This window comes from Dicentrarchus labrax, unplaced genomic scaffold (assembly GCF_905237075.1).
Source record: "Dicentrarchus labrax unplaced genomic scaffold, dlabrax2021, whole genome shotgun sequence".
Lineage (NCBI taxonomy): Eukaryota > Metazoa > Chordata > Actinopteri > Moronidae > Dicentrarchus > Dicentrarchus labrax.
The window spans coordinates 10,439,277-10,574,339 of NW_026136703.1; the positions used below are offsets into that span (position 1 = coordinate 10,439,277).

Consider the following 135,063-nt stretch of genomic DNA (forward strand, 5'->3'; position numbering starts at 1 on the left):
GTATAATATGACATAATTATTTATTTGTTTATTATATTTGATGTCATTAATCTGAATCTGCAAAGTACCAAAGGTATCAAACAAATGTAGTGCAGTAAAAAGTACAATATGTCCCTCTGATATGTAGTGGAGTAGAAGTATAAATAAGCATGAATGGAAATAATCAAGTAGTACTTGTACCTCAAAATTGTACCTCTCTACTTGAGAAAATGTACTTTCCACCAGTGGCAGTAAGTAAAAAAGGAAGAAAATTATTACCTCTAGTTTCCATGTGAGGAAAAGTCCCTCTATAATGTCTTCCCACAACTCTAAAAACAAACTATTTTACGAATAAAAAAGTAATGTACATCTTTTAAAATTCCTCTCTCAGGACGTGTACAGAATTGACCAATGTAGTAACATTACAGTTCAGACACTCAGGATGACAAAATTATAGATAGATTGTAAATATATATGAAGAATATGGATCCAAACAGACCTGAGCCGCAAACAACACACAAAGGGAGAGAGAGGGAGAGAGAAACAAGAGGAGAGGCAGAATCTCCTGGAGGACAAAGATCCAGATCCAAAACATCTGGAATGAGGCACTGGCAGCCAGGGGAGGGAGAGAGGTCCCAGGACGGCAAACTAGGGAGAAGGAGAGAGTGATTCACAGCTTGGACACTCACGTGCTTGTGGGACAGCAAACAAACAGGGTCAGAGAGATGCAGTGGTTTTCAGAAAGTTTACAGTATTTTTTCGTCAGCAGGACAAACACGCACTATAAGTCTAAGGCTTAACAGATTCATTGAGACTGACACCCACAGGAAGGATAATGGTGAAATAATCAGAGCAACTAACTAAAAGTTAAGGCAAAAAGATGAGTTTTAAGTTTGGATTTAGAAGCCCCAACAGAGTCAGACCATCTGATTCCAGCAGGGAGGTTATTCCAGAGAAAAGGGGCACAATAAGAAAAGGCCCTGTAGCCTGCTGACTACTTTATAACTCTGGGGACAGACAGGAGCCCTGTATTCAAGAGTGGAGAGAACAGGAATATAAGGTTCAGGAGATCACACAGATATGAAGGGGTGAGACAATTTATGATTTTGTAAGTCATCAGATCCACCTTAAAGTCCGATCTGATATGGACTGGGAGCCAATGAAGGGAAGCTGAAATTGCTGTAATATAGTCAAATCTTCTAGTTTTAACTAAGATTGCAGCATTCTGCACCATTTGAAGACTTTCCTTGTGCTATGTTTAGGTGGGTTTACCCTCTACTTCACCCCTGCTCTTGTAGTCAACAGGTTGAACCTGTTTCTGACCTCTGTTACACTATAACTCCCCACCCTCATATGAAACAATCCTGTTCTATCATGATCATGACTCCAGTTTCTTCCACCAAGCCCCAGCAGTCAGCAATATAGGACTTTTTCCACCAAAGACATTTTGACATGGTGACCTGTTTAACACTATATTGAATGAGTTTGTGATCATGTAGCAGATCATGTTTTATCTTGTCCTTAGTGCTCCTCTTGCTTTCAATATCTCCTACAGGTTTTTTTTAATGTGTTTTGCTATGGTTGTATGCTCTTGCTGCAGCAGCAGAAGGGTAGTGCAGTCAGTAAGGAGAATGCAAGTGCAAGCATTGTGTGAGGCAGCATGCTGAAGTGTCCATGAACAAGACACTGAGCAGGGCTGTCTATGCAGCTGATCTTAAATTATAAAACTGCTTACAGTGAAGCAGACTTTGAAAAAGTAAAACATTTCTAAAAAGCTACAGTGTGCTACAATGAAAAGAGAAAAGAGACGTTAAATCCTCTTGATTTTGAGTTGTGGCTGGCTTGCAGGCTGTGTGAGTGACACGTTCCCCACACAGCACAGCACTACATCACCCAGGGGATGCCTGTGGCAGAGCTGCAGCCCCGGCTCTGCAGTGTGTTTCGGGCAGCTGGAGTCAGGTGAGGGATGGTTGTCAGGTGAGCGGCACACTGGGCCAAGCCTCGGTCTCACAGTGTGGCGCTGTGTATTGCAGCTGGCCAAAAGACAGACTGTGAGCCCTGGCTGTCAACATCTGCTCCAGAGACTGTACCATCTGCCCGAGGCCCGGGGGGAGCCTCCCATCCGTCTCGGACCAGCTGCAGAGCCCCAGACGTGGACCTGAGTGGTCTTGCAGAGGCAGAGAACACGGCCAAGACACAGTCAGCACTGCTGAGCACTGGGACATTTGTCTCACACATTTAGCCGTGTTTTATCTTTAGGGTGAGATCACAGTGAGGTTTAGATAAACAAACTTCCTGCTCCTGATGACTAATCTTTGAGTGACAGAGTGAAGGTGCAGCCTACTGATATACTGTAGCTTTTGCCACTTAAAGGGACTCCAAAGTCAGATATCCTTTAAAAATCCATGAATCTGAAATAACCATGTGTAAAAAGTGCAATATAAAGAAACCAAGGAGAAAAACAAGGAGAGATGAGAAAGAATATGATCAGTTGCAAATACAAAGACATGGAAGGACGTTCGTGTCAAAAACAATACAGAACTGGACTAGAACATTTTTCCCCCTACTTAATAACTCAACATTGTCATCCCTAACAGTGGGACAGTAGACACAGTAATCAGTACTTCTCAATACGGTTCATTTAGCCAAATATGAGATTAATTATTTCTTAAGTTAATATTTATCTCTTCAAGGGCAGAGCTTTAAGATTTCACAATAAAAGACGAGTCCATATGGGTTATTGTTAAGACCTTTTATTTCATCAATTTGAAAGAAACAAGTAAAAACAGTGTACAAAGTTTATATTATTTGTTTACTAAAGCTGGTGTCCTCAGTCTCAGGAATATGGGAGGGCAGGTACAAAAACAGTTGAAATAAAAAATAAAAAGTATAAAATGAATTTCCCTATTTTCAGAAGGTGACAGCAAAGGGCGAGCGTGCATAGGAATAAGTAACAATCAGATTCAAAAACTGAACAAAGGTTTGCAAATGATTGAAGTGAAAACAATATCATAAGAACCATTACATTCAATAACGTATGACGCACTTTTGAAAAATGATTATCTGTCATCTTAAAAATTCTGAAGCGTTTTTTTTTTTTCTGGAAACTTTTTAGTACACTTTCAAATAAGAGTTTCAGTTCCCAAGAGTCTCAGTTTAGCCTCAGCTGTCTGTAAAAGGGAAGAAATCATTCAAACAAGCAATTCTTGTTTTATTTGTATCCACAACATTTGAATTTACATTATAAAAGAAGCTAATTTAGTCTTTACCAACCATAAAATACAAATAAGAGTCCAAATACAATCATTTTGGGGCAGCAAAGTGCATATCATTGGCACAGTAAAACTCATTTTCGTCAATGCTGGTCTCATATAAATAACTCAGAAGCTTGTGAAGGGACAGAAGTCCCCTAAAGTAGCAAATCAAAGATGACAATGATAACTTTGTGTTTTTCCCCTGAAGCCCAGTTTGTTTGCAAAGTATTCCTAAAGAAGTGTATTATGTTAAAGTGACCTCATTGAGGCTGCAGTGAATGCACTGGGTGGAAAACACCCAATACTGTACTGTACATGGAGGAAAAACCCAGAGGAGAGAAGAGTTTCTGATGGGTCAGCACAGATTGACTGACCCTGATCAGAGGGAAACCAGGAGGTGTCTTCAGCACAGCATCAAGATAGGAAGGCATCAGGAACTATAAGCACTTACTTCAGGGGGGCTGGAGGAGCTATTTATTATCCTGAACAGGAAACTGGGGGTCTCTCAGTGACTCTGATGTGCAAACAGTTAAGAGGAATCCATTGCAGGGCAGCTTTTACCTTAATGATTAAACACGCTGCATTCTTTGCATTTCTGGCATTCCCCATATCAGACTGTATTGCACAATTGATTCATCAGACTCATCACGGTGTGGCGTGATAATACAACAGACCGATTGGTGTCAGTTTGCATCAGGGTAGTAGAAAGGTGATACAAAGTCCTCTCCAGAAGATGGTCTTAGGAGAATCAGCCATGTGTTACAACACATAAGTATGCAGAAAGATTGACTTTATTTGATACGGTACATTCACTTTTGGAGCCAAAAATGTCTTGAAGTTTGAATGGTATTTGTTTGTAACTGTTCAGAAGTCTAAAGAGAGGAAAACATGGATTTCTAACCCACTCAACAAACAAACTCTCTGCTCACATGATGCTTTTTGGTCCACAGTATGCCTATTTCTATTTGAAATGGTTGACTGATACTCAGTTGTATATTTTCAATACAATATGGCCCTTTTCAAAATTCACATCAGTGGCCTAATTTGTGCATAACAAAACTACATTTCCCCATTCATTATGGTGTATGGATGCCTGCTCAGTATACAACATAACAATCAGGAAATGCAGGGTAGTGTTAACTCTCTCTCTGTGGTCAATGTTCAAAAGGCCTCACAGAACAACCACAGTTATCTTTGTTTTGTCTTGAATTTCCTCCTTCCTGGAAAACACAACTTGCAGATTGTAAATGTTGCATCCACCAACAGCATCTGCAGACAATGCTGGGGAGGACAGGGGCTGCAGCCCCCGGTCTTTTGAGAGTGCAGTCGGGTGGGGTGAGGGGAGATGATGGGGACCGGGGGGAATGTATCAGAGTCGTTTAGGCGGTCCCACTGGCAGAGTAGGAGAACTGGGGGAAGTGGGGTCTCCGCTCGCTGTCGAATGACTCCATACTGTCATCTGAGGAAAGAGGGCAAAGAACTGCTTAGGGCTTATGGAGCTTAGAGCTTAGACAATGTATACTGCAAGATAATATAAATCTGTCTACTGTCAGAAAAATCACCCCCTTTGATATCAAAAATTTAGATTTTTCACAAGCATCCTTTGAAAGCTTAAAATGTTCACCTCATGATATCAAAATATTCTTATAAATAAATAAAATACTTTTTTATATGATTTTGTCAATATCCCCCAGTGCCAATAATCCAATATACTGCCAATCTTACTATTTTTCTAATACTGGGTCATCTCTGCATTTACACATTGGCAGTCATTCACATGCATTTGATGACTCTGTGAGCCACGCTGCTCTGTTTTAATGGCACTGACTGTCCAGGAGAGGGGAGACTCCTCTCAGGGGAGCTTTATACGCCTGCAGAATGGTTCCTTTATTTATGAGCCCCCCAAAACTAACTCAAGTCTCACACCAAGAATGCCTGTCAAACTTCTTTACAGAGGAAAATACTCAAGATAACCTTTCTGACTAAATTATTTAGTTCTCATCAAAGTTTCCTGAAAGAGCCTGACAGCTTACATTTGACGTAACACTGAAAATGAAAGGAGGCCGTGACAATAATTTTAGGGTTTTCACATGAAAACTAATTCAATGACCCTGAGCTGCTGCTTTCATCTTGAGTGAATTAAGTCTCATTCTTAACAAAGTCTCACAGGAGGTGAGGGGGGGGGAATTTATCACACAAGTTAGGTGGCAATACATCTTCTCTCATTCAGTCCACACTTATCTGCCTTACTGTCACATTCAAACAACATAAAGCTCCACAACAGGAAGTCTGTTGTTTTGAAGTTACGCCACATAGGAAAAGTCATATGAAGTACACTGTATGCTTGGGAGTGTATGATTTGGTGCTACCTTGTCCGGGTGGCGTAATAGTGATGGTCTGTGCTGTGAACTCCTCGTCGAAATATCGTGTGTCCGTCTCCGAGGTAACTTGGGGCTTAAACGGCGGGACCAGCTGTTGGAAGGGAGAAGAGACACAAACATATCAGCACATCAGCACCATCAATCAGTTTGATAACAGTTGTCGTCCTGATGACAATCTACATCGTTTCTAGACAGTGGCGTTTCAAGTGACGTAAACTTCATTGATCCCCGGAGGGAAGAAATTACATTCATCTGAGCTCGGTGTCCTATCACAACACGACAATCACAAGAAAACGAGGGAGATACTAAACATTTTAGAAACCGACCTTCTTCTCATAAACATCTTGCCATTCAATTCCTGCGAAGAACTTGTGCTGCATGATTTCCTTGGCATCATCAGGCCCTCCGCCTAACCTGCAAGACACAAAACGACAAATCTGGATGTGTTACAAGAATTAATATGTCAATAAAGATGCAATTTCGATGTCTCCCACTTTGAGATGCACTAATGGATGGAAGAGAATACAGTAGAGGCTCCTCACCTCTGCATTGGGTCTTTCTTAAGGAGGCCAGAGAGCAGAGAGCGTGCTTCGGGGCCAAGTGTGCGAGGAAAGCGGATGTCTTCCATCAGGATGAGCTCGAACAGCTTCTCGTGGTCCTGGTTGTAGAAAGGCAGTCTGCCGCACATCATCTCGTACATCACCACCCCGAGACCCCACCAGTCCACAGCACGGCCGTAATCGTTGTCTTCTAGCACCTTTGGGATAAGGAGGAGGGGGGAATAAAAGGATATTTAATGCAGCTGTTGGGATGCACATACAGCATGTACAGCTAATTTAGTATGTAGGTATATAGACAACACCACTGGTCTTATAATATCGAAAAACAATATATGTAAACATCTTTTTTCACAGAATATTTGCTAAAGAACAAGTTTAGTTGCTATGATTTTGTAGCTACAAAATAGGATTCAACCAATAAGGTTGTGTTTGGACATCAGGGGGTTGGGAAGACAGCAGCTCTTTAGGCTGAATATACAAACCCTAAAGCAATTGGGTTGTCCCCATCACCCCACCCCCACCAAAATCACCTGCTCTTCCCCCCTGGTCTGGGCTTCTGAGGCCACCACAGCCAACACTGACTCACATCTCACATTAGGAGCAAGGATAGAGTTTCCCCTGGAGCCCTGCATATTTAATCACCACAGGGCCTTCCACACATACACAAACACACATACAGATCAACAAGCAGCAGAGGTGTAGCTCGCTTAAATAAGCAACTATGTTGCAACAAACACAAACCAGTCTCACAAACAAACCGCTCAATGAACTCAACCAGATTTACAGAGAGGGAAATATTTATTTTTATTATTTCCATAGGATGACTTTTCTCAGCAGTTCTTAATGACACAAACTCCTCCAGTGTTGTGCTTACAAAACAGTGCAACCTGTTGCATGACTAATGTGCTGCTGAGCAGAGTTGTTCCAAGGTCTCAGGGGACATGTACTGGATTCTACCTCGCCAGGCGGATGTTGAAGGTGAAATCAAGACAATGAGAACAGTCTGTTCTCTTAAACCTCAAGCACGGTGATGCTAGGCAATTCAGACCTAAGAATAGAAACTTAGGTAAAAAGACGTGGGCGGATTAATAGAATTAGATATGGACCCAACAGTGCCCAGACCGAGAGAGGGTCCTGGAAAACAGATGGACGGATGTGTCCGTAAAAGGAACAAAACTACTGCATGTGTGTGCACGTGCACGCAGCTGCGCATGTGTCTGTGGGCACTCCGCCTGGCGCTGCGGTGAGTGGTGAGCATCGAGGAGGAGGATTGGATTGGGAGGGCAGGGGGAGTAACGTGAAGCCGGTGTGGGGCTAGGATTACTGGGCCGTCTCTATTTCCAGCGCTGCTGTCGTGTGATTCACACCGTGCGACAGCTGGGCCCGCAGCTGCCCCATATATGTAGAAGAGCGCCACAGCTGTGAAGCTGCCAGGAGCGCAGGAGCCAAGCTCATCCCTCATATACGTAACCAGGACTGCTTGCCTGCCTGCTTGGGCCTCAGCCCCAAACTAATACTGTTACACTGCCCCAAAGGAGCAGAGACAGGGGGAGGAGAGAGTGAGGAGAGAGATGGGATAAAAGCACAAACACTTGCTGCTGCTCCGGAGCCCCACTCTGTATACTTCTTTTGCTCACAAAGTTCTGCACTGACAGCCATTAATCTTCCAAGCTCGTGAATCCTGATCAGTTTCAGTGGCTAGATTAAACCTGGCCACATTTTTCTTTGCAGATATTCCCTAAAAGCTAATTCCCTTAGCCAATAATGGTTTTCTTCTTTCAACTACTTAATAAAAGTGACAAAGTGAATTTGTCCCACTCCGTACTCTAGAGAGAAACTGGTCAGGCTTTTGAAGACTGGGTCTCTACTCCCTCTCCCTCTCCCTCTCCCTCTCTCTCTCTCTCTCTCTCTCTCCCCCTGCTCTGGGTGGAATATTCCCAGACGTTACAGCATTCCTGTGCAGCACACACAACAAGGTCATTGTTTACTGCAGAACAACCTGTAACACTGCCTGGCCCGCACTCCATAGAGACGCTCGCCAGCGACCCTGTTGCCATGGCAACGCCCCCTGATGTCTCCCTGCTCTCCGTTGCCGAGGCTGGAGCTGTCATAGAGTGCGCTACTCTGGGGAGGAGGGAAGGGGGGCTGAGACAGAGTTTAGGATGGACAGGTGGGAAACTGAGAAATGTTTAAAAAAGGTTTATAGTAGTAAAAGAAATAGACAATTTTTGTATGTTTGTCCAGGTGTGAGGGAGTAAATATTCACATGATAGCCAAGTCTGGCCAATCCCTGTGCCTTGATGGCCTGGTGCTGACAGTTAGAGGCAGGTTTGGTCTGACTGATGAAAAAAAAACGTTACATGTTCCTATGAGGCAGCACTGTGGGATAACATGCTCATGATGGTTCTTTCTCTGACCAGGTCAGGCGAGGCATCCAGGGCAACAGTGGGGCTGTGGGTCCCCTTGTGCCACACAACAGCTGTACCCAATGTAGTCCTTTTTTCTTTTTTTTCCAGTGGCAGAAGCTCACGTTTCCTGAGGCGCTACCAGCCAATAACCCCTCCTCCTCCCCCAGTCAGAAAATTCCAAATGGAGGCTAAAAACAACGATACGGCAACTGTGTCAACATGGACACTCTTCTCCCGGAAAACATTTTTACGGCAACAGGCAAGGGGCGAGCGCAAACACTCATGTACTTACTCACAGTCACACAGTCACACAGTCACACACACACACACAATGCAATATCAGGTTACACAGCCCACTCCAACACTTGTCATACCTGCACGCAATAGGGAGTAGCCACACCTCTCTCTATACAGCAAAATATGAGAGCAGGCTGCCCTGCCCTGGGCACACGCCACACTCATTAACTCACAGACTTCAGCTGGAGATTAGAAAGGCATTTTGGGACAGCTGCCCTTTCTTCCACATGCTTCTCATCCACTGATATCCAACAACACACACTGCATTTTTGTTTTGGAATCTACTCATGTCACGCGTGAAAGGACTAACATTAATTTTTGGGCTCCACGTTATGTTGTTCTTTATCTGCTCACTCATGGTCTCACTTTGTTTTTGTCAATTAAGTAATATTATAGTCAAGAAAGCTGTGAGATCTCATTACATACATCTGAAAAATATATTATATAAAGAAAGTAAAGAAACATAATGAATGCAGATGTTTCCTTGCAGGGCACGAGGGGTCACTAAATGGTTTGATATTGGCCTGACATGTTACTTTTACCTTTAATTTATCCCCCATCTGTATGTGCCTACTGCCTACATAAAACAGACTTAGTTGCAAGAAAGGGTGATGTCAAGATTTCAGGTAGACTGAGTCACAGCAGTTATTACCTCAGGTGCTAGGTACTCTGGTGTTCCACAGAAAGTTTTCATGGTGGCGCCATCTTTGATCCCCTCCTTACACAGGCCAAAATCTGTGATCTTTATGTGTCCGTCTTTGTCCAGCATGAGGTTTTCCAGCTGAGGGGAAACAGAAAGAAGACAGATGTTAAGGTCTTCGTAAAATGACTCACTGTTTAGGGAAGTAACGAGTAAATCATTCTGTTAATCTGATTCATAAATGTACAAAAATAGCATCACTGTTAGTTTCCATAACAACTGAAATTGTTAAATTACTTTGTGAAATTTTGGCAAAATAATTTCTCCATGAACATCCTTTCTTTAAGAGGATTTGACAAGATAACATAATCAATTGAGCACCAGTAACTTTAATAACTTTTTAATTGCTGCTTACCACCCAAGGTGTAATTTCTCTTTTTTTAATTAATGAATTGGTCATTTAATCCAAGTGTGCATTTTGGTGTTATTTGCTCCCTCATCTTGAATTAAACCAGGAACGTTGTGGTAACCCTGTAACCTCAGTTCTTTTTATTCTTAATTCTATGGATTTTTAGAACAGGCATGTAATGATGATAGCATGTGATGAATGCCTTTTCTACAAAAGAATAAACTGATGCAAGTACCATGACAAAGTTATATTCCAGAAATCTGTTTCTATCAGCCTTTATCGCATCTTCTCTTTCTCGACAGACCAACCGCAGCAAAGTATTAAAACCTTTTTTGCAAAAGTTGAAAAATTGAAAATTCCCTTAAACAAATGGAAACGTACCAAGTGATTACACGTACAGGTAAATTAACCTAAAGGCCTTAAGGATGTGCATCATGCAGTATCATGACTTGAGGTTGCATGGCCTTTTAATATCAGTGTGTCCTCCCTTCCTCCCTCCCTCCCTCCCTTTCTCTCTCTCAGTTAAAGTCACCTGGCAGCTGTAGCTCACACGTGGCCAGCAGCGCCCGGCCAGAGTCAGCACATCCTCCAATCCTGCTACCCTGGCATTTTCAGGAGAACCCTAGCAGGCTGGGAGCCTGCCTCATAAACCCAAGGGAGACAGGGAGGGAAGGAGGGAGAGTGTGCTGTGCTGACCTGACTGGTTTTATCAGCTGGAAGTAGTAGGGCCCACAGATGCCCACTGCAACACTGATAACCCCCCACAGCCCTCCTAAACCCAAACATGTCTGCAGCATCCATCTCTGATCTTATCTTTAGAGTATTAGAGTTTTCTTAAGCTAGTAATAAAAAAAAGGAGTAGCTCAAACCTGGTAGCTTCTTTATTTTCCAATTATGATGGACATTTTCTCTTTATTAACTAATAGTGCTGGGCTGCCAGCATATAAAATGATGTCAATCATGCATAAAGTGCACAAATATCACCCACTGAGAACACTGTATGCATGCTATAACGGGAGGTGGTGGAGATCTATTCAAAGAGGACTGGTGGTTATTTCTGTCTAGCTGCAGTAAACGTATGGACAGAGCCTCCCTCCAGCTGCAGTGAGGTCTGGAGACTGATCTGGGGGAGGCAGATCAATAAGCCCTGGCCACTGCCACGGATGGAGGCAACCCCTATTTATATCCTGCCAGGGGAGAAATGGGGGGGGGATAGAAGAGAGACGCTGACAGCGAGGATGAGAGAAAGTGAGGATGCATCTCTCAACCTACCTTTAGATCTCGATATACCACATTTCTTTCAGCATGCAGGTAGTCCAGCGCTGACACTATCTCTGCACCATAGAACCGTGCCCGCTCCTCTGAGAACACGCGGTCCCTTGACAGATGGAAAAAAAGCTGAGGGGAAACAGGGGAGATTGATGGTGAGAAGGCAGAGGACAGATAAAAGAGAGAGTTGATTAGCCCATATAGAAAACAGTAAAGGTAACACTGTTTAAATTGAAAGGTATTCTGATTCACTGAGACCTACAGGTGCAGATTTAGAGATGGTTAAAACATTTTTTACCTCACCGCCGTTTGCATACTCCATGACAAAGCACAAGCGGTCATGTGTCTGGAAGGAGTATTTCAGTCCCTGCAAACAGAGAACGAGAACGCTCAAAGCAGAACTTACTGGTGTTTCCAGCTAATTCAAGAGGAAGCTGGCATTTAGGCAGCTGATTGTAACATGAAACATTACAATGCACATTGCAGTTGCATTTTTAAAACACAAAGGTCAAATTAGAAGATAATTTAAAAAACAACATAATGTAACCAGTGTGCTAAAGCTTTTTAACTACTGTGGTAAAAACTAGTCTCATTCATTCATTCATTGCACTGAGCACATCACATTATGTGTTTCCCCCACCCACCACTTAAAGCTAACAATTTGGAGGAGCTTTTCACTACAACCCACCTCAGACTTAGAGAGAAAGAGTTAACTGATAAAAAAGAATGTCCAGTGTTGCTATAAAAGGCCCAACTCGACTGCAGCCTTTGTAGGAACAGCTCTTCAAAACATTCCCGGTAAAACTGCCCCTTTTTTTCTGAATGGATGCTGCTGGATTGGATTGAAGAGGCTCCCGAGGATCTCTGTGAGTTAAAATAAGGTTTGGTTTAGGTATACGAAGGGGCTCCTTACTGTCAAGAACGGATGCTTTGAATTCTGGAGGACTCTGTTCTCTGTGAGTGTGTGCGCCACTTCATCCTGGAAAAAAAAAGCCATAAAGAGTGTTTGTGCAACTCTCACAATGGCTAACCGTTTAGGTATCAGTCATGTGCTCCACTGCCCTCCCTCCCGGTGTCTTTTCTCCCCCTTCACTTGCTCGTTGGCATCCACTCACTTTTGCTACGATCACCTCCTTCTTCAGGATCTTCATGGCGTAGTAGCGTCCTGTGGCCTTCTCCTTTACCAGGATAACTTTGCCAAAAGTGCCTTTTCCCAGGAGTTTGAGGTATTCAAAGTCGTGCATAGTCTGGAGAGCAAGAGCAGAGAAAGTGGCATCTGGTTACAAACAGAAGCATTAACAAACTCATGCTCTAACTAGCCAGGACACACAATCCCACTAACAACAACACAGAAGCATTTAAGGCACTATTTCACCCACCATGCAATTTCCACTCCTCTAATGGTTTAGCCTATATGTGGTTGTGTCTCAGTTAACCCCTGACCCTGACGCTAGAGAGAATGTTGAAAATGGTTGTGTGGGGGACATCCAATCCGGTGGCCTTAGACCTTTATGTCATGACACATGTGGGGGTTGTGAAACCTGGTGGACATGCTATCTGGTGCTAAGCCACCCACGGCCGATGTTGGGAAAGTGGATAGTGGCTGCAGAGAGTCAAAGGAAGGTCGGTTGAAGTGGATTTAAGTGCAAATAAGGCAGAGCAGGATGGAGGAGAGGGGTAATGGTAATTGTATGGCTATCGAGATGTATCAATGTGGGGACAGCAGAGAGATACACAACAGAATGAAAATGGGCCGTACCACTTTGTGTCTGATTTTGGTCAGGTAGACCTCCATGTCCATGGGGTCCGGAGAGGAGTCCATCATCTCCTCCTCTTGTTTCTGCAGGCCTTCAGCCACTGTTTGGATGGCTTTAGTCCATTCTTCCCTGAGGGGGGAACAGGCAGCAGAAAGATTACATCAGCCCATTTACCGTCATGCAAGCCCAGCAGCCCAATCACGTAATTGTCTTCTTATCAACAGGAAGGCAATTTCAAGTGTGAGTTCTGCCAATAGCCAGTGGACCTTGTGCGAGTGCATAACAATGATTAAATGTGTATGTATGTGTGCTTCTACATGTTAGAAAAACAGAGCTCTTAAATTGTTAAACTGCTGTCTAGCAACAGGGGCAAATTTCTCTGCATGTAAATGATTTGTGTTTTACTGCTTTGTGAGCGGAGAGGTGTGTGCTTCTCGCTTGCCTCTCCTCGGGGGTCTCCACGTGGAAGGTGCGCTCGATGACAGTGGTCCACTGCAGGCAGCGGATGATAAATGTGTTGGGCTTGGGCCGTTCTGTCTTCATCAGCTGGCACTCTGACCACAGCCAGGGAGAAAGGGAAGGGAGACGGCGGCAAGAAGGGCCAATGTGTAGGGGAGCAGAGGGGAGAGACAGACCCACAGTTATAGCCATTTATCTTTATCGCCACCCTAACAGACACTGTCGGCCAATTTGGAAAAGAACAGGTGCACTTTGGTGGAGGAAAACAACTCAGATCTTGTTAGCCACTTTAACACTAAGAATTTGCTAATATAGGTTTTAAAAATAAGCCTATGCTGTATTGAATAAAAACCAGAACCCATAAGAATTAATACAACTTCTAATATTTAATTCAGCCCAGTTTGCAATCCTGCAATTGAATACCTGTTCCTGTTTTGATTTTTTTACTAGCAATTTCTATTTTCATTATTGATTAATTTTCCAATTATTTTCAAGGTTAATTGATTGATCTATAAAATGTCACAAAATATTTTAAAAAATGCCTCATATAATTTCCTAGAGCCCAAGGTGACGTCTTTCACAGACCAAGACTCCAAAAGGTATTTCATTTACAGTGATATTAAACAGCGAAAGAGAAGCTACAACCAAAAATTCTTTGGCATGTCATGTTTGCATGGACAAGTTTTACTTATTTTCATTAAGCATTTAATAAAAAGCAAATCATCACATCCTTCCCCTCCATTTCTTAAACTGTCACACTTTTGCACCAAATAATTGTCTTGTAAGCAGTTTGCAAAACAATTACTCACAACAGTCTAATAACTGAATTTAAAAAAGCTGAGATTTCCATCTGCACCTCCTTCACATTAACATCTGTTCCCAAATGAAACATGTCAGCAAATATGTCAGAACGTGACACAAAATGGCCTCTGTCTGATAGATGGAGGACAGGGGAGTGGACCACCACTGAGATCCAACATGGCTCCATCAGGGTGAATATGTAATCCAGCTGCAGCAGCCCCGTCAGCAGCATCGCACCATGTGTCCTCTGCGGTGGGGTCGCAGTGGTGACAAAAACCAAAGCCACCGCTGATGGAGATAGAGCCTCAGAGCGGAGCCCAGATAAATACTTGAAATCAGGCAGCTAATGGCCACGATAACTCAAGAGTGTCGGAGAGGAAACATTTAGTTAAACAAACAGTATGCTGTCTAATTGCTGTGTTCAGTCATCTGCACAGCTTATCACAGCAACTTTCTCTGATGTGAAGATGGAGTGGGCTGAGCTGCTCTGGGCATTTTTTTGTTGTTGTTATTTTCTGTCACAGTATAAAAACAGAGAGTTTTGGGAAGACACATACAGAGAAGAGGAATGACATCCGATGTATTAATGTCAGAGCCAGACATCTTGCATGCACGTTCAGTGGCAGAGCTTGCTTTGCCTTGGAGCGGTGCCCCTATTGAAAGAAGCTTGCAGTGATGCTGTTGAGATGATACTACTGCCAATTTGCTAATGTTTTTCTCCATAATCATTTAAAGTGACATACAATGATGAAGGGATCCTTGGTCGTAATATTAGAGAAGACTCACCTTCATACTTTTACCACATTGGCACTTGGGCATGATTTTATAAAGAGGTTTTTTTTCCACTGTTAATTACTTTTCAGGGTGGCTAGAGAGGCGAGATAGATGTAAAACCAAAACAAGTATGGGAACATATTTGTTACAACAATGCAAGTAAAAACAAGAAAGCGGCAAACAAAACAAAAAGGGTCAAACAAGCTGCCAAGAAACAGAGAGGAAAAAATGCAGTGGTTTGTCTGAAGCAGATACTCACGTGCGACAGAGAAGTTATTTAAGGGGGTTTCCAGCTGGTCAACATCTTGCGGTCGCTCTTTGTAGCCAATGAATGTACCATCACTCTTCAGGAGAAAATACCTTGGCCTCCAGGTCTTGATGTATTCTCCTGGTATGAGAAAGAGATTGAAAAGGATTGCTGAGACTAAATAAAAACAACTTAAACTAATAGAGATTTTCAGGGTTTCTGCTCAGGCACAAACCTTAATTGAGAAATTTCACCTGGTTTCACATTCTCAAAATGCTGACCAATGCACAAGCATTTTGTTTACATTGTAGTTTCATGATTAATGACAAAACAGTGTTGTCCTTTCTCTTTTTGTTTTAATTCCCAGCGGTGCAACCCATTTCCTGCAATCTAATTACTATGCTGCTCACTTGTGCTCCCTAAAATGACCATCTTGTCACGTCTTTCCTTAAGTGTAGGTCAGCTGCAAGACAAATGGTGGTTTTAGTAGGAGTCAGGACCCTTCCCCCCCCGACCCGTCTGTCCCCTTTCCAGCAGTCACTTGCAGTGTAGACTCCCAGGGAACATCCGAAGTGTCCAAAATGTTCCTCCTACCATTTCCTTGAACTGGTGAGTCAAAATGTAGCATCTAAGTTAAAGAATGCATCCAGAAGGGAAAGAAAAGTTTAGTTCAAAAGAATTATCAGTCTACTTTAGACAAAAAATGTAGTTAATATTCTGTATACTTAAAAGAGTAAGAGTAAAATTTAAGAACCCTGTTAAGATCAGATCAAAATCAATGCAGCAGTCTTTTTTACATCACGCATTCTTCTTCTTTGACAAAACCTAGCACCTACATCACCCAAGGAAACTTGGGTGTGTTGCTGCTAGTAGCAGCTCATGTAGCCTTGAGCTGCTAGTCTCAAGCAGAGATGAAGATCGGGCTAAGAATTTATTTTCCGTTTTCAAACTTGTAGTTTTGCTGCCTCAAATGACATCACTTGAGAAGATTTATAAAATTTTCTACAGCTATGTCTGGAGCCACCAAAAGCCGAATACCTAAAAGACAGTGACATGTAACAATTGGTGGAGCTTCCCTTTAAAGTACAGATGCTGTAAATGTAAAATGTAGTTTATTGTAACCATTCTTCTGTCTCTTTCCTATCAGTCTCTTTGTAACACCACATCATGTTTGCCAAGGCCTCAATTTGATTTTTCAAATAAAACTTTCCACAATTCCCATTTTCTAGAGACAACACCCATAACCTCAAGCCATGCATGTCCATCCCATTCACTTAGACACACTAGCATCACACAAATGAATCTCACGTAGGCAGACAAAACTCAATTTATTCCGGTGATGCTTCAGGAAATGTTGCGCCAGATGTTGCGCAGACGGGGGAAAAAAATAGCTTACATACCATAACAAGGCAGTGGCACACAGTGGAGAGGGACTTGAATATTTATACAGGAAAAGTGTAATTTATTTTTAATTACGGAGCTGCATATTAACCCCATGCAGAGCTGTAGCAAGCTGTCCTTAATTGCCCCATTTCCTCCAACACAGAAGTGTGGCGTGTGGGTGAGAGAGGATGTGTGTGTGTCTGCAGGGGAGAGGTAGGAGATCTGTCAATATGAGCTTCTGTTACCCTCTTTCAAACACACACTACTGACTGACGAAACTGATAACAGATCATGTCTGAGACAGTACAGACCAAACAGCAGCTAGTAATGTCTCCTCTGTTCAGTGGACATCCTTATAAAATATTTAAAGAGAGGACAAGAATTTGCAACACAGACTGAATGTCACTTTTCAAGATTTGTCACTTTTGACAGATCAAAATTATTAACTTCCTCTTCCCGCTTTTTTTCGACATTTTTGTTTTTAGAAAGTAATGGCATGCGCAGGAAACTCTAACAGGACATTTTCCATATGGCTTTTCTTTGTAATAATAAAAGATGAGGAGGAAAGGAAAAGGACACTTAAAAAGAAGAAACATTCTAGTTGACCACATACAGCAGGACTAAGCCTTGTAAAACACCCTGTCTGTACATTATCTTCCAGCAGAACATCAAGCCATTAAACTCAAAGCAAACACCCAAATGTGAAAACACCTGATTTACTGCAACTGGCAAGGTGGTGGCACCAATCACTACACTACAGGAAACATCTGCCCCAGAGCACAATATACTTTAGTCTTCAATCTGCAGCAGATGTCCAATATGTTATTACATTTTTCATCATGGCACAAGAGGAGATTTTTCATCGTGTTCTGCAGAGTAAGTGTTTACACACCAAACATGGCTCATTTAGAAATTAGCTCGACTTTGTCAGCCGTCAGACATGTGCTGTCCTAATTGAAATACACACCGGCAGGAATGTGTTTGGTGGATTTCCCTTATGCATGTTTCAATGCAACCCAATTATTGTGATGAGTCGTTTGTCTGTTTTAAACTCACCAATCAACTTCCACATCAGTCACCTACACGTGCATGCTGGTCTCCAGAGAATCACATGCATAGTGTTATTTATCACAGGCCTTCAAGAGAACCAGGCGTCCTTACTTCAGCATAAAAGTGCAGAAGAGGTGCTATTTAAGAGTAGCCATACAAGTATCAGCTGGGAGTGAAAGCAAGAGCCTGTTCAACACAAACACAAGTTGCCTAAATCTTTCACACTGTGGCCAGAAAACCTCCTGAGCCCGCCGTACCGAGCCTTGTTTTCCTCAGCTGGGCCCCAGCTGGTGCCTCACTCTGTGGTCAGGTTTTGGCTGACCCATATCCCCCAGCTGTAGTTCATGCCAGCCCACATTGAGGACAGTATGTGCACGATGCAGAGACGGCATAATGAGCCCCCTACCTGACACCATGACACCAGATGAAGGCTCACAATACATGCTCGTCTCACCAGTGGAGACTAACTTTCCGTTTAAAAGTTTTGGTTTGGCAGCATGAATGTGCAACTTCCAGACTAAGTACAGGCCTTTCATACATTATAACATTCAGATTCAGATTCAGATAGGCAGAGACAGGTGTTTACGTGTACGCATGTATGTGCTTGTGTATAAATACATTTGTGTGTGTACACTGCTTTGTGGGTAGTGACAGGTATTTGTGTGTAACCGATTACAACATCCACTTTGGAAGGCTCCAGGCTTTTCCTGCCAGCTCCACTGACGCACAGCACAAACAAGAAGTAGCATGGGTGGTCATATGTGATGGAATCCCTCAATCAGCAGCGCATGGAATGGCGTGTATCAGCTAGACATTCTCCCACACTGAGGTGGGCTTCAGTCACATGGATGTCGGGAACATGACAATGCCAGCTCACTATTCTCAGTCACTAGACTCACTTGCTTGAGTTATGCATCTGTGATATTAAGGACATTTTGACAGGTCTGCATGGTGACTGGGGCGAGGACACACAAAACAAACAGAGAGGTAAACAAGCTCATGGAGGAATGTGACACTCGAGGTCTAAATCCCTCCTAAGATGAAACAGCTACTGTGAAAAAAAAAAAAAAAAAAGAGCAAAATTGTTAGTGTGAGGCTTTTATCATCTTTTTCTACCCTCAAACACACATCTTAGACTGTCACACAGATGCAGCACCAAGAAATTAAGTAACCACCACATCTGCAATGCACATCCTCAACTTAGTACATGCTCTTTCTAGACAGGAGGACACTGCAACTTCCTCGTCTGTGACCACAAACCTGGTCACATGACAACAGTGGAAGCAGCTATATCCGGTTGTCTGTGTGCGCGCGCGTGTGTGCCTCTGCAGTGTAACCCCCCGCAAACAGTCTGCACTCAGAGCATAAACAACAAAGATGACCCTTGTCAGCTTCCTATTTTACACCCACTTCCCCTTCTACTACTTTTATTCTGTTTCCACGCTGTGGCCTTTCTTAAGCACTGACATGATGAGAAAGTGAAACTGACAGATGTGCTTTTCGTATTTAATTTTTTTTTTGTGTTGACTCAAACACAGTTTGGAGAGGAAATGCAGCATAATATCCTATTATAGCAGTAACATAGACCAGATAAATAAAATCAAGACTAATCTCCATTCACTAACTAAATCTTACACTTGATTTCAATATTTTATAAGACTTGACTTCAGTGCTTTGCAGAGTAAACCCCAAATACATCCTGTGTACAGTAAGAAACGCAGCACAGACTGCTGACAAAAGGACAATGGGCCTCATAACAACACAGGAGAGCCTTCTGCTTTTAAGTCAGTTCATCATCACTGATGTAAACTAAACCCTTTTGATGTCAACTTGTTCTCCAAAACAGGAAACTGGCCAACAGACAGACTGACCACAACCTAGAAAAGATAAAACCTCTTTCGAGTGTCAGGTCTGACTGTAACTGCCGAGACACGCAGACACACTTTGCTGTGAGGAAATCCACTAAACGATCTATGTCCCGGAATCAAAGTTTTTCTAATAAAAAGTCAAGTGTGACAGCAGACATGTGGCTGAACTCAACCAAATTAGGGGAAGGACAGAAAAATAGGAAGACTGATTTGACACCAGATGAGAGATGGGAGAACTAGAGGGGATGAGAAAGCCACACAGTGTGCAAAGAGTTGTGCTGAGGAGAGTGGTAGTGAGACAGATCACTACATATGTTCCCTACATATGTAGGACTGTGAAAGGGGGGGGGGCGAGATGTGTGCATGGGAGGAGCTGTCAGGGCCTGATAGAGTGTCTTTACATGACAAGCAGCTGCTGAGGTCTGGGATGCGCGCTGGGCAAAGTGGAAAATAATGAACGGAGAACCGCTGCCAAACACAACAGAATTCATCTTTATTTGCCAACTGCTGCATGGCTGTGTGTGTGGACAGCTCCAGCCTGCCTCCGCCACGCCCTCTATACCACACACACACACACACACACACACACACACACACACACACACACACACACACACACACACACACACACACACACACACACACACACACACACACAGTGAGAGAGAACAGGTTCGGCCACAGCTGTACACGGTGGAGCATCGTCTTGTTTGCTTATGCACATGTGTACCAAATCATAAGCAGTGTATGTCTATGTTCACTAGGTTGTGATCTGAAAAGGTAACCCGATAGAATTTGCCTTATTAGAACGAAAAGTAAAACGTTATCAAGGACATCTCTTAAATATCTTTTAAACCATAATCTAATCCAGATGAGGAAATGATCATAAGAGTGTGTGCAACTTTACTGTTTCACCCAATTTTTAACCCGCAAGAAGGAAGGACCAGCAGGGATTAAAATATACATTCATGCTTTGTTTTCAACACTGAAGTAATTTGCAAGTCAACTTGGCTTAAGAGGCCTTAACAGTAAGGGTTAGCCAGGCAGGCTTGTTGAGGGGTCAATAAATAAAAGGAAAAAATGTCGAAAGGCTTTAGACAGAAGGGGGAGAGAGAGTGACAGAGGTTAGTGGCTGTTTCCGCAGCGTCCTGTTCTGTCCGTCTCTACGTGACAACGGCAGGAATGCTGAGGTCCCAGCTGCTGTGGCTTGTTGGCTTTTAATAAGACACATCATGCAGCATTCATTGTGGGCCCCCAAAAGGAGAGGCCGCAGTGCCCTAACAATGTGTCCAAACTAACAGCTCTCTTGCACGTCATCCCTTTCTCTCCACTGTCTCTTTCAACTATGAAGGATTTTAATAAAATTTCAAGAACAATAATTTAACAGAGGCCCACCTTAGTCATCTGGCACTAGACAAACCACACACACAGTCACACGACATGTGGCTGAACACACACACACACACACACACACACACACACACACACAGACACACAGACACACACACACACACAGACACACAGACACACAGACACACACACACACACACACAGACACACAGACACACAGACACACACACACACACACACACACACACACACACACACACACAGTGTGAGAGGAACCAAGAAAGGGTCAGACAAAATGTGCCTCTCAGTGCCCACACCCAGTGGTTGGACTTCCTGAGGGGGCTGCTGTTGGGTTTTGTCCCTGTCTGGCCATTCATGGCTTGGGGATGAGAGGAAGGGAGCCAGTGGTAACTGCATGAACTGTGCATGTGTGTGTGTTTGAGTGGTGAGAATCGGATGAGAAGGGGGGGTAGGCGGAGGTTGAGGATTAGGGAATTAGAACTCCAAAGCGAGGGAGGAGGAGGGAGCGGGCTGCGCCTTTTGTTGGTTTTTCCTCAGCCACCCCCGCCATCCCTTCGGCCCTTTTCTGCCGGGTTCTGCCTGTAGGCTGCAGCTGCGGCCTGCCACCCTGTGCCCTGCATCTCAATGAGCCACGGGCCGCCCGCTCCAGAGGAGAGGGGGCTCCCTGATGCAGGGGTCACCACTGAGCCCCAGCAACCACAAACTCCGCCCAACACCATTCCCTGCTCTGAGCCACAGAGCTCTGAGCTGGGCTTCTCGTGCTGCCCGGACACCCATTTACCCATTTGCCGCTCTTGCTGTGACCATATAAGGCAGCACCAGGTTCACATGCCATCATGAACTGTCCAGGAATTTGGGCTCCTTCATTTTTATTCCCCTTCTCTTTATATCTTCCTGACATCCCCCTCCTCTCCAAACCTCTTTTGTTGGTCCCTCTCTCTCCCATGCAGCTGGATGGGGGACTCCATTGCCAGGGCTTTGGCAGAAGCATCAACAGGTTGTGGGGAAGGGCCACCCTGGCCTCCAATGTAGCCCTCTCTGTCTCTTCCCCTTATCCCTCTCTTTCTCCCTGTCACTGCGGTTGCCGCTGCTACCCCAACAGGAAAAAAAAACGCAAGGGGGGGTGGGGGGGTGCAATGGAGGCTGCCCCTCTTTCTCACGCTTGTAAGAAAGCCCTCACTTCTTCTCCGTGGTGAGTGACACCTGCTGATTACCATAGAGACACTGTGGGAAGTTCCCCCCTGCCACACTGGGGCTGAGATTTGCCCCCTCTCCCGGGTAAACAAGCAGTCCATGGATTAGTTAACTGGGTTACTGCATGGCAAACAAATAAACACACATTATTTAGAGCAAATTAGTGCCAATGAACTCTCAATGACCAGTGTTAGAACTAACGCCCTCAAACGAGCAAGGAGTAAACCCCAAAGGATTCATTTTTTCTGCAGACAGGTAGTCTCCGGCTGTTGCACATTTCCTTCTCAAAGTATGATAAAACTGTTTGTATGGCCCATGAGTAACTTGTAAAATATGTTCTGAGTAATAGAATAAGCTGATGTGGAGGATGTAACACATATCTGAGCATACAGTCAACTCTTAGTGTGTAGACAGCTTAGCATCCCCTTCATCTCTCCCTGTCTCCCCTACCCTCCCTAAACTGGAGAGAGGTGCCAGTGATGTGATTGATGTCGGAGACTGGGAGCTTTTCGCTGGTCCATAGCCGCTTCCGCCATGGGTCTGAGTTGTCAGCAGGGTCATTATCCTAGCAACAGGGTGGTGGGGCTGTGGGTGAGGAGTGTGCACTGGAAGTGGGGGAGGACCAAGGCAGGGGGAAGGAGGTGAGCTGGTGGGGGCAGGCAGAGAGGAAAGAGGGGAGTTAATAGAGACAAGGAGAAGAGGAAGAATGCGGGAGTAAGAATGGAAGAGAACAAGAGGAAACGACAGAGAGCAAAAGGGAAGAAGAGTAACAGAGACGGAGAGCGCTGCCGAGCACCACAGTTGTGGCGAGCAGGCGGACTCTGCACAGCAAAGTAAGCACACAGCGGGCTTGCCGTGAAAGGAGGCGAGCGGTGGAGGTGCCACCTCCCTCAGCCTCATGGTTCCCCCCACCATGCCAGCCAGTCTGCCTGCCGACAGCTGCACCCCAGTAATTTACTTCTCTCCACCACATTTAACAGGAAGACTGCTTCCCATTACCCAGGGCAGGGGGTCCGCGCTGACGGCCAGACACCCGGCCAGAGCTCTGGCTTCCCGGTGTGACACCCTCTGCTGCTGGACCCTGCCTACAGGGGCTCCATTCCCAGATCGGCCTGGCACTCCAACTTCCACTGCTGGTGATCAACTGGGTAGTGTCTGAGTATTTAATCGCCAAAGTTGGAGTGATTTGTTGTAAACTTATTTGCAAAAAGTTTTTTTTTTTAAGTAATACACACTACATCAATTAGTGTCAGTCAAAATACTAATTACCCATCATCACAGAATTACATCCTCTGGTTTTCCCTCCACAAATCCCTTTATTTCTTGATTCCCACACACAAAAAGAACATTAAATATCTTGTTCTTTAATTATATCTTTTAATGACAACTTTTAAAGAACTGAGAATTACTATATAAATGATCTAAATCATTCCACTGCTGCTGGCAAATTGCTGATTGGCTGAATTGGAGTTTCAGGAGTTGTATAATTTGTAACTTTTTGAATACTTGAACATCAGCTATCTAATGTTTAGTGGCCATTTATCAGTAAAAAAAAAAAATGTGCCGCAGACAGAAATTTAGTCTTTAATTTGGAAAACAAAACAAGATGCACAATAGGTTTAATTTATATATATATATAAAATTATAAAAAACTTAAGGACTGTATACATAATGTTATCTCATTACTAAAATTAAGCATAACTTTGTTTCTGATTAAAGTAGCTTTATTACCATGACATATTGTTCGCAAGCTTAAAGATAAACTAAATAATTCTGGGATCCACTTTACAGCATTTAGTAATTTTATATGCACTTAAGACGTCTTTATTATGTGTAAAAACCTCACAATATATGTGAAAATATTAGCAAACTGGGTGAGCTTTTGCAACAGTTCTGCAGTACCTAATGTGTGTTTGTGTGTGTGCTGCAGCAGTGTGGCCCATGAAAGCCATAATGAGTGGACGTGTAGGAGCCTGGGCGAGCCCAGCAGCAGAGCTGGCAGCCAGTCAAAGTCCTGAAGTCCTGAGACAGTCAGCATTGCAGCATCATGAGACATTCTTAATCAGGTGGGCCTGCTCCTTTGAAGAGCATTTGACTGTGCAGGGAACACAACATTCCCTTACTGAGATCACTAATACAGACAGAAAACGAATACAAATGTGGAAAATAGTGGCTGAATTATTGGAGACCTGTTCACCAGATGCACAAGGCACAGATATTGAATGAAAAATAAAATAGTTTCATCTACACTGAGTACTGTGTCTGGGGTTTCAGAAAACCATGCATGCTTTTCTCCTCTCCCTACCACCATCCCCCCCAACCCCCACCCCCTCGTTCCCACTCGGTGTCTCATGCACTTTCCTGGACCACCAACAAGGTCTCGCTTGGAGGAGCAGCTCATGGGTGTCCTTCAGCCGCATGACCAGCAAAGGAGCCAATCAGCTGATGAGTTCCAAACCAAACCACGAGAGGGTCTCTGTGGCATGTCGCACATAACATCCATCCACTCTCCTGAGGCCGCCTGGGTCACTGAGCAATGTTCTGGGAACATCACAAAGACGCTGCTCAACTTCTGTCTCTCTCGCTCCGCTTGCCCCTTCATCTTTCCCTCGCTATCTCTACTGGTGTGCCCTCTGCTTTCCCTCCGTCCCTCCCTCCCTCCCTCCCTCACCCCACCCCTTCTCTCATGAGTCGGAGCCAGCTGAGCGTGTTACCCAAATCCAACAGTTGTTGCGGTCTTCGTTAGCCTAACGAAGGGGCCGGCTCTTTATACTTGTCAGGGAGCAAATGAGTCAAACAAACAAGGGCCAGGGAAGAGGGGAGGACAAGCGAGCGCTGCTCTGTTGAGCTTCACTGGGTTCTTGGCCGCAGCACTTCCCAGGAAACTAGGGAACCCACAATCTGCCTCTTTGATGTCTGATGATGCTCTGGCTTTGATGGAAACTTTGGAAAAACACACTTGCAAAAAGAAATAACATGCTGCTCGGTCTCTGTGGCCACTAGAGGCCGTAGGCACATTCAAAGTGTGTGGGTGCACTCTGAAGGATCAAAAAGGGAAGTATCATTTGGGGATGCATAACAACTGGTTATGATAGTAACAACAAAGTTACAGTGTTTTTGCAAGCCTGTACTTGCGATGTGGTCGGTGCATAAGGGCACTGGGTAATGTCCTGCTGGCAGTGTAACTTCTGAATAAATATGCTTCACACTGTCCATACACTTACAAATTTGCATATGCATGTCCAGACATACGCACACACTACCCCCCGTCCTACTCGGCTGCTTTGTCTTGCATTCCAAAACTGTCCTTCCAAAACAGACAAACAAGATAACAGTCACAACAACACATCTCAGGCAGTGTCCACAATCCAGACACATTACTGCAGCACAAGGCTTAAGGAGAAAGTATGAAGGTGTGTCCTTCAGAATGAGATCATTTCACTGAGCGCAGCCTGTCTGGAACAAATGTACGGAGCACTCCAAGGCTGAGAATCAGCAGCTCTAATGACAGATTAGCTCTACTGGAGGGTTTACAGGGTACTAAGGCACAATGCTTGCTCTACTTTCTTTCCTGAGCCTGCACACAATTTGCATGTGCATGCTAAACATGACTAATCAGATAGGAATCAAAGCGCGAGAGTGAGTGGCATGGATGTGTTCAGCTGACGTGCCAGAGCTGCTGCGCTCTGTGCCTGTGACTGGCCCACCATGAAATACATTCATCATGTAACACCATTAAATGGGCATTGCTGGAGGACAAAGGCACATTTTAACTGTACCTGCTTTTGATAAGTTCCATGCAAACTAGTTTGGTGCTAGTCCATGGAACACACACAAAATGTTGATGGAAATATGGAGGGCTATCTTTTGTAAAACATTAAATTGGTGTTTTGAGTGCACACATGGGAGTAATGAGCATGGTGAACACACTTGGAAGCGGTATAAGCCATTTATTATTACGCCCACATGGAGATGTGAGTCACTTGGGTGGCGCCACCACACAAAAAAGCTCCTCTCAAGGTGCAACATGAGATGATAGTGGTTGAGTGGGGGCTACCTGGCTGAGGTGATGGACAGCAAGACAGGGCTACTGCAGGTTCACCTTCTGTGCAGTCGCTCTGGGGCAAAGACTGTATGACAGTGACGCGACACTAAAAGCCTTCCTGTCAAGGAGGCAGGTGGACGCCCTCCAATCAAAACACAGAGGCTCTGGGTGACATTTCACAGGGCACAGCTGCTGGGCTGCGACAGCATGCCAACTCACTATTCCTGAAGGGTTGTTTGTTTAGTGTGTGTGTGTATGTATGAGTGTGTGTCACAACTAGAAGGGTGTCACTGCTAGAACTGTGTGTGTGTACACTACTGCCACACTACTTTGAATGTTTTTCTACCAGTCACTATTTGACTACTCTTAAAGTTATATTTTACACTGGCTCTCAGAATCTTCTGTTCTTATCAGTGCTGGCAAAGGTGTTGAAAAAAGGACGTGTGCCAATTATGTGGCACCAATAATACATAGAAAGTGAAACAAACCCCCAAAATAACTGTGAGAATACAACTCAGACTGAATGACATGTCAAACTCTTGACTGTCGTGCCTAACAAATACTATTTTACATGTTCCCTTCCAAAGAAAGTATGTTCCTGTTCTCATTTTTTCCTAAAGTGAAACACAATAATACAGTTTGCATCGAAAGCCTCTGACACACGACAGAACTCTAACTGATAATATGAATTTTGCTTTACAGGCTTTTATGAACAGTTGAAGGAAATGCAAGATTGTGGATTAGATAAAACTCTATATTTTTGTCAACTACTTAACCTTGTAGCATTGGTCCATACTGCTAACGAAATACTAATAGCACCCAACATTTTATCCTTTCACTCACTGGAAGGACCAGGGCGTGTCTGCCTGAGACCAACTGAGCCGAACCAGACTGACCCTTTCCTAAAACAGCAGCCTGTTATGCTCTTAGCCCAAGCCTTGAGGAGGGGGAGTGCGGGCTAGCACACCACAGCGGCACACTGTTCCCCCTAGAGTCCCAGCAACTCTCCTAGTGACCTGCTCCCATCACCTTATCCCCTGAGTGCGAGTCTTGGTTTCCCTGTTTCCAGTAAAAGCCTGGTTCCTTGGCACTGGGCCCGGGAGTCTTCATTGGTTTTGGAGAAGTTCCTTATCCTATTTAGCCCCTGGTGGTGGTGGAGGCGGTGGTGGTGGAGTGGGCTCCGTGAAGCAGCCGCAGTTTGAAGGCAGAGTTAGTATGCACACATAAAGCTGCTCAAAGCCAGCAGGTATGTGAGGAATGCCTCTTCGTCCAAACAACAGGACTCACGCCCGACACAGAGCCACGCCACGCCACACAGCGCTGTCAGAGCAGCTAAATGGGGCCCACTGGGGACTCTGCAGCTGGATTGCTCTTTACATTAGACCTGGCATACAGCCTGTTTAAATACGGTTACCCGGTGATCAATCACCTTGCACATGTCATTCGGTTTACGGATTTAAAAAACAAATCTGTCAATAGTGTACTACAGTAAACTCACAAGTAATCCAAGAACCCCAGGAATGAAGGTAATGTGGATTTGTTAAATATTTCTACAATTATTGTAAAATTTTACATTTTTAGGGCGTACTCCATTTATGCACCAATGAGTGCACGTGCATGTGTATATATAAGCCAAAATGCATATGTATATGTATTTTATTTATTATTTTTCTCTTTCTTTATCTCCTGATATTTAAGAGAAGAAAAATGTATTTAAAAAAACAACTAAATAATGATTATATGAGATCCAATTATAAGTTGATAGCATAAAATAATTAAGAGATCAGGTCGCTGGGGAGGGGTGGGTGGGGGTCAAACGGATGGACGGGAGGGAGGCGGGGAGTAAAGAGGTTAGGTTCAGATAGAGTTATTAATTTCTAAATTAAATTTAAAAAAAATTCAAACTTAAATTTGATATGAATGTATCTTCGGTTTTTCTGTATGTGTATTTATTTTCTTTTTAATTTCTGTATCCCATATTTTTTTTGTTGTTTGAAGTTACTAGGTGAATGTAAATATATGTGCAGTTATAATGCAGGTGGGACTACTTTAGTGAACAGATGTAATGATGTTGTGCAAAGTCATCATAATACTACTATATAATGCATCTTACTAAAAAATATTTATATTTTAGGGTCTTTGCATATTTTGTGTTCTTGGCCAGCATGGTCAACTCACAAGTTTACACAGTTGGGGTTTCCAGTACATGAGGTGATGACTATACTACATCTTGACTGAATTGTAAAAAATAAACAAAAGGAGAAACCATAGCACATAAATAATGAGTTGCATACAGTATTTGTCTTATTTCACTTTGGTTTCAAGCACAGCAAAGTGCAGTTACATTCCAAACAATCACACATTAAACTCATTACGGATCAAACTATGTAGTAAAAACGTTATCTATGCATTTACCTCTTTTATGCAGCCATCCCTCCTTGACAATCACCACATTGGTCATGTTGGTGGGCAGGGTGGAGGATCCAGGTTTCCCACAGGGAGAGACACAGCTTTGTTTCCCAAGTTTCCTTCACTCAGCCCTGTGCAGGAGCCTGGAGACGGGGTCCTGGGGTTTACAGCCGCCTTCTCAATGGTGGTTACCTATTAGTTGGAAAAGAGTAAAAATTAGCCCCATATTGAGGTGGAAGATTTTTTTCCACTTGTCTGAATATTAACCCTCAGGTCAACATTGTAGAAGAGAGGCAGTGGATTTGAGCTTTATGGCCCAGTTAGTGGAGGATATGCTAAAACCACAGTTCAGTCCCTTTCACATGTGGAACCTGCAACATTGCAAGGTTCAAATATCTGTGTAAGGCCGTGGTTTTTGGCATTCACAACGAAGTCTCCCCGTATTGGAAAATTCCATGCTGTTCACACACACGGCACAACCATTCCTGGGTTTTTTTCTGCACATGACCAGAACAAAGAATTTTGAAAATGATTTTGCAGTTGCATGGCTGCTTATCGTAATGGTTTAGCCAGCAGTATATTTTGGATCTTATTTGTTTATCCTATGCATCATGATGTGTCATTTTGCTAGTTTTTCATACTGTTAGTAGGTAGCAACAGAGTTAAACATTTGAGGGGTTTTGTTAAGCGGTTTGATGAGCATTATGTTTTTGTTTGTGTTGAGCATTGTGTAGAATGTGAGTTTCTGAGGGGGGATGGCAGGGACTATTATTGACTAAAACATGGACTGGACTGGATGATGAACTTAAAGGGCCTGAACACAAAGTTATTTTTCAATCTCTATGTTCTGAACAGAGCCTTCCCTCGGGTGCTCCAATGCATACCACAGTGAAGTTAAACTTGAACGTGGAAAGTACTATCACAATTTCTTTGAAACAATATTAGACACTGATAATTAAATTCACTATATTACATTATTTATGACCATTCTGAACTTTTATCACAGAAAAAACACGAAGACTGCAGGAATGACCAGGTACATTTTCACAGCTCCTATTACTTCAAATTTATTCATTTATATTATTTTGTTACACTTTTATACTAAAGCAGGAATGCAAAAAAATTTTATTCTTTTCATAAATCTGAAAGCCCCTTTAATCCAACCACAAATTATTTGCTTCACACAAAATAAATATATACTAAATACATGAATGATAAATATTGTGCTGGAGATCATGTGGGATGATCAAAAGCCCCAAAACTGCTACTAAATGGACTTTGAGATGAGACTGTTTTATTTACTGTAAAATTATCATGTTGACTTTACACCACCTGATCAAAATATTCAGTGGCTACAGAAAAAAGTTTTTTTCACCACAACTCCATGACAACTAGGCAAACCCCATCTGCTGATGAAGATCATGTGATATGATTGAAAGTTTCAGGAGAGCAACTAAAATGAGCCTCAGGGTGAGATTGTTTTTGTTAACAAAATAAATATGTTGTGAAGTGAAGGCACATTGTTTACTGCAAGGGTAAACAGAACACAGATAACGTGTGTGAACTGTATCTGTGGGTGTTACTGTTTTTATTCACACCTGACCTGTGGCGGAAGCATTACGCCAAACTGCCAGCGTCATGTTTACAGAACAACAACCTATTCACACATGAAACAGAAATTAAACAAACTGCGGTCACATTTACATAGTGCGTCAGTAAATTGTTGCATAAAAACTAAATATACGTAGTTAAAGCAAAAAGTCTTACCGACAGTCATCTGATCAAAAAGGGTTTGAATTCCATCAAAGGCTTATTGGCTATTTATCAATGGCACATACTAAAAAAAACCTGCAGGCTATCACAACAAAAACATTTGACCTTTTGATTCATTCAGTGCTTCTTTGTGATATAAAAGATATCTTTGAATGCAGGGCAGAAGCAAAAGAATAATCAATTGCCAATGCTTGTTCACACAAATTGCACCAGGCAATCTCTGACCGTCGACTAAAATCAATTTGCCTGCTGCTGCTCTATCAGAGTAAGGCCATCAAAAGAGAGCTCTGTTTGAGTGGCCCCATCCAGCTTACTGGTGGGGACAACAACAGGAAGTGGATGTGACTATTGACAGACTACGAGTCATATCAGTACAGCCCCAGGCTCAAATACATCTGTCAGTGAATGTGCGATCAACACGCCTTTTACTGCCATTCTGCTCACACCCATCAATGAGCAGAAGTGAGTTTATGAAAGCGCAGTTTATTTTTGCTCAGTGTTTTTGTTTATTGCTTGGGGTTGTGGTGCTTATGTCACACAGTCGATGTTGGAAGGATCTTGGAGAGGGATTTGAAAAAGCACACTGAGTGCTATTCAAACTAGGGATCACACAAACCGTTGGATCCCTTCAGCATCTTAGTGTGTACTCTGTGTGACACAGGCACGCACACATTATATACACATTGGGATACATCACACAAACAAACTTGAGCGCACACACCACAGCCAAGAAAGCAACACATGCACAAGACCGGCTCTGGAGCCACAACAGAGTGCTGCTGTTTTAATGGGAGCGACCTGTTGCTACTGCGGCCTGTGTGGAAAAGCTGGGCTGCTGCCAGCGCTGCAGCCAGCAGCCACTGAATGAACCCAGTACCCTGACAGTCAGTCACATGGTCCTCAGGCCTCTAGGCCACTGCCTGCCTGCCTGCCTGCCTGCCTGCCTGCCTGCCTGCCTGCCTGCCTGCCTGCCTGCCTGCCTGCCCTGCTGTCAGCGGAGCTTTCAATCATTCATCTTTCTGGCTCCAGCTCAGGGGGCCACCCATTCAATGAAAATCAGTGTCATGCAGCAAAGATGCCACACACTGAGCCCGACACTGGGACACAGAGGACAGTACCATGTGTTTATGGCAGGAAGCAGAAAATCAGGCCGACATCACCACACTAACTTCCTTTATCTCAGATCGATAGATACAAGTCTGTTTTTGCTCTATTTTCTGCTGCTGCTTGGGTAAACAAGAGAGTCAGCAGCTGGTTTACAGTTACAAAGACAGAACATTACACCCAAATATTTGAAACGATTAAACGAAATGCGAATATCAAATATGCTCACCTGTTGCTGGAAAACAGTCTCTGAAGCTACACTTGGTCTGTGTTCAAATGCCACAATGGAACCAGTGCTAGTGTGATCTACTACACAGTGCCAAGTTCCTCTTTCAAGTTCCCTGACAACACATCACTAATGATAAGAATATTGTGGGTAGGTGCAGCTGAATACCAAACCACAGCTACTGTAACCTTCACAGCTAAGTAGACCCAGTGCTTTAATCTTGTAATGACATGGACGCTAACCCCTATATGTTAATGTATTCATTCTCATGCTGTTCAGACAAGCCAGGAACTAAATTAAGGATAGATCACAAAGTTGGACTCAAATATATACCAAGCACAACACACTCATTCTGTCCTTAAAAGGGGAACTGGATAACACACAGAGGACCTCAGAGTCTCTTTGGTTTGTTGCAAATCAAATTACCTTTTGGTTAGCGTGTGCAACTAGTAAACAAGATGAATGAAACAAGTATTTTAGGCTGCGGTGTTCTCAGTTTTGTGACGCAGACCGAGAAGAGTACCGTCATGTGATGCTGACGGTGGGCTACCATCATTAGCAGCGTATCCTCCCCAGTGATAATACATGTAAACTCCTGTGGCTTAGGCTGGGGGGGGGGTTGGGGCAGGCACAATAAGTCTGCCTGTGTACAGGGACAACAATTTCAAACAACATTCCTCAGATTCTGCATGCAACTGGTGGCACATTTGCGTCAAAGGGGCTGCGAAGGGATTGGGTGGGAGGTGACTGGTATTTTCTAAATAGAACAGGGAGAGCCAAGCAGTCACTGGCTGCATCATTTCGCCAGCTTGTTGCGTCTTCCCCGGGTCACATGCCAAGTCTCCCTGCGTACACACACTGGACAGACGTAGTCTCATGACTGATAAAAACTTTTTGACACTAAAGGCGCTACGGGTACAACATGCCCAGGGACAATGTCCTCTTTCCAGACTGCACATGCATGTGTAAGCCATGGGAAGTAGAGACAAACAGACAGTAACATCAGTAAAGTACATTGAAGCTTTGCATTGTCCTGTAAAACCTGTGCTGCTCAGATGTGCGGCTGACAAACCTTTTCATTTTAACTCCCACCAAGTCTTTACACATCACAGACCCTTCAACAATAAACCTTCTTCACAAAGTTCCTGTAGTTAACAATAATTTAGTTAAATAAAAGCCTAACTATCATCATTGTAGGTGGGATGAGTGAGGACAGTAAAACAGTTACACACATACACTTAGCAACTGTACTGATTACAGGGGGAGGAAAATGAGAAAATAACTCTATTATACCTTTTCTTTATGACCTCCCTGGTGTCCAAACTTTGGACCTACAAAGGCTCGTAGGCCCCATTTTGAGAGCCACCACAGGGTCGAGTCACAACAAAGATGTACCCACTGCATCATTAAATGTGGATGCAACTGTGCTACATAGCAGAGCAGCAACAAGCTAGCAAGGCTAACGACTAAACGTAAAATTATTGTCTGGCAATAAATGTCTCAGTCAAACAAGTAAACAAACGCAGTGGTAAGTCCATAACAATGAATGAGCGGCTCTCTCGTTGAGCTCATTTGTTTTCATTTGCCTGCTGGGCCATAAAGTACAAGCAAAAACAACTTTCTCGTGGAGGTGAACCGTTTAAAGTAACATGACTGCACATATTTTGGCTCGAGGTGCTGTCTCAAAAGTGGTCATTGTCAAAACAAAATAAAAATAAAGATAAAAAATATGAATGGTTAACATCTGAAGAGAGAGTCGCTGTTGTTTGTGGGGGAAAAAACAAAAAAAAACCAAACAAACAACAACAACAACGCGTTGTAATCTACGACAGGACGTTTATTAGCTCTTCGCAGCTAAATAACTTCCACGGCGAAGTGAAGTCAGGAAAGTACCTCATTTCAGGTTTGCATTTAGCGATAGAAAGGATATGGGGCCTAGCAGGGCAGCTTGGGTGAGAATAACCGCATCCCATGTAAGTACAATGGGGACCTACCCTGTCTAGCTGTCGACCTCTTGTAGTTAACCATGCGAAGGAAACGCGGACATTTACCTGGACAGGAATTCAACAATGTGTCCGTCTCATTATAGTGAGCTGTTTCGGCGGTATATTAAGTTGATGAGTCCTTCAACAATCTGGACAAAAGTGCTCTCATTTACTCCGTTTCTTTGCCTTTCTTCCACTACACCTCCCAAACGCGCTGTCTGCAATGCCTCTGTGGCAGCCTGCTCTCCCGGGTCCTAGAGCCGAGCCTGTTTATGAGCCACTCTCATAGGAGGGATACGCTGTCAGCCGTCCCATTGAAAAAATCCTGCAGTGTTGCTATAGAGGCTTATTAAGGGCTGCATGGCCTTGTTGAACTCTTATTCTGCGTTGTTTTATGTGTGCCGGTGGTTTCCAAAAATGAGGCCCCGGGACCTACAGAGGATCCTCAGGCTGTACAATAAGGGCTATCTCTGTTTTTCACTTCCTGGAACAATCACATGAGATAAAGTAGTGACTAGATTGCTTTGTCAGATTCTTCACAATGTGATATAGTAGTTCTGTAGCTTATAATTATTTTTATTATCAATTAATGTGCAGATTACTTTCTTCATTAATTGGTCTCTGAAATGTAAGAAAATAGTGAAAACATTTAAAAAATGCTCATCACAATTTTCCAGGGCCAAAGTTGCAATTTATATTTTGCATTTTATAATATGCAGTTTACTATTTACTAGAAGACAAGTAAATATTCAGGTTTGAGGAGCTTTTGGCTTTAAGTTGATATTTAAATGAATCCACTATTTGATTATACGACAAATCATTTCTGGTCTAGGCTGTAAACAGTCGTTTAATAGGCCTACCCCTTAAAATGATCAAATGTCATGATGATCATTTAAAATGTAAAATGTAATTTAAGAGTGCAATGTAACCATTCCAAGCAGCAAAGTTGCAACTCAAAACTGTACTAAAATATACAGAGTTCACTTTAAATGTTAAATAAAATTCTGTACATTTAAATAAACACATAAATAAACATATCACCACCACAGAAGAGTGTAGAAAGGGGGATTTCCAAAACGTAAAAGATATATCAGCAAGAAAGAAGGTCATACCGTGGCCATTGTTTGGTGAATGTGCATTGTGGAGGCATAATGTCATTTTTACATCTCCTGCCTTCAAATTTGTGTAACCAATTATAAGTATTTACCTTCACATTCAAGTGGCTAAACACCTTTTGTTTGTTAAGAGGAAAAATCTAAACAAAACAAAACCAAAAATCATAAAAATAAAAGATTAAAACTCAAAGTAAAGGATAAAACCATGAAAATAACAAAATAAAAAGTAAATCATTCCATACAAAAGGCAGGCAAAAGACGGCTTCAGAGAGCCAGGAGCAAAAGTTTTTGTCTTTGTTCCCGCACGACCTGGTGCTTAAAAGCATTTAAAACATGTAGCGCTGTATAATCTAATACACTTATATTAAAATCAACTTGAAAAAAGTAACAGGTAACCATTGTAAGCAGTGCAGACATAGTTGTGATTCTGCTGCTTGTCAGCACTCAAGCTGCAGGCTTCCTGTAGTTTTTTTTGGATTATTTTGGAGACACCTGATTGGAGAACATTACAGCACTCAAGTCTGCTGATTTTTTCCCTCTGAGTTGCCGTGAGGAAATGGCCATTGACATTTCCAATAAAAGGCCACGTAAGCCATGAAGTGAAGTTCTGAATCAAACATAACATTTAAGATTTCTTACTTTGAGGCCACTGGTAAATCCTACTACATACAGTTTTATAACTAGTATCTTTTTTTGGGCACTTTAGCACATCAGTTCCATCTTGGCTGAGATGTAAACAAGTCTTCATCACTTCTACTGAACCTGCATGATCCATCTCTGTGATAAATAAGCAAACTTCATTCCACTGAGGAAGACTATGATACAGTTAAAGGCTAAGGGTTAGTAAGTTGAGCTTAAGCTGGCATTGTTTTATCATTATTTCCAGGATCAAGAAGGAGGTCACATGCTTAATATGTCCTAAACGCCACTAGGTGTATCAACTGGTATTGCAGCAAGATAAAGTTATACAACATCGATACGACAGCTATGACAGAACGTATGTGTCCTGATGAACCTACAGAAGGGAAATGTAAAAGCATTAATATTTTTCTGTGAGGTTACATCAGATTATAAACCTGCTTGTTATACCAGATCATTTTCTTATTTAGACAGTCATTTAAAAACTTGCTGGAGACGGAGGAGTTAAACCAGTTTAGGACAAGTACAGACAGGCCAGCTCAGTCAGACTTAAAAGAAGTCAGGCATCCTCGGTTTAAAATGCATCCCTTAGATGACTTGGTCTACTTGGCCCAAGTGTCTAATATATTTTTCAATGTCTGTCCTTCACATTAAATGTTTCAATGACATTTCTATTATATTCCTATAACCTTTCAGTTATATTTGTGATCTTTTCACAGTGTACTGTATCTTTTTTTTTTGCACAGCATAGTCTTCTTTAGCAGCTTTGCTACGAGTGTGGTGAAATATGTATGATATAAAAATGCAAGACAATGATTTTGAAAGGTTGTGCAACAATTGAAAAATGATGTTTCAAGAACAGGATAGCAGGGACAGCTGCCAGTGTTCCCTCCGTGATGAAAAACTTATCGGCCTCTGCCCTCTTTCTCTCAGCCTCCTCTGTTGTCATTTCCCCTCTTTGTCACTTACACTGTAATGTGTTCCTCACTGCTACTATGTGTCAGCCTTGCCAAGCTGTTCCTGTCATACAAACAGAGCAGAGTGAGGGTATCCCATATTTTCTGCTGTTGTTATTCAGTGGTGCCCTCTTCCTCCACCTCCACCTCCACCTCCTCCTTCTCGCTGTCTCTGGTCCAGTGATGGGAATGCCTACCCTGTTGTTTTGCAGGTTCAAAGCAAAAGTAACAAGATCAAAGAGTCAAAGTGAGTTAATAATGTCTTTCCTGTCCTGATCTCTTTTTTTGTCTGCTTGCAGGGTCTGTTCAGAATATAACAAACAGAAGAGAACAGAACTTAATGGGCTGTTGAAGGAGAATAGATAACATGTGGTAGCAACAATTAGACACAGAAGGGCAGGAGGGCCGTAATAGGGAGGAAGTGGTGGGGGGTCTGACCAATACAGTATCTCCCGGCAACTGCAGTGCAATGTTGCTTCAACTGTCACATTATTTTCCAGGATGTATTATCCACCTGTTATGCAGCTTTGCCTACAGAAACAAGGATTTAATGTTGGATGCACAGAGAGTTTGTTGAATTGTTTCAAAGATTTCCCAGCTTGTTGTCCTCTAAGTTTAACAGTCAAGATAATTCAATTTTATTTACATATACAAATCTTTACAATCTGCTATCTTCTATGCTTTTAGACCCTTTTAGAATTAATAAAAGAGAAATAAAAACATTAAACAGGAGAATACAAACAGAAGGAGGAGGTACACTTACATAAAAATAACAATAAATAAGTATACAAATTATACAGACTGTACAGTGGAGTCTAATGTCAAATACAGTGTTATTTAGTTGAGTCCAACAGTTCAAATATGAAGCATAAATGGGGTGTGCAACTGTATGAGTACAAAGCAGTACCATACAGTATGGCATTGTGAAAAAGAGTATAAAAGACAAAACCAAAACCAAGGACAAATACAGAGGGATACTTATTTTATTTAACTAAACTATGACTAAAAAATAAAATATATATAAAAGCTATCTTGTTGAAGATTAAACCACTGACTGTCAGTCATTATAACCACATACTGTGTAGCCAAACATTATTCAAACTCACAAAACTTTATTTTAAATTCTTTTGAAGATCCAAAGCTTTTCATTTGTGAAAAAAGTGTTTAAAATTGTGCTCACAACATCGAGGATATTTCCTTGGAGAAATAAGAGCGAGAGCAAGCTGATAAACAATACACAATGCAGATTATTTCCAACACAAAGCAGCTTAAAAGAAGTTAAAAATGGAAGAGCCGTATTTTAAAAGGTTTTAAGATTACTTTTAGGATGCATTATAAGCATCCTCAGACTGACATCTACAGCACAACTCAAGCCCACCCCCATGGTGAGACTTTGGTCCAGTTGAGGAGAGCGATGTGGTTCAACTGTGGCTGGATGGCTGGCTGGTTGGCCGGTCAGGCTACACTGGAATGCGGGGTCTTTTGTTTGTCTGAGAGAGGAGTGGGTCAGGGGGAGAATGCCATTGATGATTGCAGAGAGGAAGAAAGAACCTCCAGGAAGTGTTCTCTCTCTCTCCCCCCGCTCCCCCACTCTCCCACTCCCATTCTCTCTCCCTCTCCCTGTCTCTCTTTCTCTATCTTTTTTTCTGTGTGTGAGAACCTTCACCGTGCCGAGCCTCTCTCTCTGAGGCCGCGGTCCCCAGGCACAACCACTGCTTTGTCTTGCCCTGTGAACACACACCCCTCCTCTCCTGGGTGCCTACATTTGCCAGGGCCAGGGAAACACAGAGCCACTGCTCCTATTCTTATCCACATCGCTGCTCCTGCATGGATGGTGTGTGTGTGTGTGTGTGTGTGTCAGTGCTGAATGGTAAATTGTTTTTCACGTGGGACACACACATCTGATGCCTCAGTATAAACATTTAGTTTACTGGTGTTTTGTCAAAAGTGAGAAGTTATTCAGTACCAATTATGCTCTTTGACCAAATAAAGAGAGTTCTTATTTGGGGAGCATGACACTGTCTTGCCTATATGATCATCTGGACATGACCAGAGTGCAGATATCCACCCTCTGTAACAGTAACAGCCAGACTAAAAATGGAATAAAGCAGTAAGTGGATAAGAATCTAGCTGGTGGCCCCTTTCGACCAGTGGCTGCCGCCTCCCGTCACATTGCTCATTCCCCTCTGTGTCAGAAGGCTACGAGGAGCTGCAAATGGCCCTTTCAAAACACACGGCAGCTGGAACACAGGGCAAAGGTGACCGAAGCAGTTGGGGGAGCACAGGGAGGGACAGGAGGAGGAGGAGGGGGAGGAGAGAGGGGGGCACGAGATGAGCAGCTGCAACCTCAAGCCCCTTGTTCCTCCTCTGTGCCACCATCTCTAGCTTTAACAATTACAGAACAGACTCCGGAGACTTTTTTTTTTATCCTTTTTCCTTTTTTGAGAGTGCCTGAACAAATTTGTGACTTTTTTTTCCTCCAAACTTGGTCCACATAAATCAGCACAACTCCTGTCTTAAGACAATTTAGGCCAAATAAATCACAGCCAGGAGCTGGTGTGGTCTGGGAAAACAAAGGCACTGAGTGGTGTGGTGCCAGCAGGGAATTCCACAACCCAAAGCAGGATTAGAGAGAACAGCCCTTAAAAGTTCCCAATAGTGCACCGACCCTCCAAATCACAAAGCATGATTTATAATTCTTTGTATTCGTTCGGATACTTTCACAGATAGCTGATACAATTCTGTGTGAACAAAAAGTGTTTCTTTCATCCACAGCAGACATAAAAAAAACACAGACAGGCAACATTTTTGGCAAGCTTGCAAATCAAATTTACATTCTTGATTTGAACTTTTTAAATCCCATTATCTTCAAACAGGTCTGGGTGCAAAAGCAAATAGCACACAGGATGTGTTTCTTCAATCAATTAACGCAGTTAAACTGGCGACTTTAATGATTAGAATATTTACTTGAAGCAATATCTTACAAAAAATGTTTTTTGTCTAAAACTCTTTGTGTTGTCGGTCATAAATGGCTCTCTATGATCGTCTATTCCCTCACTTTACCACACTTCAGGATTTATACCACTGAAAGCCCCCCCACCCCCCCACTCATGGGACAGGTGTTTTAATAAGACAGCCAATTGATGTTCCCAGTGTACTCTGCTACTTGCTGCCGCTGTGTGAATTCACGGAGTAGTACAGAACTTATTGTGGCCGCGCGTTATCGCGAGACTTGTGCCATTATCAACCTGCTTGACACACAGCAGCGCTGAGTGCAGCCTGCCTTGCCAGGGTCGGACTGGAAGCTCAAGAAACGACAAGGAGAAGCGAACATCTGGCCGCACATCATGAAAGGACATCGGGGCTTCTAGGAGAGAACACGACGAGCTGGGCGGAAATAAATGTGAGTACGGTGTTTTGGTGCTTTGGATCGAGAGGGGGGAAAGCGAAAGTTAAAAGAGTGTCCCCTCGCCGCTTCGTTCAGCGCAGTTGGCTTTGCTGCGAGTTCCTCTGCTGTTTAAAAGGCTCCCAGCAATGCGTTTCCCAACACGGACATGGAGCTCGGTTTACTGCGCCTCGGGCTCTCCTGTCTCCTACTTCCACTTTTCTTTGCGCGCAAAATCCTACTTATTGCACATCGTTCTCGGTGGCATCCAACTTTAATGTACAATTCACTTGAGTTTTTTTTTTTTTTTTTGGAACATCTGCCCTTTTTTCTATTTTGAATCAACCCCCTTAAACACACATCTCCCAGTTGTGCGTTTGCGCCTCACGAGTGCGTAAATTTTTTTTTTTAAAAAAGGCGTTTTATTCTCATCCGCGGTTGTTGGCTGGAGTTTTTTTTATTCTTTTTGTGATGATAAATTGGATAAATTAAAAGAGTTGGAAACGCCGTGTAATCTCGTGACACTTATAAACCCACGCCGTCTCTCTCTCTTTTTAAACAAGTTGTGTGTGTGTCTTGTTTGGACTGCGTAGCCCAGAGTTAACATATGGCATAAAGGGGAGCACAGCTGGAGGTAGCGTTTCCATTGCGGTGATGTCAGAGCAGCTGACTCCACAGCTTGCAGTGTAATTAGCAAACAGAGCACCAGTTTACTCACTCTGCACTGCTCTTATTTTTTCACGTTAGTCTCCTTCCCCCCTTCCGATGGACCAGCGGTTTCAGTCCCAGTCCCACTTGCGTGTTCTGTAAACACCTCCGTTTTTCGCGTACGTTTGGTAACGAGCCGGTGCGTCACTTTTTTGTGTGTGCGTGTGTGTGTGCGCAAATTTTTGTAGCCCCCGAGAAGTAGAGTGACTACTACAAACCGGGCTACTTCTGTGGATAATTTGGAGAGTGGATCCGCTTACACCGGGATACATGGGTAGGGGAGCGCAGTGTAGCGTATCCTGCACCACTGGACACAATGTAGGATTTATGTTCTCAAGTTGGATAAAGTTATTGATGTAGAGCTTTGGGTCCTACTTTAAAAAAAAATTCTTTCTGAATCAAGTTTTTTAAAATTGGGAATGATTTTATAAAGTGTTTAAGATCTTTTGTGTTCGCTCATACTTTCATAAATCATCTGCATTACTTGGCTCAAGTTATTCCTCACATTCTCTCCGCTTTTTGGTGACTTGCTGTTTGCCTCTGATACGTGACGGCGGCTCCGCTGTGCCCTCTTAAATGGCTTCATTTCGTTTATCCAGTATCCTGTTTTTCCTGTTTTCACCAGGTTATGAAGGAAGAATGGAGTTCCCGGACCATAGCCGCCAGTTGCTGCAGTGTCTGAGTCAGCAGCGTCACCAAGGTTTCCTCTGTGACTGCACTGTTCTTGTCGGGGAGGCTCGATTCAAAGCGCACAGAGCCGTGCTGGCCTCCTGCAGCATGTACTTCCATCTCTTCTACAGGGACCAGCTGGACAAAAGGGACGTTGTGCATCTCAACAGTGACATTGTGACAGCCCCGGCTTTCAGTCTGCTCCTTGAATTTATGTATGAGGGGAAGTTGGAATTCAGTACTCTCCCAGTGGAGGATGTCCTGGCAGCAGCCAGTTACCTCCACATGTATGATATAGTGAAAGTGTGTAAGGGCAAGCTTAAAGATAAAGAACTCTCCTCTCTGGATGAAAAGATGAGTGAGGGTTTGGGACTCAGCTGCCTGGACAGGGAAAATTCCTCGGACAGCGAGCTGCACAGTAAGCAGCTCATCCGGCGACAGCCCCAGACACAGTCTCAGGGGTTACACAGGGCCCCCCCGGCGGAAGAGTTTGACATGAACAACAGCGAAGTCAGGCTGGCTGTCACAGATTGTGATAGGTCTACGCAGAGCAGGCAGAAGGCAAACGGTCACTCTGGCAGGTCCCCGGACCTTGTAGGTGTCAATTATGTGTCAGCAGAGGCCGAGCCCTGCGTCCAAACAGCTGGAAAAACAAAAGCTGATGTCAGTAGTTCCACCGTATCGCTGTCCCAGAGGTCCCGGGCTTCAGATGACATGGACTGTGCACTGGATTTGTCTTTCAAGCCTCTGTCTAGCAGAGATCCCTTACACCCCTCCTACGTCTCGGGACAGCTGGCCCTCGACAGCCAGCAGCAGGGCACTGAGCCACTTGTTAAAGACGAACACGACTTGCTGTCAGAGCAGGAGGACAGTGAGCCGATGAGCCCTGAGAGCCAGCGCTTTGGGAATAGTGCCAGGAGCTCAGTGGTGACAGGGTTCGCTGCCCTCTTCCCAGGCAACAACGGCTCCACAGCCGCCCTGCTCTCCCAGGAGGAGGACCTGATGGACGAGGAGGGGGAGGCCTGCAGAGGGAGGGAGGGCGCCCCAGGCAGGGAGGTAGAGGAGAGGAGGGGTAGGCTGCTCAGGGACAGCGAGGAGGAGGAGGAGGACGACTTGGCCTCTTCAGACATCTCCACCTCCAGCGGGGTGCTCCTGCCCCCGGGGCAACAGGTGTGCGTGTGCCCACTCTGCAGTAAAGTCTTCCCCAGCCCGCATGTGCTGCAACTGCACCTCAGCTCACACTTCCGGGAGAAGGACGGCGCCCGCTCCAAGTTGTCCCCCGACGGCTCGGTCCCCACCTGCATGCAGTGCAACAAGACCTTCTCCTGCATGTATACCCTTAAGCGCCACGAGCGCACACATTCGGGCGAGAAGCCATATACCTGTGGCCAGTGTGGCAAGAGCTTCCAGTACTCCCATAACTTGAGTCGGCACGCTGTAGTTCACACACGTGAGAAGCCTCACGCTTGTAAGTGGTGTGAACGGCGCTTCACTCAGTCTGGGGACCTCTACCGCCACATCAGGAAGTTTCACTGTGGCCTTGTCAAGACTCTCGCCATTGGATAAAACCCCTCTCAGCAGTGCCATGACATGAGACAGAATGTCTTTTCATATACTGAATACTACTACTGAACAATTTTCCCATTAGTATACACATGTTGGCAGTTTGTTGGAGACATATCTTTTGGATTCTACCCCATGTGGCATTTCTCAAGTTAAAGATGTAGCAACTTTAAAAAAAAAACTGGAGCTGTTTCCTGAGCAGGACTGTGTCATAGGCATACATGGTGGTCAGTGGCAGGCAGTTGAAGGTGCACAGGCCGTTAGGATAAACATGGGTGCTGTGAAACTCGAGCTGGATCTGTGTCGATGAAGGTGAACAAATCAGATGATGCACTTGTTTTTTTCTGCCATGTTCTCTGTCAATCTGTTGAGTTTATTCGAGGAGTATATTTGCTGAAAGCATCCTGTGTTCATACCTTTTTGGGCAAATGGGTGATAGCTAATGCTAACACATGTTAATACAATCGTCAGAGTGAGTGAAACTTTATTTGTGCACATGGGAGATCAGAACCGTCCGTGAGTAGCAATATAAGATTAAGATTTTTTTTAACTCCTACATTATTATTATTATTATTATGATTATTATGATTATTATTATTATTATTATTATTATTATTTATTTTTGGAGATTTGTTAGTCTTTAACAAGTAAACTATCATAAGGCAGCAAAACTAATGAAGTCTGACTACTGGAAGTGTAATTATTTTTTTTCATGGAAGTAGAATTTTTGTTTGGTTGAAATGAAGAGTTGGTTACAGTTTTATGTTGTTTATATCAAGAGGCCGGTAGACCATATCACCATGTTTTTTTTTTTTTTTGCCTTGGGAAGAGCTCTTTAGTTGCTAACATGAGTGAGCACATATTGATGGAATGGTCTTCTAACTGCTACTTAAAAATAAGTTGTATAATCAGAGGAGGTAGTTAAAGCTAATGCCTGTAACACTGGTGCCTACTGAAATTCTTAACACTTCACCTCGTGTACTTACTTATACAAGAATGAGATCATATTGCCATGCCTTCTTGTCAAATTCAGTTTTCAGGCCTTTTTTAAAAATCTGGATTACACTCCACATACCAGGTGATAACAGAGGTAATGGTCTACTCTGGAATGCCAATTGATCCATGAGTGTCCTTAATTAAAACATTTACAAGAATGTAATAAAAGTATGTAAATCAAGCTCTTGTCAATTAAATGTTTATTGACTCGTTTGGGTTAAAAGCAGATTGTAAATTACCTTGTTATTTCCTGGTATGGCGTAAAGGGTACACTGACACTGGTGTTTAGGTCAGACCCTCAGCAGGCAGGGAGGGGGACGGAGGGAGACAGGTGGATATTCATTACTTTGTCAGTGTCCGTTGTTAGCGTTGTTTGTTCATCGAAGCTCCACGTGCCATTCAGCCGAATCTACTGACTTTTCTTTCTTTGAATTAACCTTTTTTTCCACATTATGTGTTTTTAAGTTACTACTGATGAAGTTGGAGCCTTTAGTGATGCTGTCCTTGAAAGAATCTTTGGGCAGGGAAATGGATATCTACTGTCGGTTCGCATAGATGCTATATGGATTCTCAACAAGGGCACTGGCACTAAACGTTTGTGATATTTGTCTAATCTGTCCTGAGAAGACTTGATCAGAATTTATTTATTAGTTTGACTTGGTTCAGGGTTTACTGTAGGTGTAGTCCTTATTTCTATAAGCTTGAGAGACATTGCGTCTTGCCTAGCGATCTTGGTACTCATTAACTGGTATTGGGGCTGTCTGTTCATTTTCTCTGTGCAAATCGAGTTACTGTAATTGTATTTTAATATACCGTGTAGAAATCTCTACGGAGTATTCAAGATTTGTCACATGGAACATAGAGAAGCACTTGTTTTAGAATGCATATAGTTTCAACACTATTGTCTAGGCTGCTATTTCTTACTATATGTATATTTAATGTAAATATATATTCTATTTATCAAACTGTTTGTTTTTCCGTGTTACAACCCATGTAAGGTGGAAAGAGAGTCAGGTGTCTTATTAAGGCTGCGGTCTCTTAAAGTGTCACGTCTTCCCAAGGGAGTTTGGTTCCTTTTCCATATTCAATTGGACTCACTACAAATCAGAACAGTTAATACCTCTCTGAGTGCTGTTCTGCCACAGGAGACAGTTGTTCACAAGCAAAGCCACAGTGATACGCCATTGGCTACCTATAGAAAATGAGACAATACATGCATTGTTCCCCCCCACACCAAATCCCAGGTAGTTCTCAAGGGATCATTGTGTATCTCCCTCCTAGCTGTGGGGAGGAAAGGCAGCGCAAGTCTCTCTTTGCACTTTTCTGTATTGAATGGAGCCTCTGGAATGTGAGAAATGTATTTAGCAAAGGGAGACCAAGGACACTGTAAACAGGTGTATTGTTTGGAGGCATCAAAGAACAGCCCCCCCAATCCCAGTATGCAGTAGATAAATGCTTCATTGTTCCTCTACGTGAAGGAGATACCATGGTGATTTGATTGCACATCTGTCAAGAGAATATCAGAATAATCCGAGTATTGTTTTCCAAGTGCTTGATTTAGAAAGATTGTCGAGATTGACAGTAATGTGTTTGGCAACTGTGACGATAGAGGTCAGATGTACGTGCTGACCACCTGTCCATTTCAGCATAGACACCCTTTTAGGTGTTTTTATTTTTTCTCTTCTATGTTTATCACCAAGACTTCTTTCAGGACACAGAAATGAATTCACATGTGATTTCTCAGCATTTGCAGTGGCTTTGTCACCATTTTGTAAACGTCAGAGCCCGAGTTGAGAAGGAATCAAACCATTTCTCTCAGAATTACTGCAATCTGTTCTCATTCTCCTCTCTGTCCCGCAGTTAGCGACAGGGCTCGAGTGATCTGAAGGCTTGTGTGTAATTTTACAAGAAATGTTATTTGGCTCCCTGTTTACTTGCACAAACGCTCCTGTTGTTTGCATGCCTTGAGAGTTAATCACTTCGGTTAGTTGTCAGAACAATAGGTATATTTCAGATGTTGCGTAGTATTAATAATGTATATTTCAATCAGAACACACAGGAATGTAGATTTGGTCACCGTTTCAGTTTTCTAAAGGAACACTTCTTATGTGGTGCAAATAAAATTGCTTGATTCTCTTATGTACATGTGTACAGAGGTAGGAAAACTAACAATATGTGAAGAATTGTTTCTTTTTATTGTTTGCAGTCTTTATTTATACCTCCAGGATGATCACCAAATGTGCCTTCTAGACACACAAATAGGTGTTGCATCTGGAGAAGCCCTTTTTCTATATTGTACATTTTGCCCTTGACTGCGGTGGTAAAGTTCACATCACAACAGTGGCCCGCTGAAGTCGCAACTGTTGTTCCTGTTTTTTTTTTTTTTTTTATTGAATCAAACATGTTAAATCAGACAAACTAAAAGTTTAAAGTCCATTTATTTTTGCTGCTTTGCAAGAGATTACATTGACGTTTTTTGAGATTTCTTTGACCATTTTTGTTTTATGTGAATAAATCTGTTGTGGACGTGTTCAACTGAAGACAAGCATTTTTATGATTTGGCTTTTAGTAGCCAATACTACTGGGAACTAACAGTACAGTCCTTAGTTAATGTCACTGTTGAATGTGAAACACTGAGATGTTGATTGTTGACTTCTATGGAAACAGCGCTACTCTTGATCGAGGGCTATGTTTGCCTAACTCATGCTGTATGATCTTTCAAGTCTAAAATATGACTTTACTGATACTGGAATTTTGTCCTCTGCAGGTTACAACTGTGAAATTGTGTATAATCATGAGAAATATTTATTATTGCATTTTGCTTCTTGTGCAACATTTGACTGTCTCAGTTTTAATTTGGTAAAAAAAAAAAAAAAAAAAAAGCTTCTAAATGTCGAACGAAAAATCTTTTTAATAGAATTTGTAGAAGTGCCATTAGAATTTAATATAATTTTTTAATAAGAAAGGTATATTTTATAGTAATCAATTGCTTCAGTGTTAGTGGTGTAGAGATTAGAGGACAATCTTTATGCAGAATTGACATTGCTTAGATATTGAGGCAATTTACTTTGATCTATAACTGTATGTGCATTTTCTCTGTTTGCGCTTTTGGAGTGTGCTGGTGTGTGTGTGTGCTGTGGAAATGTGACAATCTTGATTTAGGTCTTTCTTAAGATTATGCATAGAATTAAATGGAACAACTTTCTCTCTTTGTGTGGATTTTCATTCATTTGCACTGTCACACTAGTTGTCACACCAGTCGATACTTCAATTTCAGACAAAACACTTTTAGCTAGCAGGTTTGAATTTAATAAGAAAGGTAAAAGTAGACTCTGATGCACTAGAGCAACAAAAGAACATTATAGAAGAGTCCTCTTCTGACACACAGCAGTAACAGTCAGCCAGACGGTGTGTGTGGGAAGCACTGCAATGTGTACAGAGACAACAGAATGTGATAATACTGCTGGTCTTACAGGCCCGATCCCTCTGAAACCATAAACTGAGCTCAAGGACGGAGCAGTTTCAAGATGGGCTCCCATTGTTCCTGACCTGTTGCCAATACTAACCAAAGGAGATAAACCTAGGATAACAAAGCTAGTTGACTTAGTTGTGTAATTATTACTAAACTCAACTTGATTATATCTGCTACAGCACACACACACACACATACACATCTATTTGTAAGTAAACAAACACATACCAGATATCTGCCTACTTGAGGAGCCTCATGCCAATTCACTGGACAATTTCAATGGCGAGAACTTTTAATTATTTCCCCGCTGCACCATGAAAGAAATCCAGCTGCTCTGCTACGTGATCCCAATGGGGATGTGCTCGGGTTCCCACCACCCTCCCCCCAATCCCAGCTCACCCATTCTGGGAACTCCATATAGACAAGGGCTGCATCCAACTGCCCCTGCCCCCCATCTATCCTAACCTCCACCCCCATAGCCCCCAAAACCACGGCCCCAAACCTCGGCCTCATCCCACCACTCTATTGTGTGCGTGGGTAGTAGCTCAGCCAGGCTATTGTCTGGCCCGGCTCCCCAGCACGTACTTTATGCACAAACAGACGACACAGCGGCGCTGTGCCTAGCCAGGCAGCTCTGACATAAAGAAAACAATGTCCTCCCAAGATCATTCATAAACACCCTGAACAGCCACAGCCAGCTCACAGTAAATAAGGGCCCTCTGCAATGCTGCGGCCACCTCACACTGTAAACATCCACAGCAGCAGGCCTCAGAGCGCTCGCTGGCACCAACATCTCACATCTGCCTAACGGGATACAGGGCTTTAGACTGCCTGGTGTGTGTATATGTGTGTGCGCGATTCCTATGGACCAAAACCTTCACATGGAAAGTAGAGGCCATGTGATAGGGCTTAGCTGCAGGGTGACGAGCTGGGATATGTGCAATGTAACTCGATGGTGTAATAAAACATTCCTCTCCGAGGCTCAAAGCCCGGCTCATTTGGCCGTGAGTGGTTTTGTGTGTGTGCGTGTGTTTAGAGGTACTTGAGAGAAGTTGAGAGGAAAGTTGTAAGTGTCCACCACCTCAACAAGGCCAGCGGTGGGAGCCCTTGACCTCTGAAGGGACGGACTGCCAGGGACAGCTGGTGTGGCCTGTGTTTATTTATTTATTTCTTTACAAAAGACAGGTGGTCACACTTGAAAAGGGCACACAAACACAGTCACACATGCGCTTGTGTACAGACAATGCTCTCTCACTCTCTCTCTCACACACACACACGCACACACACGTGCACGGGTAGATTTCTTTTTCTCTCTCTCCACATGCTTAAGGTTATCATCCACTTAATTTTGGAGGAGCCATTCTTTTGACTTTCAGAGAATCCAAATAACATTGCACCCAAGAATTAAAAAAAAGAAGCCAATTATTAATAAAATAGTGTGGTGTAAATTATTATTGTCCATTTGTAAGGCTACACCCACGTTTAAAGCAGCATTTAAGTTCTTAATGGTGATCTAAAGCTTCAACCTGAACTGTATATATCACATATCAATTGCTACAAGTGAATAAATACATATCAACTAGTGCTCTCACACTGGGTTTGCCTTTTTTGGAGTGGCTCGCCCTGACAGTGCCAAGACAGTGTGTCCTTGGTCCACTGTACAGCTGTCACTTACTCACACTCGTTGACGCATATTTATAGCAGCAGCATCAGTGGGCTCGACGCTCGCCACACTCAGACCACAGCTGGTCCCCGAAAGAATGGGTGAAAGACAAAGCCACGTGCTCCCGCTGGCCGACTGCAGTTGGTCCTGTCTGGAGCGCTGTGGGTGATTATGTGGCCCCCTTCTCCTTTGCAGACACCCAGCCATACATGTACCAGGGAGGAGACGAGGACCTTTTTTTTTTTCTTTCTCCTTTGGGTGTCACGGATAGGGATGTGCTGAAAACCTTGACAGCTGCACTCCCTTCTTTTGAAGGTACATAAACACACATCACATCATTATAGGGTTATGGGAGGAGGAAGGGAGTCAACAATGAATACGGTAAATGTTTTGGATGAGAGACCACTTCTGTAGTGGTTTTCTTTACACAGATGTAGGAGCCAGACACAACAGGGGACATCTATAGATCAGTAATACTATTTGCTTGAAGTATTGAGGTTATAGCTGATATTAAATTGAGGGAATTGTGGGTGATTCCTGAGATTGTGCTCTTTGTGAACAACACTATATTCTACTCCCTTTCTTCTAGATACAGGGGTACTGATGCAATGATGCTGAAACTGGACAATGGAAGACTTTTTGATGGTCGAAACAGGGCTTCAGGTAGTAGTAGGTCACTGTGACTCATTATTCTTAACAGTGTTTCTGTTGCTGATCAAGAAAAACTCATCTCCCAGGTCATAAAGGAAGGGGGGGGGCGCTGCTCCCTCTGACATTGGTGGAGAAGCTAGAGGTGACTAGGATCAAGTTTCTCTTTTGTACCTGTGTCCCTGTGTCCCTGTATGAAATGTTTAACAGACGTACTAGGTTCATTCAGCAGAGTGCAAATTTGAATGCCTTAGCAATAAGTATGATACACTTTGTTGGAAATGTTGTGGGTTACTTGCTGATTTTAAATATTTTTAAGAGTAAAATTAAAAATAAGGGTTAGGGAAATAAATACACCTTAGAAAATGTAATTATTATTTGAAAGTCGCTTAATTTCTAACAATTATTTTCATTATTGGTTAATTTATTGTTTTTTTTCCCACAATTAGGCATACAGAAATCAAAAATGATGCAGAAACACAAAATAATAAAGTTCAAAGAGCCATTGGCGTCGTCTTCAGATGTTTTGTTTGACCAACAGTCCAAACTCAACATGGATGTCAAAGAAAGATCAGTGAATTCTTCCACTTGAGAAGCAGGAAATAGCAAATATTTATCATTTTAATAAATCTATCAATTAATCTATTACCAAAAAAGTTGCACATTTTCTATCAACTGACACATCCGCCCGCTTCAGTTATGGACAGCTCTCTTGAATTTCATGAGTCAGTGACTTTATCTTCAATAAAAAGCAAAAAAAAGAAGAACAAGATTTGCAACTCAAAAAGTGAATGTCTTCCTGTCAAATGTTTTATGTCCACCTCTGAGTTCCTTAAAGCCTTATCAAGAAATGTGCAGACAACTTGACGCCTTGCTTGCCAGCAGCTGTCTGCTCACTCAGCCAGAAATCAAGCGGTGCTCTCGGACACCAACTGCAGAGCTCCCCAAAGACCGGAGTCACAACTGGCCCGCTGAGCAGGGGATGTGACTCAACAAGCTCACAGGCACATTCGCAATAAGCTCCAGGAAGTGCACTCATCCAAGCGAATATCTATAAGACCATGTCATGTGATTGATTTCCATAAAGCAGCTCTGAGGACTTCTGCCACCAAGAACAATTACTCGCAGTGTACAATACCTGACCCTGAAACCAGTCATCATCAGTGACCAGCCGCAGCCAAGAGAAAGTGATGACTGCACCTCAAGGTCATGTCCAGCAGGGATAATCGTAGCCAAATTGTCTGCTGCAAAGCTGTGGCTCTGCCCAACCTCTGGGTCTTCTTGTTTTAATAAATACATTTGATAGCAGATTCTCAAGGTCAGTCCAGACGGACTGGATTGGAATTTCACCGTCACTGCCAAGCCAGAAACTTCAGCTAAAAGGTTAAAAATGTGCTTCTTTAGCACAGTGAGATAAATGTGTTCATCCAGTGTGGAAGCAGGGTTTTGTCTTACCCTTAATATGGCCCAGTCTGAAAAGAACTCATCCCTCAACTGAGACCCTGAAGTGTGCTGCCATCTGCTGATGTATCTACAACACATGATGATAGCTGGGTCACCTTTTAGCTAATTGGCAGATTTTTGTTCAGACGTCTCATTTTCATTCCTGTATTATTTGATAGTTATCTTACTGTGCCACTTTATTTATTTATACCAAAATAAAAACACTGGTTGTTTTAATGACAGGTGCACCAAAGAGACCACAAAATTAAACTGTATACAAAATTGTTCAAGTTTATTTCAGTTAGGAATTCAATATATACACACACACACAAGAAAACATTCAAATCAGATTTAAAAAAACCACAGGTGTAAAATTCAGTCTCAGTAATATCTCATGTGAAGCAACCACATATAGTTCCTGATCCCTTCTTTGGTCTTCCTTTACGTCGAGCAACTGCAGCACAGTACTTCATCGTATCGCCCACTGTAACTGTGGAACAAAAATATTACGTTATAATTTAGTTTTTCATAAACATCCGCACTCATTGTGAGCAGTTTTAGTTTCAAGGCATGACATGGGATTTTTGGACATTGAATCGCAAACCCAATGAGCAATGGCAGCCCTGCTCTTCTCTTGTCCCAAGCTATAACTGCATAATATAAAAGAGGTGCAAAGCGAGCCAAGTAATCTGAACACAAACATGTTGCATCAGTGCAAAACTGCATTCAGTGGAATGTGAACAAGGCTGAAAAACACCTTTATATTTACATTTTAAGTCATCATAATGGGAAGATATCCTGTGCAGTCTGACATGAGCTACTATATAGAAACTATTCTTTAACAAACTGCATGTTTATCTACCAGAAGTTCTGAGTTTAGGTTTATTAAGCATCAAGTACGTACCCCGTTGGCTTGAGGTGGCTGTAAAACCTGATTTGAATAAGCAGCTATTTTGGTTCTGCTTCCATTGCTTTTTGAGGTCCATCCAGCAAATTCACTTTTAGAGCCATTCTCAACTTACTGGCACTGCAGCTAAAACTAATTAGAACCCAACAAGATTCAGACATGGGTCATGGTTTTGGCCTGCCTGTGAGTTCCTTAAGTATCTAATTTTCTTGATGTAAAATACAATAAATCTACTGGACTTTTTTGGTCCAGTGACATTGATGTAGACAACCCTACAATACTGCAGTCTGCAGTTCAGCCTGTACCCATAGAAACAAGCAGAAGAGCACTGCCTTTCAGAGAACAGATGAGAAACAGCTTACCCCCCATATCGCATATAAACATGTCTTTAATACCACAGCAAGTGATTTTCCATGTGACACCTAATTAACCTTAGCATGCACGGCCTCTCAGTTTAAAGGGGATCTAATGATACTTTGAAGCTCGGACGACTACAAAAAACCCAACTGCAGCTGGATTCCAACTAGGGATACACCAAATGTACATGTATATTATACACATGAATATTATAAAAAAAGATATAGGACTAGTATTTATAGACATTTTAACATAGAAGTGTTACATATTATGTTATATATTTTGTTGCGTTGTGTACTTAAATTATTCCAAATGTTTCTAATAATGCAGAGAAATCAAATCTTATTCAAGTAAATGTGTGTTTCACTGGTTGCCTGTCAATGCTGTCATATCCCCTTTGCACTTGCATCAGTGTTCTAGTTGTCTGCCAGAAACAGTCATAAATTGTCTTTTTAACCAGTTTTAAGCCACATTTTTTCTGATACACCTTTTTAGATCTTTGTGCTTTTTACCTATACATTTTAACCCGATGAAGGATTTTAATCATTGGATGTCTGGATCTGAAGTTAACAGGGAAACAAGCTGAGCTAATGTTAGCAGGAGCTTGGCTTGCAGCCCTTCCAGGACGACCTTAGTCAGCTGAACAGCGTCGGAGAAACACTGCTCTTTTAAAAACGGTGAAACGGCTTTATGCTGCGTTTTAAAATCAACGGGTCCGTTTGTTTTGGAGAGGAGGATACCTCTCTATTGTGTGGATTACAATATGTACGTTTAATGTTCAGGCCAATGTTTTCCTGCCTGGCAATGTACTTTAATGAGTAATAATGAGAAGGAAAAAAAAATGCGACACAATAAGCCACACAAATAATACTCCAAACAATGGCTGATATTGATATCTTGTAAATACATTTGTGCATTAGTACGTTGAAACCGTTTGGGGAAACGGTGAAATGGAAAAATCTTTAATTCTGACTTACTCTATGATGGTGCAGACAGAGCAGCAGACACTGGAGCAGCTGGAGCACTGTCGGGTACAGGAGGAACAGGCTAGACGGTCACATTGGGAGCATGGTGTCCTGGACCCCTGGCTCTTCTGACACACACAGCAGCCTGTAAGAGCCACTGCCTCACCTACACACAAAGCACACATCCACACAGCACACTGGATGAGCACTTGAGTTAAAAAGCAATCAAACCTGACATCTGCTGGTGAAAAGCATGAACTGAACCATTTACGATACATCTATTTTGTTCTACTGCTTGTCCTCTAACTGCAACTGAGAAGTAATTTGATATTTTAAGATAATAATAATAATAATAATAATAATAATAATAATATTATTATCTTAAAAACCCAGTACCTCCAACCTCCGCAGACAAAGACTGGTTTAAAACTCCTACCTAGAACGCACAGACCCTTTGCACTATTTATATTTGATTTCCACTTTGGTAGTTAAGTAGTTTTAGCCAAGTTTAATTTTCTGCTTATATTTTGCACACCATGTCCTACTTGAACAATGCATAGAGTATATACTTTAATTTATAGTTTTATATCTTCTAATATTAATAATATTAGTAATATTTTTATTGTGATATTCTTTGTTCTGTTTTTGCACTACTTTGCCCTATTGCTGCTGTGTCAACCTCAACTTCTCCTAAGGGGGATAAATAAAGGAATTATCTTATCTTAATACATATGTGCTTTGCAGCCCTCAGAAACAAAGATCTGGAAAACAGATACTGAGTATAAATCAGTTAATGTCATGTGACCATATAAATACAGCATACATTGTGTTTGGGTGGTCATCAGAGGATAAGTTAATCTTTTTTTCAAATCTGTCCTAAAGCAGTCCTCACATGTACATGAAAACGGTTTTGTTTTTGAGTATTTTCCCAAGGTTCGACCTTAAATAAATAAATTTAATCCACCCTTAGTTTTGGACTTTGTGAAGGCTTATTAGGGTTAAAACTGATTTAGCGAGTGCTTCAGGTACTCCAAAGGATCCACCTAGTTGGGTCAGCTCATATGACCTGGATCAGCTACTTCACTACTCTGCTTTCATCAGTAGATGTCACTGTTCTCACATATTTGGACTGTTCACTCTGTTGGTGTCAGTCCTGTTGTTGTAGTTTCTGTCTATATATGTAAATGTGTTCTGGGGTTAGGGTAAGCCTCCATACTCTTAGGGGAGGGGATGGTGGGCTGGCTGCAGTCTTTGGTTGTTGGTTGAAGAGGTCACTCGTTTGGTAACTGGTATTTTAGATGTATGATAAAGTTTGTGTTGTTTGACGCTACAGAATTTAGTTCTCATCTCTTTGTCTTTCAGTTTCAATTTCAATTTCAGAGTGTGTCAACATTGTTTTACTGAAGATGTATCCGGACTGCAGCCATCAGATCAGACTCACCTTGTGCACCATTGGCTCTTGTCAGTCTCCCATCATGTCCAATTAGTGTCTGTCCTCTCAGTAGTGCCTGGCTGCATGTAGGTGTCTCAGCTTGTCCAGCGGGCTGTGGGTCGGTGCACATCTCCTCTCCAGTCCATATTTTGCCCATCACTGCCTTGGCGCCGTTAAAGAGCAAATTCTTTGTCTTTGCTGTTGAAAATAAAAAAGACCCACTCATAGATGATAGTGCATGTGACAAACCTCAGCTGAGCGTCCCAGAGTAAACAGCGGGCTCATTGCCGTCAGCCTGCTTACACCGGGCACTGTAGTAGTTCAGAAGCCAGTAGGTAGTAATGGTATGGTCCATTACATTAACAACTAGAACACATACCATTTAGATAAGTGCGTGTCTTGTTTCATGAGTAATAGCAAACAGACCATATCTTTCTCAACAGCAGCTACACTTCATACTTTAATGTCGAGGCCTAACTAATGAGACAACATGAGGTTTACACGACATGTCGCTTTAGCAACATTAAGAAAAGAAGCCAATTAGACTGTTTCATGGACGTTTAATGGAGACTTGGTTGTTTCCAACAACTGCTACGCAAGAAAAGACAACTACCAAATGTGCGCAACGACGACGCTAACATTAACATCAGCTAACACTGCAACGCAGCTATATATCCGCTAACATGAGCTTACCATAGATTTCTTGCCTGTATTTGTTCCCAAACACGCCGTAATTGTTCAGCTCCTGTTGTCCGATGTGTATTTTGTATTGAGAGGAGAAGGTTTCAGGGAAAGGACAAGCTCGTTTTGGCATTTTGGCTGTGTAAAAAAAAAAAGTCCCTCTGTGCGCCTCCGGACTTCCACACTTGTTTGTTGCGGGAAAAATGTAAGGGAGGCAGCAGAGAGCCAATCACACGCCTCCTTTATTGTCACGTGAAAGCTAACAGCCAATCCGACAGCTGCTCTGCTGTCACGTGAATTTTATAAACCTCGTCCACCGCCATCAACTGTGGTGCCTTCAGGGGCTGTCGCGAATTTTGTAATTTCTTTCAGAAAAGAACAGTCGCAGATTGGTGGGAGACTTGAGTAAATGTGCACACAGCATGATTACAACCAGGGACAAGAAGAAGAACATTTTAACATTTAAAAAGTGTGAAATAATCGTTACCTTAAGTCTAATGACTTAAAGTAACGATACACACAGTCCCTAAGCACAGGACTCATCAGCTGATCATGATTACTTTGCAGACAGTCAAGCTGGTCTCCAGAAATGATCCACCATGGATCTGTTAGCTTTTATTTGAAAACATTTGTTCTGGTTTAATTGGTGATACAGCCATACTATGACACATATCTTATAATTAAATCTAACAATTGTAATAATGAAAGACAATTTCACTGAAAAATAAAAGAGCCAACACTGCTCAAACGTTACATGGATGTTTTGTTTATTAGCTAATGAGGAGAAGATCATTTTAAATGATGAAAAGATGCCACATTGTCTTGCGCTTCTATCAAAGGAGTTTTTCCTTTAGAACATCTGGATCATGCACTCTCTGGACTTTCCAACACCAACCCACTTGACTAAATAGGAAAACAGAAATAGAGAGAAAGATTAGAAAAGTCAGAACTGTCCACACAAGAAAAAGCTATTTCTGATAAGTAAAACAGTGCCACCCAATGGATATCATGCATTACTATAATCTTGATTTAGAGGCCTTCAGGGTAATTAGTGTTGACAAGAGCTGTCTGCATTATTGTATATTCAGTGTGCTCTGCAAAGTAAAATTAAGATATTTTGTGTCAAACATACTGGGAACGCCGATGTGGTTCTCAATGAAGCGGATGTAGTTTTGTGCCTTGGCTGGGAGGTCATTCCACTTCCTGGCTGCAGACGTGTCCGTCTTCCAACCAGGGAAGGTCTCATACTCAACCTCCACTTTGTGCAAAACATCCATGTTGGCTATGATTGAAAGAAATTACAATTACTACCAAACTTTAAATCAATGGCATCAAACAAAGCAGATTCCACATATGGTTTCTTCTGTTAAATCACCTGGGAAATGGGGAATTCTCTTTCCATTGAGTTTGTAGGCAATTCCAACTTTAATTTCATCCAGCACATCCAGAATGTCAAGTTTTGTCAAAGCAATGCTGTTGGAAAGGGAACGCAACATCGGTTTATCATTATGTAATTTATGATGGTGCAGGAAAAAATGTATGCTCGTGGGGTAATTGTTCTTCAATATTTAAACACATCAACCACAAAACACCTGATGATTTGTTTAAACTGCTCTAGACACTCACGCGGTGAATCCATTAATCATATGAGCGTATCTGACAATGACAAGATCCAACCAGCCGCAACGTCGCTTCCTTCCTGTGGTTACACCCACCTCATGACCCCTCGTCTGCAGCAGCTCTCCTACTGCCTGCAGTAAACAGGAAAAAAAGCCTGTTACTTCATTATTCATGAACTTTAATGATGTTAGGGTTTTAATAATCCCACAAAACCCTACAAATATGCAATCACTACACGAGTTATATATGCATCTGAGCACAATAAAATATCACATGGGCCTTGGGATACGGTTTTAACATCTTGACCTATGTCCTTACGGTCAGTTCCCGTGACAAGTAACATAACCCCAGCACACACAGTAAATATATATCCCGAACCCAGACTCTGGCCCTAAATTTATCCCTGTGAACATGTGATCTGCATAAGAGGTTTGAGAGTGTTTGAGCCCGTCTCTCACAAAATTTGACAGCTGCACTCAGCCAGAGGGCAACCCCATCCCTCCCCTCCGCTCCGACGGCCCCCGCTGCCAGTGTGTCAGCCACATGATCACATACAAACTGTACAAGTCGAGCTCAATATCAATGAGTTACATAATATATTGTGTGTCTCCACATACAGTGCGAAGGCAGGGAAAGAAAAGAAGACGTGACAAAATCTGATTTACATGTCCCCACTATGGTAATTCCCTTAAGTAATATCAAACTCTTACATTGAGTTGCTCTGTGGGGAAAGCTCCAATTCCCACTCTGGTGGTGTAGGCCTTTGATACCCCAAACACATCACCAATATTCAGAGGCGGGATGCCGAGACCAGTGCATGCACCGCCCACAGTGCAGTTTGATGATGTCACAAAAGGATATGTGCCTGAAGAGAATAATTTTGTGTTAATATTGCACCAACTGCTCCCCAGATCAACAAAAATCACATAATCATTTTGTTTTATCACTGATGACGCTACCAAAGTCAATGTCAAGGAGAGCAGCATTGGCCCCTTCAACCAGAATTTTCTTTGGAGGTCCATGAAGAGCTTCATACATGTAATAGACCCCATCTCTGACCATCGGCCGCAATCTCTCAGCGTATTCCTGCACAAAGGACATAGGAAAAAGTTTTTTTTGTTGGATTCAATGACAATCACTTGTCACTTACTAATCATCCGTGTCTACCTTGAGTTTTTTCAGTTGGTCCTCAACGTCAACTGTCAAGGATGGATACATGGATTGATACTGGTGGACGAGGTTCTTGAATCTGAAAGGAAAGGAAATCGAGACTCATGTAACATTATAGTGTTAATCTTGGAAAATAACCACGTCCCATATTCCCGTGCTCCCTACCTTGTGGAGAAGTCCTTATAGTCACCCAGAAGGTCACACACACGTAGGCCAGTGCGAGACGCTTTGCTGGAGTATGCAGGTCCGATGCCCTTCTTGGTTGTTCCAATGCTGTTATTATGGAACAAATGAAGGGATGTAAAATGCTGCGTGGAATGAGCGTAGATTTGTGTGTACTGCAATGTGCTGTGGCTTTTTAATCTTTGGCAAAATGTTCACACTGAACTTTCTGCTGCCCTCCCAACCCTTACTTCTTTCCTTCTTGTGCTTGTCTTTCAGTTTCCTGTAAGCCATCGACAACCTGGTGGAAATCAAACACTGCAGAGAGACAGCAAACAGATCAATGAACGGCAGCCCGCACACACTTAAAACCGTAATGATTTATGCAGGCAGCACTTCTATAAGTATACATGTTTATGTATGTATGTATACAAGTACATAAACTGTACATACCAAGGTGAGCCCTGTCTGACACAATTAGTCTCTTCTCCCAGCCCTTCAGCCCTGGTCAGAGAATAGTAATCACACCTATGTGAGTATATCTGAATTTACACTTGTGCTTTATGAGTCAAGAGTATTTATTTCTTCAAATACCTTTCTTGTCATTTTTATCGCCTTCCTCAAACAAGCCAGGTAGATGTATGACCACTCCATTGCCTGCAAGAGCAGAGGAAGAGGAATATGTAGACTCTACTGCTCTAATATTCTCAATGCTGCTGATGTTTTTGTATGATGGGAATCAAAGATATTACCAATGAGTGATGTGCTTTTTGTGTTGATGATTCCACTGGGGAGAAGGTGGAAGTCATACTCCTTGCCATCCACTACCACTGTGTGTCCTGCATTGTTGCCCCCCTATAAATCAAACCAGAGTACATATTATAACAATAGTTTATACTGTTATATTGTTTTGATGATATTTAATCAAATACAGCGTCATGTTAACACCCAAGACCACCACAGAAGAATCAACCACACACACACACACACACACACACACACACACGTCTGGTCTTATTTTCATGAGACAGCGATAAGCCAACCTCTTCCCAATTCACAACACTTTTCCAGCACCTATTTTAACAGACTTGGCTGGTGCTGGTGGATCCACCACTCTATGTTCCCCCTGGCTAAGATCTGGCCTTCTCACATATCAAGCCACCCTGAGAATGTGACCTCGCTTCAGCCTGGTGGGTGGGGCTCTTAAGCCTCCAGGACACAGGGTGCTAGTCCTGTCAGTGGAGAAGGTCCAACAAGTACAACACAGCAACTGCTGGCAGGTTTCACCGTGCTGGAGTGACCTCTGATTTCTGACCAGAGGGTTATGTGTCTTATGTAAGCAGACAGAATCTGACCTGTCTGGAGTTTTTTTTTAATTATGAATGTTAGGTATCTCAAATCCAATCTACTTTTTATATGACCCATTTTTATGAGTCAGTAACTGTGCTGTGTGCTGTGTTACTGAGTCAGTACTGAGTCAGTAACACAGCAACTTTACACTAGGTTTAGAGGAGAGTGCAAGAAATGAACAGAAACAGTAGGCTTTTAAGTTGTACTTGCTAATGCTAAATTGATTAATAATTACATTTGGCATTCTAGATCTGTTTAGTTTAGTTTAGTTTATAGCCACAATTCATCTTATCCATCATTAATCGACTACAGGAAACTAAAGCACATACTTAATATGGTTTATTGTGATACTCAAAAATGCCTCTCAAGCAATAAATACTATATTCTGTTAGGTATTCCCCAAATCACAAAGAAGTGTTTCCACCCTGAGCACCTGTTGCGCTCTACCAGGCCACAAGTGACAGATTCCGTTGTTCTGAATTCATAGTAAGAAACGGCATTGGGCTATAACACACGGACACGCCCCTGTGAATGCTCATCTGAAATCACGAATCCAAACATTTACCTGACATCTGCACACAACGTCAGCTTCAGTCGCCAGCAAATCGACGACTTTCCCTTTGCCCTCGTCTCCCCACTGCGCACCGAGCACCACCGTCACTTTGTTCCCCGCGTCGTTGCGCGATCGCTTCTGTCCGGCCGCGGCGGGTTGAGTCAGGTTTTTGTGGTCTTTCGCCGACCAGCTGAGCGACATGATGGCGGTGGTTGTAGTCTGTCCGTCTCAAGGAGACTAAACTGTCTGCAAGAGTGGCATTGCCATATCTGTAACTTCATAGCCGATGATGTCAGAGCCAGACGCGCGCACAAGTGCGTGGCTGCGCTCAGGCGAGTTGTCTCCAAGGCTGTTAAAGCAACGAGAAACATAACCTTTCCACAAGAGCCACAGAGATGTAGGAAGGTAGATTCATCCAGTAAAAGCCTGTTATAACGTTTGTGTGCTAAAGCTTTTTTTTTAATTCATTCCGTTTGCCTTCATTATCGCCAGCTGTGAGAGGGGAAAGAGTACAAACAAACAGCTGAACGGTAAATTCACTTTTATTAAAATATATTTAACATTAAAAGTTACAATCCATTAAATTCCGTCCTTATATTTCCTGTTAGAGATGATCTGGATAATATATAAAGTAATTAAGACACGGGTTTCCAAGCTGTTTTGATGAATTACATTAGATCTTGCACCAAACACTGCATCTTTCTTTCTGTAGGTGCTGGACAGTAAATAAAGCTCATAGCAAGTCACATTCACTGCATATTACAACAATTATACAAAACATATAAAGCATATTAACCTTTTTTTTTTTTTAAATAGACAGTTCTGATTCAAAAGCACTAATGTACACAAAAGCTACAACTCATTTACATAAAGTGACAGTTAACATCCATGCTGTGAAGATCCCAGCCTGAGATGCTTTATTCTTCTTGGTCTTGAAAATCAAATCATTGCAAAAGGAAGACCTCTGCATCCTCACCAAGGAGTCAATATTCAGGTAGTCTCACAAAATAAAAGTTCAGTCCAGTTCACAACTCCTGTGTGAAATTAACATTTTCTTTTTCCTCTGGTTTTCCTTTTTCTGGAGTCACCTACGGAAACAAAGATTAAAATGAATAGACAGAAAAAAATACATATATAAATACTTTAATTTAATACATTTCAAAGTTATATCTATGGCTTGTAAACATGACTACGTTTTCTTTTAGTGGTAAAAAAAAAATAAAAAATTTTAATGCATCTACATTACAGACAGTATCTTTCAGAGTCAGATTAACAAAGCACAGTTTACAAGAAGCACATGAGACTGTGTTAGTAGATTTCAAACAGTCCCAGTTGCAGATTTGGGGAATGGACAAGAAAATATGGAAGGAGAGACGAAAAAAGTGACAGCTTTCATGAAAGAACTCAAGTCCACAATGACTTCACATTGACTTCACAAACGGCAAAGCTGTTTGAGATCAGAAAATTGAGATTTTTGATTAGAACCATTGATTAAAAGGAGCACTTTTAGGATTAGTTTCCCCTGGTCTGATGGACATTAGAAACACCTCAGGACATGTTTGGTCAAATGCTGTTAGGATTTTGTGCCTGATCACGACTGAATTGGCAAAGTGTTAAAGAGGGAGCAAGTGTTAAAAAGCTGGACAACAGAGACACATGAAATCCAGATTCCAGTTAGACCAACAAATGACGTGTTACTTGGGACTTCGACGGTGATTGAATTCATTAGGATGATGTTCCTGCTTACAGTTTGCCATCCCATCGATTTGACCTACCTCACTGCAACACACAGCCTTTTTTATGTTTAGTGTGTCCTTTCCCACTGTTACCTTGTGTTTCAGAACGGAAAACAGAGCATTCAAACAAAATGTCCATATTTATATCCATTCAGTATTAAATCTGCAAATCAAGTGCTGCACACTGCATCCATACTCTTTAATAAAACGCATGTTATCTATCATGCAACATACTTATGAATATACACTAAAATATCCCATACATACAATATAAAATGTTATATGTAGCAAAAACAAGAAAAATAAGGACTTCCCTTTAAGACACATCGAGAGACTAGCATTCCAAACGTGATCTTTATTGAAGTGAATGGAGAGATTACCTTGATGACTCTTCTTTTTGTTTCGTTTAAAGAGGCTCTGCTGTCTCTTTGGTTCAGGCTTAAGTGATGGAGGCACTGCCTCAGACACTGATGGTGGATCTTCTGATTGAAGTCCATCTGGGACGTCCCACCCCTGGATGCCCTCGCTGAGTGTAGTCACATTGCTTTTAGGGTCAGAATGTTTGTAATTCATGACCTCATCTTGGCCGGGCGTCTTCACAACACTGCGGCCCTGTTCTTCCTGAGCCTTCTCTTGTCCTACAGTCTCTGTTAAATGGCTAATTTTATTACTAGTTTCACCTTTCCCACCTCCCATTATATTGCTTTCACTACTTTGTGTCACATTATCTGTATTAGGTGAAGGGCTTTCCTTGATCTGAACATTCACACTAATGTCCACCGGCTCTTCACGCATCAGCTTCTCAGGTACGGGGCTGGAAGTGCTGTCTAACACAGCCTCTAGCAGGTCTGAATCCGAGAGGGAAGATGGGCTGAGGACGCTGGTCTCAGTTGAATCCAATGAAAAGCCATTTGTGGGGAGAGACAGTGGGTGTTCCGCTTCAACCTGAGGATGAGGTTGTATTGTATCTAGCGAAGATACCGAAGGTTTCTGTGGGTGTTGCCGGTCCTGCAGCGACGCAGGTCTTTCCAGGGGTGCCTGCATTGTTATGGTTGCGTCTCCTGGGAGTGTGTTGGGAGGAACAGCTGGTCCGCCTTGCACTGCACTCTGCGGTGCTGGGGGAGTCTCTTCTGATGGGCTGATGAAGCCGTTCACTTCGCCTGTGTTGGCCTGGTGACCCTCGGTCTGAGGTTTGGTGGGAGCGGTAATGGTGGCCATTTCTCCGGCTTCTTCGTCTACAGGCTTCACACTTGAGCCTGTGGGTGATAAATAGGTAGAATTGACGGTGAAGGTATATACATTAAGACCATTATTATCTTTGAAATGGGATGATATTTCACAGCAAGCGAAGATGCATTAAAATAAAACGTAGCTCAGCAAAGCAACTAAGCGATGGAGCTAGCATAACAAGGTGGCAAGTGGTGTTGAAGCACAAATAAAATAAAAATAAAATAAAAAAAAAGAGGCTAGATAAAGCAGCAAGGCTGTGTTGTGGCTTGCAGTTAAGTGGCTCAGGGGCGGAGCTAGGCACTGCGGATGGGGGCCACAGTCTCTTGTCCTTACCAGATGGGCAGGTATCCCTACGCATTTCACTAGAAGGGAGGCTTTCCGAATCGCACCTTGGCCTGGTCTTTCTTAGGCTGAAACCTTTCCTGATATCCGCCAGAAGGTGATCGATGATGCAGCCGTCATTCTGTGGCACAGTGCCTTTCTTTACTGGTAAAAGAGAGGTTTAAACACTATTCAGTGCCATTCAAATTACATCTTGGTTAGGAATTGCTAGTATTCTGACAGAAAAGGAAGCCTTTTCACAACTTACTTATTTTTCCATTCTCTCCCTTCTGTCTCTTGGACTCTTCCTCTGCCAGCTGCTTCTTTCTCTTCTCGGCCTTGGCTGCCTGCTCTCTTCTGGTTTTGTTTTCCTGTTATCATGAAAGTCAGGATGTCACTCACTGCCAAGCACACAATGCACATAGCAACTTGTCTTTGTATCATTTAGGCAGAGACATATTAACATCCTCCAGTTTTCCCACAGCATAATAATACCCATGTTCCAAAGAAAACTCTACCGCCATACCCAAGAAGAACCAGGCTCTGTGTGTGTATATAACTAACTATACAACTACCATCAACAAAAGTATCGTCCTGACCTTCAGTGCTTTGATGAAAAAACCTCGGAAAGTCTTGATGGTTCCGAAGAGTTCCTCGAGCGACAGCTGATTGGCATCTTCACACAAGTAGCCAGCCAGCGCGCTCTTCTTCTCGTCGATCGCAGTGAACCTTTCACTTAAAGCTTGACAGGCCTCCAGACTTTCCTGCAGCAGCAAAAAAGAAAAGGGGAAAAAAGAAAAGAAAATAATTGGAGGCATTTGGATCCAGCTTCCAGAAACAGCACTGAGTTATCAAATTTGAGACTATAATCTTACCTGAAGAACGTTTGCATATTGCTCCTTCACCTCTTCGACAGAGTTGGACACCTTCTTGGCCGTCTCATTCAGTCGTTTCAATAAGGCACTGGCTTCTGACTGAACAGAGTCCAGGTTAACTCTGAGGACAAAGTGTAAAACCATTGGTTAAATGTCTGTTACAGATCTACTGAGGACCATGAGCTAAGGTAAACGTGAAAAGGTTTTTATACCCTGCTGCTTTTTCACAGATCTCTATATCATCTGGCAGCGCCAGCAGCTCCGGGTGGTTCGCCTCTGCTTCCTTTGCAAAACAAGTCACACAGAGCGTAATTAAACAGGTTCAAAACTGAGAAGAAAAAAAGTTACGGTGGCCGCAAGCCAGTTTGTGTACCTCTAGGATGTGATGAAGCAGCGTAATGCGGCTCTTGTTGGCCTTGGTCTCTGTAAGTTTGAGCAGGGAGCTAATCTTGAACCCCTCTGCATTCCCTGTGTGACTTCCCTGAAAGTAGACCAATGATTAAAAATGCAAACTCCATCTAAATGTCAGCTTAAGTATAATATACACGAGACGGAGGCTCTTACATAGTTGAGAAAATTTCCAACGTCAAGGATGAGCCTGCAGAAACTAGGCATGAGCGTGCTCATTCTCAGGGCTAAGAAACGTGTTACATTGTGTTAGTTTGATGATATATAATATATATTTTGAGCTGGATAGTACAATGACAACTGCATGCATGTGGGTAAAGTGGGTTTACTTACACTGGCAGGCCTCATCCACCAGCTTGACTTTAGGTTTGAGCATATCCAACACTGATGAAGTCTCCTCACACAACAACATGCACTCAATCCTCAACTGATAGCTGGGGAGACAAGCCAGGAAGCAAAAATAAATAAAGAGCCAAGTATGGCAGTATACATGCAAGCACGATCACGATTAACAGTTCAAACAGAACAAAAATTACCATGGCACGTTGAGGAGGGAGGTGTAGAAGCGGTCAACATTTGCCAGCTTGTCTTTTTCTCCTTGGAAGGACTTCAAATTTTCAATCTACATAAAAAGACAGTGACTCAGACATTTACCATTTTAAAATGTTCCCTTAATAGGAGATACGTGTGCAAGAAACGTCTCTTGGTAAGGATGGCGAATAGTACAAACCTCATGCTTCTCTGGAAGGAGCTTCAGAAGCTGTTTAAGCACCTCTACATCAAACCTAGTACGGTCTCCATTCTGAATCATGGCTACAAAGTCCTCATTTTTGCTGGAGAGAGAAAATAAAAAAATAATGAGCAGGGAAATGGACCAAAATATATATATGTATATAAAAACATTAAAATAATGTCTATTATCTTACCATTTGAACTGCTTTAGGAATATGTTCAAATTCAAGTTTTTCTTTGGATCAATGAATGTAATCTATATTTACAAAACAGAGAAGTTGAAGAGGCATATTGATTATTCAGCTTTGATAATCAGGTGTGTTTGTTTAGAGTGCTACAGCTCAGAGGAGCCGTGTCAAGTGTTGACCAAGCACACCTCTTTAGGCTCCTTCTTGACAGGAGCAGCTGCCCCCTTATCTTTGTGCTCGGTCACTGGGAGACAGAACAGCTGCTCGATACTGCTGTAGTCCGGCTCCCGAGGAGGAGGCTCTTTCTGAACCGAGGCCCACATGGAGTGACCATCTGTGTGTGTGTGCAGGAAGAGAGGAACCTGTCACGAGCTCATGTGGCACCATTTTGTATCAACATCACACCACGGCTGAAACTCATTTGAAAGTGATATTCCCTCCCACAAAACTCAGGGGAATCCTCTGCAACACCCACATTAAATAACACCCCAATCTGGAATAATGGTCTGTTTAGTTCATGTCAAATGTTCCATCCCCATCAACTATTCTCTACACATGCTGTAACACACATTTCCCATAATACTGTTCTATTTACACATGGCCTGAAGTGGTGAATAAAATCTTGATGGATGGAAGGAAAACTTCATGAAAAGTAAATGACAGACAATTTGCACCTTCATAAGAATGTTTTATCAGCTCACCAGTAACAGCACGGAGTTTCTGCCAGTTGAGCTTTTTCATCCTCAGGGTGGGGCATCGGCCTGCTTTTATGGGTGCAGCACACCCCAGGGCGTGACTGCTCTGAGCAACTATCATGCCTGGAGGAGGAGGAGGTGGAGGTGGCATGCCAGGTAGGGGAGGTGGCGGTGGTGGTCCGCCACCCATCCCTGGTAGCGGAGGTGGTGGGGGAGGCATGCCTGGACCGCCGGGCAGTGGTGGCGGCGGGGGTGGTGGTGGCATTCCAGGTAATGGTGGAGGTGGTGGAGGTCCACCGAACCCTCCAGGTAGCGGTGGAGGAGGAGGCGGTGGTGGAGGTGGGCACTGGTTAGAAGGTTGGAGCGGGGGCCCAGTCATACTAGGGGGTAGAGGAGGAGGTGGGGGTGGAGGTGGAGGAGCAGCACACAGAGGCTTCTGAGAGGATGTGACGCTTTTGTCCATTTTGTCCTGATGATCCAGATCCGTCTGCACGGCCTTATCCAGTTTCATGACGCTCTGCCCGTCCACTTCATTATGACCCTCACAGCCTTTGGAGAACATCAGCCGCTGCATAATTTTTTCAGAGGACTCCATCTGAGCTGAAGTGCAAATCCAAACACACATACACACATGAATGAACTCTATATAAAACAACTTCTCTCACTAAAATAAAAACTCTCAGCTGTCCTGTCAACAGCTGCCTATATTTCATCACATTGATCTGTTTTTCCTGGATAATCTCTCCCCTTCACACATGAATCACAGAGGAGACCATTAGCAAGCCATTAGCTTCTTCAGAGTGTTAACCTGAAGCGAATGTGCTGTTGGTTCAGTGCTGACTCACAGTCCTGGGCCAGCAGTATAGCTCTGTTAGTGATGGCCTCCAGAGCCAGCCAGATATCCGAGCGTCCCGGCCCTAGCATCAGCAACGTCTGCAGGATAGACAGCAGCTGGAGAGAGGCCGGAGAGCTGCTCACCTGCATACACCAACACATACACATGCACCGATTAAAAGAGCTCGTCATGTTTACACACCTACGTCACAAAAGCTTCACAAGTGAATCAGAAAGATGACAAGAAGCATTTCCTTTACTGTGATTCAGTTCTTAGTGGTAGATGATGAAGCCAGTCAGACCTTGTTAAAGAGTGTAGTGAAAACCTCCAGGTGATTGCTCATGTCAATCCCCCCATAGACCCGCAGCAGCTCCTCTTCATCTTCAGCCATTGCTTCCTCAAAAGCTTCACATTGTATAATCAAGTCTTCATCCTCCTGCTCCCTGCACACCACCCACATACAGATCACTGATGGGGGACACTTCATCGCATTTAAATGCCATTTTCAATTTTTTAAAAGCAATGACAAGGGCCTTTGCTCAAATTACTTAGTCACTAATGGATACAAATTGCAAACATCTTCTCCTAAAAGCACCATTTCTACTTAATTACTAAGATAAAGATTGCAATGATGATGGACTTAAAAACATTATTTGGTGCATAAATTATGCTTTAGTCACAAATGTGAAAAACAGGAGGAAGGCTCACCTTAACTTTGGCAAAATATCAAGTAACTGAAGCCCTGCAAGACAACAACAAAACACAGTTCTGAGTATCACAACACTCAATTATCAGTGTTTATCAAGTTAATCTCAAGAAGGTGTCACACATCTCTCCACAGTGGCAGATGTTAGTTTTTTGGGGAATTGGCAGGAAGTCACAGGTGAGCAATCAAACAAAAGAGGAGTGGCCAAACAAATGTCTGATTGGTCCAAGGTGGTGGGTGGTATGTTGATGAATTTGGGAGGGTTTATATAGCTGCAACCATGACATATTTACATTGTTTACAACTTTAGCTTTGTAGCTCACTGCTTAACACTGATGCCTCTGATGAAAAAAGTAATTCTGTTTTGTCCAGAATATGCTGGGACAGACCCCACAGGTCATAAGAAAGAATAATTCACTGTAGAAAACAGATGATTTCTCACAAACGGTCTCACGAAGACATCATCAAAATCACATTAGATCAGTGTGATTGAATCAATGTAAGAGTGACAGCATTTTATATAAACTAAAACTTCTGATTGTCACTATATATGGTGTGAAATGCATGAATACACAATGCTTTATCCACTTGTTTGCCCACTTGTGTTTTGTCAAAGTGAGAATGAGGCCATTAGACCTATTCTTAGACAGACCCAGTGACAGAGATATTTGTAATAGAGCTCCTGCTGATGGCCTGCTTTCCTCTCTGCACACTTTCAGCATGGAGGGGAAACACTTTTTACCACAGTGTGACCTTACTCCCGATGTGACTCTAGACACTGCATTAATTGTTAAACAGCAGCCGAATAGAAAACCTACCGATAAACTCCTTCCTCATCTTATCTCTCTGCCTGAGGTTATCCATCCCGAAGATGATGGCGTTAATGACGCTGAGTAGCGTGACCATGTACGGGACGTTGTCTGTGGCCTGCAGCTCGTTCATGATCACACTGAAGCGGTACTGCTGGGTCTTCACGCCCTGAAGGGGAAAACCAAAGTCAGTGCAAGTGATTAACTTAGTATCACTGATTCTATAAGATTGTTATGCTTGTGCATGCAACCCACCAGTAGAGGTCACTGTTAAAGGTTTTATACCTCAGGATGATGATATAGGAATAATGTGAGGAAAGTCCCTCAACAGCTTTTCAAAAACAATGTTAGAAGTATGACCTGTTCGTCTACTTGCCTTGTAGTGGTCCAGGGCATCCAGTGCCAGGCGATGGCCATCAGCAGAGAACATGCTGAGGGCAGCAAGTAGCTCAAACACCTGCTTCTTCACCATGGTGTTGGAGGTGTCCAAAGCTGTGGAGCATCATGATCACACATTAGTATCATCAATACAGGTCGAGTGCTCATATTTCCCATCTGTTTCCCTTAAAGCAAGTCCCTATCTCTACTCTTTCTCCCCTTTGTGCCTGTAGACCCACGCAGGATGCTTTGTTTCGCAGCCTTGACTCACTCAACTTGAACTTTGCCCTCTAAAGATGTGGCATACTGAAGATAAACATGTGTTTGAGGGTGGGGAAATCCAATATTCACAACACACTATGACACTACATTTTTAGGGATGTCCCGAAGTAACCCAGAATGATTCATCTCCGTTTTTTAAAGCTGAGTACATGACTGGAAAATTCAGCTCAGCAGAATGAGACACAGGGAACCAAATCTTGAATAGGGAAGGTCCCTAAACATGACATGGCTTTCTTTTTGAATAAACAGGTTGATTTAAAATATACTGACCAAAGAAAATATTTTCTCTGTGACATAATCATATGAACACTATATGAAGAAAGTGTGTAAGATGTGTTGATTTTTCACAAAATGAAGGGTATGGATAACCTTGGGAGAGCTTGCGTATGTATCCCTCATTATCTATAATGAAGTGGATCCCTGCGGAAGAGTTCATGACTGCCCGGACGCAGCTGACGCAGGTGAGTTGCAGAAGGGCGTCTGCAATGCGAGAGCATCCCCGCCCTGAGAGCCGGTCCAAGGCCTCGAGGAGGAGATCCAACCCACTCAGCTCCAGGAACTGGACCATCCATGTCTGGTCGCTGCCCTCCAGGCGACGCTTCAGCCCCGAGTAGTTGACCACAGTGGGGACTTGCAGCAGCCTGATGCACAGCTCTGGATCAGCACTCTCGAGGTTGGCCTCCTGCTGAGTATCCGAGTCCTGAGAGGAGCCAAGGCGCCCTCTGACTGCCGCCCACTTCTTTTTCCCATCTGACTTCCCTGACATGGTGGCTGTAGGGGGGAAAGAAGGGAGAGACAGTTTTGTCAATGTGTACACAAATGACAAGAGACAATTTTCAGCTGCTAAAAATGTCTGCTCGTATTGGACAGCAGATATCTGCTTGCATCGTTATCCAAAGGTTTTGCCCAGTATACGATGTGGTCATTACTATCCGGACCAGAGGAAACAGGCCAAAACAAGGCCCTTATCAGAAAGGAAAACAGAATAGGAAATGATAGCTCTGCACTTTGGTGCATGAGTTAAATATATGTCAGCAGTCCAGTCATCACCAGCTCTGCCAAACATTCCTACTTAATCCTGCTTGAAAGAGAAGAGACTTGCAGTTGGCTCGTCAAAACGCTCTACAAAGCCAGGCTCAATGTGGTCTGAACAGTGCGGATCACAATTTACGACATAAATAAATATATTTTCAAGCTCATTACTGGGATATAAACATTGGAATACTTGCACACACACTAAAACAGAGAAACAACCTTTCACAAACATCATAGCAGTGTATCTGATACTGACATGAATGCACACATTGATCCCACAAGTACCCTTTTTTTGGCGTAACACCAGAGCACAGTCCCTTCTTTTACCAACCTGTCTCAGCCCTGAGCTTCTAAAAACTATCCACTGCAAAGCATGTAACCAGTATCAACATGTTCCCACACTTGAATAAGATCAACAGGATGAGGATTCGAGCCCAAAAAGGGTAAAACTTTCTTCAAACGTCTAAAAATACTTCTTTCTGTTCTGGATTTGTGATATTAGGTGGTCCTGCATAAAAGAGCAATATGAGTGGTTCTTCTGTCTTCTGTTGCTGATTTCACACTTGGCAAAGATATCATATACAGATGAGACATTGAGTGATGAGTATGAACAAACACAATGCTCTGTATAAAGGTCACTCAGAGAGCCAGCCTGGAAGGAATTATAACTTTTACAAGTCCTCTATTTCACCATTTAGACAACAAAAGACCCCACTCAGGAATCCTGCTTCATTTTGGTTCCACATGTTAGGAGCTTGGTAAGCTAAACTAGTTATAAGTCACTTGCAAATAGCTCTTTTCAAAAGGTAATCTGCAGGGAACAGAAGTAATGACTTGTGAAAAATCTGGCAAACTGGAATGCTATTCACGCAGTAGAGTCAAGGTAAAATGAGGCTTTTCTTTTCTCACATATTCTGGCAAGACACTCGTCAGCTCTGACTGCAGCATTTTAGTCCTGCTGCCAGTGTGAGAGTGTTACCGTGGCAGCAAGCAGCCAGACAATGGTGTTTTACAATAGGCCTTCTCAATTCTCTTCAAAGAGCTCTGTTCATTAGCCTCAAAATGGATGAGATGTTCCCCCCCCCGCTTTTTCAGGCTAATAAGAGTTATTCCAAGCAAATGTTTAAACACCTTCTGAGTCAGGAGGACATTGTGCTTTCATGTTCAGTGTGAGATGGGAACAAAAGTTGCAAGTCGATGCTTGTAATCTGGAGTTTTCACAGTTATGAACACTTGTGAAGCTACTAGGGTTCATTAAAATGTGCCGACAGTTTTGCGAAATGGATTCACTTCTCGCAAGAGCAGTTATGACTAAGATATTTCAAAGGAAACAGTGTGTGGATCATTTGTGCTGACTCCCCATGCCCCAGCATGGCTCAGGAACTTATCAGAGGGAAGGAAAGGACTTTCCCGGGACAGGAAACTTGGCTCAAGATAAATATGCTAGTGTGACAGCTCATGTTCCTCTTATTGAAATTTCTGTTTCATTCCCATGAACGGAAATTCTTCTTATGTACAAACATCTGGGTTACATGATCGAGCAACGTCAAAGATCAGCTGGGATGGAAAAACATTTGTGCATTCTTTCGTACACTCCTCAAATATAAGCAACTTTTACTTGCCGACCTTGTCTGCCAGAGCTCCCACATGTACCGCTAATAGCAGGCTGATTCACTGCACACAGGACAAGCCTACTCATCTGTCCTCTGGTTAAGCCGCCCACGCAGCAACCCACTGCTACTGTACAGCATCAACACTTAGGAAGGCGAAGAAACATCTCCAGTGATTTATTTCCTCTCGGACATATGCATGATTGTCTTTTCCTACAACTGTTCTGTGTATGTCAGCAATAAGTAAAATAAGTAAATAAACTAACAGATTTAGGGAGAATTAATTAATCTTCATTGACCTGTTTCACTTGGTTTGAAATACCAGATATAGTTGGGAGATACAGGATGGGGAGGTGTATTATAAAATGAGACTGCACGTACTGAGCACTGACATGATGATAGTGGACACATTAAAAACATGTTATACATGCTTATTCCAGCTTTATACGAAAAGCTTATTACAATGTTTATTACAACAGAGAACATCTGGTACACATGTGACAGATTTCCTAACCTCCTCTCTTCCCCTGTCTGTTATTCAAGGGAGTGAACGACATGCCCGCAAAGTCCAGAAGCACATTTTCTGAGTTGGAATGTGTCTTTTAGTTGTAGTTTTAGTTTCCAGACTGCCTGAAGATTTGTCTAGCAATTGTGAGATTGATTTGCAAAACAGGAGTGACATCCCATACGGCCCAACACTCAGTTTTAAAACTGGAATCCTCAGTTCAAGTGGATTTTGGCAACAGTTTTTTTTTTTCATCACAGCCTCCTTCCTCCTCCTTCTGTCCTAAGGCAAGAAGGGTTAGAGGGAACAGACTATTCCCATCTCCAGGATGGCTCGACAAGACTGTGACACCACAATACAACTGCCAGTCTGCCTATCTGCATGATACACTGGGCCATTATGATAAATAAAGGAGCTGAAATAGCGACATTAACGGTGCAACATCATTACTTTACATACCGGGGGACATAACGGGACTAGTCACCTTACTGTGGCGGGTAAAAGACACCAGAAAAACAAAACGATAACGCTCATCACTTTCGCTACTGCACATGTCAAAGCTCAATACACTGTTGCATCGTTATAGATCACCTATAAGCTCACCGTGATACCTTACCTGGTTTTATTCCATAAATATCCACTTGAAGAATCGCGTCCTCTGGTGTGTTTCAGGTGGGGGAGCGCTTTGCAGTCGTCCACACAACCTTTAATTCTGCCAAAAAAAAAAAGAAACATGGACCCCTGAAAATTTCGGCACTGTTTTGGCAGGTCAAACCCTGCGTGGTATGCGGATGGCACCGCTTCCAAATTGCTACGGCCCCTGAGCTTTCACTTACGGTACTTGTGAGCCTGTTAGTGTCAATGTGGCAACATTACTGAGACAAGACATCCGCTCAAAACTTTCAGAATAAAACATATGCGCACTATTTGACCAGATTGTGAATACAGTTTAACAGAGTGAAATACAAATAATGGCGTTATACAAAAGATGCAGCGTCAATTAGTACTTATAATATAATGAAATAAAGAAAACAAAGAATCCCTCCCGAAAAAACAATCCCTATAACAAGTAAAACACAATTGTTAATCAAGTAACTAAACATAAAAAAGTCCAAAAAATAAATAAAATAGTGTGAAATTAGCAAGTCCGCCAGAAGCTAACATTGAACGTTGCATTAGCGACACATTAAGTTAGCTAAAACAAGCTAGCTAACATTAGTATGGATAATTTAGCACTAAACTTATCATATATATATATAAAAAAAAAACTAATTCAACACAAATTACACACACATGCACAAAATAGCTATTGTAAATGGAGTACCTGCTAAAAACAATTGCTCCTACCAAGGTTGTTTGTTAGTACAAAAAAGAAACTTGTTTTGAACATTAGTGTAACAATGATAATTCATTAAACTGCAACTGCTGGGTAACTAAGGCGTTACTCCTAGCAACAGACCTTGAACTTAAAGTAACTGCTGGGGGAGTAAATGAAATCACAGTTTATTTATACAAATAGTCTTCATTGCATATTCACACCACTGACAGTACGATTCACACTCAAAGTGGCCTCTATGGTTTTATTTTGAAGGCAGATTGGCCTAATTTCCGGTTTGAATGTGCCTGTCGTTGTCTGCCTTGAAGCTGTTTGTGATGCTGAATGCAGCCAGTTGTTGGGCCCTCCTCCCACACTCCCCATCCATCAGCTGGCTCTGACCTCGGGCTGGAGGAAAATGTTCTTGGGTTCCCTGACTCCCCAATTTTAAGTTAATGTGGTTTTATCTGATAACTTAAGACAGCCAGCCCTCTGGGTATGTATAGTTCTGACTGCCCTGGAGAGGCTTGTGGGGCATTAGAACAACATTTATAGGCATAACATTCGACTTTTAGTACTCTGTGATGGAGACCAGCACTCATCCTTTCCCCCAGTGCATTGGCACACCTTTAAATTATTTAGATCAGAATCCAGTAGTCAGACATAATCCGAGACACCCAGATGTAGGTCTAATCTTTCCTCTACGATGTGTTTACATAACCTCAGGAATGTAATATCTTCCTCAAAGTACATTTTTCATTCACAACTGTATTGATAAAAGTTGGGGATAAGGGGACATGAGCCAATTTATGACCTATACAGTCGCCAACCAACACAGGATGGAGATAATAAGTCAGTCATTTCTTAATTATTTTTGGACTTTGGACTTTGCTTGCAATGAACAAAATGTCCTGTGATTCAAATCACCAAATAAATATAAAGCTCATGAAATCCATAACTAACCCCTAACCCTAATCCTTGAGTGCATTTTCTTTTCAGTGAAGATGAGCAGATTGGGATGAAGCAACAGGGAAACTGTGGTTGTTGTGGCTTTTAATCATCGTTATTATTTAAAAAATTCTTCTTGCTGTTTGCTATGCATATAGAAATCTTTAATAGACTTTTTTTCATTTTGCATCTGAATCAGATAAGCTTTACTGTCACACATGACAATAGTGACATTTGTTTGGAGCTGGATATTTTGTTGAGAACTTCACATCACAGCTGCAATCATTCCCCCTGTGACTTGAGGCTACTTATCTGGCTAGAGTTTCACTGCCTCGGAGAAAAGGAACTATACGCTAACTGTATTGTTGCGCTGCTTTAGGTCCCCTGAGCCAAAGTATCATAACCATAAGATGGTTTGTTAATAGAGGAAACTGGGGCTTTATTCTATCAGGGACACCTCTGAGAAATCAGCAACATCAAGTTACAACACTAAAGAATATGCAGGGTAGCTGCATTTCCCATGATGCTGCTTTGTTTAAACTAAGCAACAAAAGCAAATATTATGTGCTCATCATGAATAGTCCATGACTCTCTTGCTGAGCTAGTTGAACAGGATTGTGAAACCCATCAGTTGGAATCAAACGCTGGATACTTCAAAGCCAAAGTCAACATCATTGTCACATTTCCATTTATTGTTATAAAGGAATACACAACAAGTGATTTCCAAGCTCAAAATACTTCAAAGTCAATAGTCAACATCAATGTCACGTTTCCATTTATTATATATGTATGCACAACAAGTGATTTCTCACTTATTTCAGGTACAAACTGACCCTTAACCTACTACATGGGCGTCTATAAGGCTGTGTCTTGTGTCAGTAGTTCTACCGTGTGTTGTGACAGGATGTGCTGAACGTACTGAGCCCTATAAGGGCACTACCACAGCTCTTCGGGATCGACGTTCTGAGAGAAGCTGTCAATTTGCAAATAACATGGAACTCTTTCATAACCTTGTAATTTTCCTACTAAATATCAGAAAAGTGGAGCTGCTTGGAGACATGTCAGTACATGTTCCTGGTTCTGCATCATTATAGATCCTGCCACAGGAATTGCTGCAACAGTGGGATTGTCTTGGTTTAAAAAAAACAACAACTATATTATCATTGAACCACAGACAGACCCGTATCTGGAAAAAATAAAAACGCAGGTTCATCTCTCTTTTGGAAAAGAACTATTAAATAAAAATGAGTTCTATACAAATAATATAATTTTTTACCCTTGTTGTGGTTTAATTTTTCTCGTCTCAATGCACCTCATCTATGTCTATCTGACTTAAACTTTTAGCTATCTGACTATAGTGAGGGACCACAAACTCCCACTGAAGGTACCCAGAATGGTGACACAGACTCACAGAAAGCAAAGAGAATTGACACAAATGGAGTTTCACTCCACGTGCACGATTAAACACAGGATACAAGCAAACCGAGTTATCTCGAGAATCAACTGACTTGAACAAAGAAAATCACTCTATTATATGCCTCTTTCCCAAGGATATCTATTGGTGACGTCTAATATCTGATAAACAGAAGTCATATCACATCTGATGCCCAACTCTCTCAGAGACAGCATTGGTCTTTGGAATGTGCTTAGCTCATGTCACAATGAATAACACCCCTCCTAACTAGTGTGAGACAACCAGAATGTGAATACATGAGGATGAACATAAAATATTATACTCTAAACCTGTAAAACCAAACATAGAATAACACAACATAATATAGTTTGCTTCATGTTCACAGAACCTTATCCCTGAATGCATTTTCCCACTACACTTTTTACATGAGACACCAGGTTTTGGGCTAGATTGGCCAGTTGTTTGTTCACCACTGTAGTGACAACAGTGGCTCTGATCAGAACAACTGTTTTAATATTAAGTTCATGATCCTTTCTTCAAATCAAAGCAATATCATTATTAGGATTCAACTAAAGTGTATTCGTCATCTTGGTACCCATGAAAGATGCCTCAAGGCCATTTTCATTTTACAATTGATACAAGGCGTCGTCAGGTTTACTCAAGTAAAACCGAAGATTTAAGCAGTGTTCATCAAGATTCAAATGTACACAAAGGTGGAGCCCTGCTGCCCAAAAGAAAAACACAAGCTATCAGGCTGATATTATAAGCTAGTATTGGCTTATCACGGACATATAAGTACAGGTGTTTATTATGTGTTTATGTTGGCAGATTTGCAATAACTAATAAAACATAAATGCTAAAGAGAGATTAGGGTAATTTTTAGAAACAGTGTTGCTGTTACATAATGTGTCCACCAGAGAGCCCTCTGTACTCATTATAGCAATCTCATGCACCAGGGTCAGCAGAGTGCAAGCCAGCAGACAGAGTTATTATTCAAATATAAAACGTGACAGCTCATTAAAAGGAAGATTTGAGGGCTCCTTGGTAAATGTGTGTGTTAATGTGGAAAAATAATGAAGGCCAACACATCCTGCCTACTGTCAGTTAAATGTTTTTTTTGTATTTATGTCATGAATATTTTTAACATTCTCAAAAATAAACATAATACTGTGAAAAGTTTGTAGACATAAAACAGTTAAGGAAATGGTTGAGAAGCTCAATGCAGATTTTCCATTCACAACTACTATGGTCATGAATATAGCTCAAAATTATATGGTAAAAAATTGCCAACTGTATGATGGACAAACAATTACATTAAATATATATATAAATGTAAAAATACAGAAATAGCCAGTTTCTTTACCAAAATGTATAGTGTAATCTTTTGGTATTTAACAACCGAGAGAGAAAAAAAAACTACATTTCCCAGGTTGCACTGCACATCCTAGTTGAAAGGTCGTCGACGTCAAACTCATGCTGCCTGGAGCTGGAACAACAACAAACGAGCTAAATTAGCTAAACGTTAACATTGCGTTTGAATTAGTTGTTTTTCTCGTGTTTGTGCTGTAGCTCGTTGTTAGTAGAAATGTCTGGAAAGGCCAAGGATATCCTACAGCTGGACCTGTATGGTTTACTCGGCATTGAAAGCACTGCTACAACGAAAGAGGTGTGTGAATTAACTTACTGTTTAGCTAGCTGGTTATATATACAGCCTACAGTTACTAAGTTAGCTGCTCTTGATATTAAGCACATGAAAGGATTGAGAATATAATATATATATATATAATATAACGTTATAATACAACGAACATTGCGTTAAATATTAAAAAAGCTGTTGTGCGTCTTCAAGGAAAGACTATTTTGTGTACAAGCAGGAGGCTAGCATGGCTTGCTACTATGGAGTTTCTAGAAATGTGTGTGTGTGTGTGTGTGTGTGTGTGTGTGTGTGTGTGTGTGTGTGTGTGTGTGCGTGCGTGCGTGCGTGTGTGTGTGTGTGTGTGTGTGTGTGTGTGTGAATCGTGTGCTCGTTTAACGTTATAATAACGTAATGTAACGTAACGTCTTATTTTCCGGTAAGAGAAACGCATGGTAAGTAAAGCGAGGACTCACATTATAGGTCCACTGAGACAGACAAACCTGCTAATGGCTAATTCGCACAGGTGTGATACACCGAAGAGGCCACTGAGTGGCGACGTTGCATCAGTCAAGTGTTTGATATCGCTATGTGTGAATCTAACGTCAAACCATGTAAAGCCACGGTCTGCATCTAACGATCATTTTAACTGTCAGGTGAAAAAGAGAAAAAGTAAGTCGTTTTTGCAGAGCCCAAGGAGACGTAGTCAAATTGCTGATATTCAAATTAGATTAATATAAAGCAGCAATTTATCACAATGGAGGAGCAGAAGTATGGAATGTTTAGCATTTTTCTTTTAGAAATAACTTAAAATAGTTAACTGATTATCACAATAGGGGTCAATTATTTTCTGTTGATCAACTTTAAAAAAAACAAACAACATAATTGATATAAGCTAGGAGCAACAATATGAGTACATCATTTTGTGCCTGCATGGATTTTGAATCAACTCTGGGAATGTTCCCTGACTCCCCTTTTTATTCCCAGTCTAGAGTGGTTCACCATGATATCCTCAATGCAGCCTTTTCCCTCCGACCACCTCTCCTCACTGTTTCCAACATCTAGAATCCACAGGCCCAAAGGGAAATTAAAATCGCTGCCAAAGCGAGGGAAGAAGTTAATTTCTTAATTGGATTTCAAAGTCCTGTCCTCCCCAGAGAATTATCCTGGAGGAAGTTAGTGGTTGTGGCTTGGGAAGAAATGAGACTCCAAAATGCAGAAGGCTGGTTCTGTGAGGTCTGTTGATGGTCGAGGGAGATAGTGAGGGTTTGTGTGTGTGTAGTGCATTGAGTCTGGAGTGGCTCAAAAATCAATCAAGTGTGTGAAGACAGATGTCATCAGATGGGCTACTTATCCCAGTTGTTTGGCTCGCTGCTCGACCACCACTATCAGGCATGTTGTTTATCACAGAGAGAGGGGAAGAAGCGCATCCCAGAGCCTGTTTATGTGGGCTTTGCCACTGCTTGTAAAACATTGCCTTGACGTAGAGGATTTTCATTCTGCATCTCCTCCTGGTTCTATTTAGCATCTCTTTCTGTTATCACTGCCGTTGACCTTCTTCTGAGCTTGGCTGTGTGATAAATGCTGGTGAAACTGGCATGTCAGAGTCTATGGTTTAATGACTGGGGTTTGCTTTATCTTTGTAGTGCTGAAGGCTAGCCACCATTTAAAGAGTTATGCTTGTGCATATCAGCAGGGCTTGGGTAATAATCACCTAAGTGTGTGTTTTACCTACCACAGATTGCATGGTGAAACGATGTAAACAGCCAAGACCACACAAAATTTCTTGTGGTTTATTCAGCTACTTAAATTGTAAGTAGTGTACCTGATGTGTTGCAGTATATGCACTAACTAAATGCCTGGGTGATTTACCTCCAGACAAATCATCCAAGGAGAGGTGATTGTAATAGCCCGTTGTAAGCTCATTGCTCTAAATGATGAGTTACTTCTATGGTGCCTGCTTGGTCAGGGCAGGTAGATTACGATTGTTATTGCACCATCCAGTGCACTGGGGCACATAATCAGTAATGCAACCTGTGTTCATTGGCTATTTTAACAGGGTTCTTTAAACATCACACAGCATCAGACGGGTGATTTCTGTTCATTGCATTGATCTGTGTTCAGCAGTTATACAGTTTTACATTGCATCAGACAAAACTCTTCACATATGATGTAAATGAAAACCTGAATAAGAAATATTCATTTGGTCAACAGAATTTTGTAAAATAATAACAAAATTATCATTTAAACTTAATACCGTTCCATTAAAAGTTATTATCGGATAATCAGTGCCCAGCTCCACTGCAGGTTTGCTCCAGTTCACGAGCACAATCCCAGCGTCTCACTGTTTCTCTTCGTTAAATCCACTTTTTTCTTACTTTTAGCTCTTGTTTTCTCTCATGGCCTCTTTGCCCCTGTCCGTGCTCCTCTCTTTTCCTCTCCCTGTTGCGCCTGTTATTATTTTCCTCCAGCTGATAATGTCCCATAAATAGCAGACCGTTGCAATTAAGGAGGATGGGCCCATGGCAGATCAGGCAGCTAATCAGCCACACAGGCTAGGGGCCCTACCCGGGCTGGTCTGTGGCTGCACCAGGACCAGTTTGTCAACTATAATTGGCACCAAAGACTGGTCTAATGAGGACAAGATGTGGGCATGCAGTTAAGACTGTGACAGGCAGGGATCAGGGAGGCACAAGAGAAACCGTTTTTTGCCAGGCACTAACCATTAGGCTACTGTTGGCCTATTGCTGCAAGATTGCAGTCTTTCCTTGATTTCTTAGTTCCTCCTTCTGCAAACTGAAGCGTGGGATATAGTTGAGATTTCTGCAGTTATTATAATGTAGAATAATTTAATTTGGAAGAGATAGAAGACACAGCACAATTAAATACCAACATTTTTGCTCATCTGTAAGCACAAGGGACAGCAGTCTTAGTTTTATCCCAGGAGTTCTTATGGTTTTCTCTTCACACGGTCTTAATTGAAGTAGAGCCAAGAGCCAATCCTAAAAGGTCGTGATGAACTGCACAAAAATAATTGCTACCGTAATTGACTGGATTAGTCCTGTAAGAAGATGCCACTCTTATCTGAGAGCTCTTATCCACACATGTGCTAACCTCTTTAAAAGTTGGCCTGCTTTGGCTTCCAGTTTGTCGGACCAAGGGGCCTCAGGGTCTTCCAACATCAATTAAGGCTTGCGTGTTACGGCGTTGATGGGAGTAATCATGTATTATTTAACAAAACAGCACTGGAGGCAAAGTCGAGACAAGATATCGTGAAGGATGCTAGAGAGAGTGAAAAGGAAGAGACAGGAGTAGGAGATAGGGAGAAAACCATGAGAGAAAGAGGGGGCCGGATAATTCACTGAAATTCAGATAAGTATGTGTGTTAACTAGATCTTTAACGAACTGAACTCAGCAAGACAAAGATGATGACGTGCAACATGGCCACTTTCCACCCGAACAGAATCAATGATGACAGGTTGTACTTGTCAAAAAGCTCCGCTGGCCAGACTTTTGTCCTGACAATGTCAAACATCTGCTATGTTTACTGCAGATGAGGAGTCAGCTGGCTGCAGGTGATGAAGAACATGAGAAGTAGAGTGAGTGTAAACTGAGGACACAGCTTGAAGTGTTAAAGCACCATAGCAGTGGTTTTGTGCATTTTAGCCCCTTTTTATTTCAAATCACACATGCGTAACTTCACAACTGCAAACAGTGCTACTTTGTTTTAGAATTCTTTATGTAATTTTCTACCATTCCAGGTATTCAAGTTTTTCTCTTCTCTATGTGTTGTCAAAGCACTGATAGGGCTGTGTAAGGCATGGAGTTGTTATCACTGTTGCATCAGACACAATGGCGTTCAAAGTGGCTTTTCTTTCATCTCGGTCCCAGTGAGGAACCAAATCAATCCATTTGAACGGAACCTGAGCTTGAGTTTTTATTTCCTTGCCAAAAGTCTTCGGAGAGAGAATTTGACAAATCTATGATACCGAGCAGAAAGAAAAGAAAAGGAACAAACAGACAGAAGGAGGCTAAAAAGGAAAAGCAGTAGGATTAGGCCAACAGTAAGCATATGTGTTTGGCAGCAGTCCACGGCCATGTGTGTCAGTCCTGATCTGTAGGAAGGCTCTGTGTGCCAAGCAGCCAGACTAAATATTCTTTAATAAAGTCTAGTCTCTCAAAGCCCTCTCAATGAACCAAGTTCTCATTTACTATTGGAACTAAAACAAAAATATCTGATGTTGACTAAGAGATAGAAGAAAGCAATTGTGACATTTAGGAGCTGTTTTGGCCACAATTATCTCCAGAGGGCTTGTTACTTTCATATAATCATGTGGAGGCTTAACTCTTGTACCTTGGACAGTGGGCATTTGGCCTAATGTGTCTAAGTTGACTGTCATGGAGACTCATTTAAGTTCCTGTTTAAATGGCTCAGACACTGATGGATTACACCATTCTGCTCAGTTCCCTCAGAGTTGAGTTTTGTTTTCCCCCCAGTAAAGTCAGCTCTGTATGTTTTGGCGTGCATTCTAGAGATAAAATTGTGCAAAACAACACAGGGAAACACTGCATATGCCAGAGGACAAGGCGTCCAATGCAAACGTTTCCCAGACATGAAGAAAGGAGCTCCCAAATTCTGTGGCCCGTAGCATACTGGCAGGAGACTGATTTGCACGAAGGGGGGTATATGAAAACATGCAGAATGTTGGCACGGCTGATTAAGAGTGGTGAGAAAGTGTATGTCTGTGTTTTGTGTCTGAGCTTGGATGTATGGAGGATGTATGTGCCAAATCCTTTGCATGCAATGCATAGATATGAGCTGGTCTGCAGAAAGCTAAGCGCTGCACTCTACAGCCCCCTCTGGTCTCCATGGAAAGTTTTCCTGCTTCCCTTCTTCCTCCAGAGGAGCAGAGATCTAATGAAAACCACCTTGTCATTAACGGGTCCCTAGAAGGACCAATGAATGGTTAACATTCCAAGCAGTGACCCAGAGTTAAAAAATCAGCTATAACTAAAACCTCATATGACATTACAATACTCCAAAGTATTGTTTAGTTTTTCCACTTTGGTTCTCTGAACCCCCCCAAAATTTTTGGCTACCAGCCTAAGATATTAATGGCGGCCTTCTCAGATTTGTTATATACAATGGCACTCTGTTTGTGTATGTTATTGTAACATTTTTTTAAGTTTGGATAAAGATGGACTAATACTAGGCTGAAACTCAGGCCACAATTTATCTTGCAAACTGGCAGCAGGCCTGAGAATAGTTTGGAATTCTTGTGCGGGTAATTCACTGTGCAGTGTGTGCCGCGGTGGTTAGATTCCACTAACAACATGTCAAAAGGATACGAAGCAGAGGATCAGCTCAGGTGTTGATTTGATCCAAACGATACAGTCACTGATTTTTATTTAAATGCAGACCACATTTCACCCCCAGTGCTTTCATGTCAGGCTGTTGCCATTAGTGCCATTATTTCAATGGGACCATCATTTTTTATTCAGACTTTGGTTTTCTGGGCCAAGGACGACAGGATAAAGATAATTGGTACTGAAAGTAAGAATTTTACTTTTACAAAATCTGCTCTTAAGTGGATGATTTGTTCTCTTTGTGTTCTAATCAACGTTTTCCACTATACATAACTCTAGGGGGTTCTTCTGTTTTTCTCCTAGATCAAGAAAGCTTATCGACAGAAAGCTTTGACATGCCATCCGGACAAGAACCCAGATAACCCAAAGGCAGGTAGGTGAATCATTTAATGTGTTTATCTGCGTTTGTTTCTCTACACCCCATTCTGAACCACGGAGCTCCGTCAGTCACAGTAGAACTGGAACAAGATTTATCATTTGTTTATGCAATTTCCTCATTGTTTTCTGAAGAATTAAAGTTAATTGTCTGACCGAGCCGCCATCAAGCTTCCTAACCAAAAATGAATGGTCCAGAGTAGCGCTCTCAGCAAGTTACCCTGCCAGACAACCTAGCCACATAGCATTGTGTAGGAAGTATAACCAGCGCCTGCCTCTCCCGCCGGCTTTCTACCCAGACAGGTCCAGCAGAGCACCACCACCATCACCACCAGTGTTTCCACACTTCTTAGCTTTTAAGAGTCCTTCCCTGGCCTGTCGCCAACCAGCATGTCAATAATTAGACCAGGAAATCTCAATGTAGCTTTTTGTCGGGAGAGGGGGAAAAAAAGGCACCTTGGACAAAAGACTGGTCATGAGGCATGTTTTTGAGTGAGGTTTATGTGGTTGCTGGATGGTTCAGACAATTCCTGATTATGTCAGGGGAAAAAAAATGGGAAATTGGTGGGGTTGGGGGGTTGAGAGGGATAATACAAAAGCAGGGGGTCGGTTTCCCAGAAATGGAAAAGAAGTGGTTTGGAGGGCCTCAACACTTGAACCCGCACATGGACAAACTCGGTTTCTATCGCACGAGAGCAGAGCAAGTCTTGGGACTTGCTGCCCCTCAGGGGAAGGTTGTATGCATGTAAAAGGTGACTTGGGGGTCATGATTTCTCACAGACTGAAGACACCCCCTACTATTCCCTCATTTTCCTCAGCCCCCCATGTTGTGACACTCTGTGCTGCCTAGTGGGCATGGCAGGTCTCTCCCAGTTGGATTTCATTCCAGCCCATTATATGCGTGTAGGTAACCTGACCGCCTCTGCTGGCAGCATGATCTTCAGAGCCTCCTGTTAGTGTGTTCTGCCAGTCCCCACAGGGAGTAACAATATCGGTCCGTTAGGCCTCCCATAAGTGAATGATTAAGCCTGGCCAGTATAGTGCAGTAGTGTGGTGGTTGTATGATGGGGAGTGGTATTATGCTCTCCCTGTGTAGATTTGTGTGTGCGTGTTAGATGACAACTGGGGAGGTGGGGTCTTCTATGGTAGTGGTGATTGCGGCAGCGGCCCCTCGAGATGCTCTAATGGAAGATAGATGGAGAGGCCAAGGGTTTGTGAGGGAATGCACGGCTGTGTCATTGTAGGAAACAGGTTTCGTGAGACTTACAGCACTTTTTAAAGCATAAAATGTCTCTGTTTGTCTCAGATATTGAAGATATCATGCTAAGCTCATAATACGTTTTTGGCATAAGCCCCTTGTACATGTCATTTTCTCTTCATTTCAATATCACCCTCTCTTGTCTCTTGTGTTCAAGTTTTCAAATTGATAGTTCCCAGTGTTATATCTTTGTGAAATTGTAGCCATATTTTCATGCTCCATCATGTTCCACATGTAAAACATTTTCCCCTAAATATAAAAAACCTACAATGAAAGTGTTTCTGTATGTATTCAGTAGCAGAATTTTCAGTTTTCTTGCTTCTCATGTCCCTTTCTTCCAGTGGAACTCTTCCACCAGTTGTCCCAGGCTCTTGAGGTGCTAACGGATGCTGCTGCCAAGGTAAAACTACTAATGCCTCCGAACTTGTTAGTAAAAGTGCTGACATACACACACACACACACACACACACACACACACACACACTTCATCCTGGTGTCCAATACTGTTTTCAGGCTGCATATGATAAGATTTGCGCTGCCAAGAAACAAGCTGAAGAAAGAAACAGGAAACTAGATGACAAGAGGAAGAAAATTAAGCTTGGTGAGTCACTTTGCAATTCACAAAGGCTATTGATTTTCTCTTTATTAAACGGGTTATTGTATTGGTATGTGAATACATTTATTTATATCTCTTTTTATTGTCATCCATATTCCAGTAATAATACAAGGAGATTTCTGTGCCAAGCAATGGTTTTGTCTGTTTCATTGTGGGAAAGAGATTCGGTATGAGTATATGAAAGAGATACAGCCTCTTATGTGTATATGTGCGTCTGTGTGATACTGTTACAGACTTGGAGACCAGAGAGCGAAATGCAGAAGCTCAGAGTCAGGAAGAGGTGCAAATCACTAGAACACTTGAAGAAGAGGTAAGAGAATACATAGAAACCATGTGAGAGATGATACTGCACCAAACATTGCCTGGAGAAGATGTAGAAAATTAAACTTAAAAATGTCACTATACACAGGCTTCTCCTGTGTACTGGGAACAAGGTATTCCTGTGCATCCAGGAAACTTTGAAGCATACCCAGGTGCTTTTATTCTGTTTTTTGTCAAAGACTCCCTTCTGATTTAGTTGAAATCTTCCAAAGACTTGGGTCAGGAACAAAGGCACTATCTGAGAGAGGCTTTTTTGTTACTGCCATATTATAATTATCAGTAAATCCATTTGGTGATATTGCATGACTTGATGCACTTTGTTCGGAAAGCCAATGATAAATAAAAATGATGTGCGTGCTTCCACGGTGAGTCATGGCATGTGTTCAGTGTGCTTAATGCATGCAAATACGTGGCCATGCGCCTTGGGGGGGGGAGGAGGTGACCAGTAGGTGGCACTGTTCCATTTTCTGTCTCATCTCAAGGTGTTATTGCCTTAACTGGAGAAATAAAGTCGTCTGCACACTCTGCTGGAAACACTGAATAGCAGAAAAGGTGAAAATAATATGCGAGATAAACAGGAGGTGATCAGTGCTTAATGAATAGTAAAGATGCATCATTTGCTGTCACTTAAAACTAGTATGCCTATTTGTGCACATTACGGTATTGAACGTGTCATTTTCCACCAGATCGCCCGTTTGAGAGAGGAGGGATCCAGACAGCTTGAGGAGGAACAGAGGCTTATCAGAGAGCAGATCCAGAGAGAAAGAGAAGCACAGCAGCAGGAAACGGGAGGCTACCCTCAGAGAAGTATGTCCACTTTTAAGATTTAACCTAGTCCAATCTGTTCCAGCCCAGGTTGATCAAATAAGTTAATTACAGTCCTGTTCTGCCTGGATAAATTCCGTTTGAGACAATGTTGAGAGCCTCAGCTGAGTGAACTGCTATGTTTCCCAACCATCATAGTGTCAGTCCAACCGCAGCAGTCACCAGGCACCCAGTGGTTTACCAAATATTATTCACATAAAAAAAACAATAACTGAATGTATATTTCAATTTATGTTTTGCTTTAAAAGACTTTGAAGAGGTCTATTTTAGTGTCTTGGCAGTAAGACAACTTGGCGAGGTAACATAGGAATGCCAAGCACCACGCACACATATAGTTGTCCATCAAACTTTTAACCTCTTGAAAATATTTTTGCAGTAAAACATTGGTCTTTTAAAATAAGATTATGGAAGTGTGGGTATTTAAGGGAAGCGCTGATTCTTGGCCTTATACTGGACCCCTTTTTGTGGCTGGACAATCACTCATGCGTAGTCAGCATGTCTTTTGAATCTCTCCCGTTTGCACGCATTCAGGCCTCCCCAGCCCTCCCCTGGATCAGCACTCTGTCTGTTCCATCTCGAGAGGCACTCAGTGGATCATCAGGCTGTAGCGAGAGCCATACATTTGCCATGTGACAGCCAATTTAAAATTGCTGTCCATCTGCACGAGTCCCTCGACCCTTGCTATTTCGATTGCCATGTTTCATGCCTCAACAAAACAATTGATTCTTTGTCTTTTCACTGAACTGTCTCATCTTTCCCCCACATGTTTTTTCTCAGACTCGGGAGTGGAGAGATGTTCCAAGAGCAATGTGACCCCCAAATTGAAGGTAAGGTATTCAACTATGGGGTTTTCAGACAGTGGATGAGACTCTAAAGAGGTTGGGATGGTTATTCTGGGAGAAAAACGCAGGAAGATGGAAAAGAGAACAGGGGGGTCCCAGCATATTTAGAAGAACTGCTTCATGTGAGTGAAAGTGCAGGCAGAACCTCAGCTGGGATTTTGATATTACTGTAGACATTTGTAGTTCATTATTTGGAGACCACATACGCTGTCTCTCCACTGAGTGCACAGGCCGTTCTAACGCCCATTCCTCCAGAGTAGGCCCGACGTCGTCAGGAGACCTGTAACTATGCCAAGAGAGGGCTTATTATATTTCCTCCTGAAAAACGGCTTAGCCTGCGCGTATTAATGGACACTGGGGATGTTAGCTAATGTGTTTAGACATTAAATCTGGTTTTAAAATTCGATAGCCATCTCGTGCAGCAATGTATTCCCCGACATTTGTGTATTCAGTTAGAAAAACAAATCAGGCATAAGACTGACAGTATCACAGGTCATGTTCAAGGACATGGGAACATTACTGCATAGATCTCGCTGTTGAATTGTGTCACTATTACAAATGATTTCTTTGCCTTTGAATCTAATTATTTTTAATCCAATGTCCTTCTGTTTTCTCTACTCTCAGATTGTTTATTATGTGTTTTTTCCTGTCCAGTAAGAATAATATTACATCTTTAACCTGGTTCAAAAAGATCTTGGTATTCAGGATTAAACCTGATTTTTAGATTACAGCAAATCTCTGGGACTATTAGACAAATGATGTTCAGCAAAATTATAAACTGCTTTGACTATTGCAATGAATCTGACGTCAATCATTGATATATTCTGGTATCTAGTTTTAGTATCCACATAGTAAGTAAACATCAAAATTGGAACGAGCCATTTGGTTTGGTTCCACTAATATCTTTCCTATCTGTACATTTTTGCAAACTTGGAGCAGGAGAACAATGCAATGTGTCAGTGTTGTGGGTTAAAACCGTAGACATCACATCATGCAAAAAACATCTTATTCGAAGATTAATGAGTAAGAAGGTTATCAGCGGGTAGAGGAGACTGCTCTTGGAAGCAGAATGCACATTTTCAACTGTAATTGTTGGTAAAAGTGGCTATGTAGACATGGAATTTCCCAGAAATCCTTTTTCTCTGACAGTGAGCAGAATGCTGGAGCTGAATCAACACTTAGTACTTGCCATTTATAATACTACTTTAAGCAGTTAGTGTGATATTGGCTCGACTTTCGGAGAAGTTGCACAATATATTCTTTTAGGAGTACGGGAACTCACATCAGCATTTAGTGACAGGACTCCAAGCAAGTCGATAAATTATTTTGTCATCGTTTGTGAAAGCTATTCATTGGAGCTGTTCAGCTCTTATGCAGAGAATAATTGTACAATCATTTCTAAAATAGCATTTACACAGTGCAATATGGGAAATATCAAGACACAGAAACATTGTTACACAGGCAAATAAGCTAACCGCAGTTTAAACAAAGACGCAACACATTCCAGAGGACAACTTCCTCTCTTTTAGAGTACCTTGGGCATTGACCTGCTTTGAATTACTTAGTCATTATTGTGTCTGGTGTTGTGCTCTATTCTGTTGAGGTATAGTTAAGCAGGTGAGTCACCATGTTATTCTCTGGTCCAGGGCTCCGTGTGTTCATTTTCACCCTTTTTAGCTGTCTGTCACCCTCAGTAAGAATGAAAATTGACTGCAGGTCTCACAGGTGGTGCCGGGGTGATGTTCCAAGAGCGTAACAATATCTTTCTCGAGTCTGTCCTGATGGTTTTGGTGATCTGTGTGTCAGCAGAGCCAAGCCTGCTTGCGTTGTCTCCTGGTCAGCTGAATTTAATCATTTGTGCTCTACGCTGTACTGATTAAACATTATCATGCACTTCTTTAATTCTTAAAAACCCTCATGATGAACATAGGCCTCTCTTTTCTGCCTTCTTTCTCGTTCCAGTTAAAGTGGAAGTGTAAAAAAGATGATGGATCAAATGGAGGCTATTCTGAGGACATTCTTTTCAGACTTCTACAAAAGGTACACATCCTGAAAATCAAATCAGTTGTGCCACAATGTTACAGTACTAATAATTTTTTACAGCAAAACGTCCGTAAAAAGTCTTGCCCTTAGGACTCCTGTTGTTTCACGTAACAGAGCTACAATGAGATACGATTTGAGACTACCGAAGTAGTTATTCCTTTAATATAGCTGGCTGTATTAGGACATTACAGGCAATGTTGACGATTAATGAGCAGGACTGATTTACAGGAATTTTACATGAATGTGATGAAGTACTTTAGTATGTGACGTCTATAATTTACTGGATTAACCAAAAACAGACATTCCCATCTGGGTATTTAATCTATTAACATTTTTATATACATATATATACATTTATAACATATATTGCTATTGCAATATTTAAGTACAAATACTGTATAATGATTGTTTTTGATTTTAGCTCTTTATTTGTCGATGTCCCAAAGCAGAACTCCACGGTAACAAATCTGCCTGCAGAGTCCAGCCATATTTGAGGTCTGCATGACATCAGTGCTGTAGATTGTTTTATTCTTCCCCTTAAACAAGGCCCATTAAGTTTTGTTGCAGTGAAAGTGCTAAGGGCAATGTTGTAGTGCCCTTTTAAAGCCATGCACGCCATTGTTTGTGCCCCTCTTACCAGGTGATTAAGCAGTGCCAAGGGAGGCATTAGGAAATGTGCTCTTCTCATGCAACCCAGTACCCCCTTATGCTATGATCTGGGCTTTTGGTGGTGCATAGGTTGGCCTGAAATGAGGATAGGGCAAGTGTCGCTGACGTCAAGCTGTGTGGAAAAGGGCGTTTGAATTTCTTCTCTGCACGAACTCAATCAATATGGTCCCAGGCAGGAGGGCTGTGTCATAATAAAGACTGGGGAAAAAAAGTGTTGTTACTTTTTACATTCTTAAGCAAAGGGAGTAAATTCTAGGAAAAAGATTAGTTTGAGATGGCAAGCTCCAGTGAGTGACAGTATGGTCAGTAATGGTCTGGGCAAATAGAAATAGCCACCGCTGCGTGGGAAAGCAACTACAGTACTTGTATTCTAATGCATGAGTACGTGTGTGGACTTGTGTACTTTGGACGCTTAAAATAATACATCTTCGTTTAAGGGGGGAAAAAAAACATGTTAAGATATTTATATTTCATGAAACAGAGGCCTTTTGAGAGTCTCTTTTGTCACTGTTGGCTTGCTCCAGAGTGTCCTTCGTAAGCATTGGCATTCCTGGACTTTCCCATTGCCAGAAAGCTAAATTTTCACAGGATGAGATTGTCAAAGGCCACGTCCCTCCTACTCTATGCTCCCGAGCCCGTGCTTTAGGCGGTGAGAGGTTAATGACAGAAGGCCACAGTTATAGGTGACAGAAACTCTGAGGAATTTACAAAACCCATTGCTCAGCTAATGGCTGCTATGTTTCTAGCCCTCCTCCTCCTCTATCCACCTCTATCTGACAGAGATCAGGGAACGACAGAGATGCCCTTTGCTCTGCTCCCGATTTTGGCCAACTTTTCCTCCCTGTTCTGATTTGTGGCAGGGAGTCAGATGAGTCGCATCTAATTTCAGGTTTCCATGCCAAAAATATTGTTCATCAAATGTTGCCACTGCACAAGGAGTAGCTAAAATGCTGACATCCAGTATTGCCTCTTGTCTCTAAGAAGTCACAGAGGTCTCACTTTTGTACATGATGTTACTTGAATGTTCTCTGCAGCATTACTGGCTCTGTGCCAAACATATGAACCCTATCATTAGAGATTAGGTTTATATACCAAACACATTAACCTAACTTTTATTCGAGAAATCTGTTACATTCACCTGTGTTTTGAGTGTTTCAGTCTGCATATGCTTTGTGTTTTCATGGTTATGATTTGTGCTGTGAAAGGAAATACTAATTTGAATGTTCTGCATCTCTCCTCTTCCTCTATTTGACTTTTATTTTATTCTCCCATTTCTTACCTCTAGTATGGGGATGTTTTGAATGTGATTGTATCGAGTAAGAAGAAAGGAAGCGCTGTGGTCGAATTTGCAACTGTGAGAGCAGCTGTAAGTACCTAACTCTTCCCCTGTCAGTGTCCTCTTTCTGTTTGTTCAAAAATGAAAATCTTTTCCAAATAAGACATTTGCATAGAACCACATTTGTTTACCACTCACTTGCCTCCAAGTCTCAGGTCACCTGCTGAGTTTGATTATTGCTAAGAATGACACCTGTCATAGACTTCCCAGCCTCAGGACAGTTTCTGAAACCCGAACTGATGTTTTAGTCATTCTGTAGTGTAGAGATCTCCGTGCTGATGGGAACCATTGGACGGAAGGACTTGAGCCACCTCATTGTTCCACACTGTCTGGATCCTCAGGCCTTTGTCGTGATGGTGTACTTTTTTGTTGTGGCTTCCTCACCACGGCGTGTGGTTTCCGTCCAGAGCACATGTCTGCCAGTCTACAGGGATCTGGGCACAGGTTCTGTGGTCTCTGCCTGCCCATTTCCAGGTCCCAGCCTAGCTCTGGGTGTTGGCCCAGTTACAATCCACCTTTTGTCCTTGTCTACATGTGTTTTTCATATGTATATTATGCCAACAGTCCCTGCACAAATACCCAGGTGTAAGATGTACACAATGCAATTTTTTTTACAGATTTCAGGACATGGAGAAACATTTATTGTCCTAATAAAATACTGGCAGAGATACCATCAGAAGATCCACTCACAGATTATTTTGTGTTTTTTGTCTTGTAGGAGCTGGCAGTCAAGAATGAAAGTGGCCTGAGTGAAAACCCCTTGAAGATTTCATGGCTTGAAGGACAGCCCGAGGTTTTAGCTCCAGTATCTCAACCTGGCAACTTTATGTCTTCACAGGTACCACTCGAACCCGAAAATGCATCGTTGTAATTCCCTCCCACTCTCATAAGTGTCGGCCCCATGTCACAAAATCTTCCCATGTACACAGGTTCCAACACAAATACTATTGCCTAAACACTATCCCAGAAAGGGAGGTATGTAAACCTTCTAAAGTTTAATTTTCGTATCAGTGGTGCAAATATTGCCCCAGTGCTTGCGCTCCCCTTGTCTGTCCTAGAACAATGTGTTTGTATAAATGGACCTCAGTTTATTTGCTTTGGAGTGGTGAGGCGCTGGCCCGGCACTAGCCCAAAGCCCCTGGTCGGGACGCTCATTAACGGGCCTGACCTGCGAGACCCCAGGAATGCTGCGTTTCACATAGCAACCCAGAAGAAGCAGTGTGCAATAATGGTAGCCTGGCACGTGAGACTCACTAAATTCCTGCATTGTTGCCAAGTGAGTCTGGTTCTCTATTGCTATTGATCCTTAAATAGTTTTTCGTAAATAATGTTTTTTTGGGGGTTTTCTACCGGTTTGATTATAGAGAGTTAAATATTAATAATATAATATATAATAATATTTTTTAGAGGGAATGTGGTTTCTAATTCTGAATTTAAAGAATTTACTTTCTGCTGCCCAAAGGTTTGCTGCACAAAACTAGAATGCTTTACACTTTAGAAAACATTTACATTTTCTCTTTGATGTGTTGCTTCTTGTGATTTGGAAATCACAGTAGTCCATATTGCAATCTCAACTTTTTTTAATTGATTTTGCACGCCTAATGTTTTGTCTTTCCCTGCCAAGTACACATGCAGACACCAAAGGCGCATTAACTCTTTTCCTGTCCAAGGATAATCTAATTTCAGCTATATCCACTGAGAATCTACAAAGTTTTTCTTTCTTGTCATTCGATTAGTATGAAGTAATGTTTTTTTTCTCTGCAGTGTCCATTTTACTTCTCCTACGTTGTGATCTTTACCTGTGAGGGATTGCAGATCAGTAGACTTTATCTACACTTATCTATGTCTCCAGAGCTGCTGCTGAACTGGGTTTCACCCCTCCACCCAGTGCAGTGTCTCAGACCCCCTCGTCAAGGCTAGCATGTGAGACTCCCAGCTTGCACACTGGGACTTGTCACACTAATCTCTTTAAATGTTATTATGGTAACCTGGTTTGCCTTACAGATTTTTTTGTCCTGCCCCTGAGAATGAAAACATTACTATGGCCGGGTAATTTTCGCATTAGCTCTCAGCGAGAATACTCACTAAAGAGGCCCCACATGACATAATGGTTTAACCATTGTAGATATTAGTAATGTTGTTCCACATCTGGCCTGGGGTCAGTGGACATGGGGGGCATTTGAGAAAGAGATATAGAGGTAATAAGAAGCCAGTGCCTTGGAGGTCCTTCTCGTCGGACTCTATCTTAAATCTAAAAATCAGATTCCCCTTCTGTCATCTACCTCTCCATTACTCTCTCACACTAGCCAGCTGCAATCACATAGGAGCAGCTTGGGTGAAGACTTGCTTCTTTAACCTCATCAATCCAAACATCGTGCTCAGAGAGTCAGGGTCTCACTACAGGGAGCTCGGAAACACAGACGTATGACTTCAGCCTCAGGTTCAGTTCCAGATCTGCTCGGCTTAATAAATTAATCTGGGGCCAGTGTGAAGGGCAAACAGAGTGTAGGGTTTGCACATCCCAAAAACTTCTGAAGGTTCAAAAACGGATTGCAAAAACACACTGTACTGAGCAAACTAACAGATCTAACAGAGATCATGAAACGGAACAATATATATATATATATATATACACGCAAACACATTCATCACTCAGGTGGTTGTGATCTGCATGACTAAGAGTCACTCTGCTCTCAGTCTAGACCAATCAGTAGTACTGGATTCAGCACTGGACCCAGCTCTGCTCTAATTGGTCCAGAAATTAAATTTGCCGGGAGCTATCAGTGCAGCATGCAGATCGTTTGTCAGGTTTTTGCCAATGTGAAGGGCCTGAGTGGGGTACACAAATTCCTCTTGAAGACTCCCCCTGAGGGTCCTGACCTTGAACATTACTAACTGTACCATGATATGATTTTCCCTGCTCTCACAGACTGACACTGAGGAGACCTGTTGAACTGTTTTTGTTCTGCTTTTCCAGAAAACCGATATGACATGATTTATAACGGGCCCCCACTGCATTCACCCAGATTTTCTCACCACAGATATTAAAAATGTCCAAATAGGGACGGACCACATCTTCCACACTGTGTGAAATTGCTCCCAATGCTCCTGACTTAATTCAGACCTCTCTTTTGGGAAAATATCTAGTTTCATCTCCAGGCTGTTCTTTGTTGTTGTTTCTTCACCCTTTGACTTAATAAACATAGTCATAGTTAGAGATTGAGAAAAGGGCAGCTTTATGAAAGAAGTGCTTAAGTCATTCTCATTAGTGCAAGCATTTATTTAAGCATTGAAGTGTACACAGTTGCAAATCTCAGTGAATCCTGAATGAGTCATGGTGCCTGAATCAACCTGAAGTAAAGAAAATAAACAGTTTATATTAATAGTGTGGTAACCAAAACACTGCAGGGCTCAGATAATGTACATATAAATGTACTGTTAAATAAGAACGGTACTGTCTAGTTTCTGCATCAAAATATGACTTCTCATATGTGGCGGACTTTATGGATTTGCAGAAATCTGACTAATGATCTCACCTCCCAACTTGCCTCAGATATGGAATCACTATCTAACCATCTGCTTTGTCTTTACCAGACGTAATATTTGTTTTCTCCGCAGATGTAACTTGATCATTAATCAGTGTGTCGTGATTCATGGTTTATTGCGCAGTTTAGCTTTCCATAGTATTTAAAGTGAATCCATTGTGAAGAATTTAAATTTGAGCTTTCTACGCCTGCTTCTTCCATCTAGAGCCATGAGAGTCATCACAGGCTTGTCACGACACAAGCCAGATGCAGCGGATCAGCTATTCTGGGATTGTTTTTCCAGCCTGCCGGTTTGCTGGTGCTTGAAAAGTGCACTCTCACCTAAAATAGCTACTGAGTCTTGAAGAGGTGTGCTGTATGTGGCCCTGCTGTTTGCATAATCAACCCTCTTTGAATGGCAATATCGGGCCTCTTGGAGGGAGACCAACAGGGTTCTATATTTTTTTATGATCAGATCCAAAAGGAGGAAAGCATGTTATTATCATTATTATTATTATTATTGGTTAGTATCTGATATTAAAATTGTGTACCAGGTTTAAATGGATATAGTAAACAGAGAAAGACAGTAAACCTCATAATATATGAGGTTGGAGCTGTTGGTGATATATCGTGTATGTACAACGGGACACTCAAAGAGCAAAAGACCACAGTTTATAGAAAAGTTACACTGGTTTGGGATAGCATGAAATATATAGACCTGTTTTTGTATTTTCTCATTAGACATTGCCTGGCGTAATTAAGGTGTGGTCAGAATTTCAAAATTGTTGTGGTACACCCAAATCATGCGTGTCATGAGAGGGGTTAACTGTTGTGGACTGGCTTGGCCCTAACCGTCTATAGCTTGATAATATGTTCTGACACGATACAGACAGCATAAACAATATCAGTTTCACATAATCACCTTCTGTGTGTGAACCAGTGTCTCAGCAGCATCAGACTGTACTGCAAAAATGCAATTACAGTAGAAGGACATCTCTTATTTGCCAAAACAATATTTTTTGTTTTTTAGTTAGTACATGACAAAATAAATAAGTCATAAGAGCTACTCTTCAGTGAGATGACAGGGTTATTTTGGTATTCTGTATGACAGAAAGTTTAGATTATTGGAGGGAGCGAAGTGGTACCAGATGTGATTGGGATACTTCACAACTCAGCCAGTTTGTGCAGCGCAGACAAGATAATTTGTCTTCAATTACAGGCTCTTTCTTCTCGCATCAGTCATGCGGCTGAACACTTGTTGAGCTTAACTTCATGTGATTCTTCACACTGAGAACTCGTAGCAGTCAAGGACTCTTCTCTGCAAGAAGGCCAGAAAAAAAGTGAAGGTATAATGAATGAGGATGGGCTTGCAAGATGTGTCGGTGTTTTTTTTATAATTAAAAAAAAATACTCAAAATACCAAAATTGTTGTTTTTCTTATATTGTTTAATATATATAACAAACATAACAATCATTTGTTTCCACAGTGTCTAGTATATGCCTGGCCGACACTGCACAATTTTTCTTTCTCTTGTGAAAAAATTAGACTTTGATCATTAAGGGCCATTGTAGCAGACAGGGTAACACTGTCCAATGTAAAGTCTGTGTAACTGAATAGCTCTTTCTCTTGCTTATCTGGAAAAAGTCGCCTGTATTATAAAAGTCTGACAAACTAACACACCCTAGTTAGCTGTTGAACTCTGTCTGATACAGGTGTGCCTCAGAGCAGGGCTTGCCTAACAGCTCAGCAGTTGCTCCAAAGTCCAGTTTAATGTAACACAGTATTTATGTTTCTACATTAAATCCTGCTTGACATGCCTGTCTAATTTAGGCTTGTGTGTCTCTCCACCCTGAAATGATATTGTGCTGCTTGTTGTGTTGGATAATCCAAGGCTATAATTTTTCTGGAAACTGTTAGGTATACTGTAAGTGACTGACAACGCTCATTGCCCACACAGTGGCTGCTGATGGTTAAAAAGCCAAATAAATGTCTGTCCATCAGGGTGTGTAAACAGTGTCATACAAGCTTTCTTAAAATGTTGACATGAGCAGTTCTATTCACCAAACCACCAATTGTGGAATTTGAACGATATTTTTCTTTACTTCACCAAAATACAGCAGTACATTTTTCAATGCATATATGTTTCACAATGTGTTATTGTCATAACATATACAAAAAAAGGGGGTAGTGATTTCCAGTTTAAAATGGGAGATGTCAAAAGAGGTATACAGTGCAGATGTTCCCACAAACATCGCTGTTCCTGGACATACATAGAGTTCTAAATCCATTGCCAGAAGCGGGACACTTGTGGTTCGTATATTTTGCAGCATGACCCGTGGGGAACTAAGGAATTTGGCTGGTTCTGGGTTTGCCCCACAGCCTTTCCTGACAACCCCCCCTACCCCCAGTAAGGCACAGACTGAGGCTCTGTCCTGACTCTCTCCTTATCCAGACCTGAGGAAAGTGCATCTTGATCGACACAAATCTCAGTTCCATGCTATGTGAGACACAAGCATGTCTTTTTCACGTGTCGGGTGGAGGGGGGGTCTGTTTGGTCAGAAGGTAGTGTTTAAACCCTCATCAGGACTTTTGCTGCAGTAATGGATGTCTCTGGTCCTCCTCCCTCGACACCCCCTGCATATGTGGAAGTATCACGTTACCCTTTACCACTTTCCCTCTCGTGTGCCACTCACCAGAGTATCGGACTCTTGATTTGCAGCTAAGAAAACACCCTGCTCTCCTTTTTTTTTTTTTTTTTTTTTTTTCTTTTCAGGTCTTGGACCTGTGGCCTGGCTTGGTCTGCAGCCCAACCTGCCACTACTGGCTGGCTTTTATTGGAAGCAGAGCTAAGTGTTTGTTTTCACTGCATTGTTGGGAATGAGAGATGGGGGGTACCTTGGTCTACCTTTGAGTGGGGCCTCTGGGATGCGTGCGGAGGCAAAATTGCCCTCTGCACACAATAGATTGGCAAGCACGCTAAGAGCCAAGACATCGCAGCTCGAGGACCTTGGATTCCAGCTGCAGCTTTTCTTTTCTTAAACACAACACTCTTAAGTCTTAACAGCCGTCTTCAGTGCTGTGGCGTGTGGTTTGGGGGATTACAATAGCAAAGGAGGGAAGTAAAAGAAGAAATGTCCAGCTTGGGGTTTGACATCAGTTTGTTCAATTATTAATTTAAACATTGGATCGACCTCTACAAGGGGTCAATCTAAGGAGAACATTAACTTTCAAGCAAGAGATTATTTTTACTTTTTACAAATGCTATGGACCACAGTGTGCTGTAGACACAATATCTGGTGCTCTATAAAGGAGTAAGCTCCTTACCCTAAAAATCTGCTGTGATGTGTGATTCAAAAAGTACGTAGCATGTTTTACTGAAATACTGGTAAAAGACAGTCTTTTCAGTGTAGTAGTTAACCTCCATTAATAGTTCTCTCCAAAGGCTGTGTATTACTACTAGGTGCCCAGGGATCATAAAATAAGATATCTACAGTTTATTTGAACAATAACCATCACTTGAGGAGAAATGTGTCATACAGAACAGTTCGAGTTCTCCATATTCCAGACTTTTAGTAAAGGCTTCCTGTAACCCTTGGCTGCTATCTTGTCTAATTGTGGAGTTTGTCCATCACTTGGAGAACATCATCCAAGATTGAAGGGCCCAGGTCGAGGCTAAATGAAAAGCCACTGTCCTCATCCTTTGGCTGTCCAGCACTTTTGTCACAGTTGTCTGCGGAGTCTCCATCCTTGTCTAAGCTCAGGCTGCCCCATCCAGGTCTGTGAGTCTGACTGGAAGCAACAATATTCCCTCTTTGGCACCCATCCTCCTTTTCCATCTCTATGTCTCCTTCCTCACTGTCCAGAAGTGGCATAGAGCTGCATTTCTTTCTCTTCTGGGACACGCTGTGCTGGTGGTTTCCGTGCCAGTCGGGGCTCTCAGAACCGTCTGCCTCATCCAGGTTTAGACGCGGAGGCTTGGGTGGAGCCGAGCAGGCCAGGAAGAGATTCTGCTCGCTCTGGGAGCTTTGTAGAAGCAGACCGTGGCCCATTTTTAAGAAGGAGAGATCTCCAAAGCTGTCCGTATCGGCATCGTTGCCAATATGTGAGATGTGGCGGAAATCGGCCAGTGGTAAACTAATCATATTTACGGACAGCACCTCCCTGCGTTTGGAGTTCCTGCTGGACCAACGACCAGAGGATGGCTTTCTATACAACGATGTTCTGAGTGGCATCTTGGCAGATTTGGTTGAAATAGGCTCAAATGTTTTTATGTATCCTCAAAAGTCTTTGTATCCTTTTGTATTTTCTCCTTTGTTTGACAATGAATCCTTAGGAAGTGGTGAAGCTTAAACACATAATGCCATCTGCAACAAAACATAAGAAAAGAGAAATTATTTTATTAATTTAAATTTAAAATGGTCTGATACATAGCTCTCCATTTTTAAAATATATTATAAATCAGTTTGATATCATTAAGGTTTCCCTCTCATCTTGCTAGAATATGGCGCAGGCCTGTGCTTGTGCTCGTCATGTAATTCAGCACCAGATGTAAGTATTGGACTGGATCAGTCGGCTTGATATAAATCGGCAGCCATTGTTTAGAGATTGCACCTGCTCCGCCTTATTTTGATTTAATGAAATTCAGCAATATTTGGCAGCATGTTCCAACAATGCTTTAAAGCTTTCATTTCTAAATATTTACTTTTCAATCCCTGTTTTTTACCATAAATGCAGGTGTGGTCTACCGCCTATCCTCTGAAGGAAGTCTATTAGCCTACTTAAGACTTCCAGTAACAAAAGGAACAAAAATGCAGATTCCCAAATGGTTTTACCGTAACTTCTGTCAGAAATCATGATGATAACTTCACTTTGGAACACATGTTAATGATTTTGTGAAAAATACAGATAGCTGGGAGGCAGTCAGTTTATTTTGCCGTGGTGGATTTATGCAGTGACTCTGGATGTGGAAGTTCATAAAATGAAATATTTTTATTCCATAAATAACATCACACTGTAGGCATTACATTTCAAAATAAGTTTTATGTTTTGCATTGTATTTTAGGGATTTTATATTATTAAAATTTCACTTCCACCAACAAAACTTAAAAGGAAACATCTTGCTCAGAAATGAAAACCATACACTAACACATGAGAGTCAAACTTTGTAAAAAAAAAGAAAAAAAAAAAAAAGAACTATTTTGTGTTCCGTGACCTGTAATCATTTTATTAAGTAAAACAGAACTCAGTTCATCAACACTGGCATGTCGATTAGATAATCTATTCAGTGTCTGTGATTTAACAGTCTCCCAAACAGCTTTGCCCACATTAGATCTGTGTTCGTGACTTGAAACACTCACTCTGTAAATTTGTAAGCCACTACAGCAAACAGGTTTTGTTGGCCTATAAAGGTTTTACCGGCACTTTAGTAGCAGCGGGAGATTGGAGAGCGTGGACACAACAGCATTCCTTTCCAAACATGTCAGTTTGGCCAAGGAGGAGTCTTAGGATTTCAGCCATGAGTCTCATGTTCAGGAAACACTTCATGGCCAAGTAAAAATTAAAGAAGCCCATTAAAACAGATTGGCCAAGAAACTTTCTTTAAATTATCTTCCTCAGTGCTGCCATAAATGATGCAGCTTTGAGACAGATGAGGAATCCGTCTGATGAAAACTTTAACCACGAGTTAAAAGCAATTAATTTCAAGATTTTCCTTTTCATGCAGTTGTTTTTCGAGTGGGATAAATAACAATAGAATACATCAAGACTGATTAGTTAGTTCTTACCTGTCTCGCTGAGCAAATACAGGATATTTGAATCCCTCACATGCACACACGTCTCTGTCAGGAAACTAGGCAGCGTCTACCTGCACACCCCGACAAACTCTTCCTTGACATGATGGGGCTTGTTCAGCTGTTACAGGGAAGACTTGATTGTACAGTCTAGTCCTGAAACAGAGAAACAGAGTCAGTTAAAATGGAAATTTCACCAGTGACACAACCAAGTCAACTTTTACATTAAATTGTAACATTTAAGGGTCTCTTACCTTTGTCTATGCTGCTGCTTAGGTGAGTCTTGTCAGTCCTCAGACATTAAATCCCCCCCCCTTTTTTTTTTTTGCTAATCCTTCCCAGTGTAAACTCCCTCTTGCATTGCAGAGCTCTCCAGGTGTGTCGCTGGTGAAAGTCTTCTTTTGCCTAAGAGATAAGCCAGGTGAGGTCAGAGTACAAGAGCGTTAAGACTTCCAGGTGGAGGTTATCTTTTCTTCAAATTTTTTTTCTTAAGGCTTTTCTTAGTTTATATTAGCAGTCATCCCCCTTTTAGAATGGTTGCCAGCCGTCAGATGATATCATCCTGGTTGCGGTGTGAGTTGACCTTTTAGTCATAAGTGTTAAACTAAGTCCTGCTGGTTGGTTGGCTGCACCCATTACCTGTGAGACAGTGGGTGTGAAGCAGGAGCTGCTGATTTGATTCCTTGATATTGAGAAAGACCGAAATGTGGGAGAAACTACAGAGGCGCACGACTCATTTCTGGACCTAATTGTGTTTGAGAGACGGGGAGAGTGAGAGAGGTTGAGTTTGAATAGGTTGTTGAGTGCACAGCAGGTTGTGTTTGAAAGTGTGTGTTTCATAGATTGCGTGCTTGTATCTAAAAGGAAGTTGTATTTAGTGAGCAAACAGGTCAGTCACCCAAAGGGTGCGGGTTAACTGAGCGGTAATCTCCATGTCATTGTCCCTCTACTCTGCTCATTTCCTGATTTCCTGCTTACTGTTGGCTTGTCTAAAGCCTTGCAGTCCAGCCCACTCTACAGGCTCTTCTGCCTGAATGGAGGCCTATAGCTTTGCTATGTAATCAAAGCACACTATCGCACACAGACATGTATGTACAGGCACACAGCACGCTGGGTTGCACAAGAGAGATAGCTTGTTGCATTTCCAATTTTCACACATCCATCTTGTTGTCTTTGTCTTTTGAATGCTACAGCAATACAATCATGAAAATTGTGTCCAAACAGCAAACTTTTTTCTGTTCTATAAAAGATGTTTGTGTTAAAAAGAGCAGGGTTAAAGTAGTTTGTTGTGCTCTCACAGGCAGTAATTGTTACTTGTCTTGATCATGTCCTTTTAGTTTTCTTGGTGGATGGTTTGGAAGGATTTTTTTTTTTAATCCTCTACAACCTGTGTCCCCATTTTTTAAGGAGATACTCGCCATCATGCTCTCATAGAGGTCTTATAATGAACACTGTGTTCCAGCAGAAAGGAGGACACGTCTGTGTATCCCTTTGTCCCGAGTCTGAATGCCTCTCCTTGTTCACTAAACTTAAACATGCTGGGTGTCAAGGAAAGCGACAAATGGTATCCTTCACTACTCCTCCAGTGCTTTCAAATTGATCCAATAAACAATAGGCGTGCCGTCTGATCCTCTCTTGTTCTCCCGCTCTCCACTCCAGCGCCAGAAACAGTCTGTAAGACCAGACACAATTACTCACGCAAATGAAATTATCATAACATTTACTCAAGACTGAAACAGAACATATTTGAACATTTCTCTTCTAAGAAACCCCCTCCTTCTTCCACCTACAACCACAAAACTGCTTTCATGCTAGAAGACAATCAGGGTGAAGAGCTAGTGTTATCTGTGGTATTTGGGAATGACCTCACGAGACCTGCCAGCTGACCAAGGTTGGGCTCACTGTTAGTTGTGTTGTCATGCTATGCAGCCTCTGGGTTGATGCGTTTAGCCCTAGCTGGATTTCTGTATAAGCCTCTTTTCTAAGGCCTGACCATAGCGGGCAGTGTGGTTTGATGCAGCTATGCTGGGCCTGAAATCTGGGATGCTGCGTGTTTTTGTTGTTGCAGGATAAAAAGTGTTTCCAGATATTGCTTTGACTGGCGCTAGAAGCCCAAACTGAGGCTTTGGTGGATATTCTTCTGGCCCTTTGTTGTGTGTTCTCCAGCTTCCGCTGTATCACGGCCCTAAGACAGCCAGCATTTAAACTAGATTTACAGCAAGAACTGTCTGATTCTTGTATATGAAAAACATTTTTCAATGACGACAAATGCAGGACACACTGTGCTTCAGTTTTTAAAAGTCAACGTTCCTGGTAGCTTTGCACTGTCCTTTCTGGTGAGAACATCCAAGTATGCATTTGTCATAATCCTAACTATTGTTGTCACTGTTTGTCTCCAAAGTTATGACTCAATGATGAGCTTTTTGAAGGCGCTCCAACAGAAACTTGGCAGTCTGGCTGCTCAGACAAAGTGAAGACACTCAGTTGCATGACTGCCACATGACAGATATCTGACACTAGTCAAAGTCCAGGTGTTCAGTTATATATACCAAGAGCAGACTCACCAACACACGAAAAGCTTACAGTAGCCTCTAATCAACAAAGTAAGGTTACTTCAGGTCCAACACACTAAGGAGGTGAATAGGCTGGATAACTGATGGAAGGCTAAACAGAAGTGTCTGCTGAGGTCATTTTTATTCATGCCAAATACTCTAACAATATAAAACAGCTTGATTATTTAAATGTTAGGTTTAGGAGAAAAAATGTGTTGTGATGCCTGTTTTTTTGCCTTCCAGCACAGTCCTACATTGTCAACCATTTACAAATGGTTGAAGACTTGACTCTACAATGGACTAAAAGATAGAACTCACAGCATCTGTTTATCTATCAAAGATATATTAAGTTTTTAAGGGGAATTTTAGTGGGTGAAAAAAACATTCCATGGAGCTGCAATATCTTCCCTTTAAGTCTGATACCTTTCTGTCTTTCTCAACTATCAACTGTCCAAGAACGGCAACATATCCCCCTCCAGAAAATATATGTTATATAATAGTAATTTTGTGCTGTTATACAGAGAGATCTTATACTTGTTTTGATCTCCTTGTTGAGCCCACAGACTTATGAAATGTTTAGAGCTTTCCATTTAGTTTTAGCTGGATTGAGTTAAAAACGTTTAATGTACATATGCATAACTCATAACATACAGTTTTTTTCCAGTGAATGTGGGCGGTCAGTGTAGGCCGGGAATGCACCGCTTTGTCTCCTGGCACTGAATCATTAGTAATTATAAGATCATGGTTGGGATATTTAGATTACTTTGAAGACTGGAGGTATGATGTAAACAGTCTGTTTGTTCTGCACATTAACTAGATAAGGAACCATGTTGATATGGGAACATGTACATACACAGAGCGCACAGATATTTTACTTTTTTTTGTTTTTGTTTGGACTTATTTTCTTTCTTTTTTTCTCCCCTCATAATGCCTGAGCTTTTGACATCTCAAGGTTCAGACTGCAATCTTAGTCCTGTGGCCCCTTTTGTTTTAAAGGGAAATCTGTTGCAATCAGAGGGCTTTTCCCGGAAGGCCAGGATGTGGAAGACATAATTTTGCTTCTACAGCAATGTTTTGTTGGATATTAAAAAGGCCAAACCCCCACATCTCCCTATTCTAGGATCCCTGAGCTCATCCATCATAAAGAGAAATGCCAGGGCACCAGGAGTTCAGGTCTTTGCTGCCATTTCTCTTTTCACTGTTTATTTCCTTTACTTTAACAGTTTCCAAAGGCGCTCCACGTCTCTATCCAACAGACTTTTATTCTGTCCAATACCGTGACCACGTATAACCACATGCGTAGAAGTCCACACATACACACACCTACTTACATGGCACCTCACATCCACTCCCGCCTTTTTTCCCTGCACTTTACCTCTGAATGTTATTGACTGAATCTGCAGTCCACACGCAACTACCACTATCTGCACACAGTGTCCATTTATGCACTGTACTGGGTTTGCACATGATTATGTAAAAGATTTGCGTTTTATATTTGATTGACAATCTTTAGAAATCAGAACTATCTGACTTTGATTTGAGAAAGCAGGACAATATGCAGGGTCAAATAGCTGTATTTTACAGTAAATATCTATGTAAATTCTGCAGCTTGCATATGAAATAATTGTCACAATCAATGATCTGTAGGCGTGTGCACTAAGACTAGATCTGCAGACTTTTTCTGCTCAGACACATGCTGTCAAATAAAAGGAGGTCTTGTCTCGGAGTTCCGTTCAAAAACCATATGTTCGCAGGACATGTGTATGTGAAGGGTTAAATACAGGAAGTCGATTTGGGCCTTAATCTCTATGTAGTGTTTGTTCTTCACTAACAAAATCGGTATAATAGACCAGACCTTTGGGGTTTTTATGTCTGCCGAGTCTCATAATGAATGATGATTAATCCTGTACTATTTACAAAGCTTGAGTTTTGTCTACAGAGGAATTTCATCTTGGCTCCAGTGTTGCATGTGTAGTACCCCTGCTCGCTGCCTGTTTGTTTGAGTTAGCAGGAGTGCTCAGGCAACCACACACACACGCGCACACACACACACACACACACACACACACACACACACACACACACACACACACACACACACACACACACACACACACACACACACACACACACACACACACACACACACACACACACGAATGATCTCTAAATGTGTTCGCCTCTCATAAATCACCTACTCCATAGCTGGGTGACATAAACACACATATAGAAACACGCACTACGCCACCACACACACTCCAGATAAATAGTTCCTTGATTAACTTCAACAGACTGCATTAGAGGCTGAACTGTTTGCCTGGACCCCACAGAGTAGGCTTGTTGAGAAAAAGCCATTTCTTCTCTTGGTAACAAAGATCACTTCTTGGCTCAGTGACCATCTAGTTAGAGATATCTGATGGTGTTAATGAATAATTGATATTAAATCCAAATTGGTTACCTCTATGGCTGCAAGATTAAGAGACAATAAAGCATGAAATGACAGGTATATAAGATACAAAGATTTTAAAAGCAGCACTGTCACTTTCAATGCATAAATAGTATTCCTTAGCTTTCCACTATCTGATTTTAATTGGTTGGAGAACAAGTAAAGAAAAAGACCAAATGGGGGGAAAAAGGAGCCTTGCTTTTGTTCTTGCTGTCTCCTCTTTCTGGCTGGGAATATGGTTTCCCGTTTACGTGCATCAATGGATTTAGAGTGAATCTGTAAATCTACAGTGTATGTAAGGATGGGCAACAAATTAAGGAGAAAACTGGAATACATGTTTGGAGGAATATAATAAATGTCGATGCTTCTGTACAAGGCACAAGGGGTTTTTGAAAATGATGTGAATAATATACTACGGCCTTAACATAACCACCATCACCGAAACAAAATACTGGTATTTTTAAGAAGAGTGTTCTTCCCTCCAGTAGAGCTCCAGAGGACTTGTAGAATCTCTGCTAAGGAGCACTGAAGCTATCCTTACTGACACCTTACTAAGACAATTTATGTTGGTTTGACTCTACATTTGTCATCTATGAGCTTATGCATTTGTGTTTAAACACCTTGTAGAGTATGAAATCCCCTCTTTAGCTTCTGATAATCTCTTTTCCATTTTGTAGAAATGGTGTAAGTCTCACTCATTTCCTCACATACTCACTCACCCATGCTCCCATGCTCACTCACACATTTTCACACACACACACACACACACACACACACACACACACACACACACACACACACACACACACACACACACACATAAAGGAATGGTGTAATGCGTAGCTGATCTGACAACTTGTGCCGGGGGAACACAGTGGCCACCTGCACTGCGAGATGCCTCCTGCTGTGTGTGGGGAAGGAGTGTGTGCGTGTGTTGCACTGCCTGACTCACAGCATTGGTGGTACTCATGATGTCATTACTGGCCTGGTGTCAGACTGGGGTGTGCTGTTTGGAGGCCTAAGCATGTGCTGATGTCACGTAGCTAATCCACAGCTTGTTTGTGTGTGTGCGTTTTACTACCATCCTACCTCTGCGGTGGCCTTGTGCCCTCCTCTCTTGGCTTTGTACGGGAGCCCGTTGTTTGTGTTCTGTGGTTTCCTACTCACCCTGGGCCCCAGCGTTACTGCAACACTCACGCACACAGGCATGCATACGTACACAACCAAGTGTTTTGTTACAGAGTGATGCACTAGCTAAACATGTACATTGTAAGTTAACACCCGAGGCAAGGAAACATCCCTCTTCCTGAGAAGAAATGCGTCACACTGCCCATAAAGCACCTGTTAATGCTCCAAATTCCCCTACATCATTAGCCTGGTACAGTCCGCCCGTGACAACACCAGGTAGATAATAGGTCAGACCAATTCTGACTTGGGATTTTTCAGCTGCACTTCAGTGTAGAGGCCAGTAGAGGGCAGGACAGAGTGGAGATATATTTGCTGAGGAAAAGGGAGCATTTTCACAAGCTTGCTTGTATACTTGCTTGTGTTTTAATTTGAAGATGTGAGAGTTGTTTATTTACCTAATGGCGTTCGCGTGATATTTCAGAGTTACGTGTCAGACAAGGGCTTGAGCTCACATTACTGGAATGATAATAGCAGCTTTCCTGAATCCAGGGGCGGGATTGGGGGGGTTGAGTGGGGGATAACTTCCCCTCACCGACCCTCTCCTCTCCTCTCTTCTTCCTCCATACTTGCCCTCTTTCTCTAAGCACATGGATGCTGGAGTCCCCGTGATGTTTTCCAGATGTCTTAGCTCAGCGAGTGCATTGACAAAAACCTACCTCTCCTCTTCCAATCGCTCTCACTCGCTCTCTCCCAGTCCTTCATGCACACACTCACTCGCTCTCTCCTGCAGCTCACTGTCTTGTTAAAGAGACACTTCCTTGGCCCAGCAAACTTCCTGGATATAATCCTATAAAACAATGGCTTACTCTGTGGACACATGGCCTCCCTCCACTTCAGAATGGGATGACGGTCTCTGTGTGTGCGCATATGTGTGTGTTATATATGTATAAGTATGCACATAAAAGTATCATCCTGTATGCATATTTTAAAAAGCGTCCTTCTTCTTGTGCCTGGATGTGTGTGCTGGCTTGTGTGTGGCATTTGTGACCGCACAGATTGTGACCTCTGTGTTTGTGTGTCTTGGCCTTTGTTCCACTGTGCTGATTAGCCATTAGCCAGTGGCTGCCCTCTCCCATTCTCCCCATAGTAAGAGAATCTCTCGCCATCGACGTCCAAGCCCAGGCCCTTCAAAGAAATCACAAACACATACACGCAGTGAGATCCCGGGTGACTGCCAGACTTGATCATTTTGGGGTTTAATGACCTCAGGCAGTGGAATTACCCCGTCACAGTTGCTCTGCGGGCTGCTGTCTCATGCATGTTCACCCTGCCGTCATGCTGACGGTAACTGAGATGAGAGCATCTGTCTGAGTCCGCCTCTCATCGCCTGTGCACCCACAGGCCTGGTCGTGAAAGCAAACACACAGAGGACAGTGACAGTGGTGTCATTTGCTCCGTGTGCTGCCCTGAGTTGTTGTCATGATATAAATTACAGACATGTTTGACTTCTCTGTGACTCCCTGCCAATGTAATGACTCATTACAAATGTTCCTTGAATAATGATTAAAGGGCTGCTCTCCACACCACGATCAGTTAACGTGTTGGGAGTATTACACATCACGTGAACACAGTCAATGTGATATCTTCTGCTGCTGCTACTATTTGTGTTATTTGTGTTATCTGTTGTTGTGGATTTCTTACTGTTTTTTTCTCTTGTACAGTGTTTTTATTTATTATTTCCTACTCTTACTGTTTTTATACTGTTTTTTTCTCTATCCACTTTGCTGCTGTAACATTGTAATTTCCCCATTGTGGGACAAATAAAGGAATATCTTATCTTCAGGGTTATCTCGGATTGGGCTGGGGTACCACAATATTAATAACAGAAGGCTTGCTTGTAACAAACTAAAGGTGGGGAGTCTGAAAGACGGGAGGCATTTACCTGGCTCAAAGTGAAGGGAAAGGTTGCATTGTGGGAAATGTAGGCTCCTTGACCCACACCCACACAAAAGTTGGGATAATTTCACGAAAAGACTGATGCCCTCTCCAATGATTTTATACGATTATAGAAATATATAGTTTTGATTCAATGAAATATTTGAATATTATTCATAATTAATTGATAAGTAAGTTGAATATTGTATTAAGTGATTGATTGTTTGGTCCATCAAATGTCAAACAATTAACTAACAAATAAACATGCCCATCACCATATCCCTTAAACCCAAGCTGATGTCTTTATTTGGTTGAATTTTCAGTCCAAACAGTCTAAAACCCAAAGTTATTCAGTTTACAGTGATATAAAACATATTTTTGCTTGGTAAATGAGCAGAACAATTTATTGATTATCAATTAATAGAGTAGAACTTTAGTTGAAAACTTTTCTGTTGGTATATTAATCAAGTAAGGCTTTGTAAATTTTTATAAAATTGAATTCTTGGGATCAAATGCTTACAGAGTGGGACTAAAGATTTTCATATGTGCTTTCAGATCATATGCAGTCTAAGTAACATTTTCCATGTTAGGTACCTCTCTGTGTTACTTTGTTTGACATTGTATGCCTGTCTTTCTCTCCTGCAGGGCGCCCTGACAAATGAGCGTGACTACGAGAGCGTGGTGATGATGAAGATGAGGCAGGCTGCTGAGCGACAGAGACTCATAGAACAAATGCAAAAAGATGATGAAGAGGACGCTTCCGGGTCATAGCACAACAGGATCCAGTTCGGTACCAGCCTGCGACTATTAAATGAATACCTGTTTCAGGCTTTAGTTTCATAAAGCCTCATAAGTGTTTTGTTATTATTTTTTGTATGTAATACACTGTAAGGCAGAATAAATCTTTTTAATAACGAAAAAGAAACGTTTTTCCCCAAATCTCTGGTTTTAGTCTTGTCTTTTTATATTGAGAATGTAGGATGACTGAGGGACATACAGAGTAGAGAAGAGGGCTCCTGCAGGATTCAGTGTTAAGCTGTGTGGTCCCTAAGGTAGGAGTCCTTATACTCAGGCTGTGGGGTTGAATCAGTACTGCACACTATCTAGTATAACCATATTGTAACACCACATTTAATCGAAGCGGTATAATTATGTCATTTCCATCTGTCAACCATTGTCTGGTTGCCTCATTATTGTAACCAAATCGAAAATCGACAGAGCAATGTAATGTAGTCATTCCTTTCTGTTGTCTGCATACACAATGAGTAACTCAGTAACTAATAAGTTGAGTCTTACAGCAACCCAAACCGCAGACTGCAATGTGACTACATGGAAATCATTTCTCCCCCATATTAAACCAGTAATTAGGCTGAGATATGAACACTAGGTAGGCTTTTATAGGAATTCTTGTGGCCTCATGATGAAAAGTGAAAATACTCTGAATGTCCTTCATTATAGATCTAGTGGTTTAAATGGTTGTTCCGTGGACTTTGTATACAATATATCTAAAGCTATACTCCTGACTGAAGAGGCCTTGTGGACTGCAATCTCTATGCAAACCATTTATTAGACAATACTATTCAATATATTCTCATGTGTGTCTATTCAGTGGGAAGATGGAGCTGGGAAAAGCTTAGCTTAGCTTAAAGCAATCTTGGAGAAATCCATTACCACAACAAATGTGACAAAGAGCGAACAACACATTCAGTAATGTAACTAACTATGGTGTGGTTTTGCAAACTACAGGCTACAGTTGCTGCTGCGAAGCTAACATGTAGAGAGGAATGAGACAGTTTTGCAGAGCCAGCACCCCAGCTCCAGACTGTAATACTCACAACTCTCCTGCAACTATAGCTAACATCACAACAACAGCATATCATGGCGAACTGGAAAGTAAGCTGATCGTCTGTGGGCAAGTAGTTTAACCTTTTTTTACCTGGAACACAGATCCTGGCTGGGAAGGCTGGAATAACAAGTTAGTGTTGTGTGGCTCAGTCTAATCCACTTTGTTTGTTTCCCGTTTACAGAGCCAGGGCTGTGTACAACCACCAAACAGCTAGCGGACTGCGAGTTGATATTTGGAAAAAAAAGATTATTTGAAAAGAAGTGTATTGGAATCGAATTGCTTATCCCACCTGAAGACTAGAAACATGGGGAAACTTGGCTCAATCCACCTACAGTTTAAGCACCTTTTAAAGCTCACTAATTAATACATTTTATCTAACTTGTTTAATCTGATCAAACACAAACTATAAAAATGACACATTGTGGTTTGACGGGGTTGGATGCTGACTTATTTCTTGGCAGGGAGAGGTGACTTTCTGTCTTGTTGTCACCGTTATGTTGCCAGGCAACTAGCGGAGTCCCCGGGAAGTCACTGCTCCCGGCCAAGAAGTTGTCTGGCGCGTAACCCCCCCCGTACAACCGCATCTGGCTCCAGCTTAAAATTGAATGGACAGACGTTCGCGTAGTATCAACCTTCTCATCTAACTCTCAAGCAAGTAAGCAAATTGTTTTTTTTTTTTTCTTTGCACATGCAAAGAACCCTTGCTTTAATCACCAACTGAAAGGCTTTCATTGAAGGAGTCCTGAAACAATTTCTGAGCAACTTCTACCATGTGACACTGAGCATGAACAGCGCACGAACATCCATTTTTACTTAAAACCAGGTTGTTTTTCAGCAATGGGTGTGCTAATTTTGGGGCAACCTATGGTGCTATTATTGCAGCAAAACTATTCAGATTTGTAAATGCGTGTATAGATCTAAAAATGTGTGGACAAATCTGAATCTACAAAGTATTTGAGCTGGAAATACAGACAAGACACGGACTCTGAACACACAATTGCAGATTCCTGTTCACATTCACAAATCTCAGTACATATTTACACTCTCCTCTCACATTTGTAAATAGTTTTGCTACAATATTGGCTCCACACAACCCATCTAAGTGTTTCCATTTCATGCACTTCACTCCACCCATGGCACTGATGGATCATGTCACAGGCTGTGGACCAGCTTAAATTGAAGAACATGCCACTTGCTTCAAAAACTGTCTTATGTTCTGTCCTGTGATACTGACCTCAACAAATTTTCTCTAAGTTGTTGTAAGCTGTTTCTCAATAGGCTTATGCAACAGATACCTAGAAGACACTGTATTGCTTATTTATGTTCTCTGAAGTGACACGCTACCACTCTGTGACCCAGATTAAGTCAGACATTACAGTGCCAGACTGCTGCGGTCACCATGAGTTTTGTAACAAGGTCCTCTGCCTGTGGAACATCCATCCATCCAATAGTCTTATTTTCCTGTCCCTTGGGGGAACTATGGCGTAATGGTGTTTCTGTATTTGCGGGCCTGTGTGGCGGCGCTTTCTCCTGTCATTGTGTTATTTAGGAGCCACATGGCAGCTTTGCAACATCCAACCCAGTCATCCATCTCTCTGCGAATCCTGCTCCTGCCTCTCCGTGGCTCTGTTACACAATGTCCAGCTGTGAAGCGGTGTGGCGTGGTGGGAGACATCTGCTCCTCTCCTCCTGCAAAATCCCCTCATCACATGGTTTTGTTTATGCGTAGCTTTTTTCATATCCCGGCAATGTGAAAAAAAGCCCAGAAACACACAAACTCTGTCCAAATGACAACAGAGGAAATACAATTACAGGAAACACATTCACCACCAACCCTGCCCTGAGCCCACAGTGGCTTGTGCTGCATGCGAACCAGCGATGGGAGGATGAGCCTGTTTTATGCTCCATCCTATCAACCATTACAGCAGAACCTTGGAATCTTCTTTGCATCTTCTTCCGCCCCGTGTTTTCCTTATATTGTCCATGTCAAACCTGTCACAATGGTGAGTGGAACATTATCTGGAATCTCCGTGGTCTCAGGACTGGGAAGCACCAGCACCTTTTGATCTTCAGTGTGGAGGTGGGAGTTAAGTCATGTGTGAGGCAGCAGGATTGGTAAGAGTTTGGCTGTGAGCTGACTGGCAAAGTTTCTGGTTTGTGTGTTAGTGATCTGGGCTGGCCCCAGACATGTGCTGGCAGACCTGGGGCTGTAATGAAACCACCCAGCGTTTTTTGGCTCTCACAGGCAGACCTCTGTGTGACTGCAGTGCTAGTACCTCATCGCGGGGCATGCAGCGTTCCTGTAAGGTGCCACAGAGCTGCAAGTGCTCGCAATAAGAGCGTTTATCATTTTTCCTAATGTGGATAATCAGAAGGCTATATACAAGTCTTCCATTTCGTCTGTGTTAAATCTAATAAGGACTGCAAATTGTTTTCTTTTATGAATAAGTACACAAGTAATCCACATCATTACATCATTTAATCATGAGCATATGATACACTTACAGAAGTATCTATACACATAAATGTATCTAGCATAGTGTTTTATTTACTTGGGTGAGGCCTTTCAGACATGCCTTTAATTAAGTTCTTACGTATTAGCAGAAAAACTGTCCCCCACTGCCAGTAGTAAATAGCAAACAATATGTCTCGTAAAATCTCTGGAATGTAGTTTGGTGTTCCCCTGAAATTGGTGAACTGTCACCCATTGAACGTAATCTGAAACCTTACGTCTGGGATTATCTCAATCTAAGAACTTCATTTTCTCTTGACAAAAGGCTGATTTAGAATCTGTCTGTGTGTTAAATGTAGAGCCAAGAAGCAACGTTTTAAAAAAAAGTCGACTAAGTTCTTCATCACAGTTCATTCATCCTTTTAAGGCTTATACAGGTATTTTGATATGAGAGCGTATCTATGTTCCCCAATCCCCTAACCATATCACTAGGACTGGGGAACAAAAGACCGTTTGTCATGTTCCCATTACATTCCCATTATGTGCCATATAAATGTTGGGAACACAGCAATGACCCCTTTTTATACAGTCAACAGTCTGATCACTCCGTCTCCTTGTGGATGCACCACACCAGCGTCTGTCCCACCCCCGTCATCGTCAGCACGCGGAAGCCGATCTTCTCCAACTTGTCCAACACCAGGCGAGGAGGGTCATCCACATGGTACTCGGAACTAAATTAACATAAACACAAAAGTAATTCTACTTTCCGCAGATGTGGGAAAGTCGAATGCTGTTAATTGTTCTAGTGCTTGTTCACTTCCTTCCACACCTTGGTTCATTTCCCAGCAGCATTTGAATCAGATTGCCAATGACAACACTTCCCTGATCTGTATTCCATCAGCTTGAATGGTTTATTCTAAATCTGCAAAGCAGCAGCCTTCCTCAACCACATTGGGAGGTTTTTCCCCTCCATGTGACCTGATCTCAGCTCTGTCGTCAATATGTATGTAGTCTAACTGCTGAAATGAAAGAAACACCGGTGTTAAGTGCCTAAATACGGAAATGTGGCTCAGCGTGAGCACATTTACAGCACACCTGGGAGTAGATTCTGCATGTGTGTGTGGGCAGTTTACACATTACAGTTTATTAGTCCCTGTTTGCAAAATTGGGGTGGAGATGGTTTCGTAAAAATGATAAAATCAGGATAGAAATTCTACATCCCTTGAGGGACATTTCAGTCTCGGTGCTTTTGTGGATGATTCCTTGAGCAGAACTGTGCGTACAAATCTCTCATTTTACTTTCTATCTTAAGGTAATGCCCAAATTTGACTATTCACCTGCAGCATTTACTTAATATACCCCTACTACAATATCGGATTGCCCTATTTACAAAATACTTACAAATTGTTTCCCAGCATGGTTGTTTTCCTTGCTCCCAGGTAATTCATGACAACTGGATCAGAATATTCATCTCCCACATTTGTTGGACCGTTCTCCTGTAAGAAGTGATTAAATACATTAACCAAAGAGCTGATAGTTTGCTTAAGATTGACTGAGAAATTATTGCTTTGCCAAAACAATATCTGTTGTCTGTTACTGGTGCTGGCTGCATATCATATGGCTCCACCTGCATGCTTCTGGCAGGTGGATCTTAATCCCTAATAACTACACAGCCTAAAAATAGATCATCCAATACTCTAAGGCTGTAGAATTAGGTTGCTTGAGTCGTGCAGACAACAAAATGAACATGCGCAACAAGAGGCCGACAACTGGGCAACATGTGTTTTTAATTTAGGGCACCATGTCAAAAAAAAAAAAACACACACACGCACAGGCATAGTCAGGCGGCTCGCTCCGCTTGTAGCCTTGACTGTTTGTTGTTTTCCAGCATGCGTAATATCACAGGCTACTGCATAATCATAATCTGCAACCTTGATTGATTAGTAATATGCGCGGTGTTTTGCTCTCTGGCAAATAAACAAATCCCTGAATGTCCCAACTCCAGCGCGTCTCCTCCTAAAAGCATGACACGAGTCATTTACAGATGCAAGGATACACACCAATCGGATCTGCGTGCTGATGAACATGTAAGGCATCCCTGCTCCCCTGGCGACGGACCGCTATTCCTCTGGGAATTACTGAGGAGGTTTGTGCACACAGACGCGACAGTCCCCCTCTCCAACTCGCGCTTCTGGCTGACAGTTCTCTGCGGAATGCGGAAACACCCACCGCCGCGGACCAATCACAGCTCCTCTCTCAGCATCTGTCAACAGCGTTTGCTGCTCGGTACACAAGGTCTTGCTCAACTGATGCGATCAGTAGTTTATTGACATGAGAAACGTTGACCAATGTGCATGTACCAGAGGAACTTTTTAATTTTTTTTTTTTTATTGAGTTCACAGAAATATTTTATCATTCAGTGTAATTACTCAGCCTAGTTTTTTTTTTAATACATCCTCAGCACAGACGTCTCATGTAAGTTCTCGTCATTCTGTGGCTGGGAAAATTGATATTTTGTCTGGTGTTTTCACCTGCATGGATGTTAAGTAATTTGTTAAGCAAGACTCATAAGACTTGAACTTTCAAAATAGAAGAACAGCTATAGCTAAATATATTTAGCATTTTCCTTTTATTCCAGGCCACATTGGCTTGCTTTCTACAAGAAATAAAACATTTTCAAGCACTTCAACTTTGCTCATTTTGTTTTAAGTTCACAAAGATTTAGTTTATGTAATACATTTGCTTAAAAAAAGGGGTTTTGTGTGCATGCATGTATTACATTGAACCCACACTGTCTGGAACTCCAATTTCCTCCTCAGAGATTTATTAATTTCCTCCTCAGCGCAACAATAATAATTTTGGATCAGTCTAGTGACTGAGAGGGAAATGAAAGACACAGACCAAAGGCAAACAACAATGGCGGGGACTCTGATAAAATCAGCAATATGAATGTAATGTCCCACTGATGCCAGAGGAGCCCGACGGACATTCAGCCAGCCTTTTCATGTCATGCTCAGTAGGAAGGGTCATTTAAAGCCTGATTGCAGCTTGATGTTGTGATGGTAGGCAGACATAAATCCAAGCAAACCAGAGCTCATTCAGAAATGGCCTGTTTCACAATCAATGGTGAACACATTATCTTGGTGGTTTAGACTGTATCATATATTGTTGATACGGCTCTGCATTGCCAGGATGCATGGATACTGTCGAATGTGTCTGCCATGACAATGTCAGACCACCTCATGAAGTGATCTAGAGCTTGTAATCTGTAGCCCCTTCATTCAGAGGGATGCAGGTGCTTGGTGAGAATTGCTGAAAAGATTGCCACCTACTGGCTTCCAAGATCATTGTCATCCAGTTTGTGTTACTTGTCTGTTTGATTTTTCCCACAGCGTCTTTCACATTGGTCAGAAACATTCACATACTGTTCGTTTAAAACGAATAAAGACTCACATTGCTTTTCCCTTTGGAAAACATCCACTTGTTGATTAGACTTGTTGATAGTGTTTTGGCTTTCAGTAGACTTCCTTGAGATGAATTCCATGCTTCCATGTGAATCATTTGTGGTGAGAAAAAGAAAAGGGGTGTTCCTGAGGAATGTCTATTTTCTCCTGTTTTATCTGTCCCCATTAACCTGAGACCTATATTCAGGAAAGAAAACAGGAAAGCAGCAGGGTTGTTGCCGAGGCCCCAAAAATAAACCAGAGGACCCCCTATTGCCAAAAAGAACACTCTCTCCAAACATGTTCCTACCTGAGCCACTTCCTGGACTCCCGCAGTGTCTTCCTGCACCGGCTCATCTGCTCCTGGTTATTGGAGTGCAGGGTCACCTCTTCTGTGGCCTGTGGTGACAGTGGAGCTCGTCCCTGGTGGGTGCACAGGAAGCAGTTTGATCTTTTGATGAGGCCTTTGCCTTCACCTTCTCAGCTAAAGTGTGATGGCATCTTGCAGGAACCCTTCCATCAAATGAACTACTAGTGCCATGTAAAGAATTTCCTACAACGAAAAGAAATTAAAACGTAAATGCTATAACAGCTGTTACTGTGGCTCTACTATGCAGAGCCCTTAAAACTTCACATGAGAAAAAATTAGATTTAAAGTCTTTGCAATCAAAGCAAACCAGAGCTGATTCTGTAACTGGTTCAGAAGTGATCTCAGAACATAAAATATCTTCCTCACATATCCTATAAGAAAAGTTAAAAACAGCAAATTATTGAACTGGCATGTGGTATACAAAAAAGAAACGCAGAAACACAAATCATTCTTAAAAAAATAAACTTTATGTCTCGTGTTGTCTAACGTCCAGTGCCTCAGACATCCCGCACACAATATCCAGATTTCTATGATAAATATGTCTGACGGATTTACTTGCTGTGAATATGTGTGGGTGAGGACCTGCGCTGGATTGTTGCACTGCTAAAGCAATCACTTTAAATCACTGAGTGGGGAATGAATTATACAGCAGCAGGCAGTGTGTGTATATGATGATTTACTGTAGGTGTATGTTGGAGTGATATTCCAATATTCAGAGGAGATATTTAAACTGTGGGAGAGTGGAGACAACAGGCAGCTCTTTGATAGATTGGGTGTTAGGGTTACACTCTCTATAGGTTTACATCTGTTTAATTGTGATGAATCACTGTATTGCTGAGCCATGTATTTCTTCTGAAGACACTTTGCACTTATACTTGTGTGTTTCTGCATCTGCCTGTGCAGCGTAGTCCCCCTCAGAGGAGCTTCATGGTCCCTCCTCTGCAAGGAGATGCATCACTGACCTCCTTTCCTTTGCTGTTTTCCAGATTACACCCAGCAGCTTACATAAAGTGTCTCAAAGCTGCAGAGATATTACCCAGCATCCATAGCAAGGTTAAATTGTCCTTTCCTCCTCCTCTCTTTGTCTCTTCTTTTCACCTTACCTCACCTCTCTTCCGGCTTTTCCACGGCGCTCTCACTGATAGATGATACTGTGTGGCTTTAGGAATTACACATTACGTCACAGCTGTACGTACAACACTCTGAAACATTTCAAGCGCTGTCACCAGGTCAACATTTAGTTGAGAAACACCAGGATGCGGTTTCCGTGGTTGCGCATACTGGAGGGGTCTGTTTAGGGAGACTTTCTTTCAGTGATTAAGAATAATGTCATCAGAAATTTGGAACGACACGTTCTTACACACTGCGTTTTGTCTTTCATCACCTCCATTCAGAGCTGGATTTTGTGCAAGAAGCATGTCCCTATGGGCTACCACAAATGGGACCGATTCGGCAATTAGTAACAGGAAACAACATGATGCTAATAAACACAGAGGAACAGAGAAGGGATTTAAGAGGGCTTGAATGTATCAGCTATTTAGTTTGTAGGTCTGCATTCCTCATGCATCCTTCACTGCATCCCAGTGAGTTTGACCACAGTAATGTGCGTTTTTGTAAGACTAATTATAACTACTTAGCTGCAGTAAAGCCAACTATGGATGCATTAATTAGACATATAAAAACTGTAAAAATTAAATCAATTATTCTCTTTGCTAAATGTGAATTTCTTGACCTTGGGGTCATTTCAGTTCATCCAGAAAAGCAGCTGCTCTAGATAAAAAATCATTTGCATTAGCAAATCAACAGTTATACACTTTTTGAAATTGAAAAATCAGGTGCATCTTGACAACATTAACTTTTGTGCAGCCTAACCATTGCTTTTCGCCAGTGAATTTAATGTCAAAACTCTGAGAAGCTTTTTCAATGGACTGGAAAGACTCTTAGTTCCTGGAAATTAGGTAGGCTTTCTAAAAATCGGAACTATCAATTTTTAAAGACCCCAGCCTGACCGCCATTTCTCAGCTCATTCATTAAGTTTTATTTCCTCTCATTACCAGATCATAAACGTGTTTATTGCCATTTTACCCCCAAAGTCAAACATTTGTTTTAATGTCCTGAAATTACTTTTTTTTTTACATTTAAACTATGATGATACTGGTTAACATCTATTGCTTTGAAGGTTTATAAAAATAGTTAATTATGGCTTAAATTTAGTACAGTACAGTAGTTAAATACACTTTTCCCTGAAGAATGACTTCTTAGATACAGCACAAGATACACAACATAATGTTTTTAGATTTGAAGTGTAACTAAGTATTTTTTAAATAATTGCTCCAATCAGTGCAAAATAGTAATAGTAAATATCTCTTTCAAGTAGCTTTTAAGGACAGGATATAAAGTCATGGATAAAAAGTCTAAACAATTGGTAATTGGACAGAGAGACAGGAATGACAACATGGATGCATACCGCTGGGACTGAGTCACATCATCGTTCCCATCAGGCCTGTGGTTATTATCATGTTTTTTATTATATTGCAGCATGTGGTTGTTGTTTATGAACAAGTCCGGCAGAGGTAATCTGCTCTGTGTATCGACGCAGATTCACTACACCAGGAATGGCTGCTCCTAGAAAAACAACTACGACAGTGAGCTTGGCAAGAATGAAGGGACAGCTTGACTTTGTTTAACGCATAACAACAGCAAGACTGCACAATAGCAGCCCTGGCAGTTGCCTTTTATTTTACAGGAGGCTCTGAGACGTTTTGCTGGTTTACAGTGAAACACGTCTTAGCTGCTCTGTTAGTGCTGTGTGTTATACGATGGCATTTCGAAAAGCAGCTGCTTAGCGTAGCAGCTGCTATCGACAGGGATTCAGGTCTTTTACTTCACCCGCTTACTGTTAATGACTTCTGGTCATCACCTGTTGCTATGGTTACTTTGCTATCTAATGCTAAACTTGACCCAATGTGAGGGCTGAAGCGTTTGTGATTTATTGGGACCGTTAAATCCTTAACAAGCGTACGTCAGCTACAGAAGCAGACATTACATTGTCCCATTCAAAGCCCAACATGATTTTCCATTAATAAATCAGGAGATCCTTGAAACGAAGAACCCGACTGTCTGCTAAATATCCGGTTGGGAAAGAACTGTATGAACAGAATATCCAGATGCATAGCGGTCTTTAATATTGCGGTACGCAGTCAACAGTATAATCACTTGAAATAGGAAAACTTCAATTGCTGCGGCCTTCACCCGCCCTGACAACAAAGGAGGAAAGAGAGCGACGGACGATGGCTCTGATCAAGGCCATATGTCTTATGGGGTTCCCTTGCTATCCTCTGTGCCCTGCATTCTTAACATCAGAAAGTGGATTTTCAGACTGAGAGTGATTGGATGTACAGGTGACACATACAAATTGTGTACAAACGATGTTACAAGCCCCAGAAGTATCAATAAAAACAAGTTACATGATAAACAAGCTATCACCAGGATCATTGCAAAACACCACTTCAGCACAGGATGACAGTAAATTACCATCTGGCAGTGTGATTTTATTGTCTTGTTGTGACAGATAACAAGTAAATTACCATCTCGGGTCTGAATCCATGAAGGGAATGCATCCGGAATCTGACCATTTAACACGTTTTTGGGGGTTTTGAGGTACGCTGAGACTGGCGTGACTATCGTGAGTAACTCAGTGGAAAGTGGAAATGTTATGGTTTTACAAGATGATAGATGAAGTCGAGGGCAGAAAGTCACATTCTTAAATGTAGTGTGGTTGAGATGGTTGCTGTGTTCCCAGACCAATAGCTCACTGACACTTATCTAATTCATAATTTGCTGCTTTATTACAAGCTTCAACTGAAGCATGGGGTCACGGGGAGACATGGACACCCACACTGTTACACACACACTCACACACATACACACACACACATATACAATTATATACTGTGTTCTATTTATGTTTGCATTTTCCTTCTATGTCTCTGTCTTTGTCTATCTCTCACTGTATTAAACTGAGTGGGAGGTTGAGTAATGAGGCTTAACATATAATCCAAACCTCCCTTTCTTATCTTCACTTGTTCTCTTCTCCCGCTTCTGGGAAAAGTCTGGGTTATCTTCAGCGCTCCTCTTTCTTAGCTTAAACCAAATTGCATTCCGCATAAATCAGATCCTCCTTATCTCCTCTCAGCACTCACTCAGAGTCACTTTAGGATGTTGGGATGTCCCAGATGGAGCTTTGCATTCTGCTATATTGCTCATTAACTCATCTATACTGGTAGATGGCTGCTTTTGCGGACTTGTAGTGCAAGGATGTTACATTTTGGCTGTAAATTAGTTGACTGTTCTTAAGTGATGGCGCTGTCCTCGATTTGGCTTCCCAGAGCTATAAATGATTCTGTGTTCCAGGCAACTTGGACAGATATCCCCCTGCCTAGAAGAAGGGGATGGAGCAACATTCTGTGTCAGATCAAAAATCACAGTGTCCCTGGTAGGCTGTTGTCCAACATCGCACAGACATGGAGATACACAGTAGAACAAAAAGTTCCATTCCTATTTAAAAAATACTCAAAACATCACAATATTACTTTCTAAAAGAGACGAGTATGTTTTATTTTGTTAACACATTTTAATCCTCCACAAGCACATAAATCTGGATTTTGGTAGACCAGTTTACCCAGAACATATTGTTACTGGAAGATTTTCCTTTTACTCCAGCGGTCTGAGTTTTGGGGTTTGCTTTTGTATAAGGATATATCAAAAACTTGATCACTCAGACAAACAAGACCCAGCAGACACACTGGCACGCAGGGTGGAGCACTTTGTGAATGGAAACCAGTGGTTTTAAGATATTGGAATGCATTGTTTAGTTACATTTGTGGCATAATGATGAAAACTATGCATAATCATAAGTAGGTTATTCATCAAACTTACACTGGGAAGCGCAGCTGTTCAACATTGCATGGGTGTTTCTTCTACGCCCAGACACTTGGGATCACAAAGGTAAGAGGTCAGAAAGTTCTACAGGGAACTTCTGATATCTGACTTTAAATAAAATGCAGTGGAGTATCGGAAATTCTGATTGGTAATGTCATGTTAACAGGCCATGCTATGGATTTTTCCCACGTTCATTATGAGTTTCTTGCCATTGTATTGCATTCAGTGGTTGCATTTCTGTTTAGTATTGTATGATTTAATCCTAAATCAAGCCACAATACGCTCATCTGTGTGCCATAAGTTTCCCAATGGCTGCAGTGCTGAGGCTGTGCTGAGTAAAACAATTGACAAAGATGTGTGCAAGATGACCTCAAAAAGATTAGTACGTATTATTATTCTCTTTCGTGCTGAGTGCTCCTGTGGTGTTCCAGGAAAGACGAGCTTGTCTGGGAGCCGTTGTACCGTTGACTCAAAGCCACGGAGGCTCCCCTTTCCCCCTCTATGTCCCTCCATCTCCTCCCCTATCTCTTTCATTCCAACCTTCCTCTCCTCCAGCTCTGCCTTTCCAGTCTCTCTGCTCGTATCCACCCCTGCCATTTTAAACCTCCCACCCCCCCACCCTTCCCTCTTGTCATGTCCTCCATGGGCTGCTTTCCATCTTCCCCTTCGTCTCGGTGCACACTCCAAATGCTCCAGCCTGGGGTGAATGGCTGCTTCTTATTCCATGTCAGAGTGATCCCAACTGGGCCACAGCCTAATTAATCATTTCCTCTGAGATACGGTGAGAAAATCACTTTCAGAGTTTGGATCGAGCAATCGATGCAGCATGAAGCTCACATGCCCTCTCCTCTCTGTGGTGGAGCCAGGCACAGTTTGTATACACGTGTGCATACAACCGGTCACACACGCACACAAACCAACACAGAGAGATGGCTCAGGTTGTGTGCCTCTTGTTGTCTTCTTTATTTCACAGGCAGCTACTTCGGCTCCATGAAGCCACAAACTTGATTAAAATGGTTTTAGCCAAATGAACATATGGATATCAGATGTTGTGCCCTTTGTCTTATTGCACCGTCTCCTGTATCCTTTTCCCTCCGCAAAAAAAACAACTCGTGAGCGTACGCAATTGTCAAAACACACTGCCACTCATCATATACATGTATACTTTCATGCGAGCGCCCACAGACGTTTTCGAGGAGCGTTCACTATAATATCCACTTTGACTCCTCCAACCTGACACACGTTCATACACAGCCTGCTCTCTGTCACGTACCATCTCCCTCTGGATTTCTGGACCTCCCTGCTGCTCAAGCTGTGTGACTTGGCAGTACATACGGTTGCGCAGAAAACACAGCACCCAGGAGGTCATCGAGTATGTGTGTGTGTATATGTGAGAAGGGGGAAAAAGGAGCGGTAGAGATACTGCATCCACTGTACGGTATACAGTATGTTTTCTTGTGTGCAGCATGTTTGTGTTTGTGCATGTTAAGCACCATTAAACAGGTGGCTCCGTATTGCTGTGCAACCAGACCCCGGTCCCCTCCTCAGAGGAAACACACTCCCACAACTTCCAGGTTCCCTCCTTGCTCCTCATATTTTCATTTCTGCACTGTAATGGCATTTGTCTTGCCTTGTCCAGTCCACCCTCCATATACTTTATTTGAACTCCCCCTTTCCTGACTATGGCTTCCCCTTTGCCCCCTCAGACTGTTTGCTTTGGCCGCTCGCCCACATTAGTACACATTCTGTCCCCCAGTCATCACGGTCATTTGGGAGGACTATTTTCCTTCATGCATGTTCACTGTTCCCCCTGAAAACCTCCATTTACTCCCCCTCGTCCTCCTTGTACCACTACATTAAACAGAGGTTTCTGGCAGCCGGGCAAAGGAATGAGCCAGAAAAAGAACATGCCACATGGAAAGCTTTATCTGTTTCCTCCCAACACTCATCCGAAGGAGATGTCACAAGCTTATCCAGAAAATTGGGTAAGAGTTGCTGCTCTCCTTCCCACATCAGTGAGACTTAGATAAGGTCATTGTCTGAAGATATGGTTCTGTTTTGTTATGCTTCAAAATACCTTATAAAACACATGCTAATGTCAGAAAATCACGCACAATATTTTTTTCTTATTCAGCGCAAGCTATATGATCACATGAGATGGCATGTAGCACTTAAGAGCGGTATCCAAGGGATTTCAATTTTCACTCCAAATGCAAATAATATGCCAGCAAAGGCCTTGTTGGTCTTGTTGCCAGATCCTTGAAAACCATGCATATTTCTCCCGCTGGTTTACCAAGGTGTGGACCTGCCAAAGTGCAATACGCCTCAAGGTTTTTTCTTTCCTTTACCCTTTTGAGTGAGTTACTTCCTTGTCCCGTCCCGACAAACCCCTGCCTACTCAATCAACAGTTTTGGCTGCACAGATTTTTGCATTGGCATCAAGCTGCTCTTATGTTTAGCTGTTTCTACATCCAATGATAAATGTCCTTGGCCTTTATGGAATTCCATCAATCCAGCTCATTCATTTCCTCAGTGTGAGTGTACTGTTTCCCATGTGTGTTATAGTTGGCATGCTGTGGAACAAGGTCTGCTTACAAGTAATTAGCACTCTGACAAATTAACACTCCTTATGCTAAACAAATGTCTGCCTTATTTCCAGTCACAGCGTGAAGGAGCGCAATTCCCGGAAATGTGTCCAGCTAAGGATGGTCCTGGCTCTCCTTGTACTGCGCTTCTTTCGTGTTTTTTTTCTATCTGTTACTTTGATTCTTCTTTTGGGCCTGGTCTTTGTTAAATCCTCCATTTCTGATGCATTCTCAAGACAGAAAGTGTCACAAAACACTTCATTATCTTTACCAGAGATGTCATAAAGCGTCCCAAAGGAAAAGGGCTGGTTTTGCTTGGAAATTATGGTGTATTGTACCATAATATTTTTTCACCTTGAGGAAGTGACGTTGAGATTAACTATAAATCTATCTGTTAAACTTACTTTATTGTCCCTGGTGGAGCACACAGGTTGAATGCTGCCCTCTTATTGTCCTTATTACTGTTGGTGTAAGGTCAGGAGGCAACAAGGGTGAGTCACAGAGATGCATTTGCTCTCTCTGTACTATATCACTCCCATTTAGCTACTAATCTTTTCTAAATAAGCTAAATTGACTAAGTCTAAATATTGGACTGTAAGAAAAATAAACAATCTGTGAAAATACTTCCCTAGGCAATTGAAGCCCTATTTTTTAAGTAGATTAAATTCATTGTTGAGTCTACAATATTTATTTTTGCTATATTGTCTACATTGTTTACAGTTACTGTAAGTTTTGTCTCATTCTTTTGTTCATTGCATTTACAATGTCTGGAGGGATCTTAGAGTAAGTGATTAGACTTTGTTACTAATTAGCCAGTACTTCTTGAATTGTGTGTGTGTGTGTGTGTGTGTGTGTGTGTGTGTGTGTGTGTGTGTGTGTGCGCGCGCATTAGAGAACATGATAGAGTGTTTCATAAAAGCTAAAATCATCAAATCATGCCTGTTTTTTAATAAGGCAGGATAATGGTTAACATCACTGTCATGCTATTAAAACCACTGTGTGACCACACAAGCTTTATGAGTAGGGATATGGTCATCCTTAAGTCACCACAACCATTAGGAAAACAGATGCATTATGGGATGAAAGCAGGAGGCCAATGTTAGTAGTGATTAACATATGTAGCTCTTCTATTGGATGACTGCAATATGTGGATTTAATTGCAGCGTGTGTATCTGACCCTTTTGACTAATTCTATGTTTTTTAACTTATGTGAAGTCTCCTTGAAAAGTGCTCTATAAATAAATATTATTGTTTTATCTTGTTTTATCTATTTTTCCTATAAGTACAATGATAAACCACTTTAATGGCCAGTTCTGAACTGAATGTTGAATGAACTGTGATAATTCTGTCCACTTTAATCATCTCAGTTTTTGACCTCAGCAACATGAAGAACATTGTATAAAGTCTATAAAGGCCAATTAATCCAGAGATTCCCAACCTAATTTTTACAAATTATTGTAGGTCTGAACATTTATTTGCTTTTTTTTTTTTAATGACATACACAAAATTCAAGTGTTATGACAGAATTTCAGTCTACACTCACCACTATGCTTCTGCTAAAGCAGTACGCTAAAACTGAACTGAACAAATGTTCCTTTGAACTCACCAGGTCTAATGAAATGGTTAAACTTGCACATGCTCATCTCTTATATCCTGGACTGCCCTCTTTGATTTCATGCAAATTAAATTCATAAAACCAATGCTCGCAAAGGGAAACATATGATGTTATAAGCATACAAACTTTATAGGAAAGCTTCCCTTGCAACAAATACAGCTGAACGGATTTTGAATTTAAAAATGTTTTCAAGTTAAATTTTTTTTTCAAACTTGATACAATGCGGAGAGTGGTTTTAGTTTTTTTTTTGCTGAAAATAGCTGCTTGCTGTGACTGGAGTGGTGTGAGTGAAGCAAAAAGTAAATGTGCAAGGCCATAAAAGCAAAACATTTAGTTGAAAGTTGCAAAAAAGGTATGTGGAGCTTAACAGCAAGGATGGGGGGGATCATTTTACTTGTTAACAGTTAACTGTTATTGGCTCATTACACATAGCTATTTAATCCATTGTAGTGTAGACATATTGATAAGTGCAGCTTTATTATCTATTAAAGGTTGGGAGAGAATTAATAAAATAAAAATCATCTGGGGTTGTTTCTTTTGTCATGTGTTTGACCTGTAATACACCATTTTCCCATGTCATCCACTTTAAGTGATAGAATTAGATGTGACAGAACTGAAGTGTTTAGTACACTTTCCTCTAAAATCACCTGAAGTTGTTCCTTTTCTCACTCATAAGCCGACATGCTGCACCAGAATATCAGTTCTACCTTTTATGACTCGTCATAAATCATCCAATGAGGTACTGCATGTTAAACTCTTCCCTTGCAGTATGTTATGAAATGAGGAGTAGGTGTGATGTCAGCTCCGGGCCAAACCAAATGGGTGCCATGGGATGTGAGCGATGGAATTCAATTTTTTATTTTTTTTATTTTTTGTTGCGGAGTGTGCAACGAGTGTTTTCTCAGCTGGTCCACTCAGGAGGACGCATGCAGTTGTCCCTTTGCACTCAAATGTCCACATGTTCGCACTGGACCTAAAATACAGATGTATCCATTACGTGAACATTCATGCTTCAATACATTCAAGTTGGTCAGCTCCAATATTGGTGACCTACCACAAGCACAAAGACAGATGGCAAGTCTGAATACATGTCTGTTAGCTGGTGCTGATTAGTTGGTCCTTGCTGCATGGAAGTTGTCGGATATGCTAAGTGCTTTCAGATCTTTTATTAGAAAGTTACTCCCTGGATGTAAAAGTCTGTAAAATTTGCAGACATTAAAAGACACGATGCTGAACTAATTGTAGGTTAGGTTGTTAAGACCATTTAAAGGCAAAAGCGATGAACCGTTGATTTCTCCTTACAACAAATGTGCTCAGGACCATAATGACATTTATGTGTTGTTTTTCTTCTTTTTCAGTCTGTGTGATGATCACATTTCCCAAAAAGAATATAACTAATGTACTCTAAAATTAGAAAGTCTTGTCATTATTTTGAAAATGGGTTGCTCGGGGATTAGAGGTTTGGAACAGAGTTAAAATTAGAATTGGGTTAACGTTAGGGTAAGGATTACTTGGGAGCATTTCATTGTTGCGGTTACGATTAGTGCCTGGGGTTACAGCATTAGCATGAGTCAGTTACTTGTCCCCACAACTGAGTTTGTGGATGTCCATCTTGAAGTGTATCTGCGTGCCAGTATTATTATTTGTTTTAACCAGATCTGTGAACTGTGCTAAAGATAACATACTGGTTCATTCTGTTTTCAAAGTCCAGATACTCTACAGCCCATGTAATTCCCAATTTCCAGCCTAACAACAATAAATGTAACAAGTGTTCTACTCCTGTGTACATAGCAACCTATCTCAGAGAACACACATTGCCTCTTAAAACTGGCAGGACCCTAACTACATCAATTTTCTTGGGCAAAGTAAATTTCTCTCAGAACCAGAGGGGGAAAAAAAGAGGGCAAAGCAGAGTGTAGCTGTTGGCTACAGCTTCTGGCAGCTGTTTGACTGCTGTGATGCGGAGGGACTTGTATTGCTGAGACAGGGATAGAGAGGCGGGAGGGAGAGGAGGCGAGAGAGAGAGAGAGAGAGAGAGAGAGAGAGAGCAGAATGTCTTATTTTTGCTGGCAGAGGAGAGAACTGCTACCTTGGAGGCGGTTCTCTGCGGAGGCCCATACATCTTAGTTCCTGGCACCCGAGCCAGCGGGGGGTGGGAGTGTGCGTGGGAGGAGTAAAAGCGAGAGCGGGGTGGAGGAGAAGGGGGGTTATGATGAGGGGCCTATGCTGCTGGGGAGTCAGCCAAAGTCCAGGACTCACTTAATGGGTTCTCCTCTGATATGTGATCCCAGTTTGGAGAATTGGAGTAGACACCCCGACTCCTATCTCCCTAGCTCTGCCTACTGCGACAGGGCTTGGCATGCGGTTGGTGGTGGGCGGTGAGATGAGGGGTTTGTGGACGCTTCTCTCTCACTTCTAGTGTCTCCTAGTCACAGGAATGGCACTGGTCGACAAAACCTAAGCCACCTGTGTGCGTGAGCAGCAATCTGACTCACAGGCTGTCATTCATACCAGAGCCCCCCCTTCCTCTGACTCATCAAACGACACTTTACTGACTTGAGCTGAGTGAAACTACACTTGCAGCCGAGTGAGAGCACACTTCTTCTGTAGATACACAGAGCCACTGACTAATACTCTGTCTCCACATCTTGTCAGGTGCTGTTTCAGGGGTGGGATAAAGAGCAACATTGTTCGTTGTGCATATAAAAGTGAAGCAGTTTTGATCATAGATTTCCTGTCAGTTGTTTCCACTCTTGGTCAAGCAGCCTCTTGGATTGCTGTCTAAATATGCTTGGGTGTACGGTTTTTTACTGTCCTCAGATGCCTTTCTTCATTTTCATTAACCAGCCCTTGACTGTTTACCGTTTTATTATGATTCAGAATCCAGTAATTTATCTTCATCTTAAGAAGTCAGGATCAGATATTTTTGAAGTGAGTTTACTGAGTAAGAGTTTGGGCAAGTGGGTATAATATGCACAAACATATAATTGTATCTGAAGGCCCAGCTGTAGCCCCATGTGAGTGGTCCCACAGCCAATATAGTTCAGACAGAGGTAGCTCACTGCAGATGTGTTAACTCCTTCTCTGCCTAAACTGAATTATGTAATCACCAGGAGCTACTGTACAGATGCTGGAGAGTTTAGTGATTTAAGCTGTTTAAGTTTATGATTTTGTTTTATTCTAAACACGAAAACTTGAATTATTTAAAACAGTTTACTACCCCTACCTCTTTTTAAGGCTTTGCTTGGGATTGTTATTGGGGTAATCAAATTGAGCAAGCTCGACCAAGTATTTCCAAGTATGGCAGGCAGAGAGGAGAGCTGCGTGCTCAGCGGCATGCACCTGAATGTCTCTCTGCTGCACTCTGTCTTAGGGTCTGGCACGGGCACCACTGTCTTACATAATGCTATGAGATCATCCACCAAAGATTTAATGCTGTAATACATATTTGTTGTCATCAGTTGTATTGCATGGCTTTATGCTCCAGTAAACTTAACAGTGTAAGCTGAAGGTGATGTACAAGTGTGCAGAAAATCTCCCGTTTTTGCAAATTTAAAATATTGCCAACCCATGACTTTGACATCTCAATAAATTTCTATATGGGATACTGAGTGGATATGATTCCAATGCATAAAAAGACTGAACATGATAGGCTTCTGTGTCTTCTCAAAGTTTTCCCCTCTGTGGAATTGAGGGGAGGAGAGGAGGAGAGGAACGGCCGGGCCAACTCCTCTAATGCTGGCAGGCTGAGTAAACGGTGTCTCCGGAACCTTGTGTTAGCCCCAGCATTTCCATAAGCACCCTTCATCCCCACTCTGTTATTCTTTATGATCCGCACCTCCGCTACAGCTCAAGCCGTCTTCCAGGACCTCTCGTTCTCTCCCGAGTGGCCCCGCATGCCCACTCAGATGCCTGTTTACGGCGCGGAGTCCCACACAAGGGTCCACCGGATGCAAACCAGCTGATAGCTAATGTGATGAAACTTGCAGAGTCAAGGCACCCACACCCACACGTTTGACATCCTGTCGACATCTGTTTTCTAAGAATTGTTGGATGCTTGTCTAACTGAATATCAGTGGCGCCTGTGTGTGTCCCTAACACATAGGCTGTAAACTCAGTTTGCAAGAGCAAAAGAAATGATGTGTTGCAGGAACAAATGTTTATGTAATATGTGGCACATCAACACTCACTTATCCACTTGATCAACAGATTCAGCAAGACAATAGCTTCAGAGAGAGCTGAGTTATAAGTAAGACACACAGAAAGGCAAAGAGACAAACTGTCAGTGGGATGTAGAACTCTCCTAGTGCATTTGAACTTCTTATGTACTGCTGGTACCCTGTGCGCTGTCATGAAGCTAATGAGTGCTGAATAAAGGATAGGGTACAAAGTGTCCTATGTCTCTGCGTACGTGTCCACATGAACAGAACTGAACTCCAGGTACTGACTCCTACAGTTCTGTCAGCTACATCATTGAAGTATTGTTACTGAATTTTTTATTAGAGCATTGCCAGACAATCCTAAACCAAAAAAAGATCCTCTATTTAAGCACATCAACCTGACATTTAAAAGTGGAATTCCTAAAAACATGAAGTTAAAATACTCTTTCCATTGTTTGTGCAGTCCAAATTTTCATTTTTTCCTTTTTCCAGCAAAAGTAAATCCCCCTCAAAATAGGCACAACACAAAGACTATGTGAAATTGTCATTTAGGATAACAGAAACTGAAATATAACATCTCACACTGTCAACAAGCCGACATGTTCCAAATGTAGACTGTTCCAAGTTTCAGCAGAGCAAGGTATTTTCAGTAGAGTGGTCAGCTCCAGCAAACCGTTATTCTCTCAGTGAATGGGGAAATTCTGACAGGCAATCAGAGCCCACTACAAAAGCAGAATGTAAAAACAACTGAAAATGAATCCCTGCGAACGCAAATAGCTTATTGCTAAATTGTTTTGGTCTGGCGTAAAGCATTGCCAAGAAGAGGGCTTGAAGTGGGATGGCGTGAAAGCGAGGGAGGGAAGGAGAGGGGTTCTGCCGTGGCAGAGAGCTGAATTATGGGTAGCTTGTTTGACATGGAAGCATGTGACATTTTTTGTCAGTGAGGTGGTTACAAGACATTTCATACCCCAGTACATGAGCTAGAATTTCAGATACAGACACTGTAGAACTGAGGCAGATTAAGACAGATGCAGGGTCATTACTCTTTCTTCAGTCACCATTATTCATTGTGAATAATGATGATTACACAAAGACAGTTCTGTTGTTGACTCTTCTGTTTTTACTATAGTAGTATAAAAGACCACATCTTGATTGGCCTTGATGTCAATGATGGTAATGTTGCTCTCTCGTTTTTACCGATGATTATGAAATATTACATCTTCACTGTGGATTCAGATGATTACCCCAGCTGCACTGTGCCAAGGCCACTGTTTCAGACCACAGACACAGCCTGTTGGACTGGCATCGACTCAGCATGTTCATACTACGATGAACTCTTTATTGTCTGTTATACACTATATGGCTCAAAGTATATGGTTTTAAATCTTAATGCAACATCATACTATATTTTAGACAATAGTGGCCTCCAACTTTGTGGCAAGAGTTTGTTGAAGACCTTTACCTATTTCAACATGACAATGCCCCCGTGCACTAAAAGTACATGAAAGTCCATAAATAAATTGAGTTCGGTGCGGAGGAACTAGACTCACCTACACAGAGGCCTTACACAACCCCATCTAAAACCTTTGGGATGAATTGGCGACTGTGAGCCAGGTCTTATTGCTCAACATTACAAAATCTTGTCGAAAGCCCTCCTGTAATGTGTAGGTGTCCATATACTTTGTTCGAGTGTGGATTTAAATGGACCTTCCAAAATAAAACACTCAAAGTGAGTCAAAATGTTCCTTTTAAATTTGTAACACTTTGTAATTTAAGTTGTGGATAGATAGATAGATAGATAGATAGATAGATAGATAGATAGATAGATAGATAGACAGACAGACAGACAGACAGACAGACAGACAGACAGACAGACAGACAGACAGATAGATAGATAGATAGATAGATAGATAGATAGATAGATAGATAGATAGATAGATAGATAGATAGATAGATAGATAGCAACACAAGTAAAAAGAACAACCTAGACAAAACAAAAAAGCAATATAAAATGCAATATAAAAAATGTATAAATAAGTTGTATAATTGTAGTGCAAAGTAAAAAGTAAAATAAAGATTGAAAATAGGACTGTTTCTTGGCTCTGACCAGTTGCCAGCGGAGACTCCAGACACTTACTGGTCAAGAAATAGTCCAGCAGGCAATGGATGTCAAATGCCCTTGTACAGCATGACACTCATTTAGCAAAGTGCACCCACTGTAGTCTAATGGTTTTCTCCTTCAACTGGAACATGATCTTGCAGTGTTTACTTTGTTGTTATGTTTTGCCAGTATGGTTGTATGCCAGTTTGTCTGCTAGATCTAATTTGATGATGAGCTGTGATGAATGTTGAAGAGTCTTGCCAAGAGGACATGGTGAGACTTTGTCTGACATGTGCCATGGCCTTTTTGCTCTCCCGTTCTCTGTAGAACACAATACATAGTTTAAATGTCTATCCATGATTTAGCAAAGCAAATAAGTATCAGTATCAAAGATCAGTAATATTTCATTAAAGCTAAATATATGAATATCTGTGTCATGCCCTCGTGCGGAGAAACTGCACTATAGAAAAAGAGAATGATTTTAGTTTTAGTTCCTTTTTGCCAAAAATATCCTCCAACATTTATTTTATTCTGTACAAACCTTCATCATCATTACTTTTCAAAAAGAGAAGTAGAAATGATATGCACGTCTTCAAGTCTCTTGCATGGGATATCATCTCGCTGAGCGTTTCCAACGTTCTCATGTTACTTGAAAAAATACACAGAGCAATAATCTGATTTATTTCCTCCCTTTTTAAAACAAATCAGATATGTCTGCTTCTCAGAGACACTTGTATGTGCTTCTTGAAGAGGTCCCAGTCTGGGTTACTCAAGAATGGTGCCAGTGGTTCGTTATCGTCTGAGCAGAAACCGCTATCTCTGACACTGAACAAGATTGATGGCCCCTGAAAGGTGCTGGACCTACGGGGAAGTACCAGATTCTCACTCTGAAGGTCCACCAGAACTGATTCATCATCAGATAAATGAGATCATGAGCTATTTGTAGGAGACATACTATAGTAATCTAATTTGCTTTCTAGGTTTGGCAAATAAAGAGGGAGGTTTTGTGTTTGCTCGAGTTAAACCGTGCCAAGTCTTGTTGTTCTTAATAGAAAATAAGGAAGTGCAGCTGTTTAGACACTGAAGAATTTCAATGGTGCAAATGTGGTCTGTTAGCCTTCTCAGCCACATCCACATCACCTCTCCTCAGCGCACACAGGAAAAATTGGAAATCCTGACACGACCTCAGCCTCCACATCAGCATGTCTCAGTGATGGAAGAAGGCAGACTAGAGGAAAAGAGGTGCAAACTTCTCCACCACCGTAGCCTCCACTTCACTAAAGTGCTTCATCATTGCCATTTACCATAAATAATAGGAGACAGTGTTGCTTAGTTTCAATATCAAACAAAAATGACCACTTAAACACAGTTAACACGAGTGACTGTGAACTCCCATCCATGAACAAAAACCACATGCTAACCATGTTCTCATACTGACCAACACGGATCACTTCCTCCTGCACTTCCTGAAAATAATTGTTTGTTACATGGAAAGAAATGTGGCAAATGGTGACTGCACATTGCGTTATTTTATATCAAAGGTCCTCTCCTTGCCACCGCTCCAAAACCCAATCCCAGCATGGACAAAACAACAAGCACTAACTGTCCCGCCCTATAATAATGAGTTGGGTAATTGTTTATTGAAAAGGGTCACTTTACATGTCTTTATGATGGTTGCGTGAGGTTGTAGTCCAAAACTTGAACTGAATGGTCATAATATGTAATACAGTTGAAATACACAGTCTATAGCAGGACACCACACTTCAAGGTGGCACGACTTGATTATAATGTCAACTGGAACATTATTACAAGTCCTGCTCAGTGTTTATGTCTATGACATAATTCCACAGGGGGTTTCAATGGAGGGGAAACTTTTGGGCTAACAAATGGAACAACAGACAAACCCTCTGGAATATATTACACTAAAGCAGAATGCAAATTACAACTATTTCCACAATTAGGTTCTTTGTACATCGTGAAGTGTTCTGATGACAGGATAACAGTCCTTTAAAACACGGAGCATCAGTTTATGGAGGGTGTATTAAAGTCATTCCCCTTTTTGAGTCAAATTACCACAGAGAGAGTGTTTCTATAAACTGGGGAAAAATATCTTATTAAAAGCTTCTGGTATAAATATGCTTCTGTAAATAGAGAGAGAAGAGACTAGGTATTTATTGACCTTATTGACCATTTATTGACGATCACGGTTATTTGACTTGCTGGAAACACCTTTGTTCATTCTCTGTTAATTCATAGTTACTTTGCAGGAGCTTCTTTTTTCTCCCCATGGGCTATTTGTTCTTGTTATTCGAAGATTTTTTTACTAGTATTGCCATTTTAGTTTTTTGCAACAGAATGATTAATGATCTGCCTTGATCTGTGATGCTTTTGAAGCACACACAACATTACACACATACTACAACGTCTGCAACATTTTGGATTTAGAGTGTAGCTGTGGTCAGTGTGTTGGTGTTGAGGGCGGCGTTATGGGAAAGAACATGAGGACGTTTCCAGCCAATGCTCAGACACAATGTTCCGCTGTGTGTTCAGCAGATGATGGCAGTGGACAGGGGAAGGGATTTTCTGGAGAATTGCATTTGTCTGCCTCCAAGTAATTCTACCTCACTGTGTGTCATCTACCAAACAGTGACTGCAGTTTGCATGTCTAACCTCTAGCAGAGCAGAGGGGGTTTTGGATTGAGTGCTGAGCTGTATCTGGTGGTAGCGGAGAGAACCTTGTGGGAGGTCACTCTGTGGCTCTGTGTACGTGC

The 135,063-nt window shown here is 42.1% G+C and overlaps 8 protein-coding genes across 16 annotated transcripts; 2 read left to right on the forward strand and 6 right to left on the reverse strand.

Annotated features, from left to right (window-relative positions):
• Positions 1–2,716: 2,716 nt before the first annotated feature.
• On the reverse strand, positions 2,717–33,883 carry akt1 (v-akt murine thymoma viral oncogene homolog 1). 3 transcript variants are annotated; one of them, XM_051386473.1, is made up of 14 exons: positions 33,710–33,883; positions 28,562–28,747; positions 15,248–15,376; positions 13,397–13,508; positions 12,957–13,083; positions 12,313–12,444; positions 12,111–12,176; positions 11,496–11,564; positions 11,201–11,326; positions 9,532–9,660; positions 6,157–6,371; positions 5,941–6,028; positions 5,603–5,705; positions 2,717–4,692 (listed from the first exon to the last, which is right to left on the reverse strand). In XM_051386473.1, exons 2-14 carry the CDS (start codon positions 28,605–28,607, stop codon positions 4,613–4,615), a joined length of 1,422 nt encoding a protein of 473 aa, XP_051242433.1. In that variant the 5' UTR covers positions 28,608–28,747; positions 33,710–33,883; the 3' UTR covers positions 2,717–4,612. The 3 variants fall into 3 exon arrangements, with proteins under 3 accessions (XP_051242433.1, XP_051242434.1, XP_051242440.1); XM_051386474.1 differs by having other exon boundaries at positions 33,653–33,883; XM_051386480.1 differs by lacking the exon at positions 33,710–33,883 and adding an exon at positions 31,662–31,724.
• Positions 33,884–39,561: 5,678 nt separating this feature from the next.
• On the forward strand, positions 39,562–46,879 carry zbtb42 (zinc finger and BTB domain containing 42). 2 transcript variants are annotated; one of them, XM_051386430.1, is made up of 2 exons: positions 39,562–39,756; positions 41,072–46,879. In XM_051386430.1, the coding sequence occupies exon 2, from the start codon at positions 41,086–41,088 to the stop codon at positions 42,679–42,681; it is 1,596 nt and encodes a 531-aa protein (XP_051242390.1). In that variant the 5' UTR covers positions 39,562–39,756; positions 41,072–41,085; the 3' UTR covers positions 42,682–46,879. The 2 variants fall into 2 exon arrangements, with proteins under 2 accessions (XP_051242390.1, XP_051242382.1); XM_051386422.1 differs by lacking the exon at positions 39,562–39,756 and adding an exon at positions 39,876–40,720.
• Positions 46,880–51,165: 4,286 nt separating this feature from the next.
• On the reverse strand, positions 51,166–55,453 carry siva1 (SIVA1, apoptosis-inducing factor). The gene is made up of 4 exons (XM_051386589.1): positions 55,255–55,453; positions 54,571–54,759; positions 53,142–53,295; positions 51,166–51,390 (listed from the first exon to the last, which is right to left on the reverse strand). The coding sequence occupies exons 1-4, from the start codon at positions 55,373–55,375 to the stop codon at positions 51,342–51,344; spliced, it is 513 nt and encodes a 170-aa protein (XP_051242549.1). The 5' UTR covers positions 55,376–55,453; the 3' UTR covers positions 51,166–51,341.
• A 535-nt stretch (positions 55,454–55,988) lies between these two features.
• Positions 55,989–60,371, reverse strand: adss1 (adenylosuccinate synthase 1). The gene is made up of 13 exons (XM_051386494.1): positions 60,110–60,371; positions 58,947–59,049; positions 58,789–58,851; positions 58,648–58,698; positions 58,446–58,512; positions 58,198–58,305; positions 58,030–58,111; positions 57,822–57,948; positions 57,573–57,727; positions 56,869–56,993; positions 56,618–56,715; positions 56,375–56,524; positions 55,989–56,145 (listed from the first exon to the last, which is right to left on the reverse strand). Exons 1-13 carry the CDS (start codon positions 60,296–60,298, stop codon positions 56,093–56,095), a joined length of 1,371 nt encoding a protein of 456 aa, XP_051242454.1. The 5' UTR covers positions 60,299–60,371; the 3' UTR covers positions 55,989–56,092.
• Positions 60,372–60,621: 250 nt separating this feature from the next.
• inf2 (inverted formin 2) lies at positions 60,622–73,299 on the reverse strand. 5 transcript variants are annotated; one of them, XM_051386321.1, is made up of 23 exons: positions 73,059–73,292; positions 69,662–70,063; positions 69,009–69,124; positions 68,642–68,801; positions 67,826–67,859; positions 67,419–67,560; positions 67,128–67,260; positions 66,289–66,882; positions 65,776–65,921; positions 65,594–65,655; positions 65,398–65,500; positions 65,204–65,289; positions 65,001–65,101; positions 64,824–64,894; positions 64,633–64,740; positions 64,472–64,542; positions 64,260–64,380; positions 63,984–64,148; positions 63,653–63,755; positions 63,397–63,549; positions 62,214–63,089; positions 61,873–61,926; positions 60,622–61,185 (listed from the first exon to the last, which is right to left on the reverse strand). In XM_051386321.1, exons 2-22 carry the CDS (start codon positions 70,056–70,058, stop codon positions 61,874–61,876), a joined length of 3,795 nt encoding a protein of 1,264 aa, XP_051242281.1. In that variant the 5' UTR covers positions 70,059–70,063; positions 73,059–73,292; the 3' UTR covers positions 60,622–61,185; position 61,873. The 5 variants fall into 5 exon arrangements, 4 of the variants coding, with proteins under 4 accessions (XP_051242281.1, XP_051242291.1, XP_051242269.1 ...); XR_007881757.1 differs by having other exon boundaries at positions 61,873–63,089; XM_051386331.1 differs by lacking the exon at positions 61,873–61,926.
• A 4,270-nt stretch (positions 73,300–77,569) lies between these two features.
• Positions 77,570–109,718, forward strand: dnajc17 (DnaJ (Hsp40) homolog, subfamily C, member 17). Of its 2 annotated transcripts, XM_051386521.1 has the most exons (11): positions 77,570–77,785; positions 83,423–83,492; positions 85,094–85,152; positions 85,266–85,353; positions 85,602–85,678; positions 86,376–86,496; positions 87,292–87,341; positions 89,319–89,396; positions 91,354–91,434; positions 92,123–92,242; positions 109,425–109,718. In XM_051386521.1, exons 1-11 carry the CDS (start codon positions 77,705–77,707, stop codon positions 109,548–109,550), a joined length of 951 nt encoding a protein of 316 aa, XP_051242481.1. In that variant the 5' UTR covers positions 77,570–77,704; the 3' UTR covers positions 109,551–109,718. The 2 variants fall into 2 exon arrangements, with proteins under 2 accessions (XP_051242481.1, XP_051242492.1); XM_051386532.1 differs by lacking the exon at positions 89,319–89,396.
• Positions 96,354–101,535, reverse strand: LOC127355542 (cdc42 effector protein 3). Its single transcript, XM_051386548.1, has 3 exons — positions 100,973–101,535; positions 100,713–100,874; positions 96,354–99,293 (listed from the first exon to the last, which is right to left on the reverse strand). The coding sequence occupies exon 3, from the start codon at positions 99,159–99,161 to the stop codon at positions 98,538–98,540; it is 624 nt and encodes a 207-aa protein (XP_051242508.1). The 5' UTR covers positions 99,162–99,293; positions 100,713–100,874; positions 100,973–101,535; the 3' UTR covers positions 96,354–98,537.
• Positions 109,719–113,085: 3,367 nt separating the features above from the next.
• Positions 113,086–115,305, reverse strand: gchfr (GTP cyclohydrolase I feedback regulator). The gene is made up of 3 exons (XM_051386648.1): positions 115,138–115,305; positions 114,479–114,573; positions 113,086–113,808 (listed from the first exon to the last, which is right to left on the reverse strand). Exons 1-3 carry the CDS (start codon positions 115,171–115,173, stop codon positions 113,679–113,681), a joined length of 261 nt encoding a protein of 86 aa, XP_051242608.1. The 5' UTR covers positions 115,174–115,305; the 3' UTR covers positions 113,086–113,678.
• Between the last annotated feature and the right edge of the window lie 19,758 nt (positions 115,306–135,063).

Coding starts and splice junctions, on each gene's coding strand:
- akt1 (XM_051386473.1), bottom strand. CDS start 28,607: ATGACCAATGTGGTGATTGTCAAGGAGGGATGGCTGCATAAAAGAG. Junction 11,565..12,110: donor CAAAGCATCCGTTCTTGACA/GTAAGGAGCCCC, acceptor CTCTGTTTGCAG/GGACTGAAATACTCCTTCCA. Junction 5,706..5,940: donor AAGATGTTTATGAGAAGAAG/GTCGGTTTCTAA, acceptor CCCTTCCAACAG/CTGGTCCCGCCGTTTAAGCC.
- siva1 (XM_051386589.1), bottom strand. CDS start 55,375: ATGCCAAAACGAGCTTGTCCTTTCCCTGAAACCTTCTCCTCTCAATAC. Junction 54,760..55,254: donor ATACAGGCAAGAAATCTATG/GTAAGCTCATGT, acceptor TATTTTCAACAG/CAAAGACAAAGAATTTGCTC. Junction 53,296..54,570: donor AAGAGCCAATGGTGCACAAG/GTGAGTCTGATC, acceptor CTTTGTGTGTAG/GTGAGGCAGTGGCTCTTACA.
- adss1 (XM_051386494.1), bottom strand. CDS start 60,298: ATGTCGCTCAGCTGGTCGGCGAAAGACCACAAAAACCTGACTCAACCC. Junction 58,852..58,946: donor AAAAAGCACATCACTCATTG/GTAATATCTTTG, acceptor CTGCTCTTGCAG/GCAATGGAGTGGTCATACAT. Junction 57,949..58,029: donor ACCAACTGAAAAAACTCAAG/GTAGACACGGAT, acceptor TCCTTTGTGCAG/GAATACGCTGAGAGATTGCG.
- inf2 (XM_051386309.1), bottom strand. CDS start 70,058: ATGTCAGGGAAGTCAGATGGGAAAAAGAAGTGGGCGGCAGTCAGAGGG. Junction 68,802..69,008: donor ATGCCCTGGACCACTACAAG/GCAAGTAGACGA, acceptor TTTCCCCTTCAG/GGCGTGAAGACCCAGCAGTA. Junction 65,922..66,288: donor GAAACTCCGTGCTGTTACTG/GTGAGCTGATAA, acceptor ACACACACACAG/ATGGTCACTCCATGTGGGCC.
- dnajc17 (XM_051386521.1), top strand. CDS start 77,705: ATGTCTGGAAAGGCCAAGGATATCCTACAGCTGGACCTGTATGGTTTA. Junction 77,786..83,422: donor GCACTGCTACAACGAAAGAG/GTGTGTGAATTA, acceptor TTTTTCTCCTAG/ATCAAGAAAGCTTATCGACA. Junction 91,435..92,122: donor TTGCAACTGTGAGAGCAGCT/GTAAGTACCTAA, acceptor TTTGTCTTGTAG/GAGCTGGCAGTCAAGAATGA.
- LOC127355542 (XM_051386548.1), bottom strand. CDS start 99,161: ATGCCACTCAGAACATCGTTGTATAGAAAGCCATCCTCTGGTCGTTGG.
- gchfr (XM_051386648.1), bottom strand. CDS start 115,173: ATGCCTTACATGTTCATCAGCACGCAGATCCGATTG. Junction 114,574..115,137: donor TCAGCACGCAGATCCGATTG/GTGTGTATCCTT, acceptor CACTTCTTACAG/GAGAACGGTCCAACAAATGT. Junction 113,809..114,478: donor ACCATGCTGGGAAACAATTT/GTAAGTATTTTG, acceptor ATGTTAATTTAG/TTCCGAGTACCATGTGGATG.